Source organism: Orbicella franksi, chromosome 6 (assembly GCF_964199315.1).
Source record: "Orbicella franksi chromosome 6, jaOrbFran1.1, whole genome shotgun sequence".
NCBI lineage: Eukaryota > Metazoa > Cnidaria > Anthozoa > Scleractinia > Merulinidae > Orbicella > Orbicella franksi.
The window spans coordinates 32903676-33044922 of record NC_138150.1 but is presented as its reverse complement, the minus strand read 5'-3'; positions in this window follow the sequence as shown (position 1 = coordinate 33044922).

The window sequence follows — 141247 nt, the reverse complement described above, 5'->3', positions numbered from 1 at the left end:
GTTTAGAGTCCCCGGGACTGAAAAATATTGCCCAAGTTCCGGGGAATCGAACCGAAGTTGATCAAAATCACAATGCGCGAAATGCGGTATCGGCTAGTGTTTCAGTCTTAAAGTGAAGTGGGGCTATATTTCGGGCCAGAAGCCCGAAAGTGAGCGTTCAAAAAGTTTTGCCGTGTTCTTTGACTGAAAAACAAGGCCATCACGAGTTCGTTTAGCGTCCCTGGGACTGGAAAATATTTTCCAAGTTCCGGTAAATCGAGCTAAAGTTGGTCAAAATCACGATGCTCCCAAAGCGGTCTCGGCTACCCTTTCAGTCTTAAAGTGAAGTGGGGCTATATTTCTGTCCAGAAGCTCGAAAGTGAGCGTTCAAAAAGTTTTGCTGTGTGCATTTCACTGCAAACCAAAGCTATCAAAAGTTAGTTTAGAGTCCCCGGGACTGGAAAATATTCTCCAAGTTCCGGGAAAGCGAGCCGAAGTTGATCAAAATCACGATGCGCGAAATGCGGTCTCAGCTACTGTTTCAGTCTTAAAGTAAAGTGTGGCTATATTTCGGCCCACAAGCTCGAAAGTGAGCGTTGAAAAAGTTTTGCTTTGTCCATTTCAATGCAACCCAAGGCGATCAGGAGTTAGTTTAGAGTCCCCGGGACTGGAAAATATCCCCCAAGTTCCGAGAAATCGATCCTAAAATGGTCAAAATCACGATGCGCGTAAGGCGATCTCGGCTACTCTTTCAGTCTTAAAGTGAAGTGGGGCTATATTTCGGCCCACAAGCTAGAAAGTGAGCGTTGAAAAAGTTTTGCTGTGTCCATTTTACTTCCAAACAAGGCCATCAGGACTTAGTTTAGCGTCCAAGGGACTGCAAAATATCTCCCAAGTTCCGGGAAATCCATTCGAAGTTCGTCAAAATTACGATGCGCGTAAGGCGCTCTCATCTACTCTTTCAGTCTTAAAGTAATGAGGGGCTATATTTCTGCCCAGGAGCTCCAAAGTTGTGCTCTGTCCATTTCACTGAAAACCAAGGCCATCAGCAGTTACTTTAGAGTCCCTTTGACTGGAATATATCCCCCAAGTTTCGGGAAATAAACGCGAAATTGGTCAAAATCACGATTCGCTCAAGACGGTCTCGCCTACTCTTTCAGTCTTAAAGTAAAATGGGGCTCTATTTCGGCCCAGAAGCTCGAGAGTGAGGGTTCAAAAACTTTCGCTGTGTCCATTTCACTGCAAACCAAGACAAGCAGGAGTTAGTTGAGAGTCCCCAAGACTGGAAAATATCCCCCAAGTTCCGGGAAATCAACCCGAAGTTTGTCAAAATCACGATACGCGTAAGGCGGTCTCGGCTACTCTTTCAGTGTTAAAGTAATGGGGGGCTATATTTTGGCGCAGAAGCTCGAAATTGAGCGTTCAAAAAGTTTTGCTGGGTCCATTTTGCTGCAAACCAAGGCCATCAGGAATTAGTTTAGAGTCCTCAGAACTGGAATATATCCCCTTAGTTCCGGCAAATCGAGCCAAAGTTTCTCAAAATCACGATGCACGTAAGGCGGTCTCGGCTACTCTTTCAGTCTTCAAGTGAAGTGGGGTTCTATTTCGGTCCAGAAGCTCGAAAGTATGCGTTCAAACACTTTTTCTGTTTCCCTTTCACTGGAAACCAAGACCAGTACGAGTTAGTTTAGAGTCCCCGGGACTGGAAAATAGTTCGCAAGTTCCGTGAAATCGAGCCGAAGTTGATCAAAATCACGATGCGCGAAACGTGGTCTCGGCTACTGTTTCAGTCTTAAAGTGAAGTATGGCTATATTTCGGTCCACAAGCTCGAAAGTGAGCGTTTAAAAAGCTTTGCTGTGTCCATTTCACTGCAAAACAAGGCCATCGGCACCTAGTTTAGCGTCCAAGGGACTGGAAAATATCCCCCAAGTTCCGGGAAATCCACCCGAAGTTTGTCAAAATCACGATGCGCGTAAGGCGGTCTCGGCTACTTTTTCAGTATTAAAGTAAAGTGGGCTATATTTCGGCCCAGAAGCTTGAAGGTGAGCGTTCAAAACGTTTTGCTGTCTCCATTTCACTGCAAACCAAGGCCATCAAGAGTTAGTTTAGAGTCCCTGGGGCTAGAAAGTATACCCCCATTCCGGAATATCGACCCGAAGTTGGTCAAAATCACGATGCGCGCACGCCGGTCTCGGCTACTCTTTAAGTCGTAAGTGATGCGGGACTATATTTCGGCCTAGAAGCTCGAAAGTGTGCCTTCAAAAACTTGTGCTGTGTGCATTTCACTGCAAACCATGGCCATCAGGGGTTAGTTTAGAGTCCCCCGGACTGGAAAAGATCCCCCAAGTTCCGCGAAATCGAGGCGGAGTTGGTCAAAATTACGATGCGCGTAAGGCGGTCTCGGCTACTGTTTCAGTCTTAAAGTGAAGTATGGCTATATTTCGGCCGAGAAGCTCGAAAGTGAGCGTTCAAAAAGCTTTGCTGTGTCCATTTCACTGCAAACCAAGGCAATCAGGAGTTAGTTTAGAGTCCCCGGTACCGGAAAATATCCCCCATTTCCCGAGAACTCGAGCCAAAGTTGGTCAAAATCACGATGCGCGTAAGGCGGTCCCGGTTACTCTTTCATTCTTAAAGTGAACTGGGGAAATATTTCCGCCCAGAAGCTCGAAAGTGAGCGTTCAAAAAGTTGTGCTGTGTCCATTTCACTCCAGAGCAAGGCCATCAGGAGTTACTTTAGAGTCCGCAGGACTGGAAAATATACCCCAAGTTCTGGGAAATCGAGCCGAAGTTGGTCAAAATTACAATGGGCGTAAGGCGGTCTCGGCTACTCTTTCACTCTTAAAGTGAAGTGGAGCTGTATTTCGGTCCAGAAGCTCAAAAGTGAGCGTTTAAAAAGTTTTGCTGTGTCCATTTTACTGCAGACCAAGGACGTCGGAGGTCAGTTTAGAGTCCCCGGGACTGGAAAATATCCCCCAAGTTCCGGGAAATTTAACCGAAGTTGGTCAAAATCAGAACGCCTGTACGGCGGTCTCGGCTACTCTTTCAGTCTTAAAGTGAAGTGGGGCAATATTTCGGCCTAGAAGCTCGAAACTGAGTGTTTAAAAAGTTTTGCTGTGTCCATTCCACTGCAAAACAAGGCCATCACGACTTAGTTTAGCGTCCAAGGGACTGGAAATATCCCCCAAGTTACGGGAAATCCACCCGAAGTTAGTCAAAATCACGATGCGCTTAAGGGGGTCTCGGCTACTCTTTCAGTCTTAAGGTAAAGTGGGCTTAGATTTAACTCCAGAAGCTCGAAAGTAAGGGTTCAAAAATGTTTGTCTCTATTTCACTCACATCTTAGACAATCAGGAGTGAGTTTAGAGACTTTGGGACTGGAAAATATCTCCCAAGTTTCGCCAGATCGAGCCGAAGATCCTCAAAATCACAATGCGCGTAAGGCGCTCCCGCCTACTCTTTCAGCCTGAAAAACAAGTAGGGCTATACTTTGGCCAGCAAGCTCGAAAGTGCGCGTTCAAAAAGTGTTCCTGTGTCCATTTCAATGCAAAGCAAGGCGATCAAGAGTTAGTTTAGAGTCCCCGGGACTGGAAAATATCCCCCAAGTTCCGAGAAATCGATCCGAAAATGGTCAAAATCACGATGCGCGTCAGGCGATCTCGGCTAGTCTTTCAGTCTTAAAGTGAAGTGGGGCTATATTTCGACCCACAAGCTCCAAAGTGGGCGTTCAAAAAGTTATGCTCTGCGCATTTCAGTGCAAACCAAGGCCACCCGGAGTTAGTTTAGAGTCCCCCGGAATGGAAAATATCCCAAAAGTTGCGTGAAACTGAGCTGAACTTGGTCTAACTCACGATGCGCGTGAGGCGGTCTCGGCTACTATTTCAGTCTGAAAGTGAAGTGGGATTCTATTTCGGCCCAGAAGCTAGAAAGAGAGTGTTCAAAAGGCTTTCCTTTGTCCATTTCACTGAAAACCAAGGCCATCAGGAGTTAGTTTAGAGCCCGCAGAAATAGAATATATCCCCCAAGTTCCGGGAAACCGACCCGAAGTTGGTCAAAATCACGATTTGCGCAAAACGCTCTCGGCTACTCTTTCAGTCTCAAAGTAAAGTGGGGCTATATTTCGGTCCAGAAGCTCGAGAGTGAGCGTTCAAAAAGTTTCGCTGTGTCCATTTCACTGAAAACCAAGACAATCAGGAGTTAGTTTAGAGTGCCCGGGACTGGAAAATATCCCCCAAGTTGCGGCAAATCGAGCCGAAGTTTGTCAAAATCACGGTGCGCTTAAGGCGGTGTCGGCTACTCCTTCAGTCTTAAAGTGAAGTGGGGCTCTATTTCGGCCACAAGCTCAAAGCTCAAAAAAAATTAGTGTCTATTTCACTGCAAACCAAGGCCATCAGGAGTTAGCTTAGAGTCCCCGGGAGTGGAATGTATTTCCTAAGTTCCAGTAAATCGAGCCGAAGTTGGTCAAAATCACGATGTGCGTAACGTGGTCTCGGCTACTCTTTCAGTCTTAAAGTGAAGTGGGGCAATATTTCGGCCCAGAAGCTCGAAAGTGAGTGTTTAAAAAGTTTTGCTCTGTCACTTTCAGTGCAAACCAAGGCCATCAGAAGTTAGTTTAGAGTCCCCGGGACTGGAGAATATCCCCCAAGTCCCGGGAAATCGAGCCGAAGTTGATCAAATTCATGATGCGCGTAACGTGGTCTCGGCTACTGTGTTAGTCCTAAAGTGAAGTGTGGCTATATTTCGGCCCACAAGCTAGAAAGTGAGCGTTCAAAAAGTTTTGTTGCGTCCATTTTACTTCAAAACAAGGCCATCAGGACTTAGTTTAGCGTCCAAGGGACAGCAAAATATCCCCCAAGCTCCGGGAAATCCATTCGAAGTTCCTCAAAATTACGATGCGCGTAAGGCGGTCTCATCTACTCTTTCAGTCTTAAAGTAAAGTAGGACTATATTTCTGCCCAGAAGCTCCAAAGTTGTGCTCTGTCCATCTCACTGAAAACCAAGGCCATCAGGAGTTACTTTAGAGTCCCTTTGACTGGAATATATCCCCCAAGTTTCGGGAAATAAACGCGTAATTGGTCAAAATCACGATTCGCTCAAGACGGTCTCGCCTACTCTTTCAGTCTTAAAGTAAAATGGGGCTCTATTTAGGCCCAGAAGCTCGAGAGTGAGCGTTCAAAAACTTTCGCTGTGTCCATTTCACTGCAAACCAAGACAAGCAGGAGTTAGTTGAGAGTCCCCGGGACTGGAAAATATCCCCCAAGTTCCGGGAAATCAACCAGAAGTTTGTCAAAATCACGATGCGCGCAAGGCGGTGTCGGCTACTCTTTCAGTGTTAAAGTAATGGGGGGCTATATGTTGGCCCAGAAGATCGAAATTGAGCGTTCAAAAAGTTTTGCTGGGTCCATTTTACTGCAAACCAAGGCCATCAGGAATTAGCTTAGAGTCCTCAGAACTGGAATATATCCCCTAAGTTCCGGCAAATCGAGCCGAAGTTGCTCAAAATCACGATGCACGTAAGGCGGTCTCGGCTACTCTTTCAGTCTTCAAGTGAGGCGGGGTTCTATTTCGGTCCAGAAGCTCGAAAGTATGCGTTCAAGAACTTTTTCTGTTTCCGTTTCACTACAAAACAACACCAGCACGAGTTAGTTTAGAGTTCCTGGGACTGGAAAATATTTCGCAAGTTTCGTGAAATCGAGCCGAAGTTGATCAAAATCACGATGCGCGAAGCGTGGTCTCGGCTACTGTTTCAGTCTTAAAGTGAAGTATGGCTATATTTCGGCCCACAAGCTCGAAAGTGAGCGTTCAAAAAGCTTTGCTGTGTCCATTTCACTGCAAAACAAGGCCATCGGCACCTAGTTTAGCGTCCAAGGGACTGGAAAATATCCCCCAAGTTCCGGGAAATCCACCCGAAGTTTGTCAAAATCACGATGCGCGAAACGTGGTCTCGGCTACTTTTTCAGTCTTAAAGTGAAGTTTGGCTATATTTCCGCCCACAAGCTCGAAAGTGAGCGTTCAAAAAGTTTTGCTGTGTCCATTTTACTGCAGACCAGGGATTTCGCGGGTCAGTTTAGAGTCCCCGGGACTGGAAAATATCCCCCAAGTTTCGGGAAATTTAACCGAAGTATGTCAAAATCACGACGCGCGTACGGCGGTCTCGGCTACTCTTTCAGTCTTAAAGTGAAGTGGGGCAATATTTCGGCCCAGAAGCTCGAAACTGAGTGTTTAAAAAGTTTTGCTGTGTCCATTTCACTGCAAACCAAGGGCATCACGACTTAGTTTAGCGTCCAAGGGACTGGAAATATCCCCCAAGTTATGGGAAATCCACCCGAAGTTAGTCAAAATCACGATGCGCTTAAGGGAGTCTCGGCTACTCTTTCAGTCTTAAGGTAAAGTGGGCTTACATTTAACTCCAGAAGCTCGAAAGTAAGGGTTCAAAAATTTTTGTCTGTATTTCACTCACATCTTAGACAATCAGGAGTGAGTTTAGAGACTTAGGAACTGGAAAATATCTCCCAAGTTTCGCCAGATCGAGCCGAAGATCCTCAAAATCACAATGCGGGTTATGCGCTCCCGCCTACTCTTTCAGTCTTAAAAAGAAGTAGGGCTATATTTCGGCCAGTAAGCTCGAAAGTGCGCGTTCAAAAAGTGTTCCTGTGTCCATTTCACTGGAAACCAAGGCTATCAGGAGTTAGTTTAGAGTCCCCGGGACTGGAAAATATCCCGCTATTTGCGGGAAATCGAGCCGAAGTATCCCAAAATCACGATGCGCGTAAGGCGGTCTCGGCTACTCTTTCAGTGTTAAAGTTAAGTGGGGCTATATTTCGACCCAGAAGCTCGAAAGTGGGCGTTCAAAAAGTTTTGTTCTGTCCATTTAACTGCAGACTAAAGCCATCGGAAGTTAGTGTAGCTTCCCCGGGAATTGAAAATATTCGCCAACTTCCGGGAAATCGAGCCGAAGTTGGTCAAAATTACGATGCGCGTAAGGCGGTTTCGGCTACTCCTTCAGTCTTAAAGTGAAGTAGGGCTATATTTCGGCCGAGAAGCTCGAAACTGAGCGTTCAAAAAGTTTTCCTGCGTCCATTTCACTGCAAACCAAGGCCATCAGGAGTTGGTTTAGAGTCCCCAGCACTTGAAAATATCGCCCAAGTTCGGGGAAATCGAGCCGAATTTTGTCAAAATCACCATGCGCGTAAGGCGGTCTCGCCTACTCTTTCATTCTTAAAGTGAACTGGGGCTATACTTTCGGCCGAGAAGCTAGAAAGTGAAAGTTCAAAACGTTTTGCTGTGTTCATTTCACTGCAAACCAAGGCCAGCAGGAGTTAGTTTAGACTCCTTGGGAGTAGAAAATATCGCCCGAGTTCGGGGAAATCGAGCCGAATTTTGTCAAAATCACGATGCGCGTAAGGCGGTCTCGGCTACTCTTTCATTTTTAAAGTGAACTGGGGCTATATTTCGGCCCAGAAGCTAGAAAGTGAAAGTTTAAAAAGTTTTGCTGTGTCCATTTCAGTGCAAACCAAGCCACATCAGCAGATTATTTACAGTGTCCGGGACATCAAAATATCCCCCAAGTCCCGGGAAATCGAGCCGAAGTTTGTCAAAATCACGATGCGCGTAACGCAGTCTCGGCTACTCTTTTAGTCTTAAAGTGACGTGGCTGTATATTTCGGCCCAGAAGCTCGAAAGTGAGCGTTCAAAAAGTTTTTCTCTCTCAATTTAACTGAAAACCAAGGCCATCATGAGTTAGTTTAGAGTCCACGGGACTGGAAAATATCCCTTCAGTTCTGGCAACTCAAGCCGAAGTTGGTCAAAATCACGATGCGTCTAAGGCGGTCTCGGCTACTATTTCAGTCTTAAAGTGAAGTGGGGCTATATTTCGGCCCAGAATTTCGAAAGTAAGCGTTGAAAAAAATTTGCTGTGTCCATTTCACTGCAGACCAAGGCCATCAGGGGTTAGTTTAGAGTCCTTGGGAGTTGAATATATACCCGAAGTTTCGGGAAATCGAGCCGAGGTTGGTGAAAATCACGATGCGCGTAAGGCGGTCTCGGCTATTCTTTCATTCTTAAAGTGAACTCGGGCTATATTTCGGCCCAGAAGCTAGAAAGTGAAAGTTCAAAAAGTTTTGCTGTGTCCATTTCACTGCGAACCACGCCACATCAGGAGATAGTTTACAGTCTTCGGGACATCAAAATATCCCCGAAGTTCCGGGAAATTGAGCCGAAGTTTGTCAAAATCACGATGCGCGTAACGCAGTCTCGGCTAGTCTTTGAGTCTTAAAGTGACGTGGCTGTATATTTCGGCCCACAAGCTCGAAAGTGAGCGTTCCAAAAGTTATCCTGTGCCCATTTCACTGCAAAGCAAGGCCCTCAGGAAGTAGTTTACAGTGCCCGGAACTGGAAAATATCCCCCCAGTTCCGCGAAATCGAGATGAAGTCGGTCAAAATAACGATTCACGTAAGGTGGTCTCGGCTACTCTTTCAGTCTTAAAGTGAAGTAGGGCTATATATCGGTCCAGACGCTCGAAAGTGAGCGTTAAAAAAGTTTTCTTCTCTGAATTTCACTGAAAACCAAAGCCATGATGAGCTAGTTTAGAGTCCCCGGGACTGCAAAATATCTTTTAAGTTCTGGCAACTCAAGCCGAAGTTGGTCAAAATCACGATGCGCCTAAGGCGGCCTCGGCTACTCTTTCAGTCTTAAAGTGCAGTTGGGCTCTATTTCGGCCCAGAAGCTCCAAAGTGAGCGCTGAAAAAAATTTTGCTGTGTCCATTTCACTGCAAACCAAGGCCATCAGGAGTTAGTTTAGAGTCCCCGGGACTGCAATATATTACCCAAATTCCGGAAAATGGAGAAGACGTTGGTCAAAATCACGATGCGCGCAAGACGGTCTTGGCTAGTCTTCAACTCTTAAAGTGACGTGGGGCTATATTTCGGCCCAGAAGCTCAAACGTGAGCTTCAAAAAGTTTTGCTGTATCCATTTCAATGCAAACGAAGGCCATCAGGGGTTACTTAAGAGTCTTCGGGACTGGAAAATATCCCCCAAGTTCAGGGAAATTTAGCAGAAGTTGGTCAAAATCACGGTGCGCGTTAGGCGGTCTCGCTTACTGTTTCAGTCTTAAAGTGAAGTGAGGCTTTATTCCTGCCCAGGAGCTTCAGAGTGAGCGTTCAAAAAGTTTCCCTGTGTTTATTTCACTGCAAACCAAAGCCATCAGGAGCTACTTTAGAGTCCCCGGGACTGGAAAATATCCCCCAACTTCCGGGAAATCGAGCCGAAGTTGGTCAAAATCACGATTTGCGTAAGGTAGTCTCGGCTACTCTTTCAGTCTTAAAGTGAAGTGGGGCTATATTTCGGGCCAGAAGCCCGAAAGTCAGCGTTCAAAAAGTTTTGCTGTGTTCATTTCACTGCAAACCAAGGCCATCAGGAGTTAGTTTAGCGTCCCCGGGACAAGAAAATATGCCCCAAGGTCCGGGAAATTAAGCCGAGGTTGGTCAAAATCACGATGCCCCTAAAGTGGTCTCGGCTACTCTTTCTGTCTTAAAGTGAAGTGGGGCTATATTTCGGGCCAGAAGCCCGAAAGTGAGCGTTCAAAAAGTTTTGCTGTGTCCATTTCACTGCAAACCAAGGCCATCAGGGGGTATGTTTAGAGCCCCGGGACTAAAAAATATTGCCCAAGTTCCGGGGAATCGGACCGAAGTTGATCAAAAGCACGATGCGCGAAATGCGGTATCGGCTACTGTTTCAGTCTTAAAGTGAAGTGGGGCTATATTTCGGCCCAGAAGCCCGAAAGTGAGCGTTCAAAAAGTTTTCCTCTCTGAATTTCACTGAAAACCAAGGCCATCACGAGTTAGTTTAGCGTCCCTGGGACTGGAAAATAATCCCCAAGTTCCGGTAAATCGAGCTGAAGTTGGTCAAAATCACCATGCTCCCAAAGCGGTCTCGGCTACCCTTTCAGTCTTAAAGTTAAGTGGGGCTATATTTCTGTCCAGAAGCTTGAAAGTGAGCGTTCAAAAAGTTTTGCTGTGTGCATTTCACTGCAAACCGAAGCTATCAAAAGTTAGTTTAGGGTCCCCGGGACTGGAAAATATTCCCCAAGTTCCGGCAAAGCGAGCCGTAGTTGATCAAAATCACGATGCGCGAAATGCGGTCTCGGCTACGGTTTCAGTCTTAAAGTAAAGTGTGGCTATATTTTGGCCCACAAGCTCGAAAGTGAGCGTTCAAAAAGTTTTGCTGTGTCCATTTTACTGCAAAACAAAGCCATCAGGATTTAGTTTAGCATCCAAGGGACTGGAAAATGTTCCCCAAGTTTCGGGAGATCCACCCGAAGTTTGTCAAAATCACAATGCGCGTAAGGTGGTCTCGGTTACTCTTTAAGTCTTAAATTAGAGTGGGGCTTTATTTCGGCCAGGAAGCTCGAAGGTGAGCGTTTCAAAAGCTTTGCTCTGTCCATTTCACTGCAAACCAAGGCCATCAGGTGTTAGTTTAGAGTTCCTGGTACTGGAAAATATCGCGCAAGTTCTGGAATATTGACCCGAAGTTTGATAAACTCACGATGCGAGTAAGGCGGTCTAGGCTACCCTTTCAGTCTTAAGTGAAGTGGGGCTATATTTCGGCCCAGAATCTCGAAAGTGTGCGTTCACAAAATTGTGCTGTGTCCATTTTAATGCAAACCAAGGCCATCAGGAGTTAGTTTAGAGTCCCCGGGACTGGAGAATATCCCCCAAGTCCCGGGAATTGGAGCCGAAGTTGATCAAATTCATGTTGCGCGTAACGTGGTCTCGGCTACTGTGTCAGTCCTAAAGTGAAGTGTGGCTATATTTCGGCCCACAAGCTAGAAAGTGAGCGTTCAAAAAGTTTTGCTGTGTCCATTTCACTTCAAAACAAGGCCATCAGGACTTAGTTTAGCGTCCAAGGGACTAGAAAATATACCCCAAGCTCCGGGATATCCATTCGAAGTTCGTCAAAATTACGATGCGAGTAAGGCGGTCTCATCTACTCTTTCAGTCTTAAAGTGAAGTGGGGCTATATTTCTGCCCAGAAGCTCCAAAGTTGTGGTCTGTCCATTTCACTGAAAACCAAGGCAATCAGGAGTTACTTTAGAGCCCGCGGAAATGGAATATATCCCCCAAGCTCCGGGAAACCGACCCGAGGTTGGTCAAAATCACGATTTGCGCAAGACGGTCTCGGCTACTCTTTCAGTCTTAAAGTAAAGTGGGGCTATATTTCGGTCCAGAAGCTCGAGAGTGAGCGTTCAAAAAGTTTCGCTGTGTCCATTTCACTGAAAACCAAGACAATCAGGAGTTAGTTTAGAGTCCCCGGGAATGGAAAATATCCCCCAAGTTGCGGCAAATCGAGCCGAAGTTTGTCAAAATCACGGTGCGCTTAAGGCGGTGTCGGCTACTCCTTCAGTCTTAAAGTGAAGTGGGGCTCTATTTCGGCCCACAAGCTCAAAGCTCAAAAAAAAATTCTGTGTCTATTTCACTGCAAACCAAGGCTATCAGGAGTTAGTTTAGAGTCCCCGGGAGTGGAATGTATTTCCCAAGTTCCGAAAAATCGAGAAGACGTTGGTCAAAATCACGATGCGCGTAAGGCGGTCTCGGCTACTCTTTCAGTCTTAAAGTGAAGTGGGGGTATATTTCGGCCCAGAAGCTCTAAAGTAGGCGCTCAAAAAGTTTTGCTGTATCCATTTCAATGCAAACCAAGGCCATCAGGGGTTACTTAAGAGTCCTCGGGACTGGAAAATAGCCCCCAAGTTCCGGTAAATCGAGCCGAAGTTGGTCAAAATCACGGTGGGCTTAAGGCGGTGTCGACTACTCTTTCAGTCTTAAAGTGAAGTGGGGCTCTATTTCGGCTTACAAGCTCAAAGGTCAAAAAAATTACTGTGTCTATTTCAATGCAAACCAAGGCCATCAGGGGTTACTTAAGAGTCCTCGGGACTGGAAAATATCCCCCAAGTTCCGGTAAATCGAGCCGAAGTTGGTCAAAATCACGATGTGCGTAAGGTGGTCTCGGCTACTCTTTCAGTCTTAAAGTGAAGTGGGGCAATATTTCGGCCCAGAAGCTCGAAAGTGAGTGTTTCAAAAGTTTTCCTCTGTCACTTTCAGTGCAAACCAAGGCCATCAGAAGTTAGTTTAGAGTCCCCGGGACTGGAGAATATCCCCCAAGTCCCGGGAGATCGAGCCGAAGTTGATCAAATTCATGATGCGCGTAACGTGGTCTCGCCTACTGTGTCAGTCCTAAAGTGAAGTGTTGCTATATTTCGGCCCACAAGCTAGAAAGTGAGCGTTCAAAAAGTTTTGTTGTGTCCATTTTACTTCAAAACAAGGCCATCAGGACTTAGTTTAGCGTCCAAGGGACTGCAAAATATCCCCCAAGTTCCGGGAAATCCATTCGAAGTTCGTCAAAATTACGATGCGCGTAAGGCGCTCTCATCTACTCTTTCAGTCTTAAAGTAAAGTGGGGCTATATTTCTGTCCAGAAGCTCCAAAGTTGTGGTCTGTCCATTTCACTGAAAACCAAGGCCATCAGCAGTTACTTTAGAGTCCCTTTGACTGGAATATATCCCCCAAGTTTCGGGAAATAAACGCGAAATTGGTCACAATCACGTTTCGCTCAAGATGGTCTCGCCTACTCTTTCAGTCTTAAAGTAAAATGGGCCTCTATTTCGGCCCAGAAGCTCGAGAGTGAGGGTTCAAAAACTTTCGCTGTGGCCATTTCACTGCAAACCAAGACAAGCAGGAGTTAGTTGAGAGTCCCCGGGACTGGAAAATATCCCCCAAGTTCCGGGAAATCAACCCGAAGTTTCTCAAAATCACGATGCGCGTAAGGCGGTGTCCGCTAGTCTTTCAGTGTTAAAGTAATGGGGGGCTATATTTTGGCCCAGAAGCTCGAAATTGAGCGTTCAAAAAGTTTTGCTGGGTCCATTTTACTGCAAACCAAGGCCATCAGGAATTAGTTTACAGTCCTCAGAACTGGAATAAATCCCTTTAGTTCCGGCAAATCGAGCCGAAGTTGCTCAAAATCACGATGCACGTAAGGCGGTCTCGGCTACTCTTTCAGTCTTCAAGTGAAGTGGGGTTCTATTTCGGTCCAGAAGCTCGAAAGTATGCGTTCAAAAACTTTTTCTGTTTCCGTTTCACTGCAAACCAAGACCAGCACGAGTTAGTTTAGAGTCCCCGGGACTGGAAAATATTTCGCAAGTTCCGGGAAATCGAACCGAAGTTGATCAAAATCACGAGGCGCGAAACGTGGTGTCGGCTACTGTTTCAGTCTTAAAGTGAAGTATGGCTATATTTCGGCCCACAAGCTCGAAAGTGAGCGTTCAAAAAGCTTTGCTGTGTCCATTTCACTGCAAAACAAGGCAATCAGCACCTAGTTTAGCGTCCAAGGGACTGGAAAATATTCCCCAAGTTCCGGGAAATCCACCCGAAGTTTGTCAAAATTACGATGCGCGTAAGGCGGTCTTGGCTACTTTTTCAGTGTTAAAGTAAAGTGGGCTATATTTCGGCCCAGAAGCTTGAAGGTGAGCGTTCAAAAAGTTTTGCTGTGTCCATTTCACTGCAAACCAATGCCATCAAGAGTTAGTTTAGTCTCCCTGGGACTGGAAAATATCCCTCAAGTTTCGGAATATCGACCCGAAGTTGGTCAAAATCACGATGCGCGAACGCCGGTCTCGGCTACTCTTTAAGTCGTAAGTGATGTGGGACTATATTTCGGCCTAGAAGCTCGAAAGTGTGCCTTCAAAAACTTGTACTGTGTAAATTTCACTACAAACCATGGCCATCAGGAGTTAGTTTAGAGTCCCCGGGACTGAAAAATATTCCCCAAGTTCCAGGAAAGCGAGCAGAAGTTGATCAAAGTCACGATGCGCGTAACGCGGTCTCGGCTACTGTTTCAGTCTTAAAGTGAAGTGTGGCTATATTTAGGCCCACAAGCTCGAAAGTGAATGTTCAAAAAGTTTTGCTGTGTCCATTTGACTGCAAGCCAAGGCCATCAGGAGTCAGTTTAGAGTCCCCGGGACTGGAAAATATTCTCCAAGTTCAAGGAAATGGCGCCGAAGTTGATGAAAATTACGGTGCGCGTAACGGTCTCTCGGCTATTCTTTCAGTCTTAAATTTAAGTAGGGCTATATTTCGGCCCTGAAGCTCGAAGGTGAGCGTTCAGAATGTTTTGCTGTGTTCATTAAACTGCAAACCAAGGTCATCGGGAGTTAGTTTAGCGTCCCCGCGACTTTAAATTATTCGCCAACTTCCGGGAAATCGAGCAAAAGTGGCCCAAAATCACGATCCGCGTAAGGCAGTCTCGGCTACTCTTTCAGTCTTAATTTAAGGGGGGCTATATTTCGACCTAGAAGCTCGAGACCGGGCGTGCGCTAATTTTACCTGTGTCCATTTCACTGACATCTTAGGCCATCAGGAGTTAGTTTAGAGTCCTTGGGACTGGAAAATATTTCCCAAATTCTGGCAGATCGAGCCAAAGTTGCTCAAAATCACGATGCGCGTAAGGCGGTCTCGGCTACTCTTTCAGTCTTAAAATTATGGGGGGCTATATTTCGACCTAGAAGCTCGAGACCGGGCGTGCGCTAATTTTACCTGTGTCCATTTGACTGAAAACTAAGTTCATCAGGAGTTAGCATAGAGTCCTCGGGACTGGAAAATATTCCCCGAATTCCGGCAAACCGAGCCAAAGATGCTCAAAATCACGATGCGCGTAAGGCGGTCTCGGCTATTCGTTTACTCCGAAAATGAAGTGGGGCTATATTTCGGTTCTACAAGCTCGACACCGAGCGTGCTCTCCTTTTACCTGTGTCCATTTCACTAAGAATTAAGTCCATCAGGAGATAGTTTAGAATCCTCGAGACTCGAAGCTATCCTCCAAGTTTCGGCAAATTGAGCCATACTTTCTTAAAATTACGATAAGCCTACGGCAGTTTCGTTTACTCTTTCAGTCTTAAAATGAACTGGGGCTACATTTCGGCCTAGAAGCTCGACACCGAGCGTGCGCTCCTGTTACCTGTGACTATTTGACTGAAAACTAAGGCCAACAAGAGTTAGGGTAGAGTCCCCGGGACTGGAAAATATCCCCCAAGTTTTGGCAGATCGAGCTATAGTGGGTAAAAATTTCGATGCGCTTAAGGCGGTTTCGTGTACACTTTCAGTCTTAAAATAAAGTGGGGCTATATTTCGGCCTACAACCTGGAAACCCAGCGTGCGCCCCTTTTACCTGTGTCCATTTCACTAAAAACCAAGGCATTCAGGAGTTAGTTTAGAGCTTCCGGGACTGGAAAATATCCCCCAAGTCCCAGGAAATCAAGCCGAAGCTCGACAAAATTACCATGCGCGTAAGGCGGTCCGTGCTACTCTTTCAGTCTTAAAGTGAAGTGGGGCTATATTCCGGCCCAGAAGCTCCAAAGTGAACGTTCAAAGAGTTTGGCTGTGTCCATTTCACTGAAAACCAAGGCCATCAGGAATTAGTTTAGAGTGGCCGGGACTGCGAATTATCTCCCAAGTTCCGGGAAATCGAGCCCAAGTAGCCCAAAATCAGGATGCGCGTAAGGCGGTCTCGGCTAGCCTTTCCGTCTTAAAGTGAAGTAGGGCTATGCTTCGGCCGAGAAGCTCAAAAGTGAGCGTTCAAAAAGTTGTGCTGTGTCCATTTCACTGCAAACCAAGGCAATCAGGAGTTAGTTTACAGTCCCCGGTAGCGGAAAATATCCCCCATTGCCAGGGAAATCGAGCCAAAGTTGGTCAAAATCACGATGCGCGTAAGGCGGTCCCGGTTACTCTTTCATTCTTAAAGTGAACTGGGGCAATATTTCCGCCCAGAAGCTGGAAAGTGAGCGTTCAAAAAGTTGTGCTGTGTCCATTTCACTCCAGAGCAAGGCCATTAGGAGTTACTTTAGAGTCCGCGGGACTGGAAAATATCCCCCAAGTTCTGGGAAATCGAGCCGAAGTTGGTCAAAATTACGATGGGCGTAAGGCGGTCTCGGCTACTCTTTGACTCTTAAAGTGAAGTGGAGCTATATTTCGGCCCAGAAGCTCAAAAGTGAGCGTTCAAAAAGTTTTGCTGTGTCCATTTTACTGTAGACCAAGGACGTTGGGGGTCAGTTTAGAGTCCCCGGGACTGGAAAATATCCCCCAAGTTTCGGGAAATTTAACCGAAGTTGGTCAAAGTCACGACGCGCGTACGGCGGTCTCGGCTACTCTTTCAGTCTTAAAGTGAAGTGGGGCAATATTTCGGCCCAGAAGCTCGAAACTGAGTGTTTAAAAAGTTTTGCTGTGTCCATTTCACTGCAAAACAAGGCCATCACGACTTAGTTTAGCGTCCAAGGGACTGGAGATATTCCCCAAGTTACGGGAAATCCACCCGAAGTTAGTCAAAATCACGATGCGCTTAAAGGGGTCTCGGCTACTCTTTCAGTCTTAAGGTAAAGTGGGCTTAGATTTAACTCCAGAAGCTCGAAAGTAAGGGTTCAAAAATTTTTGTCTCTATTTCACTCACATCTTAGACAATCAGGAGTGAGTTTAGAGACTTTGGGACTGGAAAATATCTCCCAAGTTTCGCCAGATCGAGCCGAAGATCCTCAAAATCACAATGCGCGTAAGGCGCTCCCGCCTACTCTTTCAGTCTTAAAAAGAAGTAGGGCTATATTTCGGCCAGTAAGCTCGAAAGTACGCGTTCAAAAAGTGTTCCTGTGTCCATTTCACTGGAAACCAAGGCTATCAGGAGTTAGTTTAGAGTCAACGGGACTGGAAAATATCCCCCTATTTGCGGGAAATCGAGCCGAAGTATCCCAAAATCACGATGCGCGTAAGGCGGTCTCGGCTACTCTTTCAGTCTTAAAGTTAAGTGGGGCTATATTTCGGCCCAGAAGCTCCAAAGTGAGCGTTCAAAAAGTTTTCCTGTATCCATTTCAATGCAAACCAAGGCAATCAGGGGTTACTTAGGAGTCCTCGGAACTGGAAAATATCCCCAAAGTTCCGGTAAAGCGAGCCGAAGTTGGTCAAAATCACGATGCGCGTAAGGCGGTCTCCGCTACTGTTTCAGTCTTAAAGTTAAGTGGGGCTATATTTCGACCCATAAGCTCGAAAGTGAGCGTTCAAAAAGTTTTGCTGTGTCCATTAAACTGCAAACTAAGGCCATCGGAAGTTAGTTTAGCTTCCCCGGGAATTGAAAATATTCGCCAACTTCCGGGAAATCGAGCCGAAGTTGGTCAAAATTACGATGCGCGTAAGGCGGTCTCGCCTACTCTTTCAGTCTGAAAGTGAAGTAGGGCTATATTTCGGCCGAGAAGCTCGAAAGTGAGCGTTCAAACAAATGTGCTGTGTCCATTTCACTGCAAACCAAGGCAATCAGGAGTTAGTTTAGAGTCCCCGTGACTTGAAAATGTCGCGAAAATTCTAGAAAATCGAGTGGAAGTCTGTCAAAATCACGATGCGCGTAAGGCGGTCTCGCCTACTCTTTCAGTCTTAAAGTGAAGTGGGGCTATATTTCATCCCAGAAGCTCCAAAATAAGCCTTCAAAAAGTTACTGTGTTCATTTCACTGCAAACCAAGGCCAGCAGGAGTTAGTTTAGACTCCTCGGGACTGGAAAATATCGCCCAAGTTCGGGCAAATCGAGCCGAATTTTGTCAAAATCACGATGCGCGTAAGGCGGTCTCGGCTACTCTTTCATTCTTAAAGTGAACTGGGGCTATATTTCGGCCCAGAAGCTAGAAAGTGAAAGTTCAAAAAGTCTTGCTGTGTCCATTTCACCGCAAACCAAGCCACATCAGCAGATTGTTTACAGTGTCCGGGACATCAAAATATCCCCCAAGTCCCGGGAAATCGAGCCGAAGTTTGTCAAAATCACGATGCGCGTAAAGCAGTCTCGGCTACTCTTTTAGTCTTAAAGTTACGTGGCTGTATATTTTGGCCCAGAAGCTCGAAAGTGAGCGTTGAAAAAGTTTTGCTCTCTCAATTTAACTGAAAAGGAAGGCCATCATGAGTTAGTTTAGAGTCCCCGGGACTGGAAAAGATCCCTTAAGTTCTGGTAACTCAAGCCGAAGTTGGTCAAATTCACGATGCGTCTAAGGCGGTCTCGGCTACTATTTCAGTCTTAAAGTGAAGTGGGGCTATATTTCGGCCCAGAATTTCGAAAGTAAGCGTTCAAAAAAAAATTGCTGTGTCCATTTCACTGCAGAGCAAGGCCATCAGGGGTTAGTTTAGAGTCCTTTGGACGTGAATATATCCGCGAAGTTTCGGGAAATCGAGCCGAAGTTGGTCAAAATCACGATGCGCGTAAGACGGTGTCGGCTACTCTTTCAGTCTTAAACTGAAGTGGGGCTATATTTTGGCTCAGAAGCCCGAAGGGGAGCGTTGAAAAAGTTTTGCTCTCTCCATTTCAATGCAAACCAAGGCAATCAGGAGTTACTTTAGAGTCCCCGGTACCGGAAAATATTCCCCATTTCCCGGGAAATCGACCCAAAGCTGGTCAAAATCACGATGCGCGTAAGGCGGTGTCTGCTATTCTTTCATTCTTAAAGTGAACTCGGGTTATATTTCGGCCCAGAAGTGAGCGTTCAAAAAGTTTGGCTGTGTGCATTTCAATGCAAACCAAGACGATCAGGAGATAGTTTACAGTCTCCGGGACATCAAAATATCCCCCAAGTTCCGGGAAATCGAGCCGAAGTTTGTCACAATCACGATGTGCGTAAAGCAGTCTCGGCTACTCTTTGAGTCTTAAAGTGACGTGGCTGTATATTTCGGCCCAGAAGCTCGAAAGTGAGCGTTCAAAAAGTTATGCTCTCTCAATTTAACTGAAAACCAAGGCCATCATGAGTTAGTTTAGAGTCCACGGGACTGGAAAATATCCCTTCAGTTCTGGCAACTCAAGCCGAAGTTGGTCAAAATCACGATGCGTCTAAGGCAGTCTCGGCTACTATTTCAGTCTTAAAGTGAAGTGGGGCTATATTTCGGCCCAGAATTTCGAAAGTAAGCGTTGAAAAAAATTTGCTGTGTCCATTTCACTGCAGACCAAGGCCATCAGGGGTTAGCTTAGAGTCCTTGGGACTTGAATATATCCCCGAAGTTTCGGGAAATCGAGCCGAAGTTGGTCAAAATCACGATGCGCGTAAGACGGTGTCGGCTACTCTTTCAGTCTTAAACTGAAGTGAGGCTATATTTCGGCTCAGAAGCCCGAAGGGGAGCGTTGAAAAAGTTTTGCTCTCTCCATTTCAATGCAAGCCAAGGCAATCAGGAGTTACTTTAGAGTCCCCGGTACCGGAAAATATTCCCCATTTCCCGGGAAATCGAGCCAAAGTTGGTCAAAATCACGATGCGCGTAAGGCGGTCGCGGCTATTCTTTCATTCTTAAAGTGAACTCGGGCTATATTTCGGCCCAGAAGCTCGAAAGTGAAAGTTCAAAAAGTTTTGCTGTGTCCATTTCACCGCGAACCAAGCCACATCAGGAGATAGTTTACAGTCTCCGCGACATCAAAATATCCCCCAAGTTGCGGGAAATCGAGCCGAAGTTTGTCAAAATCACGATGCGCGTAAAGTAGTCTCGGCTACTCTTTGAGTCTTAAAGTGACGTGGCTGTATATTTCGGCCCACAAGCTCGAAAGTGAGCGTTCAAAAAGTTATCCTGTGCCTATTTCACTGCAAAGCAAGGCCCTCAGGAAGTAGTTTACAGTGCCCGGAACTGGAAAATATCCCCCCAGTTCCGCGAAATCGAGACGAAGTTGGTCAAAATAACGATTCGCGTAAGGCGGTCTCGGCTACTCTTTCAGTCTTAAAGTGAAGTAGGGCTATATTTCGGTCCAGAAGCTTCAAAGTGAACGTTCAAAAAGTTTTCCTCTGTGAATTTCACTGAAAACCAAGGCCATCATGAGTTAGTTTAGAGTCCCCGGGACGGGAAAATATCTTTTAAGTTCTGGCAACTCAAGCCGAAGTAGGTCAAAATCACGATGCGCCTAAGGCGGCCTCGGCTACTCTTTCAGTCTTAAAGTGAAGTGGGGCTCTATTTCGGCCCAGAAGCTCCAAAGTGAGCGCTGCAAAAAATTTTGCTGTGTCCATTTCACTGCAAACCAAGGCCATCAGGAGTTAGTTTAGAGTCCCCGTGACTGCAATATATTTCCCAAATTCTGGAAAATGGAGAAGACGTTGGTCAAAATCACGATGCGCGCAAGACGGTCTTGGCTAGTCTTTCAGTCTTAAAGTGAAGTGGGGCTATATTTCGGCCCAGAAGCTCAAACGTGAGCCTCAAAAAGTTTTGCTGTATCCATTTCAATGCAAACCAAGGCCATCAGGGGCTACTTAAGAGTCTTCGGGACTGGAAAATATCCGCCAAGTTCAGGGAAATTTAGCAGAAGTTGGTCAAAATCACGGTGCGCGTTAGGCGGTCTCGCTTACTGTTTCAGTCTTAAAGTGAAGTAAGGCTTTATTCCTGCCCAGGAGCTTGAAAGTGAGTGTTCAAAAAGTTTCCCTGTGTTTATTTCACTGCAAACCAAAGCCATCAGGAGCTACTTTAGAGTCCCCGGGACTGGAAAATATCCCCCAACTTCCGGGAAATCGAGCCGAAGTTGGTCAAAATCACGATTTGCGTAAGGTAGTCTCGGCTACTCTTTCAGTCTTAAAGTGAAGTGGGGCTATATTTCGGGCCAGAAGCCCGAAAGTCAGCGTTCAAAAAGTTTTGCTGTGTTCATTTCACTGCAAACCAAGGCCATCAGGAGTTAGTTTAGCGTCCCCTGGACAAGAAAATATGCCCCAAGGTCTGGGAAATTGAGCCGAGGTTGGTGAAAATCACGATGCCCCTAAAATGGTCTCGACTACTCTTTCTGTCTTAAAGTGAAGTGGGGCTATATTTCGGGCAAGAAGCCCGAAAGTGAGCGTTCAAAAAGTTTTGCTCTGTCCATTTCACTGCAAAACAAGGCCATCACGAGTTAGTTTAGCGTCCCTGGGACTGGAAAATATTGCCCAAGTTCCGGTAAATCGAGCTGAAGTTGGTCAAAATCACGATGCTCCCAAAGCGGTCTCGGCTACCCTTTCAGTCTTAAGTGAAGTAAGGCTATATTTCTGTCCAGAAGCTCGAAAGTGAGCGTTCAAAAAATTTTGCTGTGTCCATTTCAATGCAAACCAAGGCCATCAGGACTCAGTTTAGAGTCCCCGGGACTGGAAAATATCCCCCACGTCCCGGGAATTGGAGCCGAAGTTGATCAAATTCATGATGCGCGTAACGTGGTCTCGGCTACAGTTTCAGTCTTAAAGAAGTGTGCCTATATTTCGGCCCACAAGCTAGAAAATGAGCGTTCAAAAAGTTTTGCTGTGTCCATTTCACTTCAAAATAAGGCCATCAGGACTTAGATTAGCGTCCAAGGGACTGGAAAATATACCCCAAGTTCCGGGAAATCCATTCGAAGTTCGTCAAAATTACCATATACCTAAGGCGGCTTCGGCTACTCTTTCAGTCTTAAAGTAAAGTCGGGCTATATTTCTCTCCAGAAGCTCGAAAGTGAGCGTTCAAAAAATTTTGCTGTGTGCATTTCCCTGCAAATCAAAGCTATCAAAAGCTAGTTTAGGGTCCCCGGAACTGGAAAATATTCTCCAAGTTCCGGGAAAGCGAGCCGAAGTTGATCAAAATCACCATACGCGAAATGTGGTCTCGGCTACTGTTTCAGTCTTAAAGTGAAGTGGGGCTATATTTCGGTCCACAAGCTCCAAAGTGGGCGTTCAAAAAGTTATGCTGTGCGCATTTCAGTGCAAACCAAGGCAACCCGGAGTTAGTTTAGAGTCCCCCGGACTGGAAAATATCCCAAAAGTTGCGTGAAATCGAGCTGAACTTGGTCTAACTCACGATAAGCGTGAGGCGGTCTTGGCTACTATTTCAGTCTGAAAGTGAAGTGGGATTCTATTTCGGCCCAGAAGCTACAAAGAGAGTGTTCAAAAACCTTTCCTTTGTCCATTTCACTGAAAACCAAGGCCATCAGGAGTTAGTTTAGAGCTCGCGGAAATGGAATATATTTCCCAAGTTCCGGGAAACCGACCCGAAGTTGGTCAAAATCACGATTTGCCCAAGACGGTCTCCGCTACTCTTTCAGTCTTAAAGTAAAGTGGGGCTATATTTCGGTCCAGAAGCTCGAGAGTGAGCGTTCAAAAAGTTTCGCTGTGTCCATTTCACTGAAAACCAAGACAATCAGCAGTTAGTTTAGAGTCCCCGGGAGTGGAAAATATCCCCCAAGTTGCGGCAAATCGAGCCGAAGTTTGTCAAAATCACGGTGCGCTTAAGGCGGTGTCTGCTACTCCTTCAGTCTTAAAGTGAAGTGGGGCTCTATTGCGGCCCACAAGCTCAAAGCTCAAAAAATATTACTGTGTCCATTTCACTGCAAACCAAGGCTATCAGGAGTTAGTTTAGAGTCCCCGGGAGTGGAATGTATTTCCCAAGTTCCGGAAAATCGAGAAGACGTTGGTCAAAATCACGATGCTTGTAAGACGGTCTCGGCTACTCTTTCAGTCCTAAAGTGAAGTGGAGCTCTATTTCGGCCCAGAAGCTCAAAAGTGAGCGTTCAAAAAGATTTGCTGTATCCATTTCAATGTAAACCAAGGCCATCAGGGGTTACTTAAGAATCCACGGGACTGGAAAATATCCCCCAAGTTCCGGTAAATCGAGCCGAAGTGGGTCAAAATCACGATGTGCGTAAGGTGGTCTCGGCTACTCTTTCAGTCTTAAAGTGAAGTGGGGCAATATTTCGGCCCAGAAGCTCGAAAGTGAGTGTTTCAAAAGTTTTCCTCTGTCACTTTCAGTGCAAACCAAGGCCATCAGAAGTTATTTTAGAGTCCCCGGGACTGGAGAATATCCCCCAAGTCCCGGGAAATCGAGCCGAAGTTGATCAAATTCATGATGCGCGTAACGTGGTCTCGGCTACTGTGTCAGTCCTAAAGTGAAGTGTGGCTATATTTCGCCCCACAAGCTAGAAAGTGAGCGTTCAAAAAGTTTTGTTGTGTCCATTTTACTTCAAAACAAGGCCATCAGGACTTAGTTTAGCGTCCAAGGGACTGCAAAATATCCCCCAAGTTCCGGGAAATCCATTTGAAGTTCGTCAAAATTACGATGCGCGTAAGGCGCTCTCATCTACTCTTTCAGTCTTAAAGTAAAGTGGGGCTATATTTCTGCCCAGAAGCTCCAAAGTTGTGCTCTGTCCATTTCACTGAAAACCAAGGCCATCAGGAGTTACTTTAGAGTCCCTTTGACTGGAATATATCCCCCAAGTTTCGGGAAATAAACGCGAAATTGGTCAAAATCAGGATTCGCTCAAGACGGTCTCGCCTACTCTTTCAGTCTTAAAGTAAAATGGGGCTCTATTTCGGCTCAGAAGCTCGAGAGGGAGCGTTCAAAAACTTTCGCTGTGCCCATTTCACTGCAAACCTAGACAAGCAGGAGTTAGTTGAGAGTCCCCGGGACTGGAAAATATCCCCCAAGTTCCGGGAAATCAACCCGAAGTTTCTCAAAATCACGATGCGCGTAAGGCGGTGTCCGCTAGTCTTTCAGTGTTAAAGTAATGGGCGGCTATATTTTGGCCCAGAAGCTCGAAATTGAGCGTTCAAAAAGTTTTGCTGGGTCCATTTTACTGCAAACCAAGGCCATCAGGAATTAGTTTAGAGTCTTCAGAACTGGAATATATCCCCTTAGTTCCGGCAAATCGAGCCGAAGTTGCTCAAAATCACGATGCACGTAAGGCGGTCTCGGCTACTCTTTCAGTCTTCAAGTGAAGTGGGGTTCTATTTCGGTCCAGAAGCTCGAAAGTATGCGTTCAAAAACTTTTTCTGTTTCCGTTTCACTGCAAACCAAGACCAGCACGAGTTAGTTTAGAGTCCCCGTGACTGGAAAGTATTTCGCAAGTTCCGGGAAATCGAGCCGAAGTTGATCAAAATCACGATGCGCGAAGCGTGGTCTCGGCTACTGTTTCAGTCTTAAAGTGAAGTATGGCTATATTTCGGCCCAGAAGCTCGAAAGTGAGCGTTCAAAAAGCTTTGCTGTGTCCATTTCACTGCAAACAAGGCCATCGGCACCTAGTTTAGCGTCCAAGGGACTGGAAAATATCCCCCAAGTTCCGGGAAATCAACCCGAAGTTTCTCAAAATCACGATGTGCGTAAGGCGGTGTCCGCTAGTCTTTCAGTGTTAAAGTAATGGGGGGCTATATTTTGGCCCAGAAGCTCGAAATTGAGCGTTCAAAAAGTTTTGCTGGGTCCATTTTACTGCAAACCAAGGCCATCAGGAATTAGTTTAGAGTCTTCAGAACTGGAATATATCCCCTTAGTTCCGGCAAATCGAGCCGAAGTTGCTCAAAATCACGATGCACGTAAGGCGGTCTCGGCTACTCTTTCAGTCTTCAAGTGAAGTGGGGTTCTATTTCGGTCCAGAAGCTCGAAAGTATGCGTTCAAAAACTTTTTCTGTTTCCGTTTCACTGCAAACCAAGACCAGCACGAGTTAGTTTAGAGTCCCCGTGACTGGAAAATATTTCGCAAGTTCCGGGAAATCGAGCCGAAGTTGATCAAAATCACGATGCGCGAAGCGTGGTCTCGGCTACTGTTTCAGTCTTAAAGTGAAGTATGGCTATATTTCGGCCCAGAAGCTCGAAAGTGAGCGTTCAAAAAGCTTTGCTGTGTCCATTTCACTGCAAACAAGGCCATCGGCACCTAGTTTAGCGTCCAAGGGACTGGAAAATATCCCCCAAGTTCCGGGAAATCCAACCGAAGTTTGTCAAAATCACGATGCGCGTAAGGCGGTCTCGGCTACTTTTTCAGTATTAAAGTAAAGTGGGCTATATTTCGGCCCAGAAGCTTGAAGGTGAGCGTTCAAAAAGTTGTGCTGTGTCCAGTTCACTGCAAACCAAGGCAATCAGGAGTTAGTTTACAGTCCCCGGTAGCGGAAAATATCCCCCATTTCCCGGGAAATCGAGCCAAAGTTGGTCAAAATCACGATGCGCGTAAGGCGGTCCCGGTTACTCTTTGATTCTTAAAGTGAACTGGGGCAATATTTCCGCCCAGAAGCTGGAAAGTGAGCGTTCAAAAAGTTGTGCTGTGTCCATTTCACTCCAGAGCAAGGCCATCAGGAGTTACTTTAGAGTCCGCGGGACTGGAAAATATCCCCCAAGTTCTGGGAAATCGAGCCGAGGTTGGTCAAAATTACGATGGGCGTAAGGCGGTTTCGGCTACTCTTTCGCTCTAAAGTGAAGTGGAGCTATATTTTGGCCAAGAAGCTCAAAAGTGAGCGTTCAAAAAGTTTTGCTGTGTCCATTTTACTGCAGACCAAGGACGTCGGGGGTCAGTTTAGAGTCCGCAGGACTGGAAAATATCCCCCAAGTTTCGGGAAGTTTAACCGAAGTTTGTCAAAATCACGACGCGCGTACGGCGGTCTCGGCTACTCTTTCAGTCTTAAAGTGAAGTGGGGCAATATTTCGGCCCAGAAGCTCGAAACTGAGTGTTTAAAAAGTTTTGCTGTGTCCATTTCACTGCAAAACAAGGCCATCACGACTTAGTTCAGCGTCCAAGGGACTGGAAATATCCCCCAAGTTACGGGAAATCCACCCGAAGTTAGGCAAAATAACAATGTGCTTAAGGGGGTCTCGGCTACTCTTTCAGTCTTAAGGTAAAGTGGGCTTAGATTTAGCTCCAGAAGCTCGAAAGTAAGGGTTCAAAAATTTTTGTCTCTATTTCACTCACATCTTAGACAATCAGGAGTGTGTTTGGAGAGTTTTGGACTGGAAAATATCTCCCAAGTTTCGCCAGATCGGCCCGAAGATCCTCAAAATCACAATGCGCGTAAGGGGCTCCCGCCTGCTCTTTCAGTCTTAAAAAAAAGCAGTGCTATATTTCGGCCAGCAAGCTCGAAATTGCGCGTTCAAAAAGTGTTCCCGTGTCTATTTCCCTGGAAACCAAGGCCATCAGGAGTTAGTTTAGAGTCCCCGGGACTGGAAAATATCGCCCAAGTTCGGGGAAATCGAGCCGAATTTTGTCAAAATCACGATGCGCGTAAGGCGGTCTGGGCTACTCTTTGAGGCTTAAAGTGAAGTGGGGCTATATTTCATCCCAGAAGCTCGAAAATAAGCCTTCAAAAAGTGTTACTGTGTTGATTTCACTGCAAACCAAGGCCATCAGAAGTTACTTTAGACTCCTCGGGACTGGAAAATATGGCCCAACTTCGGGGAAATCGAGCCGAATTTTGTCAAAATCACCATGCGCGTAAGGCGGTCTCGGCTACTCTTTTATTCTTAAAGTGAACTGGGGCTATATTTTCGGCCGAGAAGCTAGAAAGTGAAAGTTCAAAAAGTTTTTCCGTGTTAATTTCACTGCAAACCAAGGCCATCAGGAGTTAGTTTAGACTCCTCGGGACTGGAAAATATCGCCCAAGTTCGGGGAAATCGAGCCGAATTTTGTCAAAATCACGATGCGCGTAAGGCGGTGTCGGCTACTCTTTCATTTTTAAAGTGAACTGGGGCTATATTTCGGCCCAGAAGCTAGAAAGTGAAAGTTCAAAAAGTTTTGCTGTGTCCATTTCACCGCAAACCAAGCCACATCAGCAGATTATTTACAGTGTCCGGGACATCAAAATATCCCCCAAGGCCCGGGAAATCGAGCCGAAGTTTGTCAAAATCACGATGCGCGTAAAGCAGTCTCGGCTACTCTTTTAGTCTTAAAGTGACGTGGCTGTATATTTCGGCCCAGAAGCTCAAAAGTGAGCGTTCAAAAAGTTTCTCTCTCTCAATTTAACTGAAAACCAAGGCCATCATGAGTTAGTTTAGAGTCCACGAGACTGGAAAATATTCCTTAAGTTCTGGCAACTCAAGCCGAAGTTGGTCAAAATCACGATGCGTCTAAGGCGGTCTCGGCTACTATTTCAGTCTTAAAGTGACGTGGGGCTATATTTCGGCCCAGAATTTCGAAAGTAAGCGTTGAAAAAAATTTGCTGTGTCCATTTCACTGCAGACCAAGGCCATCAGGGGTTAGTTTAGAGCCCTTGGGAGTTGAATATATGCCCGAAGTTTCGGGAAATCGAGCCGAGGTTTGTGAAAATCACGATGCGGGTAAGGCGGTCTCGGCTATTCTTTCATTCTTAAAGTGAACTCGGGCTATATTTCGGCCCAGAAGCTAGAAAGTGAAAGTTCAAAAAGTTTTCCTGTGTCCATTTCACTGCGAACCACGCCACATCAGGAGATAGTTTACAGTCTCCGGGACATCAAAATATCCCCCAAGTTCCGGGAAATCGAGCCGAAGTTTGTCAAAATCACGATGCGCGTAACGCAGTCTCGGCTACTCTTTGAGTCTTAAAGTGACGTGGCTGTATATTTCGACCCACAAGCTCGAAAGTGAGCGTTCAAAAAGTTATGCTGTGCCCATTTCACTGCAAAGCAAGGCACTCAGGAAGTAGTTTACAGTGCCCGGAACTGGAAAATATCCCCCCAGTTCCGCGAAATCGAGATGAAGTCGGTCAAAATAACGATTCACGTAAGGTGGTCTCGGCTACTCTTTCAGTCTTAAAGTGAAGTAGGGCTATATATCGGTCCAGACGCTCGAAAGTGAGCGTTAAAAAAGTTTTCTTCTCTGAATTTCACTGAAAACCAAAGCCATGATGAGTTAGTTCAGAGTCCCCGGGACTGCAAAATATCTTTTAAGTTCTGGCAACTCAAGCCGAAGTTGGTCAAAATCACGATGCGCCTAAGGCGGCCTCGGCTACTCTTTCAGTCTTAAAGTGAAGTGGGGCTCTATTTCGGCCCAGAAGCTCCAAAGTGAGCGCTGAAAAAAAATTCCTGTGTCCATTTCACTGCAAACCAAGGCCATCAGGAGTTAGTTTAGAGTCCCCGGGACTGCAATATATTACCCAAGTTCCGGAAAATGGAGAAGACGTTGGTCAAAATCACGATGCGCGCAAGACGGTCTTGGCTAGTCTTCCAGTCTTAAAGTGACCTGGGGCTATATTTCGGCCCAGAAGCTCAAAAGTGAGCTTCAAAAAGTTTTGCTGTATCCATTTCAATGCAAACGAAGGCCATCAGGGGTTACTTAAGAGTCTTCGGGACTGTAAAATATCCCCCAGGTTCAGGGAAATTTAGCCGAAGTTGGTCAAAATCACGGTGCGCGTTAGGCGGTCTCGCTTACTGTTTCAGTCTTAAAGTGAAGTGAGGCTTTATTCCTGCCCAGGAGCTTGAAAGTGAGCGTTCAAAAAGTTTCCCTGTGTTTATTTCACTGCAAACCAAAGCCATCAGGAGCTAGTTTAAAGTCCCTGGGACTGCAAAATATCCCCCAACTTCCGGGAAATCGAGCCGAAGTTGGTCAAAATCACGATTTGCGTAAGGTAGTCTCGGCTACTCTTTCAGTCTTAAAGTGAAGTGGGACTATATTTCGGGCCAGAAGCCCGAAAGTGAGTGTTCAAAAAGTTTTGCTGTGTTCATTTCACTGCAAACCAAGGCCATCAGGAGTTAGTTTAGCGTCCCCGGGACAAGAAAATATGCCCCAAGGTCCGGGAAATTGAGCCGAGGTTGGTCAAAATCACGATGCCCCTAAAGTGGTCTCGGCTACTCTTTCTGTCTTAAAGTGAAGTGGGGCTATATTTCGGGCCAGAAGCCCGAAAGTGAGCGTTGAAAAAGTTTTGCTGTGTCCATTTCACGGCAAACCAAGGCCATCAGGGGCTAGTTTAGAGTCCCCGGGACTGAAAAATATTGCCCAAGTTCCGGGGAATCGGACCGAAGTTGATCAAAATCACGATGCGCGAAATGCGGTATCGGCTACTGTTTCAGTCTTAAAGTGAAGTGGGGCTATATTTCGGCCCAGAAGCCCGAAAGTGAGCGTTCAAAAAGTTTTCCTTTCTGAATTTCACTGAAAACCAAGGCCATCACGAGTTAGTTTAGCGTCCCTGGGACTGGAAAATAATCCCCAAGTTCCGGTAAATCGAGCTGAAGTTGGTCAAAATCACCATGCTCCCAAAGCGGTCTCGGCTACCCTTTCAGTCTTAAAGTTAAGCGGGGCTATATTTCTGTCCAGAAGCTTGAAAGTGAGCGTTCAAAAAGTTTTGCTGTGTGCATTTCACTGCAAACCGAAGCTATCAAAAGTTAGTTTAGGGTCCCCGGGACTGGAAAATATTCCCCAAGTTCCGGCAAAGCGAGCCGTAGTTGATCAAAATCACGATGCGCGAAATGCGGTCTCGGCTACGGTTTCAGTCTTAAAGTAAAGTGTGGCTATATTTTGGCCCACAAGCTCGAAAGTGAGCGTTCAAAAAGTTTTGCTGTGTCCATTTCACTGCAAAACAAAGCCATCAGGATTTAGTTTAGCATCCAAGGGAGTGGAAAATTTTCCCCAAGTTTCGGGAGATCCACCCGAACTTTGTCAAAATCACAATGCGCGTAAGGTGGTCTCGGTTACTCTTTAAGTCTTAAAGTAGAGTGGGGCTTTATTTCGGCCAGGAAGCTCGAAGGTGAGCGTTCCAAAAGCTTTGCTCTGTCCATTTCACTGCAAACCAAGGCCATCAGGTGTTAGTTTAGAGTTCCTGGTACTGGAAAATATCGCCCAAGTTCTGGAATATCGACCCGAAGTTTGATAAACTCACGATGCGAGCAAGGCGGTCTCGGCTACCCTTTCACTCTTAAGTGAAGTGGGGCTATATTTCGGCCCAGAATCTCGAAAGTGTCCGTTCACAAAATTGTGCTGTGTCCATTTTAATGCAAACCAAGGCCATCAGAAGTTAGTTTAGAGTCCCCGGGACTGGAGAATATCCCCCAAGTCCCGGGAATTGGAGCCGAAGTTGATCAAATTCATGTTGCGCGTAACGTGGTCTCGGCTACTGTGTCAGTCCTAAAGTGAAGTGTGGCTATATTTCGGCCCACAAGCTAGAAAGTGAGCGTTCAAAAAGTTTTGCTGTGTCCATTTCACTTCAAAACAAGGCCATCAGGACTTAGTTTAGCATCCAAGGGACTGGAAAATATACCCCAAGCTCCGGGAAATCCATTCGAAGTTCGTCAAAATTACGATGCGAGTAAGGCGGTCTCATCTACTCTTTCAGTCTTAAAGTGAAGTGGGGCTATATTTCTGCGCAGAAGCTCCAAAGTTGTGGTCTGTCCATTTCACTGAAAACCAAGGCAATCAGGAGTTACTTTAGAGCCCGCGGAAATGGAATATATCCCCCAAGCTCCGGGAAACCGACCCGAAGTTGGTCAAAATCACGATTTGCGCAAGACGGTCTCGGCTACTCTTTCAGTCTTAAAGTAAAGTGGGGCTATATTTCGGTCCAGAAGCTCGAGAGTGAGCGTTCAAAAAGTTTCGCTGTGTCCATTTCACTGAAAACCAAGACAATCAGGAGTTAGTTTAGAGTCCCCGGGAATGGAAAATATCCCCCAAGTTGCGGCAAATTGAGCCGAAGTTTGTCAAAATCACGGTGCGCTTAAGGCAGTGTCGGCTACTCCTTCAGTCTTAAAGTGAAGTGGGGCTCTATTTCGGCCCACAAGCTCAAAGCTCAAAAAAAAATTCTGTGTCTATTTCACTGCAAACCAAGGCTATCAGGAGTTAGTTTAGAGTCCCCGGGAGTGGAATGTATTTCCCAAGTTCCGGAAAATCGAGAAGACGTTGGTCAAAATCACGATGCTTGTAAGACGGTCTCGGCTACTCTTTCAGTCTTAAAGTGAAGTGGGGCTATATTTCGGCCCTGAAGCTCAAAAGTGAGCGTTCAAAAAGTTGTGGTGTATCCATTTCAATGCAAACCAAGGCCATCAGGGGTTACTTAAGAGTCCTCGGGACTGGAAAATATCCCCCAAGTTCCGGTAAGTCGAGCCGAAGTTGGTCAAAATCACGATGTGCGTAAGGTGGTCTCGGCTACTCTTTCAGTCTTAAAGTGAAGTGGGGCAATATTTCGGCCCAGAAGCTCGAAAGTGAGTGTTTCAAAAGTCTTGCTCCGTCACTTTCAGTGCAAAACAAGGCCATCAGAAGTTAGTTTAGAGTCCGCGGGACTGGAGAATATCCTGCGAGTCCCGCGAAATCGAGCCGAAGTTGATCAAATTCATGATGCGCGTAACGTGGTCTCGGCTACTGTCTCAGTGCTAAAGTGAAGTGTGGCTATATTTCGGCCCACAAGCTAGAAAGTAAGGGTTCAAAAAGTTTTGTTGTGTCCATTTTACTTCAAAACAAGGCCATCAGGACTTAGTTTAGCGTCCAAGGGACTTCAAAATATCCCCCAAGTTCCGGGAAATCCATTCGAAGTTCGTCAAAATTACAATGCGCGTAAGCCGGTCTCATCTACTCTTTCAGTCTTAAAGTAAAGTCGGGCTATATTTCTGCGCAGAAGCTCCAAAGTTGTGGTCTGTCCATTTCACTGAAAACCAAGGCCATCAGGAGTTACTTTAGAGTCCCTTTGACTGGAATATATCCCCCAAGTTTCGGGAAATAAACGCGAAATTCGTCAAAATCACGATTCGCTCAAGATGGTCTCGCCTACTCTTTCAGTCTTAAAGTAAAATGGGGCTCTATTTCGGCTCAGAAGCTCGAGAGTGAGGGTTCAAAAACTTTCGCTGTGGCCATTTCACTGCAAACCAAGACAAGCAGGAGTTAGTTGAGAGTCCCCGGGACTGGAAAATATCCCCCAAGTTCCGGGAAATCAACCCGAAGTTTCTCAAAATCACGATGCGCGTAAGGCGGTGTCGGCTACTCTTTCAGTGTTAAAGTAATGGGGGGCTATATTTTGGCCCAGAAAGTCGAAATTGAGCGTTCAAAAAGTTTTGCTGGGTCCATTTTACTGCAAACCAAGGCCACCAGGAATTAGTTTAGGTCCTCAGAACTGGAATATATCCCCTTAGTTCCGGCAAATCGAGCCGAAGTTGCTCCAAATCACGATGCACGTCAGGAGGTCTCGGCTACTCTTTCAGTCTTCAAGTGAAGTGGGGTTCTATTTCGGTCCAGAAGCTCGAAAGTATGCGTTCAAACACTTTTTCTGTTTCCGTTTCACTGCAAACCAAGGCCATCAGGAGTCAGTTTAGAGTCCCCGGGACTGGAAAATATTCTCCAAGTTCCAGGAAATGGCGCCGAAGTTGATGAAAATTACGATGCGCGTAACAGGCTCTCGGCTATTCTTTCAGTCTTAAATTTAAGTAGGGCTATATTTCGGCCCTGAAGCTCGAAGGTGAGCATTCAGAATGTTTTGCTGTGTTCATTAAACTGCAAACCAAGGTCATCGGGAGTTAGTTTAGCGTCCCCGCGACTTTAAATTATTCGCCAACTTCCGGGAAATCGAGCAAAAGTGGCCCAAAATCACGATCCGCGTAAGGTGGTCTCGGCTACTCTTTCAGTCTTAAAATTAAGGGAGGCTATGTTTCGACCTAGAAGCTCGAGACCGGGCGTGCGCTAATTTTACCTGTGTCCACTTCACTGACATCTTAGGCCATCAGGAGCTAGTTTAGAGTCCTTGGGACTGGAAAATATTTCCCAAATTCTGGCAGATCGAGCCAAAGTTGCTCAAAATCACGATGCGCGTAAGGCGGTCTCGGCTACTCTTTCAGTCTTAAAATTATGGGAGGCTATATTTCGACCTAAAAGCTCGAGACCGGGCGTGCGCTAATTTTACCTGTGTCCATTTCACTGACATCTTAGGTCATCAGGAGTTAGCATAGAGTCCTCGGGACTGGAAAATATTCCCCGAATTCCGGCAAACCGAGCCAAAGATGCTCAAAATCACGATGCGCGTAAGGCGGTCTCGGCTATTCGTTTACTCCGAAAATGAAGTGGGGCTATATTTCGGTTCTACAAGCTCGACACCGAGCGTGCTCTCCTTTTACCTGTGTCCATTTCACTAAGAACTAAGTCCATCAGGAGATAGTTTAGAATCCTCTAGACTGGAAGCTATCCTCCAAGTTTCGGCAAATTGAGCCATACTTTCTTAAAATTACCATAAGCCTACGGCAGTTTCGTTTACTCTTTCAGTCTTAAAATGAACTGGGGCTACATTTCGGCCTAGAAGCTCGACACCGAGCGTGCGCTCCTGTTACCTGTGACTATTTGACTGAAAACTAAGGCCATCAAGAGTTAGGGTAGAGTCCCCGGGACTGGAAAATATCCCCCAAGTTTTGGCAGATCGAGCTATAGTGGGTAAAAATTTCCATGTGCTTAAGGCGGTTTCGTGTACACTTTCAGTCTTAAAATAAAGTGGGGCTATATTTCGGCCTACAACCTGGAAACCCAGCGTGCGCCCCTTTTACCTGTGTCCATTTCACTAAAAACCAAGGCATTCAGGAGTTAGTTTAGAGCTTCCGGGACTGGAAAATATCCCCCCAAGTCCCAGGAAATCAAACCGAAGCTCGACAAAATTACCATGCGCGTAAGGCGGTCCCGGCTACTCTTTCAGTCTTAAAGTGAAGTGGGGCTATATTCCGGCCCAGAAGCTCCAAAGGGAACGTTCAAAGAGTTTGGCTGTGTCCATTTCACTGAAAACCAAGGCCATCAGGAATTAGTTTAGAGTGGCCGGGACTGCGAATTATCTCCCAAGTTCCGGGAAATCGAGCCCAAGTAGCCCAAAATCACGATGCGCGTAAGGCGGTCTCGGCTAGCCTTTCCGTCTTAAAGTGAAGTAGGGCTATGCTTCGGCCCAGAAGCTCAAAAGTGAGCGTTCAAAAAGTTGTGCTGTCTCCATTTCACTGCAAACCAAGGCAATCAGGAGTTAGTTTACAGTCCCCGGTAGCGGAAAATATCCCCCATTGCCAGGGAAATCGAGCCAAAGTTGGTCAAAATCACGATGCGCGTAAGGCGGTCCCGGTTACTCTTTCATTCTTAAAGTGAACTGGGGCAATATTTCCGCACAGAAGCTGGAAAGTGAGCGTTCAAAAAGTTGTGCTGTGTCCATTTCACTCCAGAGCAAGGCCATCAGGAGTTACTTTAGAGTCCGCGGGACTGGAAAATATCCCCCAAGTTCTGGGAAATCGAGCCGAAGTTGGTCAAAATTACGATGGGCGTAAGGCGGTCTCGGCTACTCTTTGACTCTTAAAGTGAAGTGGAGCTATATTTTGGCCCAGAAGCTCAAAAGTGAGCGTTCAAAAAGTTTTGCTGTGTCCATGTTACTGTAGACCAAGGACGTTGGGGGTCAGTTTAGAGTCCCCGGGACTGGAAAATATCCCCCAAGTTTCGGGAAATTTAACCGAAGTTTGTCAAAATCACGACGCGCGTACGGCGGTCTCGGCTACTCTTTCAGTCTTAAAGTGAAGTGGGGCAATATTTCTGCCCAGAAGCTCGAAACTGAGTGTTTCAAAAGTTTTGCTGTGTCCATTTCACTGCAAAACAAGGCCATCACGACTTAGTTTAGCGTCCAAGGGACTGGAGATATTCCCCAAGTTACGGGAAATCCACCCGAAGTTAGTCAAAATCACGATGCGCTTAAAGGGGTCTCGGCTACTCTTTCAGTCTTAAGGTAAAGTGGGCTTAGATTTAACTCCAGAAGCTCGAAAGTAAGGGTTCAAAAATGTTTGTCTCTATTTCACTCACATCTTAGACAATCAGGAGTGAGTTTAGAGACTTTGGGACTGGAAAATATCTCCCAAGTTTCGCCAGGTTGAGCCGAAGATCCTCAAAATTACAATGCGCGTAAGGTGCTCCCGCCTACTCTTTCAGTCTTAAAAAGAAGTAGGGCTATATTTCGGCCAGTAAGCTCGAAAGTGCGCGTTCAAAAAGTGTTCCTGTGTCCATTTCACTGGAAACCAAGGCCATCAGGAGTTAGTTTAGAGTCAACGGGACTGGAAAATATCCCCCTATTTGCGGGAAATCGAGCCGAAGTATCCCAAAATCACGATGCGCGTAAGGCGGTCTCGGCTACTCTTTCAGTCTTAAAGTTAAGTGGGGCTATATTTCGGCCCAGAAACTCCAAAGTGAGCGTTCAAAAAGTTTTCCTGTATCCATTTCAATGCAAACCAAGGCCATCAGGGGTTACTTAAGAGTCCTCGGAACTGGAAAATATCCCCAAAGTTCCGGTAAAGCGAGCCGAAGTTGGTCAAAATCACGATGCGCGTAAGGCGGTCTCGGCTACTGTTTCAGTCTTAAAGTTAAGTGGGGCTATATTTCGACCCATAAGCTCGAAAGTGAGCGTTCAAAAAGTTTTGCTGTGTCCATTTAACTGCAAACTAAGGCCATCGGAAGTTAGTTTAGCTTCCCCGGGCATTGAAAATATTCGCCAACTTCCGGGAAATCGAGCCGAAGTTGGTCAAAATTACGATGCGCGTAAGGCGGTCTCGCCTACTCTTTCAGTCTGAAAGTGAAGTAGGGCTATATTTCGGCCGAGAAGCTCGAAAGTGAGCGTTCAAAAAAATGTGCTGTGTCCATTTCACTGCAAACCAAGGCAATCAGGAGTTAGTTTAGAGTCCCCGGGACTTGAAAATGTCGCGAAAATTCTAGAAAATCGAGTGGAAGTCTGGCAAAATCACGATGCGCGTAAGGCGGTCTCGCCTACTCTTTCAGTCTTAAAGTGAAGTGGGGCTATATTTCATCCCAGAAGCTCGAAAATAAACCTTCAAAAAGTGTTACTGTGTTCATTTCACTGCAAACCAAGGCCATCAGGAGTTAGTTTAGACTCCTCGGGACTGGAAAATATCGCCCAAGTTCGGGGAAATCGAGCCGAATTTTGTCAAAATCACGATGCGCGTAAGGCGGTGTCGGCTACTCTTTCATTCTTAAAGTGAACTGGGGCTATATTTCGGCCGAGAAGCTAGAAAGTGAAAGTTCAAAACGTTTTGCTGTGCTCATTTCACTGCAAACCAAGGCAATCAGGAGTTAGTTTAGAGTCCCCGTGACTTGAAAATGTCGCGAAAATTCTAGAAAATCGAGTGGAAGTCTGGCAAAATCACGATGCGCGTAAGGCGGTCTCGCCTACTCTTTCAGTCTTAAACTGAAGTGGGGCTATATTTCATCCCAGAAGCTCCAAAATAAACCTTCAAAAAGTGTTACTGTGTTCATTTCACTGCAAACCAAGGCCATCAGGAGTTAGTTTAGACTCCTCGGGACTGGAAAATATCGCCCAAGTTCGGGCAAATCGAGCCGAATTTTGTCAAAATCACGATGCGCGTAAGGCGGTGTCGGCTACTCTTTCATTCTTAAAGTGAACTGGGGCTATATTTCGGCCGAGAAGCTAGAAAGTGAAAGTTCAAAAAGTTTTGCTGTGTTCATTTCACTGCAAACCAAGGCCAGCAGGAGTTAGTTTAGACTCCTCGGGAGTAGAAAATATCGCCCAAGTTCGGGGAAATCGAGCCGAATTTTGTCAAAATCACGATGCGCGTAAGGCGGTGTCGGCTACTCTTTCATTCTTAAAGTGAACGGGGTCTATATTTCGGCCCAGAAGCTAGAAAGTGAAAGTTCAAAAGGTTTTGCTGTGCTCATTTCACTGCAAACCAAGGCAATCAGGAGTTAGTTTAGAGTCCCCGTGACTTGAAAATATCGCGAAAATTCTAGAAAATCGAGTGGAAGTCTGTCAAAATCACGATGCGCGTAAGGCGGTCTCGGCTACTCTTTCAGTCTTAAAGTGAAGTGGGGCTATATTTCATCCCAGAAGCTCCAAAATAAGCCTTCAAAAAGTTACTGTGTTCATTTCACTGCAAACCAAGGCCAGCAGGAGTTAGTTTAGACTCCTCGGGACTGGAAAATATCGCCCAAGTTCGGGCAAATCGAGCCGAATTTTGTCAAAATCACGATGCGCGTAAGGCGGTCTCGGCTACTCTTTCATTCTTAAAGTGAACTGGGGCTATATTTCGGCCCAGAAGCTAGAAAGTGAAAGTTCAAAAAGTCTTGCTGTGTCCATTTCACCGCAAACCAAGCCACATCAGCAGATTGTTTACAGTGTCCGGGACATCAAAATATCCCCCAAGTCCCGGGAAATCGAGCCGAAGTTTGTCAAAATCACGATGCGCGTAAAGCAGTCTCGGCTACTCTTTTAGTCTTAAAGTGACGTGGCTGTATATTTCGGCCCAGAAGCTCGAAAGTGAGCGTTCAAAAAGTTTTTCTCTCTCAATTTAACTGAAAACCAAGGCCATCATGAGTTAGTTTAGAGTCCACGGGACTGGAAAATATCCCTTCAGTTCTGGCAACTCAAGCCGAAGTTGGTCAAAATCACGATGCGTCTAAGGCAGTCTCGGCTACTATTTCAGTCTTAAAGTGAAGTGGGGCTATATTTCGGCCCAGAATTTCGAAAGTAAGCGTTGAAAAAAATTTGCTGTGTCCATTTCACTGCAGACCAAGGCCATCAGGGGTTAGCTTAGAGTCCTTGGGACTTGAATATATCCCCGAAGTTTCGGGAAATCGAGCCGAAGTTGGTCAAAATCACGATGCGCGTAAGACGGTGTCGGCTACTCTTTCAGTCTTAAACTGAAGTGGGGCTATATTTCGGCTCAGAAGCCCGAAGGGGAGCTTTGAAAAAGTTTTGCTCTCTCCATTTCAATGCAAACCAAGGCATTCAGGAGTTACTTTAGAGTCCCCGGTACCGGAAAATATTCCCCATTTCCCGGGAAATCGAGCCAAAGTTGGTCAAAATTACGATGCGCGTAAGGCGGTCGCGGCTATTCTTTCATTCTTAAAGTGAACTCGGGCTATATTTCGGCCCAGAAGCTCGAAAATGAAAGTTCAAAAAGTTTTGCTGTGTCCATTTCACCGCGAACCAAGCCACATCAGGAGATAGTTTACAGTCTCCGGGACATCAAAATATCCCCCAAGTTCCGGGAAATCGAGCCGAAGTTTGTCAAAATCACGATGCGCGTAAAGTAGTCCCGGCTACTCTTTGAGTCTTAAAGTGACGTGGCTGTATATTTCGGCCCACAAGCTCGAAAGTGAGCGTTCAAAAAGTTATCCTGTGCCTATTTCACTGCAAAGCAAGGCCCTCAGGAAGTAGTTTACAGTGCCCGGAACTGGAAAATATCCCCCCAGTTCCGCGAAATCGAGACGAAGTTGGTCAAAATAAGGATTCGCGTAAGGCGGTCTCGGCTACTCTTTCAGTCTTAAAGTGAAGTAGGGCTATATTTCGGTCCAGAAGCTCCAAAGTGAGCGTTCAAAAAGTTTTCCTCTGTGAATTTCACTGAAAATCAAGGCCATCATGAGTTAGTTTAGAGTCCCCGGGACGGGAAAATATCTTTTAAGTTCTGGCAACTCAAGCCGAAGTAGGTCAAAATCACGATGCGCCTAAGGCGGCCTCGGCTACTCTTTCAGTCTTAAAGTGAAGTGGGGCTCTACTTCGGCCCAGAAGCTCCAAAGTGAGCGCTGCAAAAAATTTGTTGTGTCCATTTCAGTGCAAACCAAGGCTATCAGGAGTTAGTTTAGAGTCCCCGGGACTGCAATATATTTCCCAAATTCTGGAAAATGGAGAAGACGTTGGTCAAAATCACGATGCGCGCAAGACGGTCTTGGCTAGTCTTTCAGTCTTAACAGTGAAGTGGGGCTATATTTCGGCCCAGAAGCTCAAACGTGAGCCTCAAAAAGTTTTGCTGTATCCATTTCAATGCAAACCAAGGCCATCAGGGGTTACTTAAGAGTCTTCGGGACTGGAAAATATCCCCTAAGTTCAGGGAAATTTAGCAGAAGTTGGTCAAAATCACGGTGCGCGTTAGGCGGTCTCGCTTACTGTTTCAGTCTTAAAGTGAAGTAAGGCTTTATTCCTGCCCAGGAGCTTGAAAGTGAGCGTTCAAAAAGTTTCCCTGTGTTTATTTCACTGCAAACCAAAGCCATCAGGAGCTACTTTAGAGTCCCCGGGACTGGAAAATATCCCCCAACTTCCGGGAAATCGAGCCGAAGTTGGTCAAAATCACGATTTGCGTAAGGTAGTCTCGGCTACTCTTTCAGTCTTAAAGTGAAGTGGGGCTATATTTCGGGCCAGAAGCCCGAAAGTGAGCGTTCAAAAAGTTTTGCTGTGTTCATTTCACTGCAAACCAAGACCATCAGGAGTTAGTTTAGCGTCCCCTGGACAAGAAAATATGCCCCAAGGTCTGGGAAATTGAGCCGAGGTTGGTGAAAATCACGATGCCCCTAAAGTTGTCTCGACTACTCTTTCTGTCTTAAAGTGAAGTGGGGCTATATTTCGGGCCAGAAGCCCGAAAGTGAGCGTTCAAAAAGTTTTGCTGTGTTCATTTCACTGCAAACCAAGACCATCAGGAGTTAGTTTAGCGTCCCCTGGACAAGAAAATATGCCCCAAGGTCTGGGAAATTGAGCCGAGGTTGGTGAAAATCACGATGCCCCTAAAGTTGTCTCGACTACTCTTTCTGTCTTAAAGTGAAGTGGGGCTATATTTCGGGCCAGAAGCCCGAAAGTGAGCGTTCAAAAAGTTTTGCTCTGTCCATTTCACTGCAAAACAAGGCCATCACGAGTTAGTTTAGCGTCCCTGGGACTGGAAAATATTGCCCAAGTTCCGGTAAATCGAGCTGAAGTTGGTCAAAATCACGATGCTCCCAAAGCGGTCTCGGCTACCCTTTCAGTCTTAAGTGAAGTGGGGCTATATTTCTGTCCAGAAGCTCGAAAGTGAGCGTTCAAAAAATTTTGCTGTGTCCATTTCAATGCAAACCAAGGCCATCAGGACTCAGTTTAGAGTCCCCGGGACTGGAAAATATCCCCCACGTCCCGGGAATTGGAGCCGAAGTTGATCAAATTCATGATGCGCGTAACGTGGTCTCGGCTACAGTTTCAGTCTTAAAGGCGTGTGCCTATATTTCGGCCCACAAGCTAGAAAATGAGCGTTCAAAAAGTTTTGCTGTGTCCATTTCACTTCAAAATAAGGCCATCAGGACTTAGATTAGCGTCCAAGGGACTGGAAAATATACCCCAAGTTCCGGGAAATCCATTCGAAGTTCGTGAAAATTACCATATACCTAAGGCGGCTTCGGCTACTCTTTCAGTCTTAAAGTAAAGTCGGGCTATATTTCTCTCCAGAAGCTCGAAAGTGAGCGTTCAAAAAATTTTGCTGTGTGCATTTCCCTGCAAATCAAAGCTATCAAAAGCTAGTTTAGGGTCCCCGGAACTGGAAAATATTCCCCAAGTTCCGGGAAAGCGAGCCGAAGTTGATCAAAATCACCATACGCGAAATGTGGTCTCCACTACTGTTTCAGTCTTAAAGTGAAGTGGGGCTATATTTCGGTCCACAAGCTCCAAAGTGGGCGTTCAAAAAGTTATGCTGTGCGCATTTCAGTGCAAAGCAAGGCAACCCGGAGTTAGTTTAGAGTCCCCCGGACTGGAAAATATCCCAAAAGTTGCGTGAAATCGAGCTGAACTTGGTCTAACTCACGATAAGCGTGAGGCGGTCTTGGCTACTATTTCAGTCTGAAAGTGAAGTGGGATTCTATTTCGGCCCAGAAGCTACAAAGAGAGTGTTCAAAAACCTTTCCTTTGTCCATTTCACTGAAAACCAAGGCCATCAGGAGTTAGTTTAGAGCTCGCGGAAATGGAATATATTTCCCAAGTTCCGGGAAACCGACCCGAAGTTGGTCAAAATCACGATTTGCCCAAGACGGTCTCCGCTACTCTTTCAGTCTTAAAGTAAAGTGGGGCTATATTTCGGTCCAGAAGCTCGAGAGTGAGCGTTCAAAAAGTTTCGCTGTGTCCATTTCACTGAAAATCAAGACAATCAGCAGTTAGTTTAGAGTCCCCGGGAGTGGAAAATATCCCCCAAGTTGCGGCAAATCGAGCCGAAGTTTGTCAAAATCACGGTGCGCTTAAGGCGGTGTCTGCTACTCCTTCAGTCTTAAAGTGAAGTGGGGCTATATTGCGGCCCACAAGCTCAAAGCTCAAAAAAAATTACTGTGTCCATTTCACTGCAAACCAAGGCTATCAGGAGTTAGTTTAGAGTCCCCGGGAGTGGAATGTATTTCCCAAGTTCCGGAAAATCGAGAAGACGTTGGTCAAAATCACGATGCTTGTAAGACGGTCTCGGCTACTCTTTCAATCCTAAAGTGAAGTGGGGCTCTATTTCGGCCCAGAAGCTCAAAAGTGAGCGTTCAAAAAGATTTGCTGTATCCATTTCAATGCAAAACAAGGCCATCAGGGCTTACTTAAGAGTCCTCGTGACTGGAAAATATCCCCCAAGTTCCGGTAAATCGAGCCGAAGTTGGTCAAAATCACGATGTGCGTAAGGTGGTCTCGGCTACTCTTTCAGTCTTAAAGTGAAGTGGGGCTATATTTCGGCCCAGAAGCTCGAAAGTGAGTGTTTCAAAAGTTTTCCTCTGTCACTTTCAGTGCAAACCAAGGCCATCAGAAGTTAGTTTAGAGTCCCCGGGACTGGAGAATATCCCCCAAGTCCCGGGAAATCGAGCCGAAGTTGATCAAATTCATGATGCGCGTAACGTGGTCTCGGCTACTGTGTCAGTCCTAAAGTGAAGTGTGGCTATATTTCGCCCCACAAGCTAGAAAGTGAGCGTTCAAAAAGTTTTGTTGTGTCCATTTTACTTCAAAACAAGGCAACCAGGACTTAGTTTAGCGTCCAAGGGACTGCAAAATATCCCCCAAGTTCCGGGAAATCCATTTGAAGTTCGTCAAAATTACGATGCGCGTAAGGCGCTCTCATCTACTCTTTCAGTCTTAAAGTAAAGTGGGGCTATATTTCTGCCAGGAAGCTCCAAAGTTGTGGTCTGTCCATTTCACTGAAAACCAAGGCCATCAGGAGTTACTTTAGAGTCCCTTTGACTGGAATATATCCCCCAAGTTTCGGGAAATAAACGCGAAATTGGTCAAAATCACGATTCGCTCAAGACGGTCTCGCCTACTCTTTCAGTCTTAAAGTAAAATGGGGCTCTATTTCGGCCCAGAAGCTCGAGAGCGAGCGTTCAAAAACTTTCGCTGTGGCCATTTCACTGCAAACCAAGACAAGCAGGAGTTAGTTGAGAGTCCCCGGGACTGGAAAATATCCCCCAAGTTCCGGGAAATCAACCCGAAGTTTCTCAAAATCACGATGCGCGTAAGGCGGTGTCCGCTAGTCTTTCAGTGTTAAAGTAATGGGGGGCTATATTTTGGCCCAGAAGCTCGAAATTGAGCGTTCAAAAAGTTTTGCTGGGTCCATTTTACTGGAAACTAAGGCCATCAGGACTTAGTTTAGAGTCTTCAGAACTGGAATATATCCCCTTAGTTCCGGCAAATCGAGCCGAAGTTGCTCAAAATCACGATACACGTAAGGCGGTCTCGGCTACTCTTTCAGTCTTCAAGTGAAGTGGGGTTCTATTTCGGTCCAGAAGCTCGAAAATATGCGTTCAAAAACTTTTTCTGTTTCCGTTTCACTGCAAACCAAGACCAGCACGAGTTAGTTTAGAGTCCCCGTGACTGGAAAATATTTCGCAAGTTCCGGGAAATCGAGCCGAAGTTGATCAAAATCACGATGCGCGAAGCGTGGTCTCGGCTACTGTTTCAGTCTTAAAGTGAAGTATGGCTATATTTCGGCCCACAAGCTCGAAAGTGAGCGTTCAAAAAGCTTTGCTTTGTCCATTTCACTGCAAAACAGGGCCATCGGCACCTAGTTTAGCGTCCAAGGGACTGGAAAATATCCCCCAAGTTCCGGGAAATCCACCCGAAGTTTGTCAAAATCACGATGCGCGTAAGGCGGTCTTGGCTACTTTTTCAGTATTAAAGTAAAGTGGGCTATATTTCGGCCCAGAAGCTTGCAGGTGAGCGTTCAAAAAGTTTTGCTGTCTCTATTTCACTGCAAACCAAGGCCATCAAGAGTTAGTTTAGACTCCCTGGGACTGGAAAATATCCCTTAAGTTCCGGAATATCGACCCGAAGTTGGTCAAAATCACGATGCGCGAACGCCGGTCTCGGCTACTCTTTAAGTCGTTAGTGATGTGGGACTATATTTCGACCTAGAAGCTGGAAAGTGTGCGTTCAAAAACTTGTGCTGTGTGAATTTCACTACAAACCATGGCCTTCAGGAGTTAGTTTAGAGTCCCCGGGACTGGAAAATATTCCCCAAGTTCGAGGAAAGCGAGTAGAAGTTGATCAAAATCACGATGCGCGTAACGCGGTCTCGGCTACTGTTTCAGTCTTAAAGTGAAGTGTGGCTATATTTAGGCCCACAAGCTCGAAAGTGAGCGTTCAAAAAGTTTTGCTGTGTCCATTTCACTGCAAACCAAGGCCATCAGGAGTTAGTTTAGAGGCCCCGGGGCTGGAAAATACTCTCCAAGCTCCAGGAAATAGCGCCGAAGTTGATGAAAATTACGATACGCGTAACGGGCTCTCGGCTATTCTTTCAGTCTTAAATTTAAGTAGGGCTATATTTCGGCCCTGAAGCTCGAAGGTGAGCGTTCAGAATGTTTTGCTGTGTTCATTAAACTGCAAACCAAGGTCATCGGGAATTAGTTTAGCGTCCCCGGGACTTTAAATTATTCGCCAACTTCCGGGAAATCGAGCAAAAGTGGCCCAAAATCACGATCCGCGTAAGGCGGTCTCGGCTACTCTTTCAGTCTTAAAATTAAAGGGGGCTATATTTCGACCTAAAAGCTCGAGACCGGGCGTGCGCTAATTTTACCTGTGTCCATTTCACTGACATCTTAGGCCATCAGGAGTTAGTTTAGAGTCCTTGGGACTGGAAAATATTTCCCAAATTCTGGCAGATCGAGCCAAAGTTGCTCAAAATCACGATGCGCGTAAGGCGGTCTCGGCTACTCGTTTACTCCGAAAATGAAGTGGGGCTATATTTCGGTTCTACAAGCTCGACACCGAGCGTGCTCTCCTTTTACCTGTGTCCATTTCACTAAGAACTGAGTTCATCAGGAGATAGTTTAGAATCCTCCAGACTGGAAGCTATCCTCCAAGTTTCGGCAAATTGAGCCATACTTTCTTAAAATTACGATAAGCCTACGGCAGTTTCGTTTACTCTTTCAGTCTTAAAATGAACTGGGGCTACATTTCGGCCTAGAAGCTCGACACCGAGCGTGCGCTCCTGTTACCTGTGACCATTTGACTGAAAACTAAGGCCATCAAGAGTTAGGGTAGAGTTCCCGGAACTGGAAAATATCCCCCAAGTTTTGGCAGATCGAGCCATAGTGGCTAAAAATTTCGATGCGCTTAAGGCAGTTTCGTGTACACTTTCAGTCTTAAAATAAAGTGGGGCTATATTTCGGCCTACAACCTGGAAACCTAGCGTGAGCCCCTTTTACTTGTGTCCATTTCACTAAAAACCAAGGCATTCAGGAGTTAGTTTAGAGATTCCGAGACTGGAAAATATCCCCCAAGTCCCAGGAAATCAAGCCGAAGCTCGACAAAATTACCATGCGCGTAAGGCGGTCCCGGCTACTCTTTCAGTCTTAAAGTGAAGTGGGGCTATATTTCGGCCCAGAAGCTCCAAAGTGAACGTTCAAAGAGTTTGGCTGTGTCCATTTCACTGAAAACCAAGGCCATCAGGAATTAGTTTAGAGTGGGCGAGACTGGGAATTATCTCCCAAGTTCCGGGAAATCGAGCCCAAGTAGCCCAAAATCACGATGCGCGCAAGGCGGTCTCGGCTAGTCTTTCAGTCTTAAAGTGAAGTAGGGCTATGCTTCGGCCCAGAAGCTCAAACGTGAGCGTTCAAAAAGTTGTGCTGTGTCCATTTCACTGCAAACCAAGGCAATCAGGAGTTAGTTTACAGTCCCCGGTAGCGGAAAATATCCCCCATTGCCAGGGAAATCGAGCCAAAGTTGGTCAAAATCACGATGCGCGTAAGGCGGTCCCGGTTACTCTTTCATTCTTAAAGTGAACTGGGGCAATATTTCCGCCCAGAAGCTGGAAAGTGAGCGTTCAAAAAGTTGTGCTGTGTCCGTTTCACTCCAGAGCAAGGCCATTAGGAGTTACTTTAGAGTCCGCGGGACTGGAAAATATCCCCCAAGTTCTGGGAAATCGAGCCGAAGTTGGTCAAAATTACGATGGGCGTAAGGCGGTCTCGGCTACTCTTTCGCTCTAAAGTGAAGTGGAGCTATATTTTGGCCAAGAAGCTCAAAAGTGAGCGTTCAAAAAGTTTTGCTGTGTCCATTTTACTGCAGACCAAGGACGTCGGGGGTCAGTTTAGAGTCCGCAGGACTGGAAAATATCCCCCAAGTTCCGGGAAATTTAACCGAAGTTGGTCAAAATCACGACGCGCGTACGGCGGTCTCGGCTACTCTTTCAGTCTTAAAGTGAAGTGGGGCAATATTTCGGCCCAGAAGCTCGAAACTGAGTGTTTAAAAGGTTTTGCTGTGTCCATTTCACTGCAAAACAAGGCCATCACGACTTAGTTTAGCGTCCAAGGGACTGGAAATATCCCCCAAGTTACGGGAAATCCACCCGAAGTTAGGCAAAATAACAATGTGCTTAAGGGGGTCTCGGCTACTCTTTCAGTCTTAAGGTAAAGTGGGCTTAGATTTAGCTCCAGAAGCTCGAAAGTAAGGGTTCAAAAATTTTTGTCTCTATTTCATTCACATCTTAGACAATCAGGAGTGAGTTTGGAGAGTTTTGGACTGGAAAATATCTCCCAAGTTTCGCCAGATCGGCCCGAAGATCCTCAAAATCACAATGCGCGTAAGGGGCTCCCGCCTGCTTTTTCAGTCTTAAAAAAAAGCAGTGCTATATTTCGGCCAGCAAGCTCGAAAGTGCGCGTTCAAAAAGTGTTCCTGTGTCTATTTCCCTGGAAACCAAGGCCATCAGGAGTTAGTTTACAGTCCCCGGGACTGGAAAATATCGCCCAAGTTCGGGGAAATCGAGCCGAATTTTGTCAAAATCACGATGCGCGTAAGGCGGTCTCGGCTACTCTATCATTCTTAAAGTGAACTGGGGCTATATTTCGACCCATAAGCTCGAAAGTGAGCGTTCAAAAAGTTTTGCTGTGTCCATTTCACTGCAAAGCAAGGCCATCAGGACTTAGTTTAGCGTCCAAGGGACTGGAAAATGTTCCCCAAGTTCCGGGAGATCCACCCGAATTTTCTCAAAATCACAATGAGCGTAAGGTGGTCTCGGTTACTCTTTAAATCTTAAAGTAAAGTGGGGCTTTATTTCGGCCAGGAAGCTCGAAGGTGAGCGTTCAAAACGTTTTGCTCTGTCCATTTCACTGCAAATCAAGGCCATCAGGAGTTAGTTTAGAGTTCCTGGGACTGAAAAATATCTCCCAAGTTCCGGAATATCGACCCGAACTTTCTCAAACTCACGATGCGAGCAAGGCGGTCTCGGCTACCCTTTCAGTCTTAAGTGAAGTGGGGCTATATTTCGGCCAAGAATCTCGAAAGTGTGCGTTCAAAAAATTGTGCTGTGTCCACTTCAATGCAAACCAAGGCCATCAGAGGTTAGTTTAGAGTCCCCGGGACTGGAAAATATCCCCCAAGTCCCGAGAATTGGAGCCGAAGTTGATCAAATTCATGATGCGCGTAACGTGGTCTCGGCTACTGTTTCAGTCTTAAAGTCAAGTGTGCCTATATTTCGGCCCACAAGCTAGAAAGTGAGGGTTCAAAAAGTTTTGCTGTGTCCATTTCACTTCAAAACAAGGCCATCAGGACTTAGTTTAGCGTCCAGGGGAGTGGAAAATATACCCCAAGTTCCGGGAAATCCATTCGAGGTTCGTCAAAATTACGATATACGTAAGGCGGCTTCGGCTACTCTTTCAGTCTTAAAGTAAAGTCGCGCTATATTTCTCTCCAGAAGCTCGAAAGTGAGCCTTCAAAAAGTTTTGCTGTGTGCATTTCACTGCAAACCAAAGCAATCAAAAGTTAGTTTAGGGTCCCCAGGATTGGAAAATATTCCCCAATTTCCGGGAAAGCGAGCCGAAGTTGATCAAAATCACGATGCGCGAAATGCGGTCTCGGCTACTCTTTCAGTCTTAAAGTGAAGTGGGGCTATATTTCGGCCAAGAAGCTCAACAGTGGGCGTCAAAAAGTTATGCTGTGCGCATTTCAGTGCAAACCAAGGCAACCCGGAGTTAGTTTAGAGTCCCCCGGACTGGAAAATATCCCAAAAGTTGCGTGAAATCGAGCTGAACTTGGTCTAACTCACGATGCGCGTGAGGCGGTCTCGGCTACTATTTCAGTCTGAAAGTGAAGTGGGATTCTATTTCGGCCCAGAAGCTACAAAGAGAGTGTTCAAAAAGCTTTCCCTTGTCCATTTCACTGAAAACCAAGGCCATCAGGAGTTACTTTAGAGCTCGCGGAAATGGAATATATCCCCCAAGTTCCGGGAAACCGACCCGAAGTTGGTCAAAATCACGATTTGCCCAAGACGGTCTCCGCTACTCTTTCAGTCTTAAAGTAAAGTGGGGCTATATTTCGGTCCAGAAGCTCGAGAGTGAGCGTTCAAAAAGTTTCGCTGTGTCCATTTCACTGAAAACCAAGACAATCAGGAGTTAGTTTAGAGTCCCCGGGAGTGGAAAATATCCCCCAAGTTGCGGCAAATCGAGCCGAAGTTTGTCAAAATCACGGTGCGCTTAAGGCGGTGTCGGCTACTCCTTCAGTCTTAAAGTGAAGTGGGGCTCTATTTCGGCCCACAAGCTCAAAGCTCAAAAAAATTACTGTGTCTGTTTGACTGCAAACCAAGGCTATCAGGAGTTAGTTTAGAGTCCCCGGGAGTGGAATGTATTTCCCAAGTTCCGGAAAATCGAGAAGACGTTGGTCAAAATCACGATGTGCGTAAGGTGGTCTCGGCTACTCTTTCAGTCTTAAAGTGAAGTGGGGCAATATTTCGGCCCAGAAGCTCGAAAGTGAGTGTTTCAAAAGTTTTGCTCTGTCACTTTCAGTCCAAACCAAGGCCATCAGAAGTTAGTTTAGAGTCCCCGGGACTGGAGAATATCCCCCAAGTTCCGGGAAATCGAGCCGAAGTTGATCAAATTCATGATGCGCGTAACGTGGTCTCGGCTACTGTGTCAGTCCTAAAGTGAAGTGTGGCTATATTTCGCCCCACAAGCTAGAAAGTGAGCGTTCAAAGAGTTTTGTTGTCTCCATTTGACTACAAAGCAAGGCCATCAGGACTTAGTTTAGCGTCCAAAGGACTGGAAAATGTTCCCCAAGTTCCGGGAGATCCACCCGAAGTTTGTCAAAATCACAATGCGCGTAAGGTGGTCTCGGTTACTCTTTAAGTCTTAAAGTAAAGTGGGGCTTTATTTCGGCCAGGAAGCTCCAAAGTTGTGGTCTGTCCATTTCACTGAAAACCAAGGCCATCAGGAGTTACTTTAGAGTCCCTTTGACTGGAATATATCCCCCAAGTTTCGGGAAATAAACGCGAAATTGGTCACAATCACGATTCGCTCAAGACGGTCTCGCCTACTCTTTCAGTCTTAAAGTAAAATGGGGCTCTATTTCGGCCCAGAAGCTCGAGAGTGAGGGTTCAAAAACTTTCGCTGTGGCCATTTCACTGCAAACCAAGACAAGCAAGAGTTAGTTGAGAGTCCCCGGGACTGGAAAATATCACCCAAGTTCCGGCAAATCAACCCGAAGTTTCTCAAAATCACGATGCGCGTAAGGCGGTGTCGGCTACTCTTTCAGTGTTAAAGTAATGGGGGGCTATATTTTGGCCCAGAAGCTCGAAATTGAGCGTTCAAAAAGTTTTGCTGGGTCCAGTTTACTGCAAACCAAGGCCATCAGGAATTAGTTTAGAGTCCTCAGAACTGGAATATATCCCCTTAGTTCCGGCAAATCGAGCCGAAGTTGCTCAAAATCACGATGCACGTAAGGCGGTCTCGGCTACTCTTTCAGTCTTCAAGTGAAGTGGGGTTCTATTTCGGTCCAGAAGCTCGAAAGTATGCGTTCAAAAACTTTTTCTGTTTCCGTTTCACTGCAAACCAAGACCAGCACGAGTTAGTTTATAGTCCCCGGGACTGGAAAATATTTCGCAAGTTCCGGAAAATCGAGAAGACGTTGGTCAAAATCACGATGCGCGCAAGACGGTCTTGGCTAGTCTTTCAGTCTTAAAGTGAAGTGGGGCTATATTTCGGCCCAGAAGCTCAAAAGTGAACTTCAAAAAGTTTTCCTGTATCCATTTCAATGCAAACAAAGGCCATCAGGGGTTACTTAAAAGTCTTCGGGACTGGAAAATATCCCCCAAGTTCAGGGAAATTTAGCCGAAGTTGGTGAAAATCACGGTGCGCGTTAGGCGGTCTCGCTTACTGTTTCAGTCTTAAAGTGAAGTAAGGCTTTATTCCTGCCCAGGAGCTTGAAGGTGAGCGTTCAAAAAGTTTCCCTGTGTTTATTTCGCTGCAAACCAAAGACATCGTGAGTTAATTTAGGGTCCCCGGGACTGGAAAATATCTTTTAAGTTCTGGCAACTCAAGCCGAAGTTGGTCAAAATCACGATGCGCCTAAGGCGGCCTCGGCTACTCTTTCAGTCTTAAAGTGAAGTGGGGCTCTATTGCGGCCCAGAAGCTCCAAAGTGAGCGGTGCAAAAAATTTGCTGTGTCCATTTCACTGCAAACCAAGGCTATCAGGAGTTAGTTTAGAGTCCCCGGGACTGCAATATATTTCCCAAGTTCCGGAAAATCGAGAAGACGTTGGTCAAAATCACGATGCGCGCAAGACGGTCTTGGCTAGTCTTTCAGTCTTAAAGTGAAGTGGGTCTATATTTCGGCCCAGAAGCTCAGAAGTGAGCTTCAAAAAGTTTTGCTGTATCCATTTCAATGCAAACAAAGGCAATCAGGGGTTACTTAAGAGTCTTCGGGACTGGAAAATATCCCCCAAGTTCCGGTAAATCGAGCCGAAGTTGGTGAAAATCACGATTTGCGTTAGGCGGTCTCGCTTACTGTTTCAGTCTTAAAGTGAAGTGAGGCTTTATTCCTGCCCAGGAGCTTCAAAGTGAGCGTTCAAAAAGTTTCCCTGTGTTTATTTCACTGCAAACCAAAGCCATCAGGAGCTAGTTTAGAGTCTCCGGGACTGTAAAATATCCCCCAACTTCCGGGAAATCGAGGCGAAGTTGGTCAAAATCACGATTTGCGTTAGGTAGTCTCGGCTACTCTTTCAGTCTTAAAGTGAAGTGGGGCTATATTTCGGGCCAGAAGCCCGAAAGTGAGCGTTCAAAAAGTTTTGCTGTGTTCATTTCACTGCAAACCAAGGCCATCAGGAGTTAGTTTAGCGTCCCCGGGTCAAGAAAATATGCCCCAAGGTCCGGGAAATTGAGGCGACGTTGGTCAAAATCAAGATGCCCCTAAAGTGGTCTCGGCTACTCTTTCTGTCTTAAAGTGAAGTGGGGCTATATTTCGGGCCAGAAGCCCGAAAGTGAGCGTTCAAAAAGTTTTGCTGTTTCCATTTCACTGCAAACCAAGGCCATCAGGGGTTAGTTTAGAGTCCCCGGCACTGAAAAATATTGCCCAAGTTCCGGGAAATCGAACCGAAGTTGATCAAAATCACGATGCGCGAAATGCTTTATCGGCTACTGTTTCAGTCTTAAAGTGAAGTGGGGCTATATTTCGGCCCAGAAGCCCGAAAGTGAGCGTTCAAAAAGTTTTGCTGTGTTCTTTGACTGAAAAGCAAGGCCATCACGAGTTAGTTTAGCGTCCCTGGGACTGGAAAATATTCCCCAAGTTCCGGTAAATCGAGCTGAAGTTTGTCAAAATCACAATCCTCCCAAAGCGGTCTCGGCTACCCTTTCAGTCTTAAAGTGAAGTGGGGCTATATTTCTGTCCAGAAGCACGAAAGTGAGCGTTCAAAAAGTTTTGCTGTGTGCATTTCACTGCAAACCAAAGCTATGAAAAGTTAGTTTAGGGTCCCTCGGACTGGAAAATATCCCCCAAGTTCCGGAATATCGACCCGAAGTTTGTCAAACTCACGATGCGAGCAAGGCGGTCTCGGATACTCTTTCAGTCTTAAGTGAAGTGGGGCTATATTTCGGCCAAGAATCTCGAAAGTGTGCGTTCAAAAAATTGTGCTGTGTCCACTTCAATGCAAACCAAGGCCATCAGGAGTTAGTTTAGAGTCCCCGGGACTGGAAAATATCCCCCAAGTCCCGGGAATTGGAGCCGAAGTTGATCAAACTCATGATGCGCGTAACGTGGTCTCGGCTACTGTTTCAGTCCTAAAGTGAAGTGTGGCTATATTTCGGCCCACAAGCTAGAAAGTGAGCGTTCAAAAAGTTTTGCTGTGTCCATTTCACTTCAAAACAAGGCCATCAGGAGTTAGTTTAGCGTCCATGGCACTGGAAAATATACCCCAAGTTCCGGGAAATCCATTCGAAGTTCGTCAAAATTACGGTATACGTAAGGCGGTTTCGGCTACTCTTTCAGTCTTAAAGTAAAGTCGGGCTATATTTCTGTCCAGAAGCTCGAAAGTGAGCCTTCAAAAAGTTTTGCTGTGTGCATTTCACTGCAAACCAAAGCTATCAAAAGTTAGTTTAGGGTCCCCGGGACTGGAAAATATTCCCCAAGTTCCGGGAAAGCGAGCCGAAGTTGATCAAAATCACGATGCGCGAAATGCGGTCTCGGCTACTGTTTCAGTCTTAAAGTAAAATGCGGTAATATTTCGGCCCACAAGCTCGAAAGTGAGCGTTCAAAAAGTTTTGCTCTGTCCATTTCAATGCAAAGCAAGGCAATCAGGACTTAGTTTAGAGTCCCCGGGACTGGAAAATATCCCCGAAGTCCCGAGAAATCGATCCGAAAATGGTCAAAATCACGATGCGCGTAAGGCGATCTCGGCTACTCTTTCAGTCTTAAAGTGAAGTGGGGCTATATTTCGGCCCACAAGCTCCAAAGTGGGCGTTCAAAAAGTTATCCTGTGCGCATTTCAGTGCAAACCAAGGCCACCCGAAGTTAGTTTAGAGTCCCCCGGACTGGAAAATATCCCAAAAGTTGCGTAAAATCGAGCTGAACTTGGTCTAACTCACGATGCGCGTGAGGCGGTCTCGGCTACTATTTCAGTCTGAAAGTGTAGTGGGATTCTATTTCGGCCCAGACGCTACAAAGAGAGTGTCCAAAACGCTTTCCTTTGTCCATTTTACTGAAAACCAAGGCCATCACGAGTTAGTTTAGAGCCCGCGGAAATGGAATATATCCCCCAAGTTCCGGGAAACCAACCCGAAGTTGGTCAAAATCACGATTTGCGCAAGACGATCTCGGCTACTCTTTCAGTCTTAAAGTAAAGTGGGGCTATATTTCGGTCCAGAAGCTCGAGAGTGAGCGTTCAAAAAGTTTCACTGTGTCCATTTCACTGAAAACCAAGACAATCAGGAGTTAGTTTAGAGTCCCCGGGACTGGAAAATATCCCCCAAGTTGCGTCAAATCGAGCCGAAGTTGGTCAAAATCACGGTGCGCTTAAGGCGGTGTCGGCTACTCCTTCAGTCTTAAAGTGAAGTGGGGCTCTATTTCGGCCCACAAGCTCAACGCTCGAAAAAAATTACTGTCTATTTGACTGCAAACCAAGGCTATCAGGAGTTAGTTTAGAGTCCCCGGGAGTGGAATGTATTTCCCAAGTTCCGGAAAATCGAGAAGACGTTGGTCAAAATCACGATGCGCGTAAGACGGTCTCGGCTACTCTTTCAGTCTTAAAGTGAAGTGGGGCTCTATTTCGGCCCACAAGCTCAACGCTCGAAAAAAATTACTGTCTATTTGACTGCAAACCAAGGCTATCAGGAGTTAGTTTAGAGTCCGCAGGAGTGGAATGTATTTCCCAAGTTCCGGAAAATCGAGAAGACGTTGGTCAAAATCACGATGCGCGTAAGGCGGTCTCGGCTACTCTTTCAGTGAAGTGGGGCTATATTTCGGCCTAGAAGCTCAAAAGTGAGCGTTCAAAAAGTTTTGCTGTATCCATGACAATGCAAACCAAGGCCATCAGGGGTTACTTAAGAGTGCTCGGGACTGGAAAAATATCCCCCAAGTTCCGGTAAATCGAGCCGAAGTTGGTCAAAATCACGATGTGCGTAAGGTGGTCTCGGCTACTCTTTCAGTCTTAAAGTGAAGTGGGGCAATATTTCGGCCCAGAAGCTCGAAAGTGAGTGTTTCAAAAGTTTTGCTCTGTCACTTTCAGTGCAAACCAAGGCCATCAGAAGGTAGTTTAGAGTCCCGGGAACTGGAGAATATCCCCCAAGTCCCGGGAAGTCGAGCCGAAGTTGATCAAATTCATGATGCGCGTAAGGTGGTCTCGGCTACTGTGTCAGTCCTAAAGTGAAGTGTGGCTATATTTCGGCCCAGAAGCTAGAAAGTGAGCGTTCAAAAAGTTTTGTTGTGTCCATTTCACTTCAAAACAAGGCCATCAGGACTTAGTTTAGCGTCCAAGGGACTTCAAAATATCCCCCAAGTTTCGGGAAATCCATTCGAAGTTCGTCAAAATTACGATGCGTGTAAGGCGGTCTCATCTACTCTTTCAGTCTTAAAGTAAAGTGAGGCTATATTTCTCCCCAGAAGCTCCAAAGTTGTGCTCTGTCCATTTCACTGAAAACCAAGGCCATCAGCAGTTACTTTAGAGTCCCTTTGACTGGAATATATCCACCAAGTTTCGGGAAATAAACGCGAAATTGGTCAAAATCACGATTCGCTCAAGACGGTCTCGCCTACTCTTTCAGTCTTAAAGTAAAATGGGGCTCTATTTCGGCCCAGAAGCTCGAGAGTGAGCGTTCAAAAACATTCGCTGTGTCCATTTCACTGCAAACCAAGACAAGCAGGAGTTAGTTGAGAGTCCCCGGGACTGGAAAATATCCCCCAAGTTCCGGGAAATCAACCCGAAGTTTATCAAAATCACGATGCGCCTAAGGCGGTCTCGGCTACTCTTTCAGTGTTAAAGTAATGGGGGGCTATATTTTGGCCCAGAAGCTCGAAATTGAGCGTTCAAAAAGTTTTGCTGGGTCCAGTTTACTGCAAACCAAGGCCATCAGGAATTAGTTTAGGTCCTCAGAACTGGAATATATCCCCTTAGTTCCGCAAATCGAGCCGAAGTTGCTCAAAATCACGATGCACGTAAGGCGGTCTCGGCTACTCTTTCAGTCTTCAAGTGAAGGGGGGTTGTATTTCGGTCCAGAAGCTCGAAAGTATGCGTTCAAAAACTTTTTCTGTTTCCGTTTCACTGCAAACCAAGACCAGCACGAGTTAGTTTAGAGTCCCCGTGACTGGAAAATATTTCGCAAGTTCCGGGAAATCGAGCCGAAGTTGATCAAAATCACGATGCGCGAAACGTGGTCTCGGCTACTGTTTCAGTGTTAAAGTGAAGTATGGCTATATTTCGGCTCACAACGTCGAAAGTGAGCGTTCAAAAAGCTTTGCTTTGTCCATTTCACTGCAAAACAAGGCCATCGGCACCTAGTTTAGCGTCCAAGGGACTGGAAAATATCCCCCAAGTTCCGGGAAATCCACCCGAATTTTGTCAAAATCACGATGCGCGTAAGGCGGTCTTGGCTACTTTTTCAGTATTAAAGTAAAGTGGGCTATATTTCGGCCCAGAAGCTCGAGAGTGAGGGTTCGAAAAGGGTTGCTGTCTCCATTTCACTGCAAACCAAGGCCCTCAAGAGTTAGTTTAGAGTCCCTGGGACTGGGAAGTTTCCCCCAAGTTCCGGAATATCGACCCGAAGTTGGTGAAAATCACGATGCGCGCACGCCGGTCTCGGCTACTCTTTAAGTCGTAAGTGATGTGGGACTATATTTCGGCCTAGAAGCTCGAAAGTGTGCCTTCAAAAAATTGTGCTGTGTGAATTTCACTGCAAACCATGGCCATCAGGAGTTAGTTTAGAGTCCCCGAGACTGGAAAATATTCCCCAAGTTCCAGGAAAGCGAGCACAAGTTGATCAAAATCACGATGCGCGTAACGCAATCTCGGCTACTGTTTCAGTCTTAAAGTGAAGTGTGGCTATATTTAGGCCCACAAGTTCGAAAGTAAGCGTTCAAAACGTTTTGCTGTGTCCATTTGACTGCAAACCAAGCCATCACGAGTTAGTTTAGAGTCCCCGGGACTGGAAAATATTCTCCAAGTTCCAGGAAATAGCGCCGAAGTTGATGAAACTTACGATGCGCGTAACGGGCTCTCGGCTATTCTTTCAGTCTTAAATTTAAGTAGGGCTATATTTCGGCCCTGAAGCTCGAAGGTGAGCGTTCAGAATGTTTTGCTGTGTTCATTAAACTGCAAACCAAGGTCATCGGGAGTTAGTTTAGCGTCCCCGGGACTTTAAATTATTCGCCAACTTCCGGGAAATCGAGCAAAAGTGGCCCAAAATCACGATGCGCGTAAGGCGGTCTCGGCTACTCTTTCAGTCTTAAAATTAAGGGGGGCTATATTTCGACCTAGAAGCTCGAGACCGGGCGTGCGCTAATTTTACCTGTGTCCATTTCACTGACATCTTAGGCCATCAGGAGTTAGTTTAGAGTCCTTGGGACTGGAAAATATTTCCCAAATTCTGGCAAATCGAGCCAAAGTTGCTCAAAATCACGATGCGCGTAAGGCGGTCTCGGCTACTCTTTCAGTCTTAAAATGAAGTGGGGCTATATTTCGGCCGACAAGCTCAACACCGAGCGTGCGCTCCTTTTGCCTGTGTACATATCACTGAAAACTAAGTTCATCAGGAGTTAGCATAGAGTCCTCGGGACTGGAAAATATTCCCCGAATTCCGGCAAATCGAGCCAAAGATGCTCAAAATCACGATGCGCGTAAGGCGGTCTCGGCTATTCGTTTACTCCGAAAATGAAGTGGGGCTATATTTCGGTTCTACAAGCTCGACACCGAGCGTGCTCTCCTTTTACCTGTGTCCATTTCACTAAGAACTAAGTCCATCAGGAGATAGTTTAGAATCCTCGAGACTGGAAGCTATCCTCCAAGTTTCGGCAAATTGAGCCATACTTTCTTAAAATTACGATAAGCCTACGGCAGTTTCGTTTACTCTTTCAGTCTTAAAATGAACTGGGGCTACATTTCGGCCTAGAAGCTCGACACCGAGCGTGCGCTCCTGTTACCTGTGACCATTTGACTGAAAACTAAGGCCATCAAGAGTTTGGGTGGAGTCCCCGGGACTGGAAAATATCCCCCAAGTTTTGGCAGATCGAGCCATAGTGGCTAAAAATTTCGATGCGCTTAAGGCGGTTTCGTGTACACTTTCAGTCTTAAAATAAAGTGGGGCTATATTTCGGCCTACAACCTGGAAACCTAGCGTGCGCCCCTTTTACCTGTGTCCATTTCACTAAAAACCAAGGCATTCAGGCGTTAGTTTAGAGATTCCGGGACTGGAAAATATCCCCCAAGTCCCAGGAAATCAAGCCGAAGTTCGACAAAATTACCATGCGCGTAAGGCGGTCCCGGCTCCTCTTTCAGTCTTAAAGTGAAGTGGGGCTATATTTCGGCCCAGAAGCTCGAAAATGAACGTTCAAAGAGTTTGGCTGTGTCCATTTCACTGAAAACCAAGGCCATCACGAATTAGTTTAGAGTGGCCGGGACTGGGAATTATCTCCCAAGTTCCGGGAAATCGAGCCCAAGTAGCCCAAAATCACGATGCGCGTAAGGCGGTCTCGGCTAGTCTTTCAGTCTTAAAGTGAAGTAGGGCTATGCTTCGGCCCAGAACCTCAAAAGTGAGCGTTCAAAAAGTTGTGCTGTGTCCCTTTCACTGCAAACCAAGGCAATCAGGAGTTAGTTTACAGTCCCCGGTACCGGAAAATATCCCCCATTTCCCGGGAAATTGAGCCAAAGTTGGTCAAAATCACGATTCGCGTAAGGCGGTCCCGGTTACTCTTTCATTCTTAAAGTGAACTGGGGCAATATTTCCGCCCAGAAGCTGGAAAGTGAGCCTTGAAAAATTTGTGCTGTGTCCATTTCACTCCAGAGCAAGGCCATCAGGAGTTACTTTAGAGTCCGTGGGACTGGAAAATATCCCCCAAGTTCCGGGAAATCGAGCCGAATTTGGTCAAAATTACGATGCGCGTAAGGCGGTCTCGGCTACTCTTTCACTCTTAAAGTGAAGTAGGGCTGTATTTCTGCCGAGAAGTTCGAAAGTGAGCGTTCAAAAAAATGTGCTGTGTCCATTTCACTGCAAACCAAGGCCATCAGCAGTTAGTTTAGAGTCCCCGGGACTGGAATATATCTCGCAAGTTCCGGGAAATCGAACGGAAGTTGGTCAAAATCACGATGCGCGTAAGACGGTCTCGGCTACTCTTTTAGTCTTAAAGTAAAGTGGGGCTATATTTCGGCCCAGAAGCTCGAAAGTGACCCTTTAAAAAGTTACGCTTTCTGCATTTAACTGCAAACCAAGGCCATCAGGACTTAGTTTAAAGTACCTCGGACTGGAAAATATCCCCCAAGTTCCGGGAAATCGAGCTGAACTTGGTCAAAATCACGATGCTCGTAAGGCGGTCTCGGCTACTATTTCAGTCTTAAAGTGAAATACGGTTGTATTTCGGCCCAGAAGCTCGAAAGTGAGCGTTCAAAAAGTTTTCCTGCGTCCATTTCACTGCAAACCAAGGCCATCAGGAGTTAGTTTAGAGTCCCCGGGACTTGAAAATATGGCCAATATTCTAGAAAATCGAGCGGAAGTTGCTCAAAATCACGATGCGCGTAAGGCGGTCTCGCCTACTCTTTCAGTCTTAAAGTGAAGTGGGGCTATATTTCATCCCAGAAGCTCGAAAATAAGCCTTCAAAAAGTGTTACTGTGTTCATTTCACTGCAAACCAAGGCCATCAGGAGTTAGTTTAGAGTCCTCGGGACTGGAAAATATCGCCCAAGTTCGGGAAAATCGAGCCGAATTTTGTCAAAATCACGATGCGCGTGAGGCGGTCTCGGCTACTCTTTCATTCTTAAAGTGAACTGGGGCTATATTTCGGCCGAGAAGCTAGAAAGTGAAAGTTGAAAAAGTTTTGCTGTGTTCATGTCACAGCAAACCAAGGCCATCACGAGTTAGTTTAGACTCGTCGGGTCTGGAAAATATCGCCCAGCTTCGGGGAAATCGAGCCGAATTTTGTCAAAATCACGATGCGCGTAAGGCGGTCTCGGCTACTCTTTCATTCTTAAAGTGAACTGGGGCTATATTTCGGCCCAGAAGCTAGAAAGTGAAAGTTGAAAAAGTTTTGCTGTGTTCATGTCACAGCAAACCAAGGCCATCACGAGTTAGTTTAGACTCGTCGGGTCTGGAAAATATCGCCCAGCTTCGGGGAAATCGAGCCGAATTTTGTCAAAATCACGATGCGCGTAAGGCGGTCTCGGCTACTCTTTCATTCTTAAAGTGAACTGGGGCTATATTTCGGCCCAGAAGCTAGAAAGTGAAAGTTCAAAAAGTTTTGCTGTGTCCATTTCACCGCGAACCAAGCCACATCAGGAGATAGTTTACACTCTCCGGGACATCAAAATAACCCCCAAGTTGCGGGAAATCGAGCCGAAGTTTGTCAAAATCACGATGCCCGTAAAGCAGTCTCGGCTACTCTTTGAGTCTTAAAGTGACGTGGCTGTATATTTCGGCCCAGAAGCTCGAAAGTGAGCGTTCAAAAAGTTTTGCTCTCTCAATTTAACTGAAAACCAAGGCCATCATGAGTTAGTTTAGAGTCCACGGGACTGGAAAATATCCCTTAAGTTCTGGCAACTCAAGCCGAAGTTGGTCAAAATCACGATGCGTCTAAGGCAGTCTCGGCTACTCTTTCAGTCTTAAAGTGAAGTGGGGCTATATTTCGGCCCAGAATTTCGAAAGTAAGCGTTGAAAAAAATTTGCTGCGTCCATTTCACTGCAGACCAAGGCCATCAGGGGTTAGTTTAGAGTCCTTGGGACTTGAATATATACCCGAAGTTTCGAGAAATCGAGCCGAAGTTGGTCAAAATCCTGATTCGCGTAAGGCGGTCTCGGCTACTCTTTCAGTCTTAAAGTGAAGTAGGGCTATATTTCGGTCCAGAAGCTCGAAAGTGAGCGTTCAAAAAGTTTTCCTCTCTGAATTTCACTGAAAACCAAGGCCATCATGAGTTAGTTTAGAGTCCCCGGGACTGGAAAATATATTTTAAGTTGTGGCAACTCAAGCCGAAGTTGGTCAAAATCACGATGCGCCTAAGGCGGCCTCGGCTACTTTTTCAGTCTTAAAGTGAAGTGGGGCTCTATTTTGGCCCAGAAGCTAAAAAGTGAGCGCTGCAAAAAATTTGCTGCGTCCATTTCACTGCAAACCAAGGCCATCAGGAGTTAGTTTAGAGTCCCCGAAACTGCAATATATTTCCCAAGTTCCGGAAAATGGAGAAGACGTTGGTCAAAATTACGATGCGCGCAAGACGGTCTAGGCTAGTCTTTCAGTCATAGTGAAGTGGGGCTATATTTCGGCCCAGAAGCTCAAAAGTGAGCGTTAAAAAAGCTTTGCTGTATCCATTTCAATGGAAACGAAGTCCATCAGGGGTTACTTAAGAGTCTTCGGGACTGGAAAATATCCCCCAAGTTCAGGCAAATTTAGCCGAAGTTGGTCAAAATCACGGTGCGCGTTAGGCGGTCTCGCTTACTGTTTCAGTCTTAAAGTGAAGTGAGGCTTTATTCCTGCCCAGGAGCTCGAAAGTGAGCGTTCAAAAAGTTTCCCTGTGTTTATTTCACTGCAAAGCCAAGCCATCAGGAGCTACTTTAGAGTCCCCGGGACTGGAAAATATCCCCCAACTTCCGGGAAATCGAGGCGAAGTTGGTCAAAATCACGATTTGCATAAGGTAGTCTCGGCTACTCTTTCAATCTTAAAGTGAAGTGGGGCTATATTTCGGGCCAGAAGCCCGAAAGTGAGGGTTCAAAAAGTTTTGCTGTGTTCATTTCAATGCAAACCAAGGCCATCAGGAGTTAGTTTAGCGTCCCCGGGAGAAGAAAAGATGCCCCAAGATCCGGAAAATAGAGCCAAGGTTGGTCAAAATCACGATGCCCCTAAAGTGGTCTCGGCTACTCTTTCTGTCTTAAAGTGAAGTGGGGCTATATTTCGGGCCAGAAGTCCGAAAGTGAGCGTTCAAAAAGTTTTCCTGTGTCCATTTCACTGCAAACCAAGGCCATCACGAGTTAGTTTAGAGTCCCGGGGACTGAAAAATATTGCCCAAGTTCCGGGGAATCGAACCGAAGTTAATCAAAATCACCATACGCGAAATGCGGTATCGGCTACTGTTTGAGTCTTAAAGTGAAGTGGGGCTATATTTCGGCCCAGAAGCCCGAAAGTGAGCGTTCAAAAAGTTTTGCTGTGTTTTTTGACTGAAAAACAAGGCCATCACGAGTTAGTTTAGCGTCCCTGGGACTGGAAAATATTCCCCAAGTTCCGGTAAATCGAGCTGAAGTTGATCAAAATCACCATGCTCCCAAAGCGGTCTCGGCTACCCTTTCAGTCTTAAAGTGAAGTGGGGCTCTATTTCTGTCCAGAAGCTCGAAAGTGAGCGTTCAAAAAATTTTGCTGTGTGCATTTCACTGCAAACCAAAGCTATCAAAAGTTAGTTTAGGGTCCCCGGGACTGGAAAATATTCCCCAAGTTCCGGGAAACCGAGCCAAAGTTGATCAAAATCACGATGCGCGAAATGCGCTCTCGGCTACTGTTTCAGTCTTAAAGTAAACTGTGGCTATATTTCGGCCCACAAGCTCGAAAGTGAGCGTTCAAAAAGTTTTGCTCTGTCCATTTCAATGCAAAGCAAGGCCATCAGGACTTAGTTTAGCATCCAAAGGACTGGAAAATGTTGCCCAAGTTCCGGGAGATCCACCCGAGGTTAGCCAAAATCACAATGCGCGTAAGGTGGTCTCGGTTACTCTTTAAGTCTTAAAGTAAAGTGGGGCTTTATTTCGGCCAGGAAGCTCGAAGGTGAGTGTTCAAAAAGTTTTGCTCTGTCCATTTCACTGCAAACCAAGGCCATCAGGAGTTAGTTTAGAGTCCCTGGGACTGGAAAATATCCCCCAAGTTCCGGATTATCGACCCGAACTTTCTCAAACTCACGATGCGAGCAAGGCGCTCTCGGCTACTCTCTCAGTCTTAAGTGAAGTGGGACAATATTTCGGCCCAGAATCTCGAAAGTGTGCGTTCAAAAACTTGTGCTGTGCGAATTTCACTGCAAACCATGGCCATCAGGAGTTAGTTTAGAGTCCGCGGGACTGGAAAATATCCCCCAAGTCCCGGGAATTGGAGCCGAAGTTGATCAAATTCATGATGCGCGTAACGTGGTCTCGGCTACTGTTTCAGTCTTAAAGTCAAGTGTGCCTATATTTCGGCCCACAAGCTAGAAAGTGAGCGTTCAAAAAGTTTTGCTGGGTCCATTTCACTTCAAAACAAGGCCATCAGGACTTAGTTTAGCGTCCAAGGGACTGGAAAATATTCCCCAATTTCCTGGAAATCCATTCGAAGTTCGTCAAAATTACGATATACGTAAGGCGGTTTCGGCTACTCTTTCAGTCTTAGAGTAAAGTCGGGCTATATTTCTGTCCAGAAGCTCGAAAGTGAGCGTTCAAAAAGTTTTGCTGTGTCCATTTCACTGCAAATAAAAGCTATCAAAAGTTAGTTTAGGGTTCCCAGGACTGGAAAATATTCCCCAAGTTCCGGGAAAGCGAGCCGAAGTTGATCAAAATCACGATGCGCGAAATGCGATCTCGGCTACTATTTCAGTCTTAAAGTAAAGTGTGGCTATATTTCGGCCCACAAGCTCGAAAGTGAGCGTTCAAAAAGTTTTGCTCTGTCCATTTCAATGCAAAGCAAGGCAATCAGGAGTTAGTTTACAGTCCCCGGGACTGGAAAATATTCCCCAATTTCCGAGAAATCGATCCGAAAATGGTCAAAATCACAATGCGCCTAAGCCGATCTCGGCTACTCTTTCAGTCTTAAAGTGAAGTGGGGCTATATTTCGGTCCACAAGCTCCAAAGTGGGCGTTCAAAAAGTTATGCTGTGCCCATTTCAGTGCAAACCAAGGCCACCCGGAGTTAGTTTAGAGTCCCCCGGACTGGAAAATATCTCAAAAGTTGCGTGAAATCGAGCTGAACTTGGTCTAACTCACGATGCGCGTGAGGCGGTCTCGGCTACTATTTCAGTCTGAAAGTGTAGTGGGATTTTTTTTCGGCCTAGAAGCTACAAAGAGAGTGTTCAAAAAGCTTTCCTTTGTCCATTTCACTGAAAACCAAGGCCATCACGAGTTAGTTTAGGGCCCGCGGAAATGGAATATATCCCCCAAGTTCCGGGAAACCGACCCGAAGTTGGTCAAAATCACGATTTGCGCAAGACGATCTCGGCTACTCTTTCAGTCTTAAAGTAAAGTGGGGCTATATTTCGGTCCAGAAGCTCGAGAGTGAGCGTTCAAAAAGTTTCGCTGTGTCCATTTCATTGAAAACCAAGACAATCAGGAGTTAGTTTAGAGTCCCCGGGACTGGAAAATATCCCCCAAGTTGCGGCAAATCGAGCCGAAGTTGGGCAAAATCACGGTGCGCTTAAGGCGGTGTCGGCTACTCCTTCAGTCTTAAAGTGAAGTGGGGCTCTATTTCGGCCCACAAGCTCAAAGCTGAAAAAAATTACTGTGTCTATTTCACTGCAAACCAAGGCTATCAGGAGTTAGTTTAGAGTCCCCGGGAGTGGAATGTATTTCCCAAGTTGCGGAAAATCGAGAAGACGTTGGTCACAATCACGATGCGCGTAAGACCTTCTCGGCTACTCTTTCAGTCTTAAAGGGAAGTGGGGCTATATTTCGGCCCAAAAGCTCAAAACTGAGCGTTCAAAAAGTTTTGCTGTATCCATTTCAATGCAAACCAAGGCCATCAGGGGTTACTTAAGAGTCCTCGGGACTGGAAAATATCCCCCAAGTTCCGGTAAATCGAGCCGAAGTTGGTCAAAATCACGATGTGCGTAAGGTGGTCTCGGCTACTCTTTCAGTCTTAAAGTGAAGTGGGGCAATATTTCGGCCCAGAAGCTCGAAAGTGAGTGTTTAAAAAGTTTTGCTCTGTCACTTTCAGTACAAACCAAGGCCATCAGGAGTTAGTTTAGCGTCCAAGGGACTGCAAAATATCCCCCAAGTTCCGGGAAATCCATTCGAAGTTCGTCAAAATTACGATACGCGTAAGACGGTCTCATCTACTCTTTCAGTCCTAAAGTAACGTGGGGCTATATTTCTGCCCAGAAGCTCCAAAGTTGTGCTTTGTCCATTTCACTGAAAAACAAGGCCATCAGGAGTTACTTTAGAGTCCCTTTGACTGGAATATATCCCCCAAGTTTCGGGAAATAAACGCGAAATTGGTCAAAATCACGATTCGCTCAAGACGGTCTCGCCTACTCTTTCAGTCTTAAAGTAAAATGGGGCTCTATTTCGGCCCAGAAGCTCGAGAGTGAGCGTTCAAAAACTTTCGCTGTGTCCATTTCACTGCAAACCAAGACAAGCAGGAGTTAGTTGAGAGTCCCCGGGACTGGAAAATATCCCCCAAGTTCCGGGAAATCAACCCGAAGTTTATCAAAATCACGATGCGCCTAAGGCGGTCTCGGCTACTCTTTCAGTGTTAAAGTAATGGGGTGCTATATTTTGGCCCAGAAGCTCGAAATTGAGCGTTCGAAAAGTTTTGCTGGGTCCAGTTTACTGCAAACCAAGGCCATCAGGAATTAGTTTACAGTCCTCAGAACTGGAATATATCCCCTTAGTTCCGGCGAATCGAGCCGAAGTTGCTCAAAATCACGATGCACGTAAGGCGGTCTCGCCTACTCTTTCAGTCTTCAAGTGAAGTGGGGTTCTATTTCGGTCCAGAAGCTCGAAAGTATGCGTTCAAAAACTTTTTTCTGTTTCCGTTTCACTGCAAACCAAGACCAGCACGAGTTAAGTTAGAGTCCCCGGGACTGGAAAATATTTCGCAAGTTCCGGGAAATCGAGCCGAAGTTGATCAAAATCACGATGCGCGAAACGTGGTGTCGGCTACTGTTTCAGTCTTAAAGTGAAGTCTGGCTATATTTTGGCTCACAACGTCGAAAGTGAGCGTTCAAAAAGCTTTGCTGTGTCCATTTCACGGCAAAACAAGGCCATCGGCACCTAGTTTAGCGTCCAAGGGACTGGAAATATCCCCCAAGTTCCGGGAAATCCACCCGAAGTTTGTCAAAATCACGATGCGCGTAAGGCGGTCTTGGCTACTTTTTCAGTATTAAACTAAAGTGGGCTATATTTCGGCCCAGAAACTTGAAGGTGAGCGTTCAAAAAGTTTTGCTGTCTCTATTTCACTGGAAACCAACGCCATGAACAGTTAGTTTAGAGTCCCTGGGACTGGAAAATATCCCCCAAGTTCCGGAATATCGACCCGAAGTTGGTCAAAATCATGATGCGCGCACGCCGGTCTCGGCTACTCTTTAAGTCGTAAGTGATGTGGGACTATATTTCGGCCCAGAAGCTCGAAAGTGTGCCTTCAAAAACTTGTGCTGTGTGAATTTCACTGCAAACCATGGCCATCAGGAGTTAGTTTAGAGTCCCCGGGACTGGAAAATATTCCCCAAGTTCCAGGAAAGCGAGCAGAAGTTGATCAAAATCACGATGCGCGTAACGCGGTCTCGGCTACTGTTTCAGTCTTAAAGTGAAGTGTGGCTATATTTAGGCCCACAAGCTCCAAAGTGAGCGTTCAAAAAGTTTTGCGCTGTCCATTTCACTGCAAACCAATGCCATCAGGAGTTATTATAAAGTCCCCGGGACTGGAAAATATTCTCCAAGTTCCAGGAAATGGCGCCGAAGTTGATGAAAATTACGATGCGCGTAACGGGCTCTCGGCTATTCTTTTAGTCTTACATTTAAGTTGGGCTATATTTCGGCCCTGAAGCTCGAAGGTGAGCGTTCAGAATGTTTTGCTGTTTTCATTAAACTGCAGACCAAGGTCATCGGGAGTTAGTTTAGAGTCCCTGGGACTGGAAAATATTTCCCAAATTCTGGCAGATCGAGCCAAAGTTGCTCAAAATCACGATGCGCGTAAGGCGGTCTCGGCTACTCTTTCAGTCTTAAAATGAAGTGGGGCTATATTTCGGCCGACAAGCTCAACACCGAGCGTGCGCTCCTTTTGCCTGTGTACATATCACTGAAAACTAAGTTCATCAGGAGTTAGCATAGAGTCCTCGGGGCTGGAAAATATTCCCCGAATTCCGGCAAATCGAGCCAAAGATGCTCAAAATCACGATGCGCGTAAGGCGGTCTCGGCTACTCGTTTACTCCGAAAATGAAGTGGGGCTATATTTCGGTTCTACAAGCTCGACACCGAGCGTGCTCTCCTTTTACGTGTGTCCATTTCCCTAAGAACTAAGTCCATCAGGAGATAGTTTAGAATCCTCGAGACTGGAAGCTATCCTCCAAGTTTCGGCAAATTGAGCCATACTTTCTTAAAATTACGATAAGCCTACGGCAGTTTCGTTTACTCTTTCAGTCTTAAAATGAACTGGGGCTACATTTCGGCCTAGAAGCTCGACACCGAGCGTGCGCTCCTGTTACCTGTGACCATTTGACTGAAAACTAAGGCCATCAAGAGTTAGGGTAGAGTCCCCGGGACTGGAAAATATCCCCCAAGTTTTGGCAGATCGAGCCGTAGTGGCTAAAAATGTCGATGCGCTTAAGGCGGTTTCGTGTACACTTTCAGTCTTAAAATAAAGTGGGGCTATATTTCGGCCTACAACCTGGAAACCCAGCGTGCGCCCCTTTTACCTGTGTCCATTTCACTAAAAACCAAGGCATTCAGGAGTTAGTTTAGAGATTCCGGGACTAGAAAATATCCCCCAAGTCCCAGGAAATCAAGCCGAAGCTCGACAAAATTACCATGCGCGTAAGGCGGTCCCGGCTACTCTTTCAGTCTTAAAGGGAAATAGGGCTATGCTTCGGCCCAGAAGCTCAAAAGTGAGTGTTCAAAAAGTTGTGCTGTGTCCATTTCACTCCAGAGCAAGGCCATCAGGAGTTACTTTAGAGTCCGCGGGACTGGAAAATATACCCCAAGTTCCGTGAAATCGAGCCGAAGTTGGTCAAAATTACGATGGGCGTAAGGCGGTCTCGGCTACTCTTTGACTCTTAAAGTGAAGTGGAGCTATATTTCGGCCCAGAAGCTGAAAAGTGAGCGTTCAAAAAGTTTTGCTGTGTCCATTTTACTGCAGACCAAGGACGTCGGGGGTCATTTTAGAGTCCCCGGGACTGGAAAATATCCCTTAAGTTACGGGAAATTTAACCGAAGTTGGTCAAAATTACGACGCGCGTACGGCGGTCTCGGCTACTCTTTCAGTCTTAAAGTGAAGTGGGGCAATATTTCGGCCCAGAAGCGCCAAACTGAGTGTTTAAAAAGTTTTGCTGTGTCCATTTCACTGCAAAACAAGGCCATCACGACTTAGTTTAGCGTCCAAGGGACTGGAAATATCCCCCAAGTTACGGGAAATCCACCCGAAGTTAGTCAAAATCACGATACGCTTAAGGGGGTCTCGGCTACTCTTTCAGTCTTAAGGTAAAGTGGGCTTAGATTTAGCTCCAGAAGCTCGAAAGTAAGGGTTCAAAAATTTTTGTCTCTATTTCACTCACATCTTAGACAATCAGGAGTGAGTTTAGAGACTTTGGGACTGGAAAATATCTCCCAAGTTTCGCCAGATCGAGCCGAAGATCCTCAAAATCACAATGCGCTTAAGGCGCTCCCGCCTACTCTTTCAGTCTTAAAAAGAAGTAGGGCTATATTTCGGCCAGCAAGCTCGAAAGTGCGCGTTCAAAAAGTGTTCCTGTGTCCATTTCACTGGAAACCAAGGCCATCAGGAGTTAGTTTAGAGACCCCGGGACTGGAAAACATCCCCCTATTTGCGGGAAATCGACCCGAAGTAACCCAAGGTCACGATGCGCGTAAGGCGGTCTCGGCTACTCTTTCAGTCTTAAAGTTAAGTGGGGCTATATTTCGACCCATAAGCTCGAAAGTGAGCGTTCAAAAAGTTTTGCTGTGTCCATTTAACTGCAAACTAAGGCCATCGCAAGTTAGTTTAGCTTCCCCGGGAATTCAAAATATTCGCCACTTCCGGGAAATCGAGCCGAAGTTGGTCAAAATTACGATGCGCGTAAGGCGGTCTCGCCTACTCTTTCAGTCTTAAAGTGAAGTAGGGCTATATTTCGGCCGAGAAGCTCGAAAGTGAGCGTTCAAAAAAATGTGCTCTGTCCATTTCACTGCAAACCAAGGCCATCAGCAGTTAGTTTAGAGTCCCCGGGACTGGGATATATCCCCGAAGTTCCGGCAAATCGAACGGAAGTTGGTCAAAATCACGATGCGCGTAAGACGGTCTCGGCTACTCTTTCAGTCTTAAGGTAAAGAGGGGCTATATTTCGGCCCAGAAGCTCGAAAGTGACCCTTTAAAAAGTTACGCTTTCTGTATTTAACTGCAAACCAAGGTCATCAGGACTTAGTTTTAAGTCCCCCGGAATGGAAAATATCCCCCAAGTTCCGGGAAATCGAGCTGAACTTGGTCAAAATCACGATGCTCGTAAGGCGGTCTCGGCTACTATTTCAGTCTTAAAGTGAAATACGGTTGTATTTCGGGTCCAGAAGCTCGAAAATGAGCGTTCAAAAAGTTTTCCTGCGTCCATTTCACTGCAAACCAAGGCCATCAGGAGTTAGTTTAGAGTCCCCGGGCTTGAAAATATCGCCAAAATTCTAGAAAATCGAGCGGAAGTTGCTCAAAATCACGATGCGCGTAAGGCGGTCTCGCCTACTCTTTCAGGCTTAAAGTGAAGTCGGGCTATATTTCTTCCCAGAAGCTCGAAAATAAGCCTTCAAAAAGTGTTACTGTGTTCATTTCACTGAAAACCAAGGCCATTAGGAGTTAGTTTAGACTCCTCGGGGCTGGAAAATATCGCCCAAGTTCAAAATCACGATGCGCGTAAGGCGGTCTCTGCTACTCTTTCATTCTTAAAGTGAACTGGGGCTATATTTGGGCCGAGAAGCTAGAAAGTGAAAGTTCAAAAAGTTTTGTTGTGCTCATTTCACTTTAAACCAAGGCCATCAGCAGTTAGTTTAGACTCCTCGGGTCTGGAAAATATCGCCCAAGTTCAGGGAAATCGAGCCGAATTTTGTCAAAATCACGATGCGCGTAAGGCGGTCTCGGCTACTCTTTCATTTTTAAAGTGAACTGGGGCTATATTTCGGCCCAGAAGCTAGAAAGTGAAAGTTCAAAAAGTTTTGCTGTGTCCATTTCACCGCAAACCAAGCCACATCAGCAGATTGTTTACAGTGTCCGGGAAGCTAGAAGCTAGAAAGCCGGTTATTAAGCTATTAAGCTATTAAACTATTAAGCCGGTTTTAAAGCAGCTACACTGGCTTCCAATAAGCCAGCGCATCAACTATACGATTTTACTTTTAACCTATAAAGCGCTCAACGGCCAGGCCCCTAATTACATTACTGAACTGCTAGTCTTATGTACCAAGCAGAAATCTTCGATCCTCCTCCAAAAACCTCTTGAAAGTACCACCTGTCAAGTTAATAGGCTATGGTCATAGGTGTTTCTCTTTTGTAGCACCTAGCCTATGGAACTCTCTTCCGAACAATATAAGAGGGAGCGGCTCGCTATCAGATTTTAAGACTTGTATAAAGACATATCTTTTTAACAAATTTTATAACTAGACTTTTGGTTAGTTAGTTAATTAGTAGATTAGATAGTTTAGCTAGTTAGTTAGTCAGCGACTTAGTTAAGTTAGTCAGTTTTTATTTAAAGGTTTTAATGATTCCTAGTTTTACTTTCATTTTTACAGCTTAGCTATTTTATTTGTTAGTAATTTTTTATCACTGATGTAAATTTTTAATGTAAATTTTATTTTTAATAACATTTTTTATTGTAAAGCGCCATGAGCCATGGATATGGCGCTATACAAATCTATTATTATTATTATTATTACATCAAAATATCCCCCAAATCCCGGGAAATCGAGCCGAAGTTTCTCAAAATCACGATGCGCGTAAAGCAGTCTCGCCTACTCTTTTAGTCTTAAAGTGACGTGGCTGTATATTTCGGCCCAGAAGCTCGAAAGTGAGCGTTCAAAAAGTTTTGCTCTCTCAATTTAACTGAAAACAAAGGCCATCATGAGTTAGTTTAGAGTCCACGGGACTGGAAAATATCCCTTAAGTTCTAGCAACTCAAGCCGAAGTTGGTCAAAATCACGATGCGTCTAAGGCGGTCTCGGCTACTATTTCAGTCTTAAAGTGAAGTGGGGCTATATTTCGGCCCAGAATTTCGAAAGTAAGCGTTCAAAAAAACTTGCTGTGTCTATTTCACTGCAGACCAAGGCCATCAGGGGTTAGTTTAGAGTCCTTGGGAGTTGAATATATACCCGAAGTTTCGAGAAATCGAGCCGAAGTTGGTCAAAATCACGATGCGCGTAAGACGGTGTCGGCTACTCTTTCAGTCTTAAACTGAAGTGGGTCTATATTTCGGCTCAGAAGCCCGAAGGGGAGCATTGAAAAAGTTTTGCTCTCTCCATTTCAATGCAAACCAAGGCAATCAGGAGTTACTTTAGAGTCCCCGGTACCGGAAAATATTCCTCATTTCCCGGGAAATCGAGCCAAAGTTGGTCAAAATCACGATGCGCGTAAGGCGGTCTCGGCTATTCTTTCGTTCTTTAAAGTCAACTCGGGCTATATTTCGGCCCAGAAGCTCGAAAGTGAAAGTTCAAAAAGTTTTGCTGTGTCCATTTCACCGCGAACCAAGCCACATCAGGAGATAGTTTACAATCTCCGGGACATCAAAATATCCGCCAAGTTCAGGGAAATCGAGCCGAAGTTTGTAAAAATCACGATGCGCGTAAAGCAGTCTCGGCTACTCTTTGAGTCTTAAAGTGACGTGGCTGTATATTTCGGCCCAGAAGCCCGAAAGTGAGCGTTCAAAAAATTATGCTGTGCCCATTTCACTGCAAAGCAAGGCCCTCAAGAAGTAGTTTACAGTGGCCGGAACTGGAAAATATCGCCCAAGTTCCGCGAAATCGAGACGAAGTTGGTCAAAATAACGATTCGCGTAAGGCGGTCTCGGCTACTCTTTCACTCTTAAAGTGGAGTGGGGCTATATTTCGGCCCACAAGCTCCAAAGTGGGCGTTGAAAAAGTTATGCTGTGCGCATTTCAGTGAAAACCAAGGCCATCCAGAGTTAGTTTAGAGTCCCCCGGACTGGAAAATATCCCAAAAGTTGCGTGAAATCGAGCTGAACTCGTTCTAACTCACGATGCGCATGAGGCGGTCTCGGCTACTATTTCAGTCTGAAAGTGAAGTGGGATTCCATTTCGGCCCAGAAGCTACAAAGAGAGTGTTCAAAAAGCTTTCCTTTGCCCATTTCACTAAAAATCAAGGCCACCAGGAGTTAGTTTAGAGCCCGCAGAAATGGAATATATCCCCCAAGTTCCGGGAAACCGACCCGAAATTGGTCAAAATCACGATTTGCGCAAGACGGTCTCGGCTACTCTTTCAGTCTTCAAGTAAAGTGGGGCTATATTTCGGTCCAGAAGCTCGAGAGTGAGCGTTCAAAAAGTTTCCCTGTGTCCATTTCACTGAAAACCAAGACAATCAGGAGTTAGTTTAGAGTCCCCGGGACTGGAAAATATCCCCCAAGTTGCGGCAAATCGAGCCGAAGTTGGGCAAAATCACGGTGCGCTTAAGGCGGTGTCGGCTACTCCTTCAGTCTTAAAGTGAAGTGGGGTTCTATTGCGGCCCACAAGCTCAAAGCTCAAAAAAAATTACTGTGTCTATTTCACTGCAAACCAAGGCTATCAGGAGTTACTTTAGAGTCCCCGGGAGTGGAATGTATTTCCCAAGTTCCGGAAAATCGAGAAGACGTTGGTCAAAATCACGACGCGCGTAAGGCGGTCTCGGCTACTCTTTCAGTGTAAAAGTGAAGTGGGGCTATATTTCGGCCCAAAAGCTCAAATGTGAGCGTTCAAAAAGTTTTGCTGTATCCATTTCAATGCAAACCAAGGCCATCAGGGGTTACTTAAGAGTCCTCGGGACTGGAAAATATCCCCCAAGTTCCGGTAAATTGAGCCAAAGTTGGTCAAAATCACGATGTGCGTAAGGTGGTCTAGGCTACTCTTTCAGTCTTAAAGTGAAGTGGGGCAATATTTCGGCCCAGAAGCTCGAAAGTGAGTGTTTAAAAAGTTTTGCTCTGTCACTTTCAGTGCAAACCGAGGCCATCAGAAGTTAGTTTAGAGTCTCGGAGACTGGAGAATATCCCCCAAGTCCCGGGAAATCGAGCCGAAGTTGATCAAATTCATGATGCGCGTAACGTGGTCTCGGCTACTGTGTCAGTCCTAAAGTGAAGTGTGGCTATATTTCGGCCCACAAGCTAGAAAGTGAGCGTTCAAAAAGTTTTGTTGTGTCCATTTTACTTCAAAACAAGGCCATCAGGACTTAGTTTAGCGTCCAAGGGACTGCAAAATATCCCCCAAGTTTCGGGAAATCCATTCGAAGTTCGTCAAAATTACGATGCGCGTAAGACGGTCTCATCTACTCTTTCAGTCTTAAAGTAAAGTGGGGCTATATTTCTGCCCAGAAGCTCCAAAGTTGTGCTCTGTCCATTTCACTGAAAACCAAGGCCATCAGGAGTTACTTTAGAGTCCCTTTGACTGGAATATATCCACCAAGTTTCGGGAAATAAACGCGAAATTGGTCAAAATCACGATTCGCTCAAGACGGTCTCGCCTACTCTTTCAGTCTTAAAGTAAAATGGGGCTCTATTTCGGCCCAGAAGCTCGAGAGTGAGCGTTCAAAAACATTCGCTGTGTCCATTTCACTGCAAACCAAGACAAGCAGGAGTTAGTTGAGAGTCCCCGGGACTGGAAAATATCACCCAAGTTCCGGCAAATCAACCCGAAGTTTGTCAAAATCACGATGCGCGTAAAGCGGTCTCCGCTACTCTTTCAGTGTTAAAGTAATGGGGGGCTATATTTTGGCCCAGAAGCTCGAAATTGAGCGTTCAAAAAGTTTTGCTGGGTCCATTTTACTGCAAACCAAGGCCATCAGGAATTAGTTTGGAGTCCTCAGAACTGGAATATATCCTCTTAGTTTCGGCAAATCGAGCCGAAATTGCTCAAAATCACGATGCACGTAAGGCGGTCTCGGCTACTCTTTCAGTCTTCAAGTGAAGTGGGGTTGTATTTCGGTCCAGAAGCTCGAAACTATGTGTTCAAAAACTTTTTCTGTTTCCGTTTCACTGCAAACCAAGACCAGCACGAGTTAGTTTAGAGTCCCCGGGACTGGAAAATATTTCGCAAGTTCCGGGAAATCGAGCCGAAGTTGATGAAAATCACGATGCGCGAAACGTGGTGTCGGCTACTGTTTCAGTCTTAAAGTGAAGTCTGGCTATATTTCGGCCCACTAGCTCGAAAGTGAGCGTTCAAAAAGCTTTGCTGTGTCCATTTCACGGCAAAACAAGGCCATCGGCACCTAGTTTAGCGTCCAAGGGACTGGAAAATATCCCCCAAGTTCCGGGAAATCCACCCGAAGTTTGTCAAAATCACGATGCGCGTAAGGCGGTCTCGGCTACTTTTTCAGTATTAAACTAAAGTGGGCTATATTTCGGCCCAGAAGCTTGAAGGTGAACGTTCAAAAAGTTTTGCTGTCTCTATTTCACTGCAAACCAAGGCCATCAAGAGTTACTTTAGAGTCCCTGGGACTGGAAAATATTCCCCAAGTTCCGGAATATCGACCCGAAGTTGGTCAAAATTACCCTGCGCGCACTCCGGTCTCGGCTACTCTTTAAGTCGTAAGTGATGTGGGACTATATTTCGGCCTAGAAGCTCGAAAGTGTGCCTTCAAAAACTTGTGCTGTGTGAATTTCACTGCAAACCATGGCCATCAGGAGTTAGTTTAGAGTCCCCGAGACTGGAAAATATTCCCCAAGTTCCAGGAAAGCGAGCAGAAGTTGATCAAAATCACGATGCGCGTAACGCAATCTCGGCTACTGTTTCAGTCTTAAAGTGAAGTGTGGCTATATTTAGGCCCACAAGCTCGAAAGTGAGCGTTCAAAAAGTTTTGCTGTGTCCATTTCACTGCAAACCAAGGCCATCAGGAGTTAGTATAGAGTCCCCGGGACTGGAAAATATTCTCCAAGTTCCGGGAAATAGCGCCGAAGTTGATGAAAATTACGATGCGCGTAACGGGCTCTCGGCTATTCTTCCAGTCTTAAAGTTAAGTTGGGCTATATTTCGGCCCTGAAGCTCGAAGGTGAGCGTTCAGAATGTTTTGCTGTGTTCATTAAACTGCAAACCAAGGTCATCGGGAGTTAGTTTAGCGTCCCCGGGACTTTAAATTATTCATCAACTCGCAGGAAATCGAGCAAAAGTGGCCCAAAATCACGCTGCGCGTAAGGCGGTCTCGGCTACTCTTTCAGTCTTAAAATTAAGCGGGGCTATATTTCGACCTAGAAGCTCGAGACCGGGCGTGCACTAATTTTACCTGTGTCCATTTCACTGACATCTTAGGCAATCAGGAGTTAGTTTAGAGTCCTTGGGACTGGAAAATATTTCCCAAATTCTGGCAAATCGAGCCAAAGTTGCTCAAAATCACGATGCGCGTAAGGCGGTCTCGGCTACTCTTTCAGTCTTAAAATGAAGTGGGGCTATATTTCGGCCGACAAGCTCAACACCGAGCGTGCGCTCCTTTTGCCTGTGTACATATCACTGAAAACTAAGTTCATCAGGAGTTAGCATAGAGTCCTCGGGGCTGGAAAATATTTCCCGAATTCCGGCAAATCGAGCCAAAGATGCTCAAAATCACGATGCGCGTAAGGCGGTCTCGGCTACTCGTTTACTCCGAAAATGAAGTGGGGCTATATTTCGGTTCTACAAGCTCGACACCGAGCGTGCTCTCCTTTTACCTGTGTCCATTTCACTAAGAACTAAGTCCATCAGGAGATAGTTTAGAATCCTCGAGACTGGAAGCTATCCTCCAAGTTTCGGCAAATTGAGCCATACTTTCTTAAAATTACCATAAGCCTACGGCAGTTTCGTTTACTCTTTCAGTCTTAAAATGAACTGGGGCTACATTTCGGCCTAGAAGCTCGACACCGAGCGTGCGCTCCTGTTACCTGTGACCATTTGACTGAAAACTAAGGCCATCAAGAGTTAGGGTAGAGTCCCCGGGACTGGAAAATATCCCCCAAGTTTTGGCAGATCGAGCCATAGTGGCTAAAAATGTCGATGCGCTTAAGGCGGTTTCGTGTACACTTTCAGTCTTAAAATAAAGTGGGGCTATATTTCGGCCTACAACCTGGAAACCTAGCGTGAGCCCCTTTTACTTGTGTCCATTTCACTAAAAACCAAGGCATTCAGGAGTTAGTTTAGAGATTCCGGGACTGGAAAATATCCCCCAAGTCCCAGGAAATCAAGCCGAAGTTCGACAAAATTACCATGCGCGTAAGGCGGTCCCGGCTACTCTTTCAGTCTTAAAGTGAAGTGGGGCTATATTTCGGCCCAGAAGCTCCAAAGTGAACCTTCAAAAAGTTTGGCTGTGTCCATTTCACTGAAACCAAGGCCATCACGAATTTTAGTTTAGAGTGCCCGTGACTGGGAATTATCTCCCAAGTTCCGGGAAATCGAGCCCAAGTAGCCCAAAATCACGATGCGCGTAAGGCGGTCTCGGCTAGTCTTTCAGTCTTAAAGTGAAATAGGGCTATGCTTCGGCCCAGAAGCTCAAACGTGAGCGTTCAAAAAGTTGTGCTGTGTCCATTTCACTGCAAACCACGGCAATCAGGAGTTAGTTTAGAGTCCCCAGTACCGGAAAATATCCCCCATTTCCCGGGAAATCGAGCCAAAGTTGGTCAAAATCACGATGCGCGTAAGGCGGTCCCGGTTAATCTTTCATTCTTAAAGTGAACTGGGGCAATATTTCCGCCCAGAAGCTGGAAAGTGAGTGTTGAAAAAGTTGTGCTGTGTCCATTTCACTCCAGAGCAAGGCCATCAGGAGTTACTTTAGAGTCCGCGGGACTGGAAAATATCCCCCAAGTTCCGGGATATCGAGCCGAAGTTGGTCAAAATTACGATGGGCGTAAGGCGGTCTCGGCTACTCTTTCACTCTTAAAGTGAAGTGGAGCTATATTTTGGCGCAGAAGCTCAAAAGTGAGCGTTCCAAAAGTTGTGCTGTGTCCATTTACTGCAGACCAACGACGTCGGGGGTCAGTTTAGAGTCCCTGGGACTGGAAAATATCCCCCAAGTTCCGGGAAATCGAGGCGAAGTTGGTCAAGATGAGGACGCGCGTACGGCGGTCTCGGCTACTCCTTCAGTCTTAAAGTGAAGTGGGGCAATATTTCGGCCCAGAAGCTCCAAACTGAGTGTTTAAAAAGTTTTGCTGTGTCCATTTCACTGCAAAACAAGGCCATCACGACTTAGTTTAGCGTCCAAGGGACTGGAAATATCCCCCAAGTTACGGGAAATCCACCCGAAGTTAGTCAAAATCACGATGCGCTTAAGGGGGTCTCGGCTACTCTTTCAGTCTTAAGGTAAAGTGGGCTTACATTTAACTCCAGAAGCTCGAAAGTAAGGGTTCAAAAATTTTTGTCTCTATTTCACTCACATCTTAGACAATCAGGAGTGAGTTTAGAGACTTTGGGACTGGAAAATATCTCCCAAGTTTCGCCAGATCGAGCCGAAGATCCTCAAAATCACAATGCGCGTAAGGCGCTCCCGCCTACTCTTTCAGTCTTAAAAAGAAGTAGGGCTATATTTCGGCCAGCAAGCTCGAAAGTGCGCGTTCAAAAAGTGTTCCTGTGTCCATTTCACTGGAAACCAAGGCAATCAGGAGTTAGTTTAGAGTCCCCGTGACTGGAAAATATCCCCCTATTTGCGAGAAATCGAGCCGAAGTATCCCAAAATCACGATGCGCGTAAGGCGGTCTCGGCTACTCTTTCAGTCTTAAAGTTAAGTGGGGCTATATTTCGACCCATAAGCTCGAAAGTGAGCCTTCAAAATGTTTTGCTGTGTCCATTTAACTGCAAACTAAGGCCATCGCAAGTTAGTTTAGCTTCCTCGAATTTGAAAATATTCGCCACTTCCGGGAAATCGAGCCGAAGTTGGTCAAGATTACGATGCGCGTAAGGCGGTCTCGGCTACTCTTTCAGTCTTAAAGTGAAGTAGGGCTATATTTCGGCCGAGAAGCTCGAAAGTGAGCGTTCAAAAAAATGTGCTGTGTCCATTTCACTGCAAACCAAGGCCATCAGCAGTTATTTTAGAGTCCCCGGGACTGGGATATATCCCCGAGGTTCCGGTAAATCGAACGGAACTTGGTCAAAATCACGATGCGCGTAAGACGGTCTCGGCTACTCTTTCAGTCTTAAAGTAAAGAGGGGCTATATTTCGGCCCAGAAGCTCGAAAGTGACCCTTTAAAAGGTTACGCTTTCTGCATTTAACTGCAAACCAAGGCCATAAGGAGTTAGTTTAAAGTCCCCCGGACTGGAAAGTATCCCCCAAGTTCCGGGAAATCGAGCTGAACTTGGTCAAAATCACGATGCTCGTAAGGCGGTCCCGGCTACTATTTCAGTCTTAAAGTGAAATACGGTTGTATTTCGGCCCGGAAGCTCGAAACTAAGCGTTCAAAAAGTTTTCCTGCGTCCATTTCACTGCAAACCAAGGCCATCAGCAGTTAGTTTAGAGTCCCCGGGACTTGAAAATATCGCCAAAATTCTAGAAAATCGAGCGGAAGTTGCTCAAAATCACGATGCGCGTAAGGCGGTCTCGCCTACTCTTTCAGTCTTAAAGTGAGGTGGGGCTATATTTCTTCCCAGAAGCTCGAAAATAAGCCTTCAAAAAGTGTTACTGTGTTCATTTCACTGCAAACCAAGGCCAGCAGGAGTTAGTTTAGACTCCCCGGGACTGGAAAATATGCCCAAGTTCGGGGAAATCGAGCCGAATTTTGTCAAAATCACGATGTGGGTAAGGCGGTCTCGGCTACTCTTTCATTCTTAAAGTGAACTGGGGCTATATTTCGGCCCAGAAGCTAGAAAGTGAAAGTTCAAAAAGTTTTGCTGTGTCCATTTCACCACAAACCAAGCCACATGAGCAGATTGTTTACAGTCTCCGGGACATCAAAATGTCCCCCAAGTCCCGGGAAATCGAGCCGAAGTTTGTCAAAATCACGATGCGCGTAACGCAGTCTCGGCTACTCTTTGAGTATTAAAGTGACGTGGCTGTATATTTCGGCCCAGAAGCTCGAAAGTGAGCGTTCAAAAAGTTTTGCTCTCTCAATTTAACTGAAAACCAAGGCCATCATGACTTAGTTTAGAGTCCACGGGACTGGAAAATATCCCTTAAGTTCTAGCAACTCAAGCCGAAGTTGGTCAAAATCACGATGCGTCTATGGTAGTCTCGGCTACTATTTCAGTCTTAAACTGAAGTGGGGCTATATTTCGGCCTAGAATTTCGAAAGTAGGCGTTCGAAAAAATTTCCTGTGTCTATTTCACTGCAGACCAAGGCCATGAGGGGTTAGTTTAGACTCCTTGGGAGTTGAATATATACCCGAAGTTTCGGGAAATCGAGCCGAAGTTGGTCAAAATCACGATGCGCGTAAGACGGTGTCGGCTACTCTTTCAGTCTTAAACTGAAGTGGGGCTATATTTCGGCTCAGAAGCCCGAAGGGGAGCGGTGAAAAAGTTTTGCTCTCTCCATTTCAATGCAAACCAAGGCAATCAGGAGTTACTTTAAAGTCCCCGGTACCGGAAAATATTCCCCATTTCCCGGGAAATCGAGCCAAAGCTGGTCAAAATCACGATGCACGTAAGCCGCTGTCGGCTATTCTTTCATTCTTAAAGTGAACTCGGGCTATATTTCGGCCCAGAAGCTCGAAAGTGAAAGTTCAAAAAGTTTTGCTGTGTCCATTTCACCGCGAACCAAGCCACATCAGCAGATAGTTTACAGTCTCCGGGACATCAAAATATCCCCCAAGTTCCGGGAGATCGAGCCGAAGTTTCTCAAAATCACGATGCGCGTAAAGCAGTCTCGGCTACTCTTTGAGTCTTAAAGTGACGTGGCCGTATATTTCGGCCCAGAAGCTCGAAAGTGAGCGTTCAAAAAGTTATGCTGTGCCCATTCACTGCAAAGCAAGGCCCTCAGGAAGTAGTTTACAGTGCCCCGGAACTGGAAAATATCGCCCAAGTTCCGCGAAATCGAGACGAACTTGGTCAAAATAACGATTCGCGTAAGGCGGTCTCGGCTACTCTTTCAGTCTTAAAGTGAAGTAGGGCTATATTTCGGTCCAGAAGCTCGAAAGTGAGCGTTCAAAAAGTTTTCCTCTCTGAATTTCACTGAAAGCCAAGACCATCATGAGTTAGTTTAGAGTCCCCGGGACTGGAAAATATCTTTTAAGTTCTGGCAACTCAAGCCGAAGTTGGTCAAAATCACGATGCGCCTAAGGCGGCCTCCGCTACTCTTTCAGTCTTAAATTGAAGTGGGGCTCTATTTCAGCCCAGAAGCTCCAAAGTGAGCGCTGCAAAAAATTTGTTGTGTCCATTTCACTGCAAAAAAAGGCCATCAGGAGTTAGTTTAGAGTCCCCGAAACTGCAATATATTTTCCAAGTTCCGGAAAATCGAGAAGACGTTGGTCAAAATCACGATGCGCGCAAGACGTTCTTGTCTAGTCTTTCAGTCTTAAAGTGAAGTGGGGCTATATTTCGGCCCAGAAGCTCAAAAGTGAGCTTCAAAAAGTTTTGCTGTATGCATTTCAATGCAAACGAAGGCCATCAGGGGTTACTTAAGAGTCTTTGGGACTGGAAAATATCCCCCAAGTTCAGGGAAATTTAGCCGAAGTTGGTAACAATCACGGTGCGCGTTAAGCGGTCTCGCTTACTGTTTCAGTCTTGAAGTGAAGTGATGCTTTATTCCTGCCCAGGAGCTTCAAAGTGACCGTTCAAAAAGTTTCCCTGTGTTTATTTCACTGCAAACCAAAGCCATAAGGAGCTAGTTTGGAGTCCCCGGGACTGGAAAATATCCCCCAACTTCCGGGAAATCGAGCCGAAGTTGGTCAAAATCACGATTTGCGTAAGGTAGTCTCGGCTACTCTTTCAGTCTTAAAGTGAAGTGGGGCTATATTTCGGGCCAGAAGCCCGAAAGTGAGGGTTCAAAAAGTTTTGCTGTGTTCATTTCACTGCAAACCAAGGCCATCAAAAGTTAGTTTAGCATCCCCGAGAGAAGAAAATATGCCCCAATGTCCGGGAAATTGAGCCGAGGTTGGTCAAAATCAAGATGCCCCTAAAGTGGTCTCAGCTACTCTTTCTGTCTTAAAGTGAAGTGGGGCTATATATCGGACCAGAAGCCCGAAGGTGAGCGTTCAAAAAGTTTTGCTGTGTCCATTTCACTGCAAACCAAGGCCATCAGGGGTTAGTTTAGAGTTCCCGGGACTGCAAAATATTGCCCAAGGTCCGGGGAATCGAACCGAAGTTGATCAAAATCACGATGCGCGAAATGCGGTATCGGCTACTGTTTCCGTCTTAAAGTGAAGTGGGGCTATATTTCGGCCGAGAAGCCCGAAAGTGAGCGTTCAAAAAGTTTTGCTGTGTTCTTTGACTGCAAAACAACGCCATCACGAGTTAGTTTAGCGTCCCTGGGGCTGGAAAATATTCCCCAAGTTCCGGTAAATCGAGCTGAAGTTGGTCAAAATCACGATGCTCCCAAAGCGGTCTCGGCTACCCTTTCAGTCTTAAAGTGACGTGGGGCTATATTTCTTTCCATAAGCTCGAAAGTGAGCGTTCAAAAAGTTTTGCTCTGTGCATTTCACTGCAAACCAAAGCTAGCAAAAGCTAGTTTAGGGTCCCCCGGACTGGAAAATATTCCCCAAGTTCCGGGAGATCCACCCGAAGTTTGTCAAAATCACATTGCGGGTAAGGTGGTCTCGGTTACTCTTTAAGCCTTAAAGTAAAGTGGGGCTTTATTTCGGCCAGGAAGCTCGAAGGTGTGCGTTCAAAAAGTTTTGCTCTGTCCATTTCACTGCAAACCAAGGCCTTCAGGAGTTAGTTTAGAGTTCCTGGGACTGGGAAATATCCCCCAAGTTCCGGAATATCGACCCGGAGTTTGTCAAACTCATGATGCGAGCAAGGCGGTCTCGGCTACTCTTTCAGTCTTAAGTGAAGTGGGGCTATATTTCGGCCCAGAATCTCGAAGGTGTGCGTTCAAAAAATTGTGCTGTGTCCATTTCAATGCAAACCAAGGCCATCAGGAGTTAGTTTAGAGTCCCCGGGACTGGAAAATATCCCCCAAGTCCCGGGAATTGGAGCCGAAGTTGATCAAATTCATGATGCGCGTAACGTGGTCTCGGCTACTGTTTCAGTCTTAAAGTCAAGTGTGCCTATATTTCGGCGCACAAGCTACAAAGTGAGCGTTCAAAAAGTTTTGCTGTGTCCATTTCACTTCAAAACAAGGCCATCAGGACTTAGTTTAGCGTCCAAGGGACTGGAAAATATCCCCCAAGTTCCGGGAAATCCATTCGAAGTTCCTCAAAATTACGATATACGTAAGGCGGTTTCGGCTACTCTTTCAGTCTTAAAGTAAAGTCGGGCTATATTTCTGTCCAGAAGCTCGAAAGTGAGCGTTCAAAAAGTTTTGCTGTGTGCATTTCACTGCAAACCAAAGCTATCAAAGTTAGTTTAGGGTCCCCGGGACTGGAAAATATTCCCCAAGTTCCGGGAAAGCGAGCCGAAGTTGATCAAAATTACGATGCGCCAAATGCGGTCTCGGCTACTGTTTCAGTCTTAAAGTGAAGTGTGGCTATATTTCGGCCCACAAGCTCGAAAGTGAGCGTTCAAAAAGTTTTGCTCTGTCCATTTCAATGCAAAGCAAGGCGATCAGGAGTTACTTTAGAGTCCCCGGGACTGGAAAATATCCCCCAAGTCCCGAGAAATCGATCCGAAAATGGTCAAAATCACGATGCGCGTAAGGCGATCTCGGCTACTCTTTCAGTCTTAAAGTGAAGTGGGGCTATATATCGGCCCACAAGGTCCAAAGTGGGCGTTCAAAAAGTTATGCTCTGCGCATTTCAGTGCAAACCAAGGCAACCCGGAGTTAGTTTAGAGTCCCCCGGGCTGGAAAATATCCCAAAAGTTGCGTGGAATCGAGCTGAACTTCGTCTAACTGACGATGCGCGTGAGGCGGTCTCGCCTACTATTTCAGTCTGAAAGTGAAGTGGGATTCTATTTCGGCCCAGAAGCTACAAAGAGAGGGTCCAAAAAGCTTTCCTTTGTCCATTTCACTGAAAACCAAGGCCATCAGGAGTTAGTTTAGAGCCCGCGGAAATGGAATATATCCCCCAAGTTCCGGGAAACCGACCCGAAGTTGGTCAAAATCACGATTTGCGCAAAACGTAAGGCGGTCTCATCTACTCTTTCAGTCTTAAAGTAAAGTGGGGCTATATTTCTGCCCAGAAGCTCCAAAGTTGTGCTCTGTCCATTTCACTGAAAACCAACGTCATCAGGAGTTACTTTAGAGTCCCTTTGACTGGAATATATCCCCCAAGTTTCGGGAAATAAACGCGAAATTGGTCAAAATCACGATTCGCTCAAGACGGTCTCGCCTACTCTTTCAGTCTTAAAGTAAAATGGGGCTCTATTTCGGCCCACAAGCTCGAGAGTGAGCGTTCAAAAACTTTCGCTGTGTCCATTTCAATGCAAACCAAGACAAGCAGGAGTTAGTTGAGAGTCCCCGGGACTGGAAAATATCCCCCAAGTTCCGGGAAATCAACCCGAAGTTTGTCAAAATCACGATGCGCGTAAAGCGGTCTCCGCTACTCTTTCAGTGTTAAAGTAATGGGGGGCTATATTTTGGCCCAGAAGCTCGAAATTGAGCGTTCAAAAAGTTTTGCTGGGTCCATTTTACTGCAAACCAAGGCCATCAGGAATTAGTTTACAGTCCTCAGAACTGGAATATATCCCCTTAGTTCCGGCAAATCCAGCCGAAGTTGCTCAAAATCACGATGCACGTAAGGCGGTCTCGGCTCCTCTTTCAGTCTTCAAGTGAAGTGGGGTTCTATTTCGGTCCAGACGCTCGAAAGTATGTGTTCAAAAACTTTTTCTGTTTCCGTTTCACTGCAAACCAAGACCAGCACGAGTTAGTTTAGAGTCCCCGGGACTGGAAAATATTTCGCAAGTTCCGGGAAATCGAGCCGAAGTTGATCAAAATCACGATGCGCGAAGCGTGGTCTCGGCTATTGTTTCAGTCTTAAAGTAAAGTGGGCTATATTTCGGCCCAGAAGCTTGAAGGTGAGCGTTCAAACAGTTTTGCTGTCTCCATATCACTGCAAACCAAGGCCATCAAGAGTTAGTTTAGAGTCCCTGGGACTGGAAAGTATTCCCCAAGTTTCGGAATATCGACCCAAAGTTGGTCAAAATCACGATGCGCGCACGCCGGTCTCGGCTACTCTTTAAGTCGTAAGTGATGTGGGACTATATTTGGTAAAGGTAAAGGTAAAGTAATTTATTTTACGTCAAGAACACGGGGAGTGGTTGCCCAAGTCTCCCGAGCCAGGGGCTCATGATAAAAGTGTTTGACATACATGTTAAAAAAAAAAAGATTTAAAAACTATATACTAATATTTCGGCCTAGAAGCTTGAAAGTGTGCGTTCAAAAACTTGTGCTGTGTGAATTTCACTGGAAACCATGGCCATTAGGAGTTAGTTTAGAGTCCCCGGGACTAGAAAATATTCCCCAAGTTCCAGGAAAGCGAGCCGAAGTTGATCAAAATCACGATGCGCGTAACGTGGTCTCGGCTACTGTTTCAGTCTTAAAGTGAAGTGTGGCTATATTTAGGCCCACAAGCTCGAAAGAGAGCGTTCAAAAAGCTTTGCTGTGTCCATTTCACTGCAAACCAAGGCCATCAGGAGTTAGTATAGAGTCGCCGGGACTGGAAAATATTCTCCAAGTTCCAGGAAATGGCGCCGAAGTTGATGAAAATTACGATGCGCGTAACGGGCTCTCGGCTATTCTTTCAGTCTTAAATTTAAGTAGCTCGAAGGTGAGCGTTCAGAATGTTTTGCTGTTTTCATTAAACTGCAAACCAACGTCATCGGGAGTTAGTTTAGCGTCCCCGGGACTTTAAATTATTCGCAAACTTCCGGGAAATCGAGCAAAGGTGGCCCAAAATCACGATGCGCGTAAGGCGGTCTCGGCTACTCTTTCAGTCTTAAAATTAAGCGGGGCTATATTTCGACCTAGAAGCTCGAGACCGGGCGTGCGCTAATTTTACCTGTGTCCATTTCACTGACATCTTAGGCAATCAGGAGTTAGTTTAGAGTCCTTGGGACTGGAAAATATTTCCCAAATTCTGGCAGATCGAGCCAAAGGTGCTCAAAATCACGATGCGCATAAGGCGATCTCGGCTACTCTTTCAGTCAGTGGGGCTATATTTCGGCCGACAAGCTCAACACCGAGCGTGCGCTCCTTTTGCCTGTGTACATATCACTGAAAACTAAGTTCATCAGGAGTTAGCATAGAGTCCTCGGGACTGGAAAATATTCCCCGAATTCCGGCAAATCGAGCCAAAGATGCTCAAAATCACGATGCGCGTAAGGCGGTCTCGGCTATTCGTTTACTCCGAAAATGAAGTGGGGCTATATTTCGGTTCTACAAGCTCGACACCGAGCGTGGTCTCCTTTTACCTGTGTCCATTTCACTAAGAACTAAGTCCATCAGGAGACAGTTTAGAGTCGTCGAGGCTGGAAGCTAGCCTCCAAGTTTCGGCAAATTGAGCCATACTTTCTTAAAATTACCATAAGCCTACGGCAGTTTCGTTTACTCTTTCAGTCTTAAAATGAACTGGGGCTACATTTCGGCCTAGAAGCTCGACACCGAGCGTGCGCTCCTGTTACCTGTGACCATTTGACTGAAAACTAAGGATATCAAGAGTTAGGGTAGAGTCCCTGGGACTGGAAAATATCCCCCAAGTTTTGGCAGATCGAGCCATAGTGGCTAAAAATTTCGATGCCCTTAAGGCGGTTTCGTGTACACTTTCAGTCTTAAAATAAAGTGGGGCTATATTTCGGCCTACAACCTGGAAACCTAGCGTGCGCCCCTTTTACCTGTGTCCATTTCACTAAAAACCAAGGCATTCAGGCGTTAGTTTAGAGATTCCGGGACTGGAAAATATCCCCCAAGTCCCAGGAAATCAAGCCGAAGCTCGACAAAATTACCATGCGCGTAAGGCGGTCCCGGCTACTCTTTCAGTCTTAAAGTGAAGTGGGGCTATATTTCGGCCCAGAAGCTCCAAAGTGAACGTTCAAAGAGTTTGGCTGTGTCCATTTCACTGAAAACCAAGGCCATCAGGAATTAGTTTACAGTGGCCGGGACTGGGAATTATCTCCCAAGTTCCGGGAAATCGAGCCCAAGTAGCCCAAAATCACGATGCGCGTAAGGCGGTCTCGGCTAGTCTTTCAGTCTTAAAGTGAAATAGGGCTATGCTTCGGCCCAGAAGCTCAAACGTGAGCGTTCAAAAAGTTGTGCTGTGTCCATTTCACTGCAAACCACGGCAATCAGGAGTTAGTTTAGAGTCCCCAGTACCGGAAAATATCCCCCATTTCCCGGGAAATCGAGCCAAAGTTGGTCAAAATCACGATGCGCGTAAGGCGGTCCCGGTTACTCTTTCATTCTTAAAGTGAACTGAGGCAATATTTCCGCCCAGAAGGTGGAAAGTGAGCGTTCAAAAAGTTGTGCTGTGTCCATTTCACTCCAGAGCAAGGCCATCAGGAGTTACTTTAGAGGCCGCGGGACTTGAAAATATCCCCCAAGTTCCGGGAAATCGAGCCGAAGTTGGTCAAAATTACGATGGACGTAAGGCCGTCTCGGCTACTCTTTCACTCTTAAAGTGAAGTGGAGCTATATTTCGGCCCAGAAGCTCAAAAGTGAGCGTTCAAAAAGTTTTGCTGTGTCCATTTTACTTCAGACCAAGGATTTCGGGGGTCGGTTTAGAGTCCCCGGGACTGGAAAATATCCCCCAAGTTCCGGGAAATTTAACCGAAGTTGGTCAAAATCACGACGCGCGTACGGCGGTCTCGGCTACTCTTTCAGTCTTAAAGTGAAGTGGGGCAATATTTCGGCCCAGAAGCTCGAAACTGAGTGTTTAAAAAGTTTTGCTGTGTCCATTTCACTGCAAAACAAGGCCATCACGACTTAGTTTAGCGTCCAAGGGACTGGAAATATCCCCCAAGTTACGGGAAATCCACCCGAAGTTAGTCAAAATCACGATGCGCTTAAGGGGGTCTCGGCTACTCTTTCAGTCTTAAGGTAAAGTGGGCTTAGATTTAACTCCAGAAGCTCGAAAGTAAGGATTCAAAAATGTTTGTCTCTATTTCACTCACATCTTAGACAATCAGGAGTGAGTTTAGAGACTTTGGGACTGGAAAATATCTCCCAAGTTTCGCCAGATCGAGCCGAAGATCCTCAAAATCACAATGCGCGTAAGGCGCTCCCGCCTACTCTTTCAGTCTTAAAAAGAAGTAGGGCTATATTTCGGCCAGCAAGCTCGAAAGTGCGCGTTCGAAAAGTGTTCCTGTGTCCATTTCACTGGAAACCAAGGCAATCAGGAGTTAGTTTAGAGTCCCCGTGACTGGAAAATATCCCCCTATTTGCGGGAAATCGAGCCGGAGTATCCCAAAATCACGATGCGCGTAAGGCGGTCTCGGCTACTCTTTCAGTCTTAAAGTTAAGTGGGGCTATATTTCGACCAATAAGCTCGAAAGTGAGCGTTCAAAAAGTTTTGTTCTGTCCATTTAACTGCAAACTAAAGCCATCGGAAGTTAGTGTAGCTTGCCCGGGAATTTAAAATATTCACCAACTTCCGGGAAATCGAGCCGAAGTTGGTCAAGATTACGATGCGCCTAAGGCGGTCTCGGCTACTCTTTCAGTCTTAAAGTGAAGTAGGGCTATATTTCGGCTGAGAAGCTCGAAACTGAGTGTTCAAAAAGTTTTCCTGCGTCCATTTCACTGCAAACCAAGGCCATCAGGAGTTGGTTTAGAGTCCCTGGGACTTGAAAATATCGCCCAAGTTCGGGGAAATCGAGCCAATTTTTGTCAAAATCACAATGCGCGTAAGGCGGTCTCGCCTACTCTTTCATTTTTAAAGTGGACTACGGCTATATTTTCGGCCGAGAAGCTAGAAAGTGAAAGTTCAAAAAGTTTTGCTGTGTTCATTTCACTGCAAACCAAGGCCAGCAAGAGTTAGTTTAGACTCCTCGGGACTAGAAAATATCGCCCGAGTTCGGGGAAATCGAGCCGAATTTTGTCAAAATCACGATGCGCGTAAGGAGGTCTCGGCTATTCTTTCATTCTTAAAGTGAACTCGGGCTATATTTCGGTCCAGAAGCTAGAAAGTGAAAGTTCAAAAAGTTTTGCTGTGTCCATTTCACCGCGAACCAAGCCACATCAGGAGATAGTTTACAGTGTCCGAGACATCAAAATATCCCCCAAGTTCCGGGAAATGGAGCCGAAGTTTGTCAAAATCACGATGCGCGTAAAGTAGTCTCGGCTACTCTTTTAGTCTTAAAGTCACGTGAATGTATATTTCGGCCCAGAAGCTCGAAAGTGAGCGTTCAAAAAGTTATGCTGTGCCCATTTCACTGCAAAGAGAGGCACTCAGGAAGTAGTTTACAGTGCCCGGAACTGGAAAATATCCCCCAAGTTCCGCGAAATCGAGATGAAGTCGGTCAAAATAACGATTCACGTAAGGAGGTCTCGGCTACTCTTTCAGTCTTAAAGTGAAGTAGGGCTATATTTCGGTCCAGACGCTCGAAAGTGAGCGTTAAAAAAGTCTTCTTCTCTGAATTTCACTGAAAACCAAAGCCATCATGAGTTATGTTAGAGTCCCCGGGACTGGAAAATATCTTTTAAGTTCTGGCAACTCAAGCCGAAGTTGGTCAAAATTACGAAGCGCCTAAGGCGGCCTCGGCTACTCTTTAAGTCTTAAAGTAAAGTGGGGCTCTATTTCGGCCCAGAAGCTCCAAAGTGAGCGCTGCAAAAAAAATGCTGTGTCCATTTCACTGCAAACCAAGGCCATCAGGAGTTAGTTTAGAGTCCCCGGGACTGCAATATATTTCCCAAGTTCCGGAAAATCGAAAAGACGTTGGTCAAAATCACGATGCGCGCAAGACGGTCTTGGCTAGTCTTTCGGTCTTAAAGTGAAGTGGGGCTATATTTCGGCCCAGAAGCTCAAAAGTGAGCTTCAAAAAGTTTTGCTGTATCCATTTCAATGCAAACGAAGGCCATCAGGGGTTACTTAAGAGTCTTTGGGACTGGAAAATATCCCCCAAGTTCAGGGAAATTTAGCCGAAGTTGGTGAAAATCACGGTGCGCGTTAGGCGGTCTCGCTTACTGTTTCAGTCTTAAAGTGAAGTGATGCTTTATTCCTGCCCAGGAGCTTGAAAGTGAGCGTTCAAAAAGTTTCCCTGTGTTTATTTCACTGCAAACCAAAGCCATAAGGAGCTAGTTTAGGGTCCCCGGGACTGTAAAATATCCCCCAACTTCCGGGAAATCGAGCCGAAGTTGGTCAAAATCACGATTTGCGTAAGGTAGTCTCGGCTACTCTTTCAGTCTTAAAGTGAAGTGGGGCTATATTTCGGGCCAGAAGCCCGAAAGTGAGCGTTCAAAAAGTTTTGCTGTGTTCATTTCACTGCAAACAAAGGCCATCAGGAGTTAGTTTAGTGTCCTCGGGACAAGAAAATATGCCCCAAGGTCCGGGAAATTGAGCCGAGGTTGGTCAAAATCAAGATGCCTCTAAAGTGGTCTCGGCTACTCTTTCTGTCTTAAAGTGAAGTGGGGCTATATTTCGGGCCAGAAGCCCGAAAGTGAGCGTTCAAAAAGTTTTGCTGTGTCCATTTCACTGCAAACCAAGGCCATCAGGGGTTAGTTTAGAGTCCCCGGGACTACAAAATATTGCCCAACTTCCGGGGAATCGAACCGAAGTTGATCAAAATCACGATGCGCGAAATGCAGTATCGGCTACTGTTTCAGTCTTAAAGTGAAGTGGGGCTATATTTCGGCCCAGAAGCCCGAAAGTGAGCGTTCAAAAAGTTTTCCTCTCTGAATTTCACTGAAAACCAAGGCCATCACGAGTTAGTTTAGCGTCCCTGGGACTGGAAAATATTCCCCAAGTTCCGGTAAATCGAGCTGAAGTTTGTCAAAATCACGATGCTCCCAAAGCGGTATCGGCTACCCTTTCAGTCTTGAAGTCAAGTGGGGCTATATTTCTGTCCAGAAGCTTGAAAGTGAGCGTTCAAAAAGTTTTGCTGTGTGCATTTCACTGCAAACCGAAGCTATCAAAAGTTAATTTAGGGTCCCCGGGACTGGAAAATATTCCCCAAGTTCCGGGAAAGCGAGCAGAAGTTGATCAAAGTCACGATGCACGAAATGCGGTCTCGGCTACAGTTTCAGTCTTAAAGTAAAGTGTGGCTATATTTCGGCCCACAAGCTCGAAAGTGAGCGTTCAAAAAGTTTTGCTGTGTCCATTTCACTGCAAAACAAAGCCATCAGGATTTAGTTTAGCATCCAAGGGACTGGAAAATGTTCCCCAAGTTCCGGGAGATCCACCCGAAGTTTGTCAAAATCACAATGCGCGTAAGGTGGTCTCGGTTACTGTTTAAGTCTTAAAGTAGAGTGGGGCTTTATTTCGGCCAGGAAGCTCAAAGGGAGCGTTCCAAAAGCTTTGCTCTGTCCATTTCACTGCAAACCAAGGCCATCAGGTGTTAGTTTAGAGTTCCTGGTACTGGAAAATATCGCCCAAGTTCTGGAATATCGACCCGAAGTTTGATAAACTCACGATGCGAGCAAGGCAGTCTCGGGTACTCTTTCAGTCTTAAGTGAAGTGGGCTATATTTCGGCCCAGAATCTCGAAAGTGTGCGTTCACAAAATTGTGCTGTGTCCATTTTAATGCAAACCAAGGCCATCAGGAGTTAGTTTAGAGTCCCTGTGACTGGAAAATATCCCCCAAGTCCCGGGATTTGGAGCCGAAGTTGATCAAATTCATGTTGCGCGTAACGTGGTCTCGGCTACTGTGTCAGTCCTAAAGTGAAGTGTGGCTATATTTCGTCCCACAAGCTAGAAAGTGAGCGTTCAAAAAGTTTTGCTGTGTCCATTTCACTTCAAAACAAGGCAACCAGGACTTAGTTTAGCGTCCAAGGGACTGGAAAATATACCCCAAGTTCCGGGAAATCCATTCGGAGTTCGTCAAAATTACGATGCGTGTAAGGCGGTCTCATCTACTCTTTCAGTCTTAAAGTGAAGTGGGGCTATATTTCTCCCCAGAAGCTCCAAAGTTGTGGTCTGTCCATTTCACTGAAAACCAAGGCCATCAGAAGTTAGTTTAGAGCCCACGGAAATGGAATATATCCCCCAAGCTCCGGGAAACCGACCCGAAGTTGGTCAAAATCACGATTTGCGCAAGACGGTCTCGGCTACTGTTTCAGTCTTAAAGTAAAGTGGGGCTATATTTCGGTCCAGAAGCTCGAGAGTGAGCGTTCAAAAAGTATCGCTGTGTCCATTTCACTGAAAACCAAGACAATCAGGAGTTAGTTTAGAGTCCCCGGGACTGGAAAATATCCCCCAAGTTCCGGCAAATCGAGCCGAAGTTTGTCAAAATCACGGTGCGCTTAAGGCGGTGTCGGCTACTCCTTCAGTCTTGAAGTGAAGTGGGGCTCTATTTCGGCCCATAAGCTCTAAGCTCAAAAAAAAATTACTGTGTATATTTCACTGCAAACCAAAGTTATAAGGAGTTAGTTTAGAGTCCCCGGGAGTGGAATGTATTTCCCAAGTTCCGGAAAATCGAGAAGACGTTGGTCAAAATCACGATGCGCGTAAGACCTTCTCGGCTACTCTTTCAGTCCTAAAGTGAAGTGGGGCTATATTTCGGCCCAGAAGCTCAAAAGTGAGCGTTCAAAAAGTTTTGCTGTATCCATTTCAATGCAAACCAAGGCCATCAGGGGTTACTTAAGAGTCCTCGGGACTGGAAAATATCCCCCGAGTTCCGGTAAATCGAGCCGGAGTCGGTCAAAATCACGATGTGCGTAAGGTGGTCTCGGCTACTCTTTCAGTCTTAAAGTGAAGTGGGGCAATATTTCGGTCCAGAAGCTCGAAAGTGAGTGTTTAAAAAGTTTTGCTCTGTCACTTTCAGTGCAAACCAAGGCCATCAGAAGTTAGTTTAGAGTCCCCGGGACTGGAGAATATCCCCCAAGTCCCGGGAAATGGAGCCGAAGTTGATCAAATTCATGATGCGCGTAACGTGGTCTCGGCTACTGTGTCAGTGCTAAAGTGAAGTGTGGCTATATTTCGGCCCACAAGCTAGAAAGTAAGGGTTCAAAAAGTTTTGTTGTGTCCATTTTACTTCAAAACAAGGCCATCAGGAGTTAGTTTAGCGTCCAAGGGACTGCAAAATATCCCCCAAGTTCCGGGAAATCCATTCTAAGTTCGTCAAAATTACGATGCGCGTAAGGCGGTCTCATCTACTCTTTCAGTCTTAAAGTAAAGTGGGGCTATATTTCTGCCCAGAAGCTCCAAAGTTGTGCTCTGTCCATTTCACTGAAAACCAAGGCCATCAGGAGTTACTTTAGAGTCCCTTTGACTGGAATATATCCCCCAAGTTTCGGGAAATAAACGCGAAATTGGTCAAAATCACGATTCGCTCAAGACGGTCTCGCCTACTCTTTCAGTCTTAAAGTAAAATGGGGCTCTATTTCGGCCCAGAAGCTCGAGAGTGAGCGTTCAAAAACATTCGCTGTGTCCATTTCACTGCAAACCAAGACAAGCAGGAGTTAGTTGAGAGTCCCCGGGACTGGAAAATATCCCCCAAGTTCCGGGAAATCCACCCAAAGTTTGTCAAAATCACGATGCGCGTAAGGCGGTCTCGGCTACTCTTTCAGTGTTAAAGTAATGGGGGACTATATTTTGGCCCAGAAGCTCGAAATTGAGCGTTCAAAAAGTTTTGCTGGGTCCATTTTACTGCAAACCAAGGCCATCAGGAATTAGTTTAGGTCCTCAGAACTGGAATATATCCCCTTAGTTCCGGCAAATCCAGCCGAAGTTGCTCAAAATCACGATGCACGTAAGGCGGTCTCGGCTACTGTTTCAGTCTTCAAGTGAAGTGGGGTTGTATTTCGGTCCAGAAGCTCGAAAGTATGCGTTCAAACAATTTTTGTTTCCGTTTCACTGCAAACCAAGACCAGCACGAGTTAGTTTAGAGTCCCCGGGACTGGAAAATATTTCGCAAGTTCCGGGAAATCGTGCCGAAGTTGATCAAAATCACGATGCGCGAAACGTGGTGTCGGCTACTGTTTCAGTCTTAAAGTGAAGTATGGCTATATTTCGGCCCACAAGCTCGAAAGTGAGCGTTCAAAAAGCTTTGCTGTGTCCATTTCACTGCAAAACAAGGCCATCGGCACCTAGTTTAGCGTCCAAGGGGCTGGAAAATATCACCCAAGTTCCGGGAAATCCACCCGAAGTTTGTCAAAATCACGATGCGCGTAAGGCGGTATCGGCTACTTTATCAGTATGAAAGTAAAGTGGGCTATATTTCGGCCCAGAAGCTTGAAGGTGAGCGTTCAAAAAGTTTTGCTGTCTCCATTTCACTGCAAACCAAGGCCATCAACAGTTAGTTTAGACTCCCTGGGACTGGAAAATATCCCCCAAGTTCCGGAATATCGACCTGAAGTTGGTCAAAATCACGATGCGCGCACGCCAGCCTCGGCTACTCTTTAAGTCGTAAGTGATGTGGGACTATATTTCGGCCTAGAAGCTCGAAAGTGTGCGTTCAAAAACTTGTGCTGTGTGAATTTCACTGCAAACCAAGGCCATCAGGAGTTAGTTTAGAGTCCCCGGGACTGGAAAATATTCCCCAAGTTCCAGGAAAGTGAGCAGAAGTTGATCAAAATCACGATGCGCGTAACGCGGTCTCGGCTTCTGTTTCAGTCTTAAAGTGAAGGTTGGCTATATTTCGGCCCAGAAGCTCAAAAGTGAGCGTTCAAAAAGTTTTGCTGTGTCCATTTCACTGGAAACCAAAGCCATCAGGAGTTAGTTTAGAGTCCCCGGGACTGGAAAATATCCCCCTATTTGGGGGAAATCCAGCCGAAGTATCCCAAAATCACGATGCGCGTAAGGCGGTCTCGGCTACTCTTTTAGTCTTAAAGTTAAGTGGGGCTATATTTCGGCCGAGAAGCTAGAAAGTGAAAGTTCAAAACGTTTTGCTGTGTTCATTTCACTGCAAACCAAGGCCATCAGGAGTTAGTTTAGACTCCTAGGGACTGGAAAATATCGCCCAAGTTCGGGCAAATGGAGCCGAATTTTGTCACAATCAGGATGCGCGTAAGGCGGTCTCGGCTACTCTTTCATTCTTAAAGTGAACTGGGGCTATATTTCGGCCCAGAAGCTAGAAAGTGAAAGTTCAAAAAGTTTTGCTGTGTCCATTTCACCGCAAACCAAGCCACATCAGCAGATTGTTTACAGTGTCCGGGACATCAAAATATCCCCCAAGTTCCGGGAAATCGAGCCGAAGTTTGTCAAAATCACGATGCGCGTAAAGCAGTCTCGGCTACTCTTTTAGTCTTAAAGTGACGTGGCTGTATATTTCGGCCCAAAAGCTCGAAAGTGAGCGTTCAAAAAGTTTTGCTTTGTCAATTTAACTGAAAACCAAGGCCATCACGAGTTAGTTTAGAGTCCCCGGGACTGGAAAATATCCCCCAAGTTCCGGCAAATCGAGCCGAAGTTGGTCAAAATCACGACGCGCATAAGGCGGTCTCGGCTACTCTTTCGGTCTTAAAGTGAAGTGGAGGTATATTTCGGCCCAGAAGCTCAAAAGTGAGCGCTCAAAAAGTTTTGCTGTATCCATTTCAATGCAAACCAAGGCCATCAGGGGTTACTTAAGAGTCCTCGGGACTGGAAAATATCCCCCAAGTTCCGGTAAATCGAGCCGAAGTTGGTCAAAATCACGGTGCGCTTAAGGCGGTGTGGGCTACTCCTTCAGTCTTAAAGTGAAGTGGGGCTCTATTTCGGCCCACAAGCACAAAGCTCAAAAAAAATTACTGTGTCTATTTCACTGCAAACCAAGGCTATCAGGAGTTACTTTAGAGTCCCCGGGAGTGGAATAAATTTCCCAAGTTCCGGAAAATCGAGAAGACGTTGGTCAAAATCAAGACGCGCGCAAGGTGGTCTCGGCTACTCTTTCAGTCTTAAAGTGAAGTGGGGCTATGTTTCGGCCCATAAGCTTAAAAGTGAGCGTTCAAAAAGTTTTGCTGTATCCATTTCAATGCAAACCAAGGCCATCAGGGGTTACTTAAGAGTCCTCGGGACTGGAAAATATCCCCCGAGTTCCGGTAAATCGAGCCGAAGTTGGTCAAAATCACGATGTGCGTAAGGTGGTCTCGCCTACTCTTTCAGTCTTAAAGTGAAGTGGGGCAATATTTCGGCCCAGAAGCTCGAAAGTGAGCGTTTAAAAAGTTTTGCTCTGTCACTTTCAGTGCAAACCAAGGCCATCAAAAGTTAGTTTAGAGTCCCCGGGACTGGAGAATATCCCCCAAGTCCCGGGAATTCGAGCCGAAGTTGATCAAATTCATGATGCGCGTAACGTGGTCACGGCTACTGTGTCAGTGCTAAAGTGAAGTGTGGCTATATTTCGGCCCACAAGCTAGAAGGTGAGCGTTCAAAAAGTTTTGTTGTGTCCAGTTTACTTCAAAACAAGGCCATCAGGACTTAGTTTAGCGTCCAAGGGACTGCAAAATATCCCCCAAGTTCCGGGAAATCCATTCTAAGTTCGTCAAAATTACGATGCGCGTAAGGCGCTCTCATCTACTCTTTCAGTCTTAAAGTTAAGTGGGGCTATATTTCTGCGCAGATGCTCCAAAGTTGTGCTCTGTCCATTTCACTGAAAACCAAGGCCATCAGGAGTTACTTTAGAGTCCCTTTGACTGGAATATATCCCCCAAGTTTCGGGAAATAAACGCGAAATTGGTCAAAATCACGATTCGCTCAAGACGGTCTCGCCTACTCTTTCAGTCTTAAAGTAAAATGGGGCTCTATTTCGGCCCAGAAGCTCGAGAGTGAGCGTTCAAAAACATTCGCTGTGTCCATTTCACTGCAAACCAAGACAAGCAGGAGTTAGTTGAGAGTCCCCGGGACTGGAAAATATCCCCCAAGTTCCGGGAAATCCACCCGAAGTTTGTCAAAATCACGATGCGCGTAAGGGGGTCTCGGCTACTCTTTCAGCGTTAAAGTAATGGGGGACTATATTTTGGCCCAGAAGCTCGAAATTGAGCGTTCAAAAAGTTTTGCTGGGTCCATTTTACTGCAAACCAAGGCCATCAGGAATTAGTTTAGGTCCTCAGAACTGGAATATATCCCCTTAGTTCCGGCAAATCCAGCCGAAGTTGCTCAAAATCACGATGCACGTAAAGCGGTCTCGGCTACTCTTTCAGTCTTCAAGTGAAGTGGGGTTCTATTTCGGTCAGAAGCTCGAAAGTATGCGTTCAAAAACTTTTTCTGTTTCCGTTTCACTGCAAACCAAGACCAGCACGAGTTAGTTTAGAGTCCCCGGGACTGGAAAATATTTCGCAAGTTCCGGGAAATCGTGCCGAAGTTGATCAAAATCACGATGCGCGAAACGTGGTGTCGGCTACTGTTTCAGTCTTAAAGTGAAGTATGGCTATATTTCGGCCCACAACCTGGAAAGTGAGCGTTCAAAAAGCTTTGCTGTGTCCATTTCACTGCAAAACAAGGCCATCGGCACCTAGTTTAGCGTCCAAGGGACTGGAAAATATCCCCCAAGTTCCGGGAAATCCAACCGAAGTTTGTCAAAATCACGATGCTCGTAAGGCGGTGTTGGCTACTTTTTCAGTATTAAAGTAAAGTGGGCTATATTTCGGCCCAGAAGCTTGAAGGTGAGCGTTCAAAACGTTTTGCTGTCTCCATTTCACTGCAAACCAAGGCCATCAAGAGTAAGTTTAGAGTTCCTGGGACGGGAAAATATCCCCCAAGTTCCGGAATATCGACTCGAAGTTGGTCAAAATCACCCTGCGCGCACGCCAGTCTCGCCTACTCTTTAAGTCGTAAGTGATGTGGGACTATATTCCGGCCTAGAAGCTCGAAAGTGTGCCTTCAAAAACTTGTCCTGTGTGAATTTCACTGCAAACCATGGCCATCAGGAGTTAGTTTAGAGTCCCCGGGACTGGAAAATATTCCCCAAGTTCCAGGAAAGCGAGCAGAAGTTGATCAAAGTCACGATGCGCGTAACGCGGTCTCGGCTACTGTTTCAGTCTTAAAGTGAAGTGTGGCTATATTTAGGCCCACAAGTTCGAAAGTGAGCGTTCAAAAAGTTTTGCTGTGTCCATTTCACTGCAAACCAAAGCAATCAGGAGTCAGTTTAGAGTCCCCGGGGCTGGAAAATATTCTCCAAGCTCCAGGAAATAGCGCCGAAGTTGATGAAAATTACGATGCGCGTAACGGGCTCTCGCCTATTCTTTCAGTCTTAAATTTAAGTAGCGCTATATTTCGGCCCTGAAGCTCGAAGGTGAGTGTTCAGAATGTTTTGCTGTGTTCATTAAACTGCAAACCAAGGTCATCGGGAGTTAGTTTAGCGTCCCCGGGACTTTAAATTATTCGCCAACTTCCGGGAAATCGAGCAAAAGTGGCCCAAAATCACGATCCGCGTAAGGCGGTCTCGGCTACTCTTTCAGTCTTAAAATTAAGCGGGGCTATATTTCGACCTAGAAGCTCGAGACCGGGCGTGCGCTAATTTTACCTGTGTCCATTTCACTGACATCTTAGGCCATCAGGAGTTAGTTTAGAGTCCTTGGGACTGGAAAATATTTCCCAAATTCTGGCAGATTGAGCCAAAGTTGCTCAAAATCACGATGCGCGTAAGGCGGTCTCGGCTACTCGTTTACTCCGAAAATGAAGTGGGGCTATATTTCGGTTCTACAAGCTCGACACCGAGCGTGCTCTCCTTTTACCTGTGTCCATTTCACTAAGAACTAAGTTCATCAGGAGATAGTTTAGAATCCTCGAGACTGGAAGCTATCCTCCAAGTTTCGGCAAATTGAGCCATACTTTCTTAAAATTACGATAAGCCTACGGCAGTTTCGTTTACTCTTTCAGTCTTAAAATGAACTGGGGCTACATTTCGTCCTAGAAGCTCGACACCGAGCGTGCGCTCCTGTTACCTGTGACCATTTGACTGAAAACTAAGGATATCAAGAGTTAGGGTAGAGTCCCGGGACTGGAAAATATCCCCCAAGTTTTGGCAGATCGAGCCATAGTGGCTAAAAATATCCATGCGCTGAAGGCGGTTTCGTGTACACTTTCAGTCTTAAAATAAAGTGGGGCTATATTTCGGCCTACAACCTGGAAACCTAGCGTGCGCCCCTTTTACCTGTGTCCATTTCACTAAAAACCAAGGCATTCAGGAGTTAGTTTAGAGCTCCCGGGACTGGAAAATATCACCCAAGTCCCGGGAATTGGAGCCGAAGTTGATCAAATTCATGATGCGCGTAACGTGGTCTCGGCTACTGTTTCAGTCTTAAAGTCAAGTGTGCCTATATTTCGGCGCACAAGCTAGAAAGTGAGCGTTCAAAAAGTTTTGCTGTGTCCATTTCACTTCAAAACAAGGCCATCAGGACTTAGTTTAGCGTCCAAGGGACTGGAAAATATACCCCAAGTTCCGGGAAATCCATTCGAAGTTCGTCAAAATTACAATATACGTAAGGCGGTTTCGGCTACTCTTTCAGTCTTAAAGTAAAGTCTGGCTATATTTCTGTCCAGAACCTCGAAAATGAGCGTTCAAAAAGTTTTGCTGTGTGCATTTCACTGCAAACCAAAGCTATCAAAAGTTAGTTTAGGGTCCCCAGGGCTGGAAAATATTCCCCAAGTTCCGGGAAAGCGAGCCAAAGTTGATCAAAATCACGATGCGCGAAATGCGGTCTCGGCTACTGTTTCAGTCTTAAAGTAGTGTGGCTATATTTCGGCCCACAAGCTCGAAAGTGAGCGTTCAAAAAGTTTTGCTCATTCCATTTCAATGCAAAGCAAGGCGATCAGGAGTTAGTTTAGAGTCCCCGGGACTGGAAAATATCCCCCAAGTTCCGAGAAATCGATCCGAAAAAGGTCAAAATCACGATGCGCGTAAGGCGATCTCGGCTACTCTTTCAGTCTTAAGTGAAGTGGGGCTATATTTCGGCCCAGAAGCTCCAAAAATGGGCGTCAAAGAGTTATGCTGTGCGCATTTCAGTGCAAACCAAGGCCACCCGGAGTTAGTTTAGAGTCCCCCGGACTGGAAAATATCCCAAAAGTTGCGTGAAATCGAGCTGAACTTGTTCTAACTCACGATGCGCGTGAGGCGGTCTCGGCTACTATTTCAGTGTGAAAGTGAAGTGGGATTCTATTTCGGCCCAGAAGCTACAAAGAGAGTGTTCAAAAAGCTTTCCTTTGTCTATTTCACTGAAAACCAAGGCCATCAGGAGTTAGTTTAGAGCTCGCGGAAATGGAATATATCCCCCAAGTTCCGGGAAACCGACCCGAACTTGGTCAAAATCACGATTTGCGCAAGACGGTCTCGGCTACTCTTTCAGTCTTAAAGTAAAGTGGGGCTATATTTCGGTCCAGAAGCTCGAGAGTGAGCGTTCAAAAAGTTTCGCTGTGTCCATTTCAATGAAAACCAAGACAATCAGGAGTTAGTTTAGAGTGCCTGGGACTGGAAAATATCCTCCAAGTTGCGGCAAATTGAGCCGAAGTTGGTCAAAATCACGGTGCGCTTAAGGCGGTGTCGGCTACTCCTTCAGTCTTAAAGTGAAGTGGGGCTCTATTTCGGCCCACAAGCACAAAGCTCAAAAAAAATTACTGTGTCTATTTCACTGCAAACCAAGGCTATCAGGAGTTAGTTTAGAGTCCCCGGGAGTGGAATGTATTTCCCAAGTTGCGAAAAATCGAGAAGACGTTGGTCAAAATAACGATGCTTGTAAGACGGTCTTGGCTACTCTTTCAGTCTTAAAGTGAAATGGGACTATATTTCGGCCCAGAAGCTCAAAAGTGAGCGTTCAAAAAGTTTTGCTGTATCCATTTCAATGCAAACCAAGGCCATCACGGGTTACTTAAGAGTCCTCGGGACTGGAAAATATCCCCCAAGTTCCGGTAAATCGAGCCGAAGTCGGTCAAGATCACGATGTGCGTAAGGTGGTCTCGGCTACTCTTTCAGTCTTAAAGTGAAGTGGGGCAATATTTCGGTCCAGAAACTCGAAAGTGAGTGTTTCAAAAGTTTTGCTCTGTCACTTTCAGTGCAAACCAAGGCCATCAGAAGTTAGTTTAGAGTCCCCGGGACTGGAGAATATCCCCCAAGTCCCGGGAAATCGAGCCGAAGTTGATCAAATTCATGATGCGCGTAACGTGGTCTGGGCTACTGTGTCAGTCCTAAAGTGAAGTGTGGCTATATTTCGGCCCACAAGCTAGAAAGTGAGCGTTCAAAAAGTTTTGTTGTGTCCATTTTACTTCAAAACAAGGCCATTAGGACTTAGTTTAGCGTCCAAGGGACTGCAAAATATCCCCCAAGTTCCGGGAAATCCATTCAAAGTTCGTCAAAATTACGAAGCGCGTAAGACGCTCTCATCTACTCTTTCAGTCTTAAAGTAAAGTGGGGCTATATTTCTGCCCAGAAGCTCCAAAGTTGTGGTCTGTCCATTTCACTGAAAACCAAGGCCATCAGGAATTACTTTAGAGTCCCTTTGACTGGAATATATCCCCCAAGTTCCGGAAAATCCACCCGAAGTTTGTCAAAATCACGATGCACGTAAGGCGGTCTCGGCTACTCTTTCAGTGTTAAAGTAATGGGGGGCTATATTTTGACCCAGAAGCTCGAAATTGAGCGTTTAAAAAGTTTTGCTGGGTCCATTTTACTGCAAACCAAGGCCATCAGGAATTAGTTTAGGTCCTCAGAACTGGAATATATCCCCTTAGTTCCGGCAAATCCAGCCGAAGTTGCTCAAAATCACGATGCACGTAAGGCGGTCTCGGCTACTCTTTCAGTCTTCAAGTGAAGTGGGGTTCTATTTCGGTCCAGAAGCTCCAAAGTATGCGTTCAAAAACTTTTTCTGTTTCCGTTTCACTGCAAACCAAGACCAGCACGAGTTAGTTTAGAGTCCCCGGGACTGGAAAATATTTCGCAAGTTCCGGGAAATCGAGCCGAAGTTGATCAAAATCACGATGCGCGAAACGTGGTCTCGGCTACTGTTTCAGTCTTAAAGTGAAGTATGGCTATATTTCGGCCCTGAAGCTCGAAGGTGAGCGTTCAGAATGTTTTGCTGTGTTCGTTAAACTGCAAACCAAGGTCATCGGGAGTTAGTGTAGCGTCCCCGGGACTTTAAATTATTCGCCAACTTCCGGGAAATCGAGCAAAAGTGGCCCAAAATCACGATGCGCGTAAGGCGGTCTCGGCTAGTCTTTCAGTCTTAAAGTGAAGTAGGGCTATGATTCGGCCCAGAAGCTCAAAATTGAGGGTTCAAAAAGTTGTGCTGTGTCCATTTCACTGCAAACCAAGGTAATCAGGAGTTAGTTTACAGTCCCCGGTACCGGAAAATATCGCCCATTTCCCGGGAAATCGAGCCAAAGTTGGTCAAAATCACGATGCGCGTAAGGCGGTCCCAGTTACTCTTTCATTCTTAAAATGAACTGGGGCAATATTTCGGCCTAGAAGGTCGAAAGTGAGCGTTCAAAAAGTTGTGCTCTGTCCATTTCACTCCAGGACAAGGCTATCAAGAGTTACATTAGAGTCCGCGGGACTGGAAAATATCCCCCAAGTTCCGGGAAATCGAGTCGCAGTTGGTCAAAATTACGATGGGCGTAAGGCAGTCTCGGCTACTCTTTCACTCTTAAAGTGAAGTGGAGCTATATTTCGGCCAAGAAGCTCAAAAGTGAGCGTTGAAAAAGTTTTGCTGTGTCCATTTTAATGCAGACCAAGGATTTCGGGGGTCAGTTTAGAGTCCGCGGGACTGGAAAATATCTCCCAAGTTCCGGGAAATTTAACCGAAGTTGGTCAAAATCATGACGCGCGTACGGCGGTCTCGGCTACTCTTTCACTCTTAAAGTGAAGTGGAGCTATATTTCGGCCCAGAAGCTCAAAAGTGAGCGTTAAAAAAGTTTTGCTGTATCCATTTCAATGCAAACAAAGGCCATCGGGGGTTACTTAAGAGTCCTCGGGACTGGAAAATATCCCCAAAGTTCCGGTAAAGCGAGCCGAAGTTGGTCAAAATTACGATGCGCGTAAGGCGGTCTCGGCTACTCTTTCAGTCTTAAAGTGAAGTAGGGCTATATTTCGGCCGAGAAGCTCGAAAGTGAGCGTTCAAAAAAATGTGCTGTGTCCCTTTCACTGCAAACCAAGGCCATCAGCAGTTAGTTTAGAGTCCCCAGGACTGGAATATATCCCCGAAGTTCCGGGAAATCGAACGGAAGTTGGTCAAAATCACGATGCGCGGAAGACGATCTCGCCTACTCTTTCAGTCTTGAAGTAAAGTGGGGCTATATTTCGGCCCAGAAGCTCCAAAGTCACCCTTTAAAAAGTTACGCTTTCTGTATTTAACTGCAAACCAAGGCCATCAGGACTTAGTTTAAAGTCCCTCGGACTGGAAAATATCCCCCAAATTCCGGGAAATCGAGCTGAACTTGGTCAAAATCACGATGCTCGTAAGGCCGTCTCGACTACTATTTCAGTCTTAAAGTGAAATACGGCTGTATTTTGGCCCACAAGCTCGAAACTGAGCGTTCAAAAAGTTTTCCTGCGTCCATTTCACTGCAAACCAAGGCCATCAGCAGTTAGTTTAGAGTCCCCGGCACTTGAAAATATCGCCAAAATTCTAGAAAATCGAGCGGAAGTTGCTCAAAATCACGATGCGCGTAAGGCGGTCTCGCCTACTGTTTCAGTCTTAAAGTGAAGTGGGGCTACATTTCATCCCAGACGCTCGAAAATAAGCCTTCAAAAAGTGTTACTGTGTTCATTTCACTGCAAACCAAGGCCATCAGGAGTTAGTTTAGACTCCTCGGGACTGGAGAATATCGCCCAAGTTCGGGGAAATCGAGCCGAATTTTGTCAAAATCACGGTGCGCGTAAGGCGCTCTCAGCTACCCTTTCACTCTTAAAGTGAACTGGGGCTATATTTCGGCCGAGAAGCTAGAAAGTGAAAGTTCAAAAAGTTTTGCTGTGTTCATTTCACTGCAAACCAAGGCCATCAGGAGTTAGTTTAGACTCCTCAGGACTGGAAAATATCGCCCAAGTTCGGGGAAATCGAGCCGAATTTTGTCAAAATCACGATGCGCGTAAGGCGGTCTCGGCTACTCTTTCATTCTTAAAGTGAACTGGGCCTATATTTCGGCCCAGAAGCTAGAAAGTGAAAGTTCAAAAAGTTTTGCTGTGTCCATTTCACCGCAAACCAAGCCACATCAGCAGATTGTTTACAGTGTCCGGGACATCAAAATATCCCCCAAGTCCCGGGAAATCGAGCCGAAGTTTGTCAAAATCACGATGCGCGTAAAGCAGTCTCGCCTACTTTTTTAGTGTTAAAGTGACGTGGCTGTATATTTCGGCCCAGAAGCTCGAAAGTGAGCGTTCAAAAAGTTTTTCTCTCTCAATTTAACTGAAAACCAAGGCCATCATGAGTTAGTTTAGAGTCAACGGGACTGGAAAATATCCCTTCAGTTCTGGCAACTCAAGCCGAAGTTGGTCAAAATCACGATGCGTCTAAGGCAGTCTCGGCTACTATTTCAGTCTTAAAGTGAGGTGGGGCTATATTTCGGCCCAGAATTTAGAAAGTAAGCGTTCAAAAAAAATTGCTGTGTCCATTTCACTGCAGACCAAGGCCATCAGGGGTTAGTTTAGATTCCTTGGGACATGAATATATCCCCGAAGTTTCGGGAAATCGAGCCGAAGTTGGTCAAATCACGATGCGCGTAAGACGGTGTCGGCTACTCTTTCAGTCTTAAACTGAAGTGGGGCTATATTTCGGCTCAGAAGCCCGAAGGGGAGCGTTGAAAAAGTTTTGCTCTCTCCATTTCAATGCAAACCAAGGCAATCAGGAGTTACTTTAGAGTCCCCGGTACCGGAAAATATTCCCCATTTCCCGGGAAATCGAGCCAAAGTTGGTCAAAATCACGATGCGCGTAAGGCGGTCTCGGCTATTCTTTCATTCTTTAAAGTGAGCCCGGGCTATATTTCGGGCCAGAAGCTAGAAAGTGAAAGTTCAAAAAGTTTTGCTGTGTCCATTTCACCGCGAACCAAGCCACATCAGGAGATAGTTTACAGTCTCCGAGACATCAAAATATCCCCGAAGTTGCGGGAAATCGAGCCGAAGTTTGTCAAAATCACGATGCGCGTAAAGCAGTCTCGGCTATTCTTTGAGTCTTAAAGTCACGTGGCTGTATATTTCGGCCCACAAGCTCGAAAGTGAGCGTTCAAAAAGTTATGCTGTGCCCATTTCACTGCAAAGCAAGGCCCTCAGGAAGTAGTTTCCAGTGCCCGGAACTGGAAAATATCCCCCAAGTTCCGCGAAATCGAGACGAAGTTGGTCAAAATAACGATTCGCGTAAGGCGGTCTCGGCTACTCTTTCAGTCTTAAAGTGAAGTAGGGCTATATTTCGGTCCAGAAGCTCCAAACTGAGCGTTCAAAAAGTTTTCCTCTCTGAATTTCACTGAAAACCAACGCCATCATGAGTTAGTTTAGAGTCCCCGGGACTGGAAAATATCTTCTAAGTTCTGGCAACTCAAGCCGAAGTTGGTCAAAATCACGATGCGCCTAAGGCGGCCTCGGCTAGTCTTTCAGTCTTAAAGTGAAGTGGGGCTCTATTTCGGCCCAGAAGCTCCAAAGTGAGCGCTGCAAAAAATTTACTGTGTCCATTTCACTGCAAACCAAGGCCATCAGGAGTTAGTTTAGAGTCCCCGGGACTGCCATATATTTCCCAAGTTCCGGAAAATGGAGAAGACCTTGGTCAAAATCACGATGCCCGCAAGACGGTCTTGGGTAGTCTTTCAGTCTTAAAGTGAAGTGGTCAAAATCACGGTGCGAGTTAGGCGGTCTCGCTTACCGTTTCAGTCTTAAAGTGAAGTGAGGCTTTATTCCTGCCCAGGAGCTTCAAAGTGAGCGTTCAAAAAGTTTCCCTGTGTTTATTTCACCGCAAACCAAAGCCATCAGGAGCTAGTTTAGAGTCCGCGGATTGGAAAATATCCCCCAACTTCCGGGAAATCGAGCCGAAGTTGGTCAAAATCACGATTTGCGTAAGGTAGTCTCGGCTACTCTTTCAGTCTTAAAGTGAAGTGGGGCTATATTTCAGGCCAGAAGCCCCAAAGTGAGGGTTCAAAATGTTTTGCTGTGTCCATTTCACTGCAAACCAAGCCCATCAGGCGTTAGTTTAGAGTCCTCGGGACTGAAAAATATTGCCCGAGTTCCGGGGAATCGAACCGAAGTTGATCAAAATCACGATGCCCGAAATGCGGTATCGGCTACTGTTTCAGTCTTAAAGTGAAGTGGGGCTATATTTCGGCCCAGAAGGCCGAAAGTGAGCGTTCGAAAAGTTTTGCTGTGTTCTTTGACTGAAAAACAAGGCCATCACGAGTTAGTTTAGCGTCCCTGGGACTGGAAAATATTCCCCAAGTTCCGGTAAATCGAGCTGAAGTTGGTCAAAATCACGACGCTCCCAAAGTGGTCTCGGCTACCCTTTCAGTCCTAAAGTGAAGTGGGGCTATATTTCTGTCCAGAAGCTCGAAAGTGTGCGTTCAAAAAGTTTTGCTGTGTCCATTTCACTGCAAACCAAACCGATCAAAAGTTAGTTTAGAGTCCCGGCACTGGAAAATATTCCTCAAGTTCCGGGAAAGCGAGCCGTAGTTGATCAAAATCACGATGCGCGAAATACGGTCTCGGCTACTGTTTCAGTCTTAAAGTGAAGTGTGGCTATATTTAGGCCCACAAGCTCGAAAGTGAGCGTTCAAAAAGTTTTGCTGTGTCCATTTCACTGCAAATCAAGGCCATCAGGAGTTAGTATAGAGTCCCCGGGACTGGAAAATATTCTCCAAGTTCCAGGAAATGGCGCCGAAGTTCATGAAAAGTACGATGCGCGTAACGGGCTCTCGGCTATTCTTTCAGTCTTAAAGTGAAGTAGGGCTATATTTCGGCCCTGAACCTCGAAGGTGAGCGTTCAGAATGTTTTCCTGTGTTCGTTAAACTGCAAACCAAGGTCATCGGGAGTTAGTTTAGCGTCCCCGGGACTTTAAATTATTCGCCAACTTCCGGGAAATCGAGCAAAAGTGGCCCAAAATCACGATGCGCGTAAGGCGGTCTCGGCTATTCTTTGAGTCTTAAAATTAAGGGGGGCTATATTTCGGCCGACAAGCTCAACACCGAGCGTGCGCTCCTTTTGCCAGTGTACATATCACTGAAAACTAAGTTCATCAGGAGTTAGCATAGAGTCCTCGGGACTGGAAAATATTCCCCGAATTCCGGCAAATCGAGCCAAAGATGCTCAAAATCACGATGCGCGTAAGGCGGTCTCGGCTACTCGTTTACTCCGAAAATGAAGTGGGGCTATATTTCGGTTCTACAAGCTCGACACCGAGCGTGCTCTCCTTTTACCTGTGTCCATTTCACTAAGAACTAAGTCCATCAGGAGATAGTTTAGAATCCTCGAGACTGGAAGCTATCCTCCAAGTTTCGGCAAATTGAGCCATACTTTCTTAAAATTACCATAAGCCTACGGCAGTTTCGTTTACTCTTTCAGTCTTAAAATGAACAGGGGCTACATTTCGGCCTACAAGCTCGACACCGAGCGTGCGCTCCTGTTTCCTGTGACCATTTGACTGAAAACTAAGGCCATCAAGACTTAGGGTTGAGGCCCCGGGACTGGAAAATATCCCCCAAGTTTTGGCAGATCGAGCCATAGTGGCTAAAAATTTCGATGCGCTTAAGGCGGTTTCGTGTACACTTTCAGTCTTAAAATAAAGTGGGGCTATATTTCGGCCTACAACCTGGAAACCTAGCGTGCGCCCTTTTTACCTGTGTCCATTTCACTAAAAACCAAGGCATTCAGGAGTTAGTTTAGAGCTTCCGATACTGGAAAATATCCCCCAAGTCCCAGGAAATCAAGCCGAAGTTCGACAAAATTACCATGCGCGTAAGGCGGTCCCGGCTACTCTTTCAGTCTTAAAGTGAAGTGGGGCTATATTTCGGCCCAGAAGCTCCAAAGTGAACGTTCAAAGAGTTTGGCTGTGTCCATTTCACTGAAAACCAATTAGGAATTAGTTTAGAGTGGCCGGGACTGGGAATTATCTCCCAAGTTCCGGGAAATCGAGCCAAAGTAGCCCAAAATCACGATGCACGTAAAGTGGTGTCGGCTAGCCTTTCAGTCTTAAAGTGAAGTAGGGCTATGCTTCGGCCCAGAAGCTCAAACGTGAGCGTTCAAAAAGTTGTGCTGTGTCCATTTCACTGCAAACCAAGGCATTCAGGAGTTAGTTTCGAGTCCCCAGTACCGGAAAAAATCCCCCATTTCTCCGGAAATCGAGCGCAAGTTGGTGAAAATCACGATGCGCTTAAGGCGGTCCCGGTTACTCTTTCATTCTTAAAGTAAACTGGGGCAATATTTCCGCCTAGAAGCTGGAAAGTGACCGTTGAAAAAGTTGTGCTGTGTCCATTTCACTCCAGAGCAAGGCCATCAGGAGTTACTTTAGAGTCCGCGGGACTGGAAAATATCCCCCAAGTTCTGGGAAATCGAGCCGAAGTTGGTCAAAATTAGGATGGGCATAAGGCGGTCTCGGCTACTCTTTCACTCTTAAAGTGAAGTGGAGCTATATTTCGGCCCAGAAGCTCAAAAGTGAGCGTTCAAAAAGTTTTGCTGTGTCCATTTTACTGCAGACCAAGGTCGTCGCGGGTCAGTTTAGAGTCCCTGGGACTGGAAAATATCCCCCAAGTTACGGGAAATCCACCCGAAGTTAGTCAAAATCACGATGCGCTTAAGGGGGTCTCGGCTACTCTTTCAGTCTTAAGGTAAAGTGGGCTTAGATTTAACTCCAGAAGCTCGAAAGTAAGGTTCAAAAATTTTTGTCTGTATTTCACTCACATCTTAGACAATCAGGAGTGAGTTTAGACACTTTGGGACTGCAAAATATCTCCCAAGTTTCGCCTGATGGAGCCGTAGATTTTCAAAATCACAATGCGCGTAAGGCGCTCCCACCTACTCTTTAAGTCTTAAAAAGTAGTAGTAGTGTCCATTTAACTGCAAACTAAGGCCATCGGAAGTTAGTTTAGCTTCCCCGGGAATTGAAAATAATCGCCAACTTCCGGGAAATCGAGCCGAAGTTGGTCAAAATTACGATGCGCGTAAGGCGGTCTCGGCTACTCTTTCAGTCTTAAAGTGAAGTAGGGCTATATTTCGGCCAAGAAGCTCGAAAGTGAGCTTTCAAAAAAATGTGCTGTGTCCATTTCACTGCAAACCAAGGCCATCAGCAGTTAGTTTAGAGTCCCCGGTACTGGAATATATCCCCCAAGTTCCGGGAAATCGAACGGAAGTTGGTCAAAATCACGATGCGCGTAAGACGGTCTAGGCTACTCTTTTAGTCTTAAAGTAAAGTGGGGCTATATTTCATCACAGAAGCTCGAAAATAAGCGTTCAAAAAGTGTTACTGTGTTCATTTCACTGCAAACCAAGGCCATCAGGAGTTAGTTTAGACTCCTCGGGACTGGAAAATATCGCCCAAGTTCGGGGAAATCGAGCCGAATTTTGTCAAAATCACGATGCGCGTAAGGCGGTCTAGGCTACTCTTTTAGTCTTAAAGTAAAGTGGGGCTATATTTCGGCCCAGAAGCTCGAAAGTAACCCTTTAAAAAACTACGCTTGTGTATTTAACTGCAAACCAAGGCCATCAGGACTTAGTTTAAAGTCCCCCGGACTGGAAAATATCGCCCAAGTTCCGGGAAATCGAGCTGAACTTGGTCAAAATCGCGATGCTCGTAGGGCGGTGTCGGCTACTATTTCAGTCTTAAAGTGAAGTACGGTTATATTTCTGCCCAGAAGCTCGAAACTGAGCGTTCAAAAAGTTTTCCTGCGTCCATTTCACTGCAAACCAAGGCAATCAGGAGTTAGTTTAGAGTCCCCGGGACTTGAAAATATCGCCAAAATTCTAGAAAATCGAGCGGAAGTTGCTCAAAATCATGATGCGCGTAAGGCGGTCTCGCCTACTGGTTCAGTCTTAAAGTGAAGTGGGGCTCTATTTCATCACAGAAGCTCGAAAATGAGCGTTCAAAAAGTGTTACTGTGTTCATTTCACTGCAAACCAAGGCCATCAGGAGTTAGTTTAGACTCCTCGGGACTGGAAAATATCGCCCAAGTCCCGGGAAATCGAGCCGAAGTTTGTCAAAATCACGATGCGCGTAAAGCAGTCTCGCCTACTCTTTTAGTGTTAAAGTGACGTGGCTGTATATTTCGGCCCAGAAGCTCGAAAGTGAGCGTTCAAAAAGTTTTGCTCTCTCAATTTAACTGAAAACCAAGGCCATCATGAGTTAGTTTAGAGTCCACGGGACTGGAAAATATCCCTTAAGTTCTGACAACTCAAGCCGAAGTTGGTCAAAATCACGATGCGTCTAAGGCAGTCTCGGCTACTATTTCAGTCTTAAAGTGAAGTGGGGTTATATTTCGACCCAGAATTTAGAAAGTAAGCGTTCAAAACAATTTGCTCCGTACATTTCACTGCAGACCAAGGCCATCAGGGGTTAGCTTAGATTCCTTGGGACTTGAATATATCCCCGAAGTTTCGGGAAATCGAGCCGAAGTTGGTCAAAATCACGATGCGCGTAAGACGGTGTCGGCTACTCTTTCAGTCTTAAACTGAAGTGGGGCTATATTTCGGCTCAGAAGCCCGAAGGGGAGCGTTGAAAAAGTTTTGCTCTCTCCATTTCAATGCAAACAAGGCAATCAGGAGTTACTTTAGAGTCCCCGGTACCGGAAAATATTTCTCATTTCTCGGGAAATCGAGCCAAAGTTGGTCAAAATCACGATGCGCGTAACGCGGTCTCGGCTATTCTTTCATTCTTAAAGTGAAGTCGGGCTATATTTCGGCCCAGAAGCTCGAAAGTGAAAGTTCAAAAAGTTTTGCTATCTCCATTTCACCGCGAACCAAGCCACATCAGGAGATAGTTTACAGTCTCCGGGACATCAAAATATCCCCGAAGTTGCGGGAAATCGAGCCGAAGTTTGTCAAAATCACGATGCGCGTAAAGCAGTCTCGGCTACTCTTTGAGTCTTAAAGTCACGTGGCTGTATATTTCGGCCCACAAGCTCGAAAGTGAGCGTTCAAAAAGTTATGCTGTGCCCATTTCACTGCAAAGCAAGGCCCTCAGGAAGTAGTTTACAGTGCCCGGAACTGGAAAATATCCCCCAAGTTCCGCGAAATCGAGACGAAGTTGGTCAAAATAACGATTCGCGTAAGGCGGTCCCGGCTACTCTTTCAGTCTTAAAGTGAAGTAGGGCTATATTTCGGTCCAGACGCTCGAAGGTGAGCGTTCAAAAAGTTTTCCTCTCTCAATTTCACTGAAAACCAAGGCCATCATGAGTTAGTTTAGAGTCCCCGGGACCGGAAAATATCTTTTTAGTTCTGGCAACTCAAGCCGAAGTTGGTCAAAATCACGATGCGCCTCAGGCGGCCTCGGCTACTCTTTCAGTCTTAAAGTGAAGTGGGGCTCTATTTCGGCCCAGAAGCTCCAAAGTGAGCGCTGCAAAAAAATTTGCTGTGTCCATTTCAGTGCAAACCAAGGCCATGAAGAGTTAGTTTAGAGTCCCAGGGACTGAAATTATTTCCCAAGTTCCGGGAAATGGAGAAGACGTTGGTCAAAATCACGATGCGCGCAAGACGGTCTTGACTAGAGTTTCAGTCTTAAAGTGAAGTGGGGCTATATTTCGGCCCAGAAGTTCAAAAGTGAGCTTCTACAAGTTTTGCTGTATCCATTTCAATGCAAACGAAGGCCATCAGGGGTTACTTAAGAGTCTTCGGGACTGGAAAATATCCCCCAAGTTCAGGGAAATTTAGCCGAAGTTGGTGAAAATCACGGTGCGCGTTAGGCGGTCTCGCTTACTGTTTCAGTCTTAAAGTGAGGTAAGGCTTTATTCCTGCGCAGGAGCTTGAAACTGAGCGTTCAAAAACTTTCCCTGTGGTTATTTCGCTGCAAACCAAAGACATCGTGAGTTAATTTAGGGTCCCCGGGACTGGAAAATATCTTTTAAGTTCTGGCAACTCAAGCCGAAGTTGGTCAAAATCACGATGCGCCTCAGGCCGCCTCGGCTACTCTTTCAGTCTTAAAGTGAAGTGGGGCTCTATTTCGGCCCAGAAGCTCCAAAGTGAGCGCTGCAAAAAATTTGCTGTGTCCATTTCACTGCAAACCAAGCCTATCAGGAGTTAGTTTAGAGTCCCCGGGACTGCAATATATTTTCCAAGTTCCGGAAAATGGAGAAGACGTTGGTCAAAATCACGATGCGCGCAAGACGGTCTTGGCTAGTCTTTCAGTCTTAAAGTGAAGTGGGGCTATATTTCGGCCCAGAAGCTCAAAAGTGAGCTTCAAAAAGTTTTGCTGTATCCATTTCAATGCAAACGAAGGCCATCAGGGGTTACTTAAGAGTCTTCGGGACTGGAAAATATCCACCAGGTTCAGGGAAATTTAGCCGAAGTTGGTCAAAATCACGGTGCGCGTTAGGCGGTCTCGGTTACTGTTTCAGTCTTAAAGTGAAGTGAGGCTTTATTCCTGCCCAGGAGCTTGAAAGTGAGCATTCAAAAAGTTTCCCTGTGTTTATTTCACTGCAAACCAAAGCCATCAGGAGCTACTTTAGAGTCCCCGGGATTGGAAAATATCCCCCAACTTCCGGGAAATCGAGCCGAAGTTGGTCAAAATCACGATTTTCATATGGTAGTCTCGCCTACTCTTTCAGTCTTAAAGTGAAGTGGGGCTATATTTCGGGCCAGAAGCCCGAAAGTGAGTGTTCAAAAAGTTTTGCTGTGTCCATTTCACTGCAAACCAAGGCCATCAGGGGTTACTTTAGAGTCCACGGCACTGAAAAATATTGCCCAAGTTCCGGGGAATCGAACCGAAGGTGATCAAAATCACGATGCGCGAAATGCTTTATCGGCTACTCTTTCAGTCTTAAAGTAAAGTGGGGCTATATTTCGGCCCAGAAGGCCGAAAGTGAGCGTTCAAAAAGTTTTGCTGTGTTCTTTGACTGAAAAACAAGGCCATCACGAGTTAGTTTAGCGTCCCTGGGACTGGAAAATATTTCTCAAGTTCCGGTAAATCGAGCTGAAGTTGGTCAAAATCACAATCCTCCCAAAGCGGTCTCGGCTACCCTTTCAGTCTTAAAGTGAAGTGGGGCTATATTTCTGTCCAGAAGCACGAAAGTGAGCGTTCAAAAAGTTTTGCTGTGTGCATTTCACTGCAAACCAAAGCTATCAAAAGTTAGTTTAGGGTCCCCGGGACTGGAAAATATCCCCCAACTTCCGGAATATCGACCCGAAGTTTCTCAAACTCACGATGCGAGCAAGCCGGTCTCGGATACTCTTTCAGTCTTAAGTGAAGTGGGGCTATATTTCGGCCCAGAATCTCGAAAGTTTGCGTTGAAAAAATTGTGCTGTGTCCATTTCAATGCAAATCAAGGCCATCAGGAGTTAGTTTAGAGTCCCCGGGACTGGAAAATATCCCCCAAGTCCCGGGAATTGGAGCCGAAGTTGATCAAATTCATGATGCGCGTAACGTGGTCTCGGCTACTGTTTCAGTCTTAAAGTCAAGTGTGCCTATATTTCGGCGCACAAGCTAGAAAGTGAGCGTTCAAAAAGTTTTCCTGTGTCCATTTCACTTCAAAACAAGGCCATCAGGACTTAGTTTAGCGTCCATGGGACTAGAAAATATACCCCCAAGTTCCGGGAAATCCATTCGAAGTTCCTCAAAATTACGGTATACGTAAGGCGGTTTCGGGTACTCTTTCAGTCTTAAAGTAAAGTCGGGCTATATTTCTGTCCAGAAGCTCGAAAGTGAGCGTTCAGAAAGTTTTGCTGTGTGCATTTCACTGCAAACCAAAGCTATCAAAAGTCAGTTTAGGGTCCCCGGGACTGGAAAATATTCGCCAAGTTCCGGGAAAGCGAGCCGAAGTTGATCAAAATCACGATGCGCGAAATGCGGTCTCGGCTACTGTTTCAGTTTTAAGTGAAGTGGGGCTATATTTCGGCCCAGAAGCTCCAAAGTGGGGGTTCAAAAAGTTATGCTGTGCCCATTTCAGTGCAAACCAAGGCCATCCGGAGTTAGCTTAGAGTCCCCCGGACTGGAAAATATCGCAAAACTTGTGTGAAATCGAGCTGAACTTGGTCTAACTCACGATAAGCGTGAGGCGGTCTCGGCTACTATTTCAGTCTGAAAGTGAAGTGGGATTTTATTTCGGCCCAGAAGCTACAAAGAGAGTGTTCAAAAAGCTTTCCTTTGTCCATTTCACTGAAAACCAAGGCCATCAGGAGTTAGTTTAGAGCCCGCGGAAATGGAATATATCCCCCAAGTTCCGGGAAACCGACCCGAACTTGGTCAAAATCGCGATTTGCGCAAGACGGTCTCGGCTACTCTTTCAGTCTTAAAGTAAAGTGGGGCTATATTTCGGTCCAGAAGCTCGAGAGTGAGCGTTCAAAAAGTTTGGCTGTGTCAATTTCACTGAAAACCAAGACAATTAGGAGTTAGTTTAGAGTCCCCAGGACTGGAAAATATCCCCCAAGTTCCGGCAAATCAAGCCGAAGTTGGTCAAAATCACGGTGCGCTTAAGGCGGTGTCGGCTACTCCTTCAGTCTTAAAGTGAAGTGGGGCTCTATTTCGGCCCACAAGCTCAAAGCTCAAAAAAAATTACTGTGTCTATTTCACTGCAAACCAAGGCTATCAGGAGTTAGTTTAGAGTCCCCGGGAGTGGAATGTATTTCCCAAGTTCCGGAAAATCGAGGAGACGTTGGTCAAAATCACGATGCGCGTAAGACGGTCTCGGCTACTCTTTCAGTCTTAAAGTGAAGTGGGGCTATATTTCGGCCCAGAAGCTCAAAAGTGAGCGTTCAAAAAGTTTTGCTGTATCCATTTCAATGCAAACCAAGGCCATCAGGGGTTACTTAAGAGTCCTCGGGACTGGAAAATATCCCCCAAGTTCAAGTAAATCGAGCCGAAGTTGGTCAAAATCACGATGTGCGTAAGGTGGTCTCGGCTACTCTTTCAGTCTTAAAGTGAAGTGTGGCTATATTTCGGCCCACAAGCTAGAAAGTGAGCGTTCAAAAAGTTTTGTTGTGTCAATTTTACTTCAAAACAAGGCCATCAGGACTTAGTTTAGCGTCCAAGGGACAGCAAAATATCCCCCAAGTTCCGGTAAATCCATTCAAAGTTCGTCAAAAATACGATAAGCGTAAGGCGGTCTCATCTACTCTTTCAGTCTTAAAGTAAAGTCGGGCTATATTTCTGCCCAGAAGCTTCAAAGTTGTGCTCTGTCCATTTCACTGAAAACCAAGGCCATCAGGAGTTACTTTAGAGTCCTTTTGACTGGAATATATCCCCCAAGTTTCGGGAAATAAACGCGAAATTCGTCAAAATCACGATTCGCTCAAGACGGTCTCACCTACTCTTTCAGTCTTAAAGTAAAATGGGGCTCTATTTCGGCCCAGAAGCTCGAGAGTGAGCGTTCAAAAACTTTCGCTGTGTCCATTTCACCGCAAACCAAGACAAGCAGGAGTTAGTTGAGAGTCCCTGGGACTGGAAAATATCCCCCAAGTTCCGGGAAATCAACCCGAAGGTTGTCAAAATCACGATGCGCGGAAGTCGGTCTCGGCTACTCTTTCAGTGTTAAAGTAATGGGGGGCTATATTTTGGCCCAGAAGCTCGAAATTGAGCGTTCAAAAAGTTTTGCTGGGTCCATTTTACTGCAAACCAAGGCCATCAGGAATTAGTTTACAGTCCTCAGAACTGGAATATATCCCCTTAGTTTTGGCAAATCGAGCCGAAGTTGCTCAAAATCACGATGCACGTAAGGCGGTCTCGGCTACTCTTTCAGTCTTCAAGTGAAGTGGGGTTCTATTTCGGTCCAGAAGCTCCAAAGTATGCGTTCAAAAACTTTTTCTGTTTCCGTTTCACTGCAAACCAAGACCAGCACGAGTTAGTTTAGAGTCCCCGGGACTGGAAAATATTTCGCAAGTTCCGGGAAATCGAGCCGAAGTTGATCAAAATCACGATGCGCGAAACGTGGTCTCGGCTACTGTTTGTCTTAAAGTGAAGTTGGCTATATTTCGGCCCACAAGCTCGAAAGTGAGCGTTCAAAAAGCTTTGCTGTGTCCATTTTACTGCACACCAAGGACGTCGGGGGTCAGTTTAGAGTCCCCGGGACTGGAAAATATCCCCCAAGTTCCGGGAAATTTAACCGAAGTTGGTCAAAATCACGACGCGCGTACGGCGGTCTCGGCTACTCTTTCAGTCTTAAAGGGAAGTGGGGCAATATTTCGGCCCAGAAGCTCGAAACTGAGTGTTTAAAAAGCTTAGCTGTGTCCATTTCACTGCAAAACAAGGCCATCACGACTTAGTTTAGCGTCCAAGGGACTGGAAATATCCCCCAAGTTACGGGAAATCCACCCGAAGTTAGTCCAAATCACGATGCGCTTAAGGGGGTCTCGGCTACTCTTTCAATCTTAAGGTAAAGTGGGCTTAGATTTTACTCCAGAAGCTCGAAAGTAAGGGTTCAAAAATGTTTGTCTGTATTTCACTCACATCTTAGACAATCAGGAGTGAGTTTAGAGACTTTGGGACTGGAAAATATCTCCCAAGTTTCGCCAGATCGAGCCGAAGATCCTCAAAATCACAATGCGCGTAAGGCGCTCCCGCCTACTCTTTCAGTCTTAAAAAGAAGTAGGGCTATATTTCGGCCAGCAAGCTCGAAAGTGCGCGTTCAAAAAGTGTTCCTGTGTCCATTTCACTGGAAACCAAGGCCATCAGGAGTTAGTTTAGAGTCCCTGGGACTGGAAAATATCCCCCTATTTGCGCGAAATCGAGCCGAAGTATCCCAAAATCACGATGCGTGTAAGGCGGTCTCGGCTGCTCTTTCAGTCTTAAAGTTAAGTGGGGCTATATTTCGACCCATAAGCTCGAAAGTGAGCGTTCAAAAAGTTTTGCTGTTTCCATTTAACTGCAAACTAAGGCCATCGGCAGTTAGTTTAGCTTGCCCGGGAATTGAAAATATTCGCCAACTTCCGGGAAATCGAGCCGAAGTTGGTCAAAATTACGATGCGCGTAAGGCGGTCTCAGCTAATCTTTCAGTCTTAAAGTGAAGTAGGGCTATATTTCGGCCGAGAAGCTCGAAAGTGAGCGTTCAAAAAAATGTGCTGTGTCCATTTCACAGCAAACCAAGGCCATCAGCAGTTAGTTTAGAGTCCCCGGGACTGGAATATATCCCCCAAGTTCCGGGAAATCGAACGGAAGTTGGTCAAAATCACGATGCGCGTAAGACGGTCTCGGCTACTCTTTCAGTCTTAAAGTAAAGTGGGTTTATATTTCGCGCCAGAAGCTCGAAAGTGACCCTTTAAAAAGTTACGCTTTCTGCATTTCACTGCAAACCAAGGCCATCAGGACTTAGTTTAAAGTTCCCCGGACTGGAAAATATCGCCCAAGTTCCGGGAAATCGAGCTGAACTTGGTCAAAATCACGATGCTCGTAAGGCGGTGTCGGCTACTATTTCAGTCTTAAAGTGAAATACTGCTGTATTTCTCCCCAGAAGCTCGAAACTGAGCGTTCAAAAAGTTTTCCTGCGTCCATTTCACTGCAAACCAAGGCAATCAGGAGTTAGTTTAGAGTCCCCGGGACTTGAAAATATCGCCAAAATTCTAGAAAATCGAGCGGAAGTTGCTCAAAATCACGATGCGCGTAAGGCGGTCTCGCCTACTCTTTCAGTCTTAAAGTGAAGTGGGGCTATATTTCATCCCAGACGCTCGATAATAACCCTTCAAAAAGTGTTACTGTGTTCATTTCACTGCAAACCAAGGCCATCAGGAGTTAGTTTAGACTCCTCGGGACTGGAAAATATCGCCCAAGTTCGGGGAAATCCAGCCGGATTTTGTGAAAATCACGGTGCGCGTAAGGCGGTCTCGGCTACTCTTTCATTCTTAAAGTGAACTGGGGCTATATTTCGGCCTATAAGCTAGAAAGTGAAAGTTCAAAAAGTTTTGCTGTGTTCATTTCACTGGAAACCAAGACCATCAGGAGTTAGTTTAGACTCCTCGGGACTGGAAAATATCGCCCAAGTTCGGGCAAATCGAGCCGAATTTTGTCAAAATCACAATGCGCGTAAGGCGGTCTCGGCTACTCTTTCATTCATAAAGTGAACTGAGGCTATATTTCGGCCCAGAAGCTAGAAAGTGAAAGTTCAAAAAGTTTTGCTGTGTCCATTTCACCGGAGACCAAGCCACATCAGCAGATTGTTTACAGTGTCCGGGATATCAAAATATCCCCCAAGTCCCGGGAAAGCGAGCCGAAGTTTGTCAAAATCACGATGCGCGTAAAGCAGTCTCGGCTACTCTTTGAGTCTTAAAGTCACGTGGCTGTATATTTCGGCCCACAAGCTCGAAAGTGAGCGTTCAAAAAGTGATGCTGTGCCCATTTCACTGCAAAGCAAGGCCCTCAGGAAGTAGTTTACAGTGCCCGCAACTGGAAAATATCCCCCAAGTTCCGCGAAATCGAGACGAAGTTGGTCAAAATAACGATTCGCGTAAGGCGGTCTCGGCTACTCTTTCAGTCTTAAAGTTAAGTAGGGCTATATTTCGGTCCAGAAGCTCGAAAGTGAGCGTTCAAAAAGTTTTCCTCTCTCAATTTTACTGCAAACCAAGGCGATCATGAGTTACTTTAGAGTCGTCGGGACTGGAAAATATCTTTTAAGTTCTGGCAGATCAAGCCGAAGTTGGTCAAAATCACGATGCGCCTCAGGCCGCCTCGGCTACTCTTTCAGTCTTAAAGTGAAGTGGGGCTCTATTTCGGCCCAGAAGTTCCAAAGTGAGCGCTGCAAAAAATTTGCTGCGTCCATTTCACTGCAAACCAAGGCCATCAGCAGTTAGTTTAGAGTCCCGGGACTGCAATATATTTCGCAAGTTCCGGAAAATGGAGAAGCCGTTGGTCAACATCACGATGCGCGCAAGACGGTCTTGGCTAGTCTTTGAGTCTTAAAGTGAAGTGGGGCTATATTTCGGCCCAGACGCTCAAAAGTGAGCGTTCAAAAAGTTTTGCCGTATCCATTTCAATGCAAACGAAGGCCATCAGGGGTTACTTAAGAGTCATCGGGACTGGAAAATATCTCCCAAGTTCAGGAAAAGTTAGCCGAAGTTGGTCAAAATCACGGTGCGCGTTAGGCGGTCTCGCTTACTGTTTCAGTCTTAAAGTGAAGTGAGGCTTTATTCCTGCCCAGGAGCTTCAAAGTGAGCGTTCAAAAAGTTTCCCTGTGTTTATTTCACTGCAAACCAAAGCCATCAGGGGCTAGTTTAGAGTCCCCGGGACTGGAAAATATCCCCCAACTTCCGGGAAATCGAGACGAAGTTGGTCAAAATAACGATTCGCGTAAGGCTGTCTCGGCTACTCTTTCAGTCTTAAGTGAAGTGGGGCTATATTTAGGCCAAGAATCTCCAAAGTGTGCTTTCAAAAAATTGTGCTGTGTCCATTTCAATGCAAACCAAGGCCATCAGGAGTTAGTTTAGAGTCCCCGGGACTCCAAAATATCCCCCAAGTCCCGGGAATTGGAGCCGAAGTTGATCAAATTCATGATGCGCGTAACGTGGTCTCGGCTACTGTTTCAGTCTTAAAGTCAAGTGCGCCTATATTTCGGCCCACAAGCTAGAAAGTGAGCGTTCAAAAAGTTTGCTGTGTCCATTTCACTTCAAAACAAGGCCATCAGGACTTAGTTTAGTGTCCAGGGGACTGGAAAATATACCCCAAGTTCCGGGAAATCCATTCGAAGTTCGTCAAAATTACGATATACGTAAGGCGGTTTCGGCTACTCTTTCAGTCTTAAAGTAAAGTCGGGCTATATTTCTGTCCAGAAGCTCGAAAGTGAGCGTTCAAAAAGTTTTGCTGTGTGCATTTCACTGCAAACCAAAGCTATCAAAAGTTAGTTTAGGGTCCCCGGGACTGGCAAATATTCCCGACGTTCCGGGAAAGCGAGCCGAAGTTGATCAAAATCACGATGCGCGAAATGCGGTCTCGGCTACTGTTTCAGTCTTAAAGTAAAGTGTGGCTATATTTCGGCCCACAAGCTCGAAAGTGAGCGTTCAAAAAGTTTTGCTCTGTCCATTTCAATGCAAAGCAAGGCGATCAGGAGTTAGTTTAGAGTCCCCGGGACTGGAAAATATATCCCAAGTTCCGAGAAATCGATCCGAAAATGGTCAAAATCACGATGCGCGTAAGTCGATCTGGGCTACTCTTTCAGTCTTAAAGTGAAGTGGGGCTATATTTCGGCCCAGAAGCTCCATAGTGGGCTTTCAAAAAGTTATGCTGTCCCCATTTCAGTGCAAACCAAGGCCACCCGGAGTTAGTTTAGAGTCCCCCGGACTGGAAAATATCCCAAAAGTTGCGTGAAATCGAGCTGAACTTGGTCTAAGTCACGATAAGCGTGAGGCGGTCTCGGCTACTATTTCAGTCTGAAAGTGAGGTGAGATTCTATTTCGGCCCAGAAGCTACAAAGAGAGTGTTCAAAAAGCTTTCCTTTGTCCATTTCACTGAAAACCAAGGCCATCAGGAGTTAGTTTAGAGCCCGCGGAAATGGAATATATCCCCCAAGTTCCGGGAAACCGACCCGAACTTGCTCAAAATCACGATTTGCGCAAGACGGTCTCGGCTACTCTTTCAGTCTTAAAGTAAAGTTGGGCTATATTTCGGTCCAGAAGCTTGAGAGTGAGCGTTCAAAAAGTTTCGCTGTGTCCATTTCACTGAAAACCAAGACAATCAGGAGTTAGTTTAGAGTCCCCAGAACTGGAAAATATCCCCCAAGGTCCGGCAAATCGAGCCGAAGTTGGTCAAAATCACGGTGCGCTTAAGGCGGTGTCGCCTACTCCTTCAGTCTTAAAGTAAAGTGGGGCTCTATTTCGGCCCACAAGCACAAAGCTCAAAAAAAATTACTGTGTCTATTTCACTGCAAACCAAGGCTATCAGGAGTTAGTTTAGAGTCCCCGGGAGTGGAATGTATTTCCCAAGTTCCGGAAAATCGAGAAGACGTTGGTCAAAATCACGATGCGTGTAAGACCTTCTCGGCTACTCTTTCAGGTCTTAAAGTGAAATGGGGCTATATTTCGGCCCATAAGCTCAAAAGTGAGCGTTCAAAAAGTTTTGCTGTATCCATTTCAATGCAAACCAAGGCCAACAGTTGTTTCTTAAGGGTCCTCGGGACTGCAAAATATCCCCCCAAGTTCCGGTAAATCGAGCCGAAGTTGGTCAAAATCACGATGTGCGTAAGGTGGTCTCGCCTACTCTTTCAGTCTTAAAGTGAAATGGGGCAATATTTCGGCCCAGAAGCGTGAAAGTGATTGTTTAAAAAGTTTTGCTCTGTCACTTTCAGTGCAAACCAAGGCCATCAGAAGTTAGTTTAGAGTCCTCGGGACTGGAGAATATCCCCCAAGTCCCGGGAAATCGAGCCGAAGTTGATCAAATTCATGATGCGCGTAACGTGGTCTCGGCTACTGTGTCAGTCCTAAAGTGAAGTGTGGCTATATTTCGGCCCACAAGGTAGAAAGTGAGCGTTCAAAAAGTTTTGTTGTCTCCATTTTACTTCAAAACAAGGCCATTAGGACTTAGTTTAGCGTCCAAGGGACTGCAAAATATACCCCAAGTTCCGGGAAATCCATTCGAAGTTCGTCAAAATTACGATAAGCGTAAGGCGGTCTCATCTACGCTTTCAGTCTTAAAGTAAAGTCGCGCTATATTTCTGCCCAGAAGCTCCAAAGTTGTGCTCTGTCCATTTCACTGAAAACCAAGGCCATCAGTAGTTACTTTAGAGTACCTTTGACTGGAATATATCCCCCAAGTTTCGGGAAATAAACGCGAAATTGGTCAAAATCACGATTCGCTCAAGACGGTCTCGCCTACTTTTTCAGTCTTAAAGTAAAATGGGGCTCTATTTCGGCCCACAAGCTCGAGAGTGAGCGTTCAAAAACTTTCGCTGTGTCCATTTCACTGCAAACCAAGACAAGCAAGAGTTAGTTGAGAGTCCCCGGGACTGGAAAATATCCCCCAAGTTCCGGGAAATCAACCCGAAGTTTGTCGAAATCACGATGCGCCTAAGGCGGTCTCGGCTACTCTTTCTGTGTTAAATTAATGGGGGGCTATATTTTGGCCCAGAAGCTCGAAATTGAGCGTTCAAAAAGTTTTGCTGGGTCCATTTTACTGCAAACCAAGGCCATCAGGAATTAGTTTACAGTCCTCAGACCTGGAATATATCCCCTTAGTTCCGGCAAATCGAGCCGAAGTTGCTCAAAATCACGATGCACGTCAGGAGGTCTCGGCTACTCTTTCAGTCTTCAAGTGAAGTGGGGTTCTATTTCGGTCCAGAAGCTCCAAAGTATGCGTTCAAAAACTTTTTCTGTTTCCGTTTCACTGCAAACCAAGACCAGCACGAGTTAGCTTAGAGTACCCGGGACTGGAAAATATTTCGCAAGTTCCGGGAAATCGAGCCGAAGTTGATCAAAATCACGATGCGCGAAACGTGGTGTCGCCTACTGTTTCAGTCTTAAAGTGAAGTATGGCTATATTTCGGCCCACAAGCTCGAAAGCTAGCGTTCAAAAAGCTTTGCTGTGTCCATTTCACTGCAAAACAAGGCCATCGGCACCTAGTTTAGCGTCCAAGGGACTGGAAAATATCCCCCAAGTTCCGGGAAATCCACCCGAAGTTTGTCAAAATCACGATGCGCGTAACGCGCTCTTGGCTACTTTTTCAGTATTAAAGTAAAGTGGGCTATATTTCGGCCCAGAAGCTTGAAGGTGAGCGTTCAAAAAGTTTTGCCGTGTCCATTTCACTGCAAACCAAGGCCATCAAGAGTTAGTTTAGAGTCCCTGGGACTGGAAAGTATCCCCCAAATTCCGGAATATCGACCCGAAGTTGGTCAAAATCACGATGCGCGCACGCCGGTCTCGGCTACTCTTTAAGTCGTAAGTGATGTGGGACTATATTTCGGCCTAGAAGCTCGAAAGTGTGCGTTCAAAAACTTGTGCTGTGTGAATTTCACTGCAAACCATGGCCATCAGGAGTTAGTTTAGAGTCCCCGGGACTGGAAAATATTCCCCAAGTTCCAGGAAAGCGAGCAGAAGTTGATCATAATCACGACGCGCGTAACGCGGTCTCGGCTACTGTTTCAGTCTTAAAGTGAAGTGTGGCTATATTTAGGCCCACAAGCCCGAAAGTGAGCGTTCAAAAAGTTTTGCTCTGTCCATTTCACTGCAAACCAAGACCATCAGGAGTTAGTTTAGGGTCCCCGGGACTGGAAAATATTCTCCAAGTTCCAGGAAATGGCGCCGAAGTTGATAAAATTACGATGCGCGTAACGGGCTCTCGGCTATTCTTTCCGTCTTAAATCTAAGTAGGGCTATATTTCAGCCCTGAAGCTCGAAGGTGAGCGTTCAGAATTTTTTGCTGTGTTCATTAAACTGCAAACCAAGGTCATCGGGAGTAAGTTTAGCGTTCCCGGGACTTTAAATTATTAGCCAACTCCCGGGAAATCGAGCAAAAGTGGCCCAAAATCACGATGCGCGTAAGGCGGTCTCGGCTACTCTTTCAGTCTTAAAATTAAGGTGGGCTATGTTTCGACCTAGAAGCTCGAGACCGGGCGTGCGCTAATTTTACCTGTGTCCATTTCACTGACATCTTAGGCAATCAGGAGTTAGTTTAGAGTCCTTGGGACTGGAAAATATTTCCCAAATTCTGGCAGATGGAGCCAAAGTTGCTCAAAATCACGATGTGCGTAAGGCGGTCTCGGCTACTCTTTCAGTCTTAAAATGAAGTGGGGCTATATTTCGGCCGACAAGCTCAACACCGAGCGTGCGCTCCTTTTGCCTGTGTACATATCACTGAAAACTAAGTTCATCAGGGGTTAGCATAGAGTCCTCGGGACTGGAAAATATTCCCCGAATTCCGGCAAATCGAGCCAAAGATGCTCAAAATCACGATGCGCGTAAGGCGGTCTCGGCTACTCGTTTACTCCGAAAATGAAGTGGGGTTATATTTCGGTTCTACAAGCTCGACACCGAGCGTGCTCTCCTTTTACCTGTGTCCATTTCACTAAGAACTAAGTCCATCAGGAGATAGTTTAGAATCCTCGAGACTGGAAGCTATCCTCCAAGTTTCGGCAAATTGAGCCATACTTTCTTAAAATTACGATAAGCCTACGGCAGTTTCGTTAACTCTTTCAGTCTTTAATGAACTGGGGCTACATTTCGGCCTACAAGCTCGACACCGAGCGTGCGCTCCTGTTACCTGTGACCATTTGACTGAAAACTAAGGCCATCAAGAGTTAGGGTAGAGTCCCCGGGACTGGAAAATATCCCCCAAGTTTTGGCAGATCGAGCCATAGTGGCTAAAAATTTCGATGCGCTTAAGGCGCTTTCGTGCACACTTTCAGTCTTAAAATAAAGTGGGGCTATATTTCGGCCTACAACCTGGAAACCTAGCGTGCGCCCCTTTTACCTGTGTCCATTTCACTAAAAACCAAGGCATTCAGGAGTTAGTTTAGAGATTCCGAGACTGGAAAATATCCCCCAAGTCCCAGGAAATCAAGCCGAAGTTCGACAAAATTACCATGCGCGTAAGGCGGTCCCGGCTACTCTTTCAGTCTTAAAGTGGAGTTGGGCTATATTTCGGCCCAGAAGCTCGAAAGTGAACCTTCAAAGAGTTTGGCTGTGTCCATTTCACTGAAAACCAAGGCCATCAGGAATTAGTTTAGAGTGGCCGGGACTGGGAATTATCTCCCAAGTTCCGGGAAATCGAGCCCAAGTAGCCCAAAATCACGATGCGCGTAAGGCGGTCTCGGCTAGCCTTTCCGTCTTAAAGTGAAGTAGGGCTATGCTTCGGCCGAGAAGCTCAAACTTGAGCGTTCGAAAAGTTGTGCTGTGTCCATTTCAATGGAAACCAAGGCAATCAGGAGTTAGTTTAGAGTCCCCGGTACCGGAAAATATCCCCCATTGCCAGGGAAATCGAGCCAAAGTTGGTCAAAATCACGATGTATGTAAGGCGGTCCCGGTTACTCTTTCATTCTTAAAGTGAACTGGGGAAATTTTTCCGCCCAGATGCTGGAAAGTGAGCGTTCAAAAAGTTGTGCTGTGTCCATTTCACTCCAGAGCAAGGCCATCAGGAGTTACTTTAGAGTCCGCGGGACTGGAAAATATCCCCCAAGTTCCGGGAAATCGAGCCGAAGTTGGTCAAAATTAGGATGGGCGTAAGGCGGTCTCGGCTACTCTTTCACTCTTAAAGTGAAGTGGAGCTAAATTTCGGCCAGCAAGCTCGAAAGTGCGCGTTCAAAAAGTGTTCCCGTGTCCATTTCACTGGAAACCAAGGCCATCAGGAGTTAGTTTAGACTCGTCGGGGCTGGAAAATATCGCCCAAGTTCGAGCAAATCGAACCGAATTTTGTCAAAATCACGATGCGCGTAAGGCGGTCTCGGCTACTCTTTCATTCTTAAAGTGAACTGGGGCTATATTTCGGCCCACAAGCTAGAAAGTGAAAGTTCAAAAAGTTTTGCTGTGTTCATTTCACTGGAAACCAAGGCCATCAGGAGTTAGTTTAGACTCCTTGGGACTGGAAAATATCGCCCAAGTTCGGGGAAATCGAGCCGAATTTTGTCAAAATCACGATGCGCGTAAGGCGGTCTCGGCTACTCTTTCATTCTTAAAGTGAACTGGGTCTATATTTCGGCCCAGAAGCTAGAAAGTGAAAGTTCAAAAAGTTTTGCTGTGTCCATTTCACCGCAAACCAAGCCACATCAGCAGATTGTTTACAGTGTCCGGGACATCAAAATATCTCCCCAGTCCCGGGAAATCGAGCCGAAGTTTGTCAAAATCACGATGCGCGTAAAGCAGTCTCGGCTACTCTCTTAGTCTTAAAGTGACGTGGCTGTATATTTCGGCCCAGAAGCTCGAAAGTGAGCGTTCAAAAAGTTTTGCTCTCTCAATTTAACTGAAAACCAAGGCCATCATGAGTTAGTTGAAATTCCACGGGACTGGAAAATATCCCTTAAGTTCTGGCAACTCAAGCCGAAGTTGGTCAAAATCACGATGCGTCTAAGGCGGTCTCGGCTACTATTTCAGTCTTAAAGTGAAGTGGGGCTATATTTCGGCCCAGAATTTCGAAGGTTACCGTTCAAAAAAAAATTGCTGTGTCCATTTCACTGCAGACCAAGGCCATCAGGGGTTAGTTTAGAGTCCTTGGGACTTGAATATATCCCCGAAGTTTCGGGAAATCGAGCCGAAGTTGGTCAAAATCCCGATGCGCGTAAGGCGGTCTCGGCTACTCTTTCAGTCTTAAACTGAAGTGGGGCTATATTTCGGCTCAGAAGCCAGAAGGGGAGCGTTGAAAAAGTTTTGCTCTCTCCATTTCAATGTAAACCAACGCAATCAGGAGTTACTTTAGAGTCCCCGGTACCGGAAAATATTTCCCATTTCCCGGGAAATCGAGCCAAAGTGGGTCAAAATCACGATGCGCATAAGGCGCTGTCGGCTATTCTTTCATTCTTAAAGTGAACTCGGGCTATATTTCGGCCCAGAAGCTCGAAAGTGAAAGTTCAAAAAGTTTTGCTGTGTCCATTTCACCGCGAACCAAGCCACATCAGGAGATAGTTTACAGTCTCCGGGATATCAAAATATCCCCCAAGTTGCGGGAAATCGAGCCGAAGTTTGTCAAAATCACGATGCGCGTAAAGCAGTCTCGGCTACTCTTTGAGTCTTAAAGTCACGTGGCTGTATATTTCGGCCCACAAGCTCGAAAGTGAGCGTTCAAAAAGTTATGCTGTGCCCATTTCACTGCAAAGCAAGGCCCGCAGGAAGTAGTTTACAGTGCCAGGAACTGGAAAATATTCCCCAAGTTCCGCGAAATCCAGACGAAGTTGGTCAAAATAACTATTCGCGTAAGGCGGTCTCGGCTACTCTTTCAGTCTTAAAGTGAAGTAGGGCTATATTTCGGTCCACCCGCTCGAAAGTGAGCGTTCAAAAAGTTTTCCTCTCTGAATGTCACTGAAAACCAAGGCCATCATGAGTTAGTTTAGATTCCCGGGGACAGGAAAATATCTTTTAAGTTCTGGCAACTCAAGCCAAAGTTGGTCAAAATCACGATGCGCCTAAGGCGACCTCGGCTACTCTTTAAGTCTTAAAGTGAAGTGGGGCTCTATTTCGGCCCAGAAGCTCCAAAGTGAGCGCTGCAAAAAATTTGCTGTGTCCATTTCACTGCAAACCAAGTCCATCAGGAGTTAGTTTAGAGTCCCCGGGACTGCAATATATTTCCCGAGTTCCGGAAAATCGAGAACACGTTGGTCAAAATCAGGATGCGCGCAAGACGATCTTAGCTAGTCTTTCAGTCTTAAAGTGAAGTGGGGCTATATTTCGGCCCAGAAGCTCAAAAGTGAGCGTTCAAAAAGTTTTGCTGTATCCATTTCAATGCAAACCAAGGCCATCAGGGGTTACTTAAGAGTCCTCGGGACTGGAAAATATCCCCCAAGTTGAGGGAAATTTAGCCGAGGTTGGTGAAAATCACGGTGCGCGTTAGGCGGTCTCTCTTACTGTTTCAGTCTTAAAGTGAAGTGAGGCTTTATTCCTGCCCAGGAGCTTCAAAGTGAGCGTTCAAAAAGTTTCCCTGTGTTTATTTCACTGCAAACCAAAGCAATCAGGAGTTAGTTTAGAGTCCCCGGGACTGGAAAATATCCCCCAACTTCCGGGAAATCGAGCCGAGGTTGGTCAAAATCAAGATGCCGCTAAAGTGACGAACTTCGAATGGATTTCCCGGAACTTGGGGGATATTTTGCAGTCCCTTGGACGCTAAACTAAGTCCTGATGGCCTTGTTTTGAAGTAAAATGGACACAACAAAACTTTTTGAACGCTCACTTTCTAGCTTCTGGGCCGAAATATAGCCACACTTCACGTTAGGACTGACACAGTAGCCAAGACCACGTTAGGCGCATCATGAATTTGATCAACTTCGGCTCGATTTCCCGGGACTTGGGGGATATTCTCCAGTCCCGGGGACTCTAAACTAACTTCTGATTGCCTTGGTTTGCACTGAAGGTGACAGAGCAAAACTTTCTAAACACTCACTTTCGAGCTTCTGGGCCGAAATATTGCCCACTTCACTTTAAAACTGAAAGAGAAGCCGAGACCACCTTACGCACATCGTGAGTTTGACCAACTTCGGCTCGATTTACCGGAACTTGGGGGATATTTTCCAGTCCCGAGGACTCTTAAGTAACCCCTGATGGCCTTGGTTTGCATTGAAATGGATACAGCAAAACTTTTTGAACGCTCACTTTTGAGCTTCTGGGCCGAAATATAGCCCCACTTCACTTTAAGACTGAAAGAGTAGCCGCGACCGCCTTACGCGCATCGTGATTTTGACCTACGTCTTTTCGATTTTCCGGAACTTGGGAAATACATTCAACTCCCGGGGACTATAAACTAACTCCTGATAGCCTTGGTTTGCAGTGAAATAGACAGAGTAATTTTTTTTGAGCTTTGAGCTTGTGGGCCGAAATAGAGCCCCACTTCACTTTAAGACTGAAGGAGTAGCCGACACCGCCTTAAGCGCACCGTGATTTTGACCAACTTCGGCTCGATTTGCCGGAACTTGGGCAATATTTTCCAGTCCCGGGGACCCTAAACTAACTCCTGATTGTCTTGGTTTTCAGTGAAAATGACACAGCGAAACATTTTGAACGCTCACTCTCGAGCTTCCGGACCGAAATAAAGCCCCACTTTACTTTAAGACTTAAAGAGTAACCGAGACCACCTTACGCGCACTGTGATTTTAACAAAATTCGGGTGGATCTCCCGGAACTTGGGGAACATTTTCCAGTCCCGGGGACCCTAAACTAACTTTTGATACCTTTGGTTTGCAGTGAAATGCACACAGCAAAACTTTTTGAACGCTCACTTTCGAGCTTCTGGACAGAAATATAGGCGCACTTCACTTGAAGACTGAAAGAGTAGCCGAGACCGCCTTACGTGCATCGTTATTTTGAGCAACTTCGGCTCGATTTGCCGGAACTAAGGGGATATATTCCAGTTCTGAGGACTCTAAACTAATTCGTGATGGCCTTGGTTTGCAGTTAAATGGACCCAGCAAAACTTTTTGAACGCTCAATTTCGATCTTCTGGGCCAAAATATAGCCCCCCATTACTTTAACACTGAAAGAGTAGCCGAGACCGCCTTACGCGCATCGTGATTTTGACAAACATCGGGTGGATTTCCCGGAACTTGGGGGATATTTTCCAGTCCCGGGGACTCTCAACTAACTCCTGCTTCTCTTGGTTTGCAGTAAAATGGACACAGCGAAAGTTTTTGAACGCTCACTCTCGAGCTTGTGGGCCGAAATAGAGCCTTATTTTACTTTAAGACTGAAAGAGTAGGCGAGACCGTCTTGAGCGAATCGTGATTTTGACCAATTTCGCGTTTATTTCCCGAAACTTGGGGGATATATTCCAGTCAAAGGGACTCTAAAGTAACTCCTGATGGCCTTGGTTTTCAGTGAAATGGACAGCACAACTTTGGAGCTTGTGAGCAGAAATATAGCCCGACTTTACTTTAAGACTGAAAGAGTAGATGAGACGCCTTTTTCAGTATTAAAGTAAGGTAGGCTCTATTTCGGCCCAGAAGGTTGAAGGTGAGCGTTCAAAAAGTTTTGCTGTCTCCATTTCACTGCAAACCAAGGCCATCAAGAGTTAGTTTAGAGTCCCTGGGACTGGAAAATATCCCCCAAGTTCCGGAATATCGACCCGAAGTTGGTAAAAATCACGATGCGCGCACGCCGGTCTCGGCTACCCTTTAAGTCGTAAGTGATGTGGGACAATATTTCGGCCTAGAAGCTCGAAAGTGTGCCTTCAAAAACTTGTGCTGTGTGAATTTCACTGCAAACCATGACCATCAGGAGTTAGTTTAGAGTCCCCGGGACTGGAAAATATTCCCCAAGTTCCAGGAAAGCGAGCAAAAGTTGGTCAAAATCACGATGCGCGTAACGCGGTCTCGGCTACTGTTTCAGTCTTAAAGTGAAGTGTGGCTATATTTAGGCCCACAAGCTCGAAAGTGAGCGTTCAAAAAGTTTTGCTGTGTCCATTTCACTGCAAACCAAGGCAATCAGGAGTTAGTATAGAGTCCCCGGGACTGGAAAATATTCTCCTAATTCCAGGAAATGGCGCCGAAGTTGATGAAAATTACGATGCGCGGAACGGGCTCTCGGCTATTCTTTCAGTCTTAAATTTAAGTAGGGCTATATTTCGGCCCTGAAGCTCGAAGGTGAGCGTTCAGAATGTTTTGCTGTGTTCATTAAACTGCAAACCAAGGTCATCGGGAGTTAGTTTAGCGTCCCCGGGACTTTAAATTATTCGCCAACTTCCGGGAAATCGAGCAAAAGTGGCCCAAAATCACGATGCGCGTAAGGCGGTCTCGGCTAGTCTTTCAGTCTTAATGTGGAGTAGGGCTATGCTTCGGCCCAGAAGCTCAAAAGTGAGCGTTCAAAAAGTTGTGCTGTGTCCATTTCACTGCAAACCAAGGCCATCATGAGTTAGTTTAGAGTCCACGGGACTGGAAAATATCCCTTAAGTTCTGGCAACTCAAGCCGAAGTTGGTCAAATTCACGATGCGTCTAAGGCGGTCTCGGCTACTATTTCAGTCTTAAAGTGAAGTGGGGCTATATTTCGACCCAGAATTTCGAAAGTAAGCGTTGAAAAAAATTTGCTGTGTCCATTTCACTGCAGACCAAGGCCATCAGGGGTTAGTTTAGAGACCCTGGGACTTGAATATATCCCCGAAGTTTCGGGAAATCGAGCCGAAGTTGGTCAAAATCCCGATGCGCGTAAGACGGTGTCGGCTACTCTTTCAGTCTTAAACTGAAGTGGGGCTATATTTCGGCTCAGAAGCCCGAAGGGGAGCGTTGAAAAAGTTTTGCTCTCTCCATTTCAATGCAAACCAAGGCAATCAGGAGTTACTTTAGAGTCCCCGGTACCGGAAAATATTTCCCATTTCCCGGGAAATCGAGCCAAAGTTGGTCAAAATCACGATGCGCGTAAGGCGGTCTCGGCTATTCTTTCATTCTTTAAAGTGAACTCGGGCTATATTTCGGGCCAGAAGCTCGAAAGTGAAAGTTCAAAAAGTTTTGCTGTGTCCATTTCACCGCGAACCAAGCCACATCAGGAGATAGTTTACAGTCTCCGGGACATCAAAATATCCCCCAAGTTGCGGGAAATCGAGCCCAAGTTTCTCAAAATCACGATGCGCCTAAGGCGGCCTCGGCTACTCTTTCAGTCTTAAAGTGAAGTGGGGCTCTATTTCGGCCCAGAAGCTCCAAAGTGAGCGCTGCAAAAAATTTGCTGTGTGCCTTTCACTGGAAACCAAGGCCATCAGGAGTTAGTTTAGAGTCCCCGGGACTGCAATATATTTCCCAAGTTCCGGAAAATCGAGAAGACGTTGGTCAAAATCACGATGCGCGCAAGACGGTCTTGGGTAGTCTTTCAGTCTTAAAGTGAAGTGGGGCTATATTTCGGCCCAGAAGCTCAAAAGTGAGCGTTCAAAAAGTTTTGCTGTATCCACTTCAATGCAAACCAAGGCCATCAGGGGTTACTTAAGAGTCTTCGGGACTGGAAAATATCCCCCAAGTTCAGGGAAATTTAGCCGAAGTTGGTGAAAATCACGCTGCGCGTTAGGCGGTCTCGCTTACTGTTTTAGTCTTAAAGTGAAGTGAGGCTTTATTCCTGCCCAGGAGCTTCAAAGTGAGCGTTCAAAAAGTTTCCCTGTGTTTATTTCACTGCAAACCAAAGCCATCAGGAGCTAGTTTAGAGTCCCCGGGACTGGAAAATATCCCCCAACTTCCGGGAAATCGAGCCGAAGTTGGTCAAAATCACGATTTGCGTAAGGTAGTCTCGGCTACTCTTTCAGTCTTAAAGTGAAGTGGGGCTACATTTCGGGCTGGACGCCCGAAAGTGAGCGTTCAAAAAGTTTTGCTGTGTTCATTTCACTGCAAACCAAGGCCATCAGGAATTAGTTTAGCGTCCCCGGGACAAGAAAATATGCCCCAAGGTCCGGGAAATTAAGCCGAGGTTGGTGAAAATCAAGATGCCCCTAAAGTGGTCCCGGCTACTCTTTCTGTCTTAAAGTGAAGTGGGGCTATATTTCGGGCCAGAAGCCCGAAAGTGAGCGTTCAAAAAGTTTTGCTGTGTCCATTTCACTGCAAACCAAGGCCATCAGGGGTTAGTTTAGAGTCCCCGGGACTGAAAAATATTGCCCAAGTTCCGGGGAATCGAAGCGAAGTTGATCAAAATCACGATGCGCGAAATGCGGTGTCGGCTACTGTTTCAGTCTTAAAGTGAAGTGGGGCTATATTTCGGCCAAGAAGCCCGAAAGTGAGCGTTCAAAAAGTTTTCCTCTCTGAATTTCACTGAAAACCAATGCCATCACGAGTTAGCTTAGCGTCCCTGGGACTGGAAAATATTCCCCAAGTTCCGGTAAATCGAGCTCAAGTTGGTCAAAATCACGATGCTCCCAAAGCGGTCTCGGCTACCCTTTCAGTCTTAAAGTCAAGTGGGGCTATATTTCTGTCCAGAAGCTGGAAAGTGAGCGTTCAAAAAGTTTTGCTGTGTGCATTTCACTGCAAACCAAAGCTATCAAAAGTTAGTTTAGCGTCCCCGGGACTGGAAAATATTCCCCAAGTTCCAGGAAAGCGAGCAGAAGTTGATCAAAATCACGATGCGCGAAATGGGGTCTCGGCTACTGTTTCAGTCTTAAAGTAAAGTGTGGCTATATTTCGGCCCACAAGCTCGAAAGTGAGCATTCAAAAAGTTTTGCTCTGTCCATTTCAATGCCAAGCAAGCCGATCAGGAGTTAGTTTAGAGTCCCCGGAACTGGAAAATATCCCCCAAGTTCCGAGAAATCGATCCGAAAATGGTCAAAATCACGATGCGCGTAAGGCGATCTCGGCTACTCTTTCAATCTTAAAGTAAAGTGTGGCTATATTTCGGCCTACGAGCTCGAAAGTGAGCGTTCAAAAAGTTTTGCTGTGTCCATTTCACTGCAAAACATGGCCATCAGGACTTAGTTTAGGGTCCAAGGGACTGGAAAATGTTCCCCAAGTTCCGGGAGATCCGCCCGAAGTTTGTCAAAATGACAATGCGCGTAAGGTGGTGTCGTTTACTCTTTAAGTCTTAAAGTAGAGTGGGGCTTTATTTCGGCCAGGAAGCTCGAAGGTGAGCGTTCAAAAAGTTTTGCTCTGTCCATTTCACTGCAAAACAAGGCCATCAGGAGTTATTTTAGAGCTCCTTGGACTGGAAAATATCCCCCAAGTTCCGGAATATCGACCCGAAGTTTGTCAAACTCACGATGCGAGCAAGGCGGTCTCAGCTACTCTTTCAGTCTTAAGTGAAGTGGGGCTATATTTCGGCCCAGAATCTCGAAGGTGTGCGTTCAAAAAATTGTGCTGTGTCCATTTCAATGCAAACCAAGGCCATCAGGAGTTAGTTTAGAGTCCCCGGGACTCCAAAATATCCCCCAAGTCCCGGAAATTGGAGCCGAAGTTGATCAAATTCATGATGCGCGCAACGTGGTCTCGGCTACTGTTTCAGTCTTAAAGTCAAGTGTGGCTATACTTCGGCCCACAAGCTAGAAAGTGAGCGTTCAAAAACTTTTGCTGTGTCCATTTCACTTCAAAACAAGGCCATCAGGACTTAGTTTAGCGTCCAAGGGACTGGAAAATATGCCCCAAGTTCCGGGAAATCCATTCGAAGTTCGTCAAAATTACCATATACGTAAGGCGGTTTCGGCTACTCTTTCAGTCTTAAAGTAAAGTCGGGATATATTTCTGTCCAGAAGCTCGAAAGTGAGCGTTCAAAAAGTTTTGCTGTGTGCATTTCACTGCAAACCAAAGCTATCAAAAGTGAGTTTAGGGTCCCCGGGACTGGAAAATATTCCCGACGTTCCGGGAAAGCGAGCCGAAGTTGATCAAAATCACGATGCGCGAAATGCGGTCTCGGCTACTGTTTCAGTCTTAAAGTAAAGTGTGGCTATATTTAGGCCAACTAGCTCGAAAGTGAGCGTTCAAAAAGTTTTGCTCTGTCCATTTCAATGCAAAGCAAGGCGATCAGGAGTTAGTTTAGAGTCCCCGGGACTGGAAAATATCCCCCAAGTTCCGAGAAATCGATCCCAAAATGGTCAAAATCACGATGCGCGTAAGTCGATCTCGGCTACTCTTTCAGCCTTAAGTGAAGTGGGGCTATATTTCGGCCCACAAGCTCCAAAGTGGGCATTAAAAAAGTTATGCTGTCCCCATTTAAGTGCAAACCAAGGCCATCTGGAGTTAGTTTAGAGTCCCCCGGACTGGAAAATATCCCAAAAGTTGCGTGAAATCGAGCTGAACTTGGTCTAACTCACGATAAGCGTGAGGCGGTCTCGGCTACTATTTCAGTCTGAAAGTGAAGTGAGATTCTATTTCGGCCCAGAAGCTAGAAAAAGAGTGTTCAAAAAGCTTTCCTTTGTCCATTTCACTGAAAACCAAGGCCATCAGGAGTTAGTTTAGAGCCCGCGGAAATGGAATATATCCCCCAAGTTCCGGGAAACCGACCCGAACTTGCTCAAAATCACGATTTGCGCAAGACGGTCTCGGCCACTCTTTCAGTCTTAAAGTAAAGTGGGGCTATATTTCGGTCCAGAAGCTCGAGGGTAAGCGTTCAAAAAGTATCGCTGTGTCCATTTCACTGAAAACGAAGACAATCAGGAGTTAGTTTAGAGTCCCCAGGACTGGAAAATATCCCCCAAGTTCCGGCAAATCGAGCCGAAGCTGGTCAAAATCACGGTGCGCTTAAGGCGGTGTCGGCTACTCCTTCAGTCTTAAAGTGAAGTGGGGCTCTGTTTGGGCCCACAAGCTCACAGCTCAAAAAAAGTTACTGTGTCTATTTCACTGCAAACCAAGGCTATCAGGAGTTAGTTTAGAGTCCCCGGGAGTGGAATGTATTTCCCAAGTTCCGGAAAATCGAGGAGACGTTGGTCAAAATCACGATGCGCGTAAGACCTTCTCGGCTACTCTTTCAGTCGTAAAGTGAAGTGGGGCTATATTTCGGCCCAGAAGCTCAAAAGTGAGCGTTCAACAAGTTTTGCTGTATCCATTTCAATGCAAACCAAGGCCATCACGGGTTACTTAAGAGTCCTCGGGACTGGAAAATATCCCCCAAGTTCCGGTAAATCGAGCCGAAGTTGGTCAAAATCACGATGTGCGTAAGGCGGTGTCATCTACTCTTTCAGTCTTAAAGTAAAGTCGGGCTATATTTCTGCCCAGAAGCTTCAAAGTTGTGCTCTGTCCATTTCACTGAAAACCAAGGCCATCAGGAGTTACTTTAGAGTCCCTTTGACTGGAATATATCCCCCAAGTTTCGGGAAATAAACGCGAAATTGGTCAAAATCACGATTCGCTCAAGACGGTCTCAGCTACTCTTTCAGTCTTCGCTGTGTCCATTTCACTGCAAATCAAGACAAGCAGGAGTTAGTTGAGAGTCCCCTGGACTGGAAACTATCCCCCAAGTTCCGGGAAATCAACCCGAAGTTTGTCAAAATCACGATGCGCGTAAGTCGGTCTCGGCTACTCTTTCAGTGTTGAAGTAATGGGGGGCTATATTTTGACCCAGAAGCTCGAAATTGAGCGTTCAAAAAGTTTTGCTGGGTCCATTTTACTGCAAACCAAGGCCCTCTGGAATTAGTTTAGAGTCCTCAGAACTGGAATATATCCCCTTAGTTCCGGCAAATCGAGCCGAAGTTGCTCAAAATCACGATGCACGTAAGGCGGTCTCGACTACTCTTTCAGTCTTCAAGTGAAGTGGGGTTCTATTTCGCTCCAGAAGCTCGAAAGTATGCGTTCAAACACTTTTTCTGTTTCCGTTTCACTGCAAACCAAGACCAGCACGAGTTAGTTTAGAGTCCCCGTGACTGGAAAATATTTCGCAAGTTCCGAGAAATCGAGCCGAAGTTGATCAAAATCACGATGCCCGAAACGTGGTCTCGGCTACTGTTTAAGTGTTAAAGTGAAGTATGGCTATATTTCGGCCACAAGCTCGAAAGTGAGCGTTCAAAAAGCTTTGCCGTGTCCATTTCACTGCAAAGGCCATCGGCACCTAGTTTAGCGTCCAAGGGACTGGAAAATATCCCCCAAGTTCCGGGAAATCCACCCGAAGTCTGTCAAAATCACGATGCGCTTAAGGCGCTCTCGGCTACTTTTTCAGTATTAAAGTAAAGTGGGCTATATTTCGGCCCAGAAGCTTGAAGGTGAGCGTTCAAAAAGTTTTGCTGTCTCCATTTCACTGCAAACAAAGGCCATCAAGAGTTACTTTAGCGTCCCTGGGACTGGAAAGTATCCCCCAAGTTCCGGAATATCGACCCGAAGTTGATCAAAATCACGATGCGCGCACGCCGGTCTCGGCTACTCTTTAAGTCGTGAGTGATGTGGGACTTTATTTCGGCCTAGAAGATCGAAAGTGTGCGTTCAAAAACTTGTGCTGTGTGAATTTCACTGCAAAGCATGGCCATCAGGAGTTAGTTTAGAGTCCCCGGGACTGGAAAATATTCCCCAAGTTCCAGGAAAGCTAGCAGAAGTTGATCAAAATCACGATGCGCGTAACGCGGTCTCGGCTACTGTTTCAGTCTTAAAGTGAAGTGTGGCTATATTTAGGCCCACAAGCTCGAAAGTGGGCGTTCAAAAAGTTTTGCTCTGTCCATTTCACTGCAAACCAAGGCAATCAGGAGTTAGTTTAGAGTCCCCGGGACTGGAAAATATTCTCCAAATTCCAGGAAATAGCGCCGAAGTTGATGAAAATTACGATGCGCGTAACGGGCTCCCGGCTATTCTTTCAGTCTTAAATTTAAGTAGGGCTATATTTCGGCCCTGAAGCTCGAAGGTGAGCGTTCAGAATGTTTTGCTGTGTTCATTAAACTGCAAACCAAGGTCATCGGGAGTTACTTTAGCGTCCCCAGGACTTTAAATTATTCGCCAACTTCCGGGAAATCGAGCAAAAGTGGCCCAAAATCACGATGCGCGTAAGGCGGTCTCGGCTACTCTTTCAGTCTTAAAATTAAGGTGGGCTATATTTCGACCTAGAAGCTCGAGACCGGGCGTGCGCTAATTTTACATGTGTCCATTTCACTGACATCTTAGGCCATCAGGAGTTAGTTTAGAGTCCTTGGGACTGGAAAATTTTTCCCAAATTCTCGCAGATCGAGCCAAAGTTGCTCAAAATCACGATGCGCGTAAGGCGGTCTCGACTACTCTTTCAGTCTTAAAATGAAGTGGGGCTATATTTCGGCCGACAAGCTCAACACCGAGCGTGCGCTCCTTTTGCCTGTGTACATATCACTGAAAACTAAGTTCATCAGGAGTTAGCATAGAGTCCTCGGGACTGGAAAATATTCCCCGAATTCCGGCAAATCGAGCCAAAGATGCTCAAAATCACGATGCGCGTAAGGCGGTCTCGGCTACTCGTTTACTCCGAAAATGAAGTGGGGCTATATTTCGGTTCTACAAGCTCGACACCGAGCGTGCTCTCCTTTTACCCGTGTCCATTTCACTAAGAACTAAGTCCATCAGGAGATAGTTTAGAATCCTCGAGACTCGAAGCTATCCTCCAAGTTTCGGCAAATTGAGCCATACTTTCTTAAAATTACGTTAAGCCTACGGCAGTTTCGTTTACTCTTTCAGTCTTAAAATGAACTGGGGCTACATTTCGGCCTAGAAGCTCGACACCAAGCGACCGCTCCTGTTACCTGTGACTATTTTACTGAAAACTAAGGCCGTGAAGAGTTAGGGTAGAGTCCCCGGGACTGGAAAATATTCCCCAAGTTTTGGCAGATCGAGCCATAGTGGCTAAAAATTTCGATGCGCTTAAGGCGGTTTCGTGTACACTTTCAGTCTTAAAATAAAGTGGGGCTATATTTCGGCCTACAACCCTGAAACCTAGCGTGCGTCCCTTTTACCTGTGTCCATTTCACTAAAAACCAAAGCATTCAGGAGTTAGTTTAGAGCTTCCGGGACTGGAAAATATCCCCCAAGTCCCAGGAAATCAAGCCGAAGTTCGACAAAATTACCATGCGCGTAAGGCGGTCCCGGCTACTCTTTCAGTCTTAAAGTGAAGTGGGGCTATATTTCGGCCCAGAAGCTCGAAAGTGAACGTTCAAAGAGTTTGGCTGTGTCCATTTCACTGAAAACCAAGGCCATCAGGAATTAGTTTAGAGTGGCCGGGACTGGGAATGATCTCCCAAGTTCCGGGAAATCGAGCCGAAGTAGCCCAAAATCACGATGCGCGTAAGGCGGTCTCATCTAGTCTTTCAGTCTTAAAGTGAAGTAGGGCTATGCTTCGGCCCAGAAGCTCAAACGTGAGCGTTCAAAAAGTTGTGCTGTGTCCATTTCACTGCAAACCAAGGCAATCAGGAGTTAGTTTAGAGTCCCCGGTACCGGAAAATATCCTCCATTTCCCGGGAAATCGAGCCAAAGTTGGTCAAAATCACGATGCGCGTAAGGCGGTCCCGGTTACTCTTTCATTCTTAAAGTGAACTGGGGCAATATTTCCGCCCAGAAGCTCGAAAGTGAGCGTTTAAAAAGTTGTGCTGTGTCCATTTCACTCCAGAGCAAGGCCATCAGGAGGTACTTTAGAGTCCGCGGGACTGGAAAATATCCCCCAACTTCCAGGAAATCGAGCCGAATTTTGTCAAAATTACGATGGGCGTAAGGCGGTCTCGGCTACTCTTTCACTCTTAAAGTGAAGTGGAGCTATATTTCGGCCCAGAAGCTCAAAAGTGAGCGTTCAAAAAGTTTTGCTGTGTCCATTTTAATGCAGACCAAGGCCGTCGGGGGTCAGTTTAGAGTCCCCGGGACTGGAAAATATCCCCCAAGTTCCGGGAAATTTAACCGAAGTTGGTCAAAATCACGACGCGCGTACGGCGGTCTCGGCTACTCTTTCAGTCTTAAAGTGAAGTGGGGCAATATTTCGGCCCAGAAGCTCGAAACTGAGTGTTTAAAAAGTTTTGCTGTGTCCATTTCACTGCAAAACAAGGCCATCACGACTTAGTTCAGCGTCCAAGGGACTGGAAATATCCCCCAAGTTACGGGAAATCCACCCGAAGTTAGTCAAAATCACGATGCGCTTAAGGGGGTCTCGGCTACTCTTTCAGTCTTAAGGTAAAGTGGGCTTAGATTTAACTCCAGAAGCTCGAAAGTAAGGGTCCAAAAATTTTTGTCTCTATTTCACTCACATCTTAGACAATCAGGAGTGAGTTTAGAGACTTTGGGACTGGAAAATATCTCCCAAGTTTCACCAGATCGAGCCGAAGATCCTCAAAATCACAATGCGCGTAAGGCGCTCCCGCCTACTCTTTCAGTCTTAAAAAGAAGTAGGGCTATATTTCGGCCAGCAAGCTCGAAAGTGCGCGTTCAAAAAGTGTTCCTGTGTCGATTTCACTGGAAACCAAGGCTATCAGGAGTTAGTTTAGCTTCCCCGGGAATTGAAAATATTCGCCAACTTCCGGGATATCTAGCCGAAGTTGGTCAAAATTACGATGCGCGTAAGGCGGTCTCGGCTACTCTTTCAGTCTTAAAGTGAAGTGGGGCTATATTTCGGCCGAGAAGCTCGAAAATGAGCGTTCAAAAAAATGTGCTGTGTCCATTTCACTGCAAACCAAGGCCATCAGCAGTTAGTTTAGAGTCCCCGGGACTGGAATATATCACCGAACTTCCGGGAAATCGAACGGAAGTTGGTCACAATCACGATACGCGTAAGACGGTCTCGGCTACTCTTTCAGTCTTAAAGTAAAGTGGGGCTATATTTCGGCCCAGAAGCTCGAAAGTCACCCTTTAAAAAGTTACGCTTTCTGCATTTAACTGCAAACCAAGGCCATCAGGAGTTAGTTTAAAGTTCCCCGGACTGGAAAATATCCCCCAAGCTCCGGGAAATCGACCTCAACTTGGTCAAAATCACGATGCTCGTAAGGCGGTCTCGGCTACTTTTTCAGTCTTAACGTGAAATACGGCTGTATTTCGGCCCAGAAGCTCGAAACTGAGCGTTCAAAAAGTTTACCTGCGTCCATTTCACTGCAAACCAAGCCCATCAGGAGTTAATTTAGAGTCCCCGGGACTTGAAAATATCGCCAAAATTCTAGAAAATCGAGCGGAAGTTGCTCAAAATCACGATGCGCGTAAGGCGGTCTCGCTTACTCTTTCAGTCTTAAAGTGAAGTGGGGCTATATTTCATCCCAGAAGCTCGAAAATAAGCCTTCAAAAAGTGTTACTGTGTTCATTTCACTGCAAACCAAGGCCATCAGGAGTTAGTTTAGACTCCTCGGGACTGGAAAATATCGCCCAAGTTCGGGGAAATCGAGCCGAATGTTGTCAAAATCAGGATGCGCGTAAGGCGGTCTCAGCTACTCTTTCATTCTTAAAGTGAACCGGGGCTATATTTCGGCCCAGAAGCTCGAAAGTGAGCGTTCAAAAAGTTATGCTGTGCCCATTTCACTGCAAAGAAAGGCCCTCAGGAAGTAGTTGACAGTGCCCGGAACTGGAAAATATCCCCCAGGTTCCGCGAAATCGAGACGAAGTTGGTCAAAATAACGATTCGCGTAAGGCGGTCTCGGCTACTCTTTCAGTCTTAAAGTGAAGTAGGGCTATATTTCGGTCCAGAAGCTCGAAAGTGAGCGTTCAAAACTTTTCCTCTCTGAATTTCACTCAAAAAACCAAGGCCATCATGAGTTAGTTTAGAGTCCCCGGGACTGGAAAATATCTTTTAAGTTCTGGCAACTCAAGCCGAAGTTGGTCAAATCACGATGCGCCTAAGGCGGCCTCGGCTAGTCTTTCAGTCTTAAAGTGAAATGGGGCTCTTTTTCGGCCCCGAAGCTCCAAAGTGAGCGCTGCAAAAACATTTGCTGCGTCCATTTCACTGCAAACCAAGGCCATCAGGAGATAGTTTAGAGTCCCCGGGACTGCAATATATTTCCCAAGTTCCGGAAAATCGAGAAGACTTTGGTCAAAATCACGATGCGCGCAAGACGGTCTTGGCTAGTCTTTCAGTCTTAAAGTGAAGTGGGGCTATATTTCGGCCCAGAAGCTCAAAAGTGAGCGTTCAAAAAGTTTTGCTGTATCCATTTCAATGCAAACGAAGGCCATCAGGGGTTACTTAAGAGTCTTCGGGACTGGAAAATATCCCCCAAGTTCAGGGAAATTTAGCCGAAGTTGGTCAAAATCACGGTGCGCGTTAGGCGGTCTCGCTTACTGTTTCAGTCTTGAAGTGAAGTGAGGCTTTATTCCTGCCCAGGAGCTTGAAAGTGAGCGTTCAAAAAGTTTCCCTGTGTTTATTTCACTGCAAACCAAAGCCATCAGGAGCTAGTTTAGAGTCCCCGGGACTGGAAAATATCCCCCAACTTCCGGGAAATCGAGCCGAAGTTGGTCAAAATAACGATTCGCGTCAGGCGGTCTCGACTACTATTTCAGTCTTAAAGTGAAGTGGGGCTATATTTCGGGCCAGAAGCCCGAATGTGAGCGTTCAAAAAGTTTTGCTGTGTTCATTTCACTGCAAACCAAGGCCATCGGGAGTTAGTTTAGCGTCCCCGGGACAAGAAAATATGCCCCAAGGTCCGGGAAATTGAGCCGAGGTTGGTCAAAATCAAGATGCCCCTAAAGTGGTCTCGGCTACTCTTTTTGTCTTAAAGTGAAGTGGGGCTATATTTCGGGCCAGAAGCCCGAAAGTGAGCGTTCAAAAAGTTTTGCTGTGTCCATTTCACTGGAAACCAAGGCCATCAGGGGTTAGTTTAGAGTCCCGGGGACTGAAAAATATTGCCCAAGTTCCGGGGAATCCAACCGAAGTTGATCAAAATCACGATGCGCGAAATGCGGTATCGGCTACTGTTTCAGTCTTAAAGTGAAGTGGGGCTATATTTCGGCCCAGAAGCCCGAAAGTGAGCGTTCAAAAAGTTTTCCTCTCTGAATTTCACTGAAAACCAATGCCATCACGAGTTAGTTTAGCGTCCCTGGGACTGGAAAATATTCCCCAAGTTCCGCTAAATCGAGCTGAAGTTGGTCACAATCACCATGCTCCCAAAGCGGTCTAGGCTACCCTTTTAGTCTTAGAGTGAAGTGGGGCTATATTTCTGTCCAGAAGCTCGAAAGTGAGCGTTCAAAAAGTTTTGCTGTGTGCATTTCACTGCAAACCAAAGCCATCAAAAGTTAGTTCAGGGTCCCCGGGACTGGGAAATATTCCCCCAGTTCCGGGAAAGCGAGCCGAAGTTGATCAAAATCACGATGCGTGAAAAACGGTCTCGGCTACTGTTTCAGTCTTAAAGTAAAGTGTGGCTATATTTCGGCCCACAAGCTCGAAAGTGAGCGTTCAAAAACTTTTGCTGTGTCCATTTCCTGCAAAACAAGGCCATCAGGACTTAGTTTAGCGTCCATGGGACTGGAAAATATACCCCAAGTTCTGGGAAATCCATTCGAAGTTCGTCAAAATTACGATATACGTAAGGCGGTTTCGGCTACTCTTTCAGTCTTAAAGTAAAGTCGGGCTATATTTCTGTCCAGAAGCTCGAAAGTGAGCCTTCAAAAAGTTTTGCTGTGTGTATTTCACTGCAAACCGAAGCTATCAAAGCTAGTTTAGGGTCCCCGGGACTGGAAAATATTCCCCAAGTTCCGGAAACGCGAGCCGAAGTTGATCAAAATCAGGATGCGCGAAATGCGGTCTCGGCTACTGTTTCAGTCTTTAGGTAAAGTGTGGCTATATTTCGGCCTACAAGCTCGAAAGTGAGCATTCAAAAAGTTTTGCTCTGTCCATTTCAATGCAAAGCAAGGCGATCAGGAGCTAGTTTAGAGTCCCCGGGACTGAAAAATATCCCCCAAGTTCCGAGAAATCGAACCAAAAATGGTCAAAAACACGATGCGCGTAAGGCGATCTCGGCTACTGTTTCAGTCTTAAGTGAAGTGGGGCTATATTTCGGCCCAGAAGCTCCAAAGTGGGCGTTCAAAAAGGTATGCTGTGCGCATTTCAGTGCAAACCAAGGCCACCCGGAGTTAGTTTAGAGTCCCCCGGACTGGAAAATATCCCAAAAGTTGCGTGAAATCGAGCTGAACTTGGTGTAACTCACGATGCGCGTGAGGCGGTCTCGGCTACTATTTCACTCTGAAAGTGAAGTGGGATTCTATTTCGGCCTAGAAGCTACAAAGAGAGTGTTCAAAGAGCTTTCCTTTGTCCATTTCACTGAAAACCAAGGCCATCAGGAGTTAGTTTAGAGCTCGCGGAAATGGAATATATTCCCCAAGCTCCGGGTAACCGACCCGAACTTGGTCAAAATCACGATTTGCGCAAGACGGTCTCGGCTACTCTTTCAGTCTTAAAGTAAAGTGGGGCTATATTTCGGTCCAGAAGCTCGAGAGTGAGCGTTCAAAAAGTTTGGCTGTGTCCATTTCACTGAAAACCAAGACAATCAGGAGTTAGTTTAGAGTCCCCAGGACTGGAAAATATCCCCCAAGTTCCGGCAAATCGAGCCCAAGTTGGTCAAAATCACGGTGCGCTTAAGGCGGTGTCGGCTACTCCTTCAGTCTTAAAGTGAAGTGGGGCTCTATTTCGGCCCACAAGCTCAAAGCTCAAAAAAAATTAGTGTGTCTATTTCACTGCAAACCAAGGCTATCAGGAGTTAGTTTAGAGTCCCCGGGAGTGGAATGTATTTCCCAAGTTCCGGAAAATCGAGGAGACGTTGGTCAAAATCACGATGCGCGTAAGACGGTCTCGGCTACTCTTTCAGTCTTAAAGTGAAGTGGGGCTATATTTCGGCCCAGAAGCTCAAAAGTGAGCGTTCAAAAAGTTTTGCTGTATCCATTTCAATGCAAACCAAGGCCATCACGGGTTACTTAAGAGTCCTCGGAACTGGAAAATATCCCCCAAGTTCCGGTAAATCGAGCCGAAGTTGGTCAAAATCACGATGTGCGTAAGGTGGTCTCGGCTACTCTTTCAGTCTTAAAGTGAAGTGGGGCAATATTTCGGGTCAGAAGCTCGAAAGTGAGTGTTTAAAAAGTTTTGCTCTGTCACTTTGAGTGCAAACCAAGGCCATCAGAAGTTAGTTTAGAGTCCCTGGGACTGGAGAATATCCCCCAAGTCCCGGGAAATCGAGCCAAAGTTGATCAAATTCATGATGCGCGTAACGTGGTCTCGGCTACTGTGTCAGTCCTAAAGTGAAGTGTGGCTATATTGCGGCCCACAAGCTAGAAAGTGAGCGTTCAAAAAATTTTGTTGTGTCCATTTTACTTCAAAACAAGGCCATCAGGACTTAGTTTAGCGTCCAAGGGACTGCAAAATATCCCCCAAGTTCCGGGAAATCCA